This window comes from Ascaphus truei, chromosome 6 (genome assembly GCF_040206685.1).
Source record: "Ascaphus truei isolate aAscTru1 chromosome 6, aAscTru1.hap1, whole genome shotgun sequence".
Classification (NCBI taxonomy): domain Eukaryota; kingdom Metazoa; phylum Chordata; class Amphibia; order Anura; family Ascaphidae; genus Ascaphus; species Ascaphus truei.
Window position 1 is genome coordinate 45,616,504 of NC_134488.1, and position 144,170 is coordinate 45,760,673.

Sequence of the window (144,170 nt, forward strand, 5' to 3'; positions counted from 1 at the left end):
ATTACTTTGTGTCTGTCTGAGTATCACTGTGTATTACTGTGTATCAGTGTGTATACAATGTGTCTGTCTGAGTATCAGTGTGTATTACTGTGTGTCTTTATGAGTATCCGTGTGTATTATTGTGTATGTGTCTTAGTATCCGTGTGTATTACTGTGTGTCTGTCTGAGTATCACTGTCTATTACAGTGTGGGCAAATGGGCAAAAGTTTGTGCTTACTAAATTTTTGCCCTTTCCGTCTCCCCAAACTTTTCTATTTCTTTGAAAAACCACAAAAGTTAGTTTGAACCATTTTTTTTAAAGCCGCGCCCAATGAATCTGGATGTAACATGAAATATTTTCCTTTCTATATCAAACACATGAAACTTTGTTATTGGTATGCTGCATTCATGCGCACCCCCCCCCCCTTTCCTCTTTACCAAAAGCCTTGCTAATTTCTGCGTCTATCACGTTACATTTAAGTTCTGAATCGCACGCTTCTGTGTCTTTCATGCTAGCAATACTTTTGCCCCGTCAAACACATGAGCTGGTGACGTAACGTAAAGGAACTGTAAGCACAGTGATGTAAACGGCATAGTACAGAAGTGAAGAACAGTGGCTGCTCCTCGGGTTCCGTTAAGTCACGTCATCATTTGACATGGTTATCGGAGAACACACATCGTTCTTACGAGTTACTATGTTGTCTTACAATCGTGAGTTCAAAGTTACGTTCTTTAAATGTTAAAGGCTACCTTCTCTAATGTATCCTGCTGCCGTAGCGGATGGAAGCTGACACATCCTGTCCACTTGACACATGGGCGTGGCTACAAGTTGGACGCAAACATCTCGACAACAATGAAGGAAGAGGAATACTGGTGCTGATGGTTTGCTGTTACACAACACATGGAGTGGTGTAAATGTATACAGCGATGTGGTAAAATTATAGAGTATCCTTTTAAGGATAACAGTTTTTTCTTTCATTATAGTTCCGTGGGTGCAGGGCTACGTACTGTACTCGTTTCTGCTGTCACGTAGCATAGCGTTTGTTGTTAACCTGCAATGTAATTTAGCTGTGTACATACAGTATTGAAGGAGTTTCTGGTTTCAGCCTGTTCTTCAGTGCCTCACAAGTTATACTGTAACATATTAGTCGCTCTGCAAGAAATCTGACATTTATTGTATACGTTTGTCAGTGTTTACATTAATTACAATAACATGCTCAATTGTCCCAAACAGGTGTTCAAATGGACTTGTGCTGCGTTGGTGGGTTCCACTGTGGCCGCATTCTTCCACCTTCATTACGCGTGTCTTCTCCAGCCATGTATGCAGGATGTCTGTGAAAACATAGAGGCACAAACAGTTAACAGTGGGTATAATTCACCCTAATGTCAAGGAAGAATGCGAGAAATGACGCCCACCATTACACTTTCTGGAAAAAGGGGCAGTTCAGACAGACATTCATTATGGAACAGTTTCAGTTATGTTGAACGGAATGTGTGTGAACTTTGTACGTTAGTCATTCATTTTTGCCTCGAATTCCCATGGAGGTTACATGTACCGGCAAACCTATTTCTACTATGAAAGCAAAGCAGAAATGATGAAACCCCTGTGATTCGCCTATAAGAAGAGTTCCTATAACATTGCTCCATTGCCTGTGCATATACAGGGCATGAAGTGTTTTGTTTTAACATGTTAAGTTCTGATAAGGTGGCAGAAGATTTTGTTCTTGGTGTCAACCGGAACGACATTATTGATATAATGACACAATGTTTTGCACATATGTCAGGGACTGTATTGGATGTATGACAAAAATAATTGTCAGAAACAGTAAAAACGTATGCATAAATTTCCTTCACTGTCGCTTGTTTGTCCGGCTTACTACTAATTGCAGCAATAATTATTTGTTTGTAAGTCACTTTCGGTATTTCCTGCTGTGCATGTCGTGCATCCATTTTGCATAGAGAAAATCTGTAAAATATATTTGTTTCCCATATATCTGCCTTTAAGTCGAATTAAAACTTTTCCATTATTATCAGCTCCCTCGCCTGCTCAAGGTTATTTAACAAAGGAAACACTGTAAGTTTTGTTTCCTCCCTAACACAGATGTTTAATGGCACCTTCACAATCAAAAAGGAAGAGAAATATAACTTCAGCAATACCTTGTTTTAGACTTTGCGTTCTGCTATTACAATATTCTGAACTGTGTGTAAACGTGTTCATGTGACTGAACATTACAATATATTATTCTGTTGCCGTGTTGACATGTACATTATTTGCTATCCCACGTAAAGTATATGTTGCCTATTGTAACAACCTAGTTTGTGTTGCATGTGGCAGGCACCAGAAAGTGTAAAAACCAAATCAAGTATACACCGACAGGCTGCAAAACTTTTATTAACATTAACATGGCTTGTTACACATTTAAAACCAGACAGAAACATAAGTATGACTCCATACAAACTATGTCAGTTGCATGGCACTTACACCGGTTAATACATACGCAACATGGCATCACACAAATGTCAGTTTTTGGGGCGTGAAAACACAGGAAGAACATGTTTCACTTTTTATTTTGGGAACGCATGACGCGAGCACCAAGTGTACTGCGTACATTTTTAACTTTTTGCCGCCGTTTAGTGCCGGCTTCGGCTGCAACCCTCGGAAGGCACTCATTTGTGTTAGTATTTTCACATTCTGTGTGACTACTCACAAGACTGCTTGTTTGCTGCACATCATATTGAGACGAAAGGACACATGAAGATGTGCCTGTTGGAGTCATTGCTGGTGTGTGTGCCGTTTCGGTTGCAAAAAGTTGTACCAAGGGCACGCCACTATTATCAGAAACGTACACATTTTCACTGTGTTGTTCATTAGCAATGTTTTGATCATTACGGCATGTGTCAATGTGATGTGCTGCAATAGCACCTTGCGCTTCAGAATTGGTAGGGCAGCTCACTTCCAAACCATCAGCACCCTCCAAAGTAGCTACAAACGTCGATGGCAGAAATGATGCCACAACTGTTGACCTTTGGAGGTCATTTTGTTTCATGAAACACGTTACAATGGCCTCCATATAGGAATTATGTGTACGTAGTTCTGTAACTGTACTTCTTAAAATGTCTTTGACCTCTCTAATTTCTGTCACCATTAATTGATGCACAGACATTAATTCACTATGTTTCGCTGCATTACTTTGCAACAAACGTTGCTCCGCTTCCTGAATGGCCACCAGTTCTTCATGGTTGGCGGTGTGATAGTCAGTCATGTTGTCAGTAGGATAACTTGCTACATCTATGAGGGGCGAACATGGATCCTGTGAGACATGCCGGAAACTCCTGCTTCCTTCGCTGTGTCTATCTATGGAATAAATTATTGGTGTTACCATCAATACACAGAGAGTGTATATAAACAATAAAAATAGTATGCCACTATCAGAACACATGAACGGCCGAAAGTAAACTAGTAGCCGCAGAAAGTGCCAACCATGCATATGTAAGCAACAATGCATACATCAGTAACACTGCACAAACATGTTTTTTGCAGCCAAACCGATGTGCAGTTATGCTATGCACAACATTACATTCAGACCCGAAAAGGTTACTGTGTGCTGAAGTTGAAACTGACAGAGGAGTGCAGCAGAAACCATTGGGAAAAATCAAGTTAGGCATTAACATTATGTATATACCTTACGTTTTAACTGTAACTGTTTTAACAGCTTAGTTATTATAGCGTGGGTATGTAACGTTTCATGGTTTGCCACAAACCACGCACTGCAAAGTTATATGCAAATGCAATGCTGGATCGTTTGTTTCCTTATGTACTTACATAAAAACAAGTGCAAGAGACAATGTTAGCAAGGCCAAATACATGGAAACAACTGATCAGTACTGTCTGAAGGATAACATATCAGAACACAATTCACCTTCAAAAGCAGCAACTGAATTATCCGGCGACGCGACTTGTGATTGCATGCTGTGTGGTGCTGTGCCATGTTCCAAATTCTCAGACACAGCTGATGGAGAAACACCGACCTCTGCAATGTATACATACATAACATTACGGTTATTAAGCTGAACTGTCATTACTGTTACCTTGCATACAGAGTAATGTGTGAGGTCTGTAAACTTGCCACATTTCATGTAATTGTCAGTGTCAAACGTGTAAGGATACGTCACATTTATAATTTCTGTCAAGCACTAATCTTTTCCTATAGTTTGATTTCTGTCATCATACACGCATCAACATTGTTTTGGGAAAAATTGTGTCCATGTTGCAGTGACTTTTCATCTGTTTCACACAGCAAAGTAAGCAAACACACTTTCCATAGCATTGACTCATTATTGCCTGTTGCTGTTTATTGTATCGTTTGCAGTACTATAATGGCACATCTGCAGGTCACTATCATGTACTTCTGATGATATAACATGGTGGTACATTAGTCACCTTGATTAAAATCTTCATCGAAAACACCGATATCAAAATCTCCTTCCAAACCCTCAACTTGTATCACTGGCAACTTAGAACTAAGCTGCTCCTCTAGAGGTGTGAGTTTCAAATGTACCTCCCCCTGTTCCTGCGGCATGCTTGTTAATGCTCTGCAATTTGACTTTCAATTTTCTTTTGATGTCATCAAAACGTTTCCTGCAATTGTCATGCGAACGCACTTGAACACCACATCCTGATACAGAATCCCGGATGTTCCTCCACAATTCCTTCTTCACCGCTGCTGGTGTTTTAACTGCAAATAGACATCAGGAGACTAGTTTCAAGTAATATTGATAACAATGTAATTTTATTTGCTACTGGAATCGTTGATGTCAAAGGCAACATATATATTTCTAAACTGGCGTATGGTAATGTGTCACACATTGTTCTGTAAGTCGCACCAAACGAACTGGAGCGTACACGCGTTTTTTTTGCACACATTTTGCACCCAGGCCATATCTTCATGGCAGAAACCCTATGTACGGGGCCATCATTAAAACTGTTGTGCCATGCCATCTTTTAACATGCCTTTACCTCTGTGTGGGCTACACACAGTGCATGACATAAGAAGTAGACGGTGGGATGTATTACACGCTTTCAACTTACCAACTAGATGCCCAAACAGGCGATCATAGTTCTCTGCAATTAACGTGACTAGTACTCTATTTTCTTCGTCGCTGAATTTTATGTTTCTTTTCCTACCCTCATACTGTGTTTGTGTATTTGTATGTGCAACATTGTGGTCTGTAGTGTCTCCATCTTCGACATCCATGGACGTAATGCTAATGTCCTCGTCACCATGATCTGATCCCTCACTTGCATACTCAGCATACACAGTAGCAGGAGGTGTTGGCCTTGGGGATGCATGCTCAATTGGTGGCACAATCACACTAGCAGCAGCTGTTTGACCTGCACTACCACACACAGCAATAATAGGACTGCGACGATTAGGCGTTGCAGCCCTCACACCACCACGCACACGGCCACGAACACCGCCACATACACCATCACGTCCACTACCAGCCACACTACCAGCCACAACAACACGCACACGACCACGCATACTACCACGCACACTAGCACGGTCAGAAACACGAACATAACGACGGACACCACCACGCCCATTACCACGTTCTGAACCACGAACATTACCACGTACACTCCCGCGCACTGTACCAGCCACAGCGCCACGCACAGTACCACGTTCTGCAGCACGCACATTGCCAGTGACACTACCACGCACACTACCAGAGACAGTACCACGCACACTAGAATTTCCACGGAAACTGTGACTGGCAGCAACATTCACCCCAACAACACCATAATCCTGACTGACACACGGAGAGTCACTAGACACAGCAGTGGCACTTGCAGACACAGAAGGAGTACAAGTTTCAAAAGCAGACAATGTTGCACTCTCTACAACTGTATCATTTACCCTTACACGTCCGCCCACCCCACTCACTCCAGCAGCACGGCTCCCAAACGCTGTGGAACTTCCAACCACACACACATGTGTGCGTGCTGAAGCAGTGGAAATGACATGTCGCACTGCATGTGCACCACTTCTCCTCACACTACTACCGCGCGAAAGTGACATAGTTATAGTTAGCGTGTGGCCGCAACTACAGTCACTACACTGTCTGTCGCTGAATGTCTATGACTGTAGCTAATAAAAATTGTAAAAGTGTAAAGAGAAGGTTTTTTTTTCAGTATCTGCAGCTTCACAGTGCTTCTACCACTTTAACAGAGAGACGCGCGCTATTTCTCTGGTATGTAACTATGCAGAAGCCGTCACTAAGATGCTGTGCCAGGAATGTGGTGTTTACTTTAGAAATTTCCCGCCCACTTGAATTGAAGTCTCGCGAGACTCACGAGCGCGACTTTCACCCGCAGTGACTGAAAATATAGCCAGATGTAAGTAGCTCAGTCTGAAATGGCGCGATTAACACTCGCCAATCATACACTTTGAGACTTGATTGACGATTTGTCCTTTCTGAATCAGGCTCAATAAATACGCCACAATGTTGAACTTTTACAACAATGGCAATTTATTTTGCCGATCCTCTCTGCATAGGCCCCCTAGTCGATTGCATAAAGGGTTATTGTAATTATTCACATCCTCAGAAATATCATGTGTAAGGTCACACAATAATGCACCTACAGAGTAACAAAAGTAACCCTAACTACTTAAGTTTCTGACAAATTAGTCGATAATGAAATTAAAAATTATTTTATCAGAAGAAATGTAAAAAAAAGTTTATTGGCCAGATTTTTAATACCCTATATGTTACTTTAAAATAAACATGAATCTAATGTTTTCTCAACTGTCACATTATAATAAACATTCTTATAAACAACATGGCATATATAGACATTAATCACCTAGTGGAAAAGTTTGAGGATAAACGCCTATGTCTCTGTCTCCAGATAATCCAGAGACGACAACAGGTAATAATTTTTCCCTCAACATCTCCTCCAAAGGGGTGAATGTAATAGGTGATGCTGGTGGTCCACCTCCAGTCCCGGAAGCATGCCTGCGGCCAAATTGAATGGCATTTTTCAAATTTCTCCGTATATCATCAATTTTTTTTTTACAATTCTTCAATGTCCGGACCTGATTTCCACATGCTGATACCGAAACCCGAATATCCTCCCATAACTGATGGCGAATTGTGGAACTGGTCCTGCCTTTAAATAGAATAGAATAATGTAGTACAATCAATAATGTTTTAAATTCAGTTTTCATCAATGCATGCAATAGTGTACACTTTTCGAATATGCAAAATAATTTTAAATCTGTGGCACATAAAATAAAACATACATGGGTCTACATCAAAATATAGACATCATGGTGTAAATGTAGAATGATAGTCAGAAGATGTCATAATACACCCATCTTTAAAAAGAATGCTTTCACAGACACATGCAGAACCCCAGGGTGATAACGCAGCAAACAGTGCATGTTTTGGTTCACAAGAAAATTGTGCACAGCTGCCTCAAAGAAGAAATTAATAAAACTCAGCCACTAATTGATCCATCTGACGTGAACATGTAATTTTATTGAAACATCCCATTTATGTGGGTAACTTCATCATTATTTGAGCAGCACTGAAGTAGGATTACATAATGTTATGTGTTCTAATCATGCATGAATGTGACACATTCAAGAAGATTAAAATGTGTTTTTTATTTCACACATTCAGCATTATGCCTCGTTCAGGGTGCCAAAACCAGGAGTTGGAGGGAGTGCGTTAGTGAGGGAGGGCGGCAGTCTGATGGCCAATGTGTGTTGATACGGTCAGCAGATTTAATCAAGTGTTGAGGAGGCAGGGAGGGGGAGGGGATACAGACGCCAGGTTAGGGATAGAAGTTGCACTCTTGAACTCATTCTCAAGAATGATGTACAGGCATACCCCGCTTTAAGTACACTCACTTTAAGTACACTCACGAGTAAGTACATATCGCCCAATAGGCAAACGGCAGCTCACGCATGCGCCTGTCATCACGTCCTGAACAGCAATACCGGCTCCCTACCTGTACCGAAGCTGTGCGCAAGCGGGAAGACTATAGAGCCTGTTACACATGCGTTATTTACATCAGTTATGCACGTATATAACGATTGCAGTACAGTACATGCATCGATAAGAGGGAAAAGGTAGTGCTTCACTTTAAGTACATTTTCGCTTTACATACATGCTCCGGTCCCATTGCGTACGTTAATGCGGGGTATGCCTGTAATTGGCTGCCTAGGTCACAGTGACGCTGCAGCAGCTTAAATAAACGTCTGGTTTGCTTCATTGAACTTTAGCCTGCATAAACTCCATACTTCGGAGACAGCCCAGCTGCTACCATGACAACCACAGTTCAGATTAAATACATTGTACCTCATGTCCGCACGCACTGCCTACAAAGGAAGCACCCTAAACGAGGCCTAACAGTTACACGACAGGGGATTGGACAATAACTCAGACACAATTGGACTCCTCCCCTCCATTAATGCAACATTTGTATGTAACATTATGTTGATGTGTGGGTGGGGTGGGGGGATGGGATTCATGGTTATGATAACTGTTACAACTCCATTTTGAATTTGAGGTGTGGTGTGTGCGTTTATTATGTTCTGTGTACCACCATTTTGTGTGTGTATAGCGAATGTATTGTGTGTGTACACAGAGGGAGAGTAACAGTATGGATATAGATATATGCTGTGTATGGGGGAATATATAGTATGTCATGTATGTATACAGAGGGCGACATTAAAACACATATACATAACTATACAAAAAGGAATTGTTCACATGTCACATTTATACCGCTAGACATGAATAGTAATAACCTATGTAGACTGTGAAATTCATGAAAAATAATGATGTTAAAGTCACTGTCCCTTGCATGCTGCCTTCAACTAGTGGAACAAGGAAATTAATCAATAATGAATGAAAAGTTCAGTCCGCGCTCTGGCTCTTTAAACTTGGAGTGTTGGTCCCTCTCAGTTCTTTTGCTGCTTCTGTGTTTATGAGGTGTCTCCCCCACCTCCAAATGTGGTCTCCACCGGAACCCCGATGGTGGTACCAATATCAGCAAAACAAGAAAAAACACAAAAGCGCACCAAGATGAGAGATAGATATTGTATTAGCAACAAATAATAAAATTAGTAACTTACATATAAAATTTCTTTAATAATCCCCGATTCTGGTGTCTATCACAGGAGTAGGGCATCACATAGGAAGTATGAAGGGTAATCTCAGTTCTGAGAGATCAGACCCGCGCGCTGGGGCTGTCTCTGTTCACTCTCCTGTCCTCCACGTGTGGTAGCGTGGTGCGGAGTGTAGAACTGAGATTACCCTTCATACTTCCTATGTGATGCCCTACTCCTGTGATAGACACCAGAATCGGGGATTATTAAAGAAATTTTATATGTAAGTTACTAATTTTATTATTTGTTGCTAATACAATATCTATCTCTCATCTTGGTGCGCTTTTGTGTTTTTTCTTGTTTTAATCAATAATGAACATGAACTCCATTGTAATATATAAATGCAATTTTAAGTTGTAAGACTAACTGATAATGTGCATACAATTATTATCTTCTCGTATCTATTACATGCATTCTATTTAGAAATACATAAATTACATTTACATACATACATAACCTCCTTTACATACTGCCATATATACCATGTATTATATATGACATAAATAAAGGCCATGAAATCACATGTATTACAACATATTTATGCATAATCATAGGAATATAATTTGAAACATAATCAAGGATTAAAATATCTTACCTACTAAATGACCACAGAGCTGATCATATTTTGCCACAATGCCCGTCACAAGGGCTATCATTTCTGCTTTATTAAATCTTTTATTTCTTGCCACTCTGTTTTTTTTCCTTGGAGCACGTGCTGCATTGGCACCTGCCTGATGCTGACTGGACTCACCTTCTTCCAATGGAAGAGAATCCAGAAGCAATGCACCATCAGACACCACACCACCACGACGCACACCACCACCACGCACCCCCCCAACAGCACCACGCACCCCCCACCACCACCACGCACCCCCCACCACCACCACCACCACCACCACGCGCAACACCACCACCAGTCCCCTTACTCACACGAGCAGCACTCACCCTTGCATCACTCCCCTCTCTCGCACGGCTACTCACACAAGATGCAGTCACCCTTGCATCACTCCCCTCTCTCAAACGACTACTCACACGAACAGCAGCACTCAGTCTAGCATCACTCCCCTCTCTCAAACGCCTACTCACACGAGAAACACTCACCCTTGTATCACTCCCCTCTCTCACACGACTTCTCACAGGAGCAACACTCACACCAGCATTACTGCATTGACTCACAGCACTGAACTCAGCATCAACACTGTCAGCAACATCACTTTCCTGACTCACATCACTCACCGCAGCATCAGTCCTCTGACTCCCACGCCTCCCGTCCATACCTGTAGCACTCACAAGCAACACAAAAAAAAACCTCAAACTCACTGAACAATTTCTAATACACAATAACAACAAATTGAAAACAAAATATAACAGCACAAAACAAATCAATCAACACGTCTATCAATTTCTCTCACAATGCACAGCTCTGTCCGTCACTCCCTCTCTCTCTCTCCCAACAACACAGAGAAAGAATATAAACAAATGTTACCTTTAAATAGGCCGCACAATCACGCCATTGGTTGTTTAATCGCGCGATTCAGAAACAGAACGCCATTGGCGGTGCGTGCACGCCAGTGGCGGGGCGTGCACGCCAGTGGCGGTGCATGCACGACATTTCAACATTCCCGCCAAGCGAGTCGCCATATTTGCAAATGGTGGTGGCGCATTGATTCGCCGCTGATTCGCCCATTCCTGCATACAGCGACTTTAACACGCCAAAAACATGGCGAATTGCTAAACTGGCTAATGCATTTTTTCGCTGCTTACTGCATGATGCCCTAAGTCCAACATTTTGTGCCCAAGCTCTCAGAACCGAATGTAGCGGTCGCGGCTTGGATTTTATGCCAATTTGTGTTCCAGGAGATATGGACAAACTCGTGGTCAGGAGTACCAAGTTCTCAGAACAGAACGCAGCGGTGGGGTATGGAATTTTATACCGAATTGGGTTCTAGGAGAATTCGGGCTAAATCGCGGTCATGGTAAGACTCTCCCAAAGTGTTCCCTGCACTAGGAAAGTCTAATTTTCAACCCCAGCCCAAGTAAGTGTCTTTTCGTCTGTATTTTGTGTTTCATTACTTTGTTGCAAGTAACAAAGTTACTATTTGGGACCCTCCAGCTTCTGACAGCAATAGCAGTGGAGGGGGAGGGAGGGAGGGGGGGGGGAGAGTGAGAGAGCCTGCATGTGCTGTGTGTGAGAGAGCCTGCATGTGCTGTGTGTGAGAGAGCCTGCATGTGCTGTGTGAGAGAGCCTGCATGTGCTGTGTGAGAGAGCCTGCATGTGCTGTGTGTGTGAGAGATCCTGCATGTGCTGTGTGAGAGAGCCTGCATGTGCTGTGTGTGAGAGAGCCTGAATGTGCTGTGTGAGAGAGCCTGCATGTGCTGTGTGTGTGAGAGATCCTGCATGTGCTGTGTGTGAGATCCTGCATGTGCTGTTGTGAGAGAGCCTGTGTGAGTGCCTGCATGTGCTGTGTGAGAGAGCCTGTGTTTCCGTGCTGTGAGAGGAGAGGAACAGAGATGCCGCGCTCCCCCTGCATCTCTGAAAGGTGAGTTGGCAGGGTACCAAAAATTCCGGGCATTACTGAATGAATAATGCCCAGAATTCTAACCAATCAGAGGGCAGGGATTTCAGTAATGCCCGGAATTTTACTGCTTTAGCCTATAATATCCCTTATTTTTTCACTATGTTATAATAGTGCCCACCATCACTTTGTAGCACTCTATCCCCTTTTCTCACACATTCCCTGTTATACCCCCAGATACATAACCCCATCATGTTTGCTCCAAAGTTCTCTTAACATAGTCCCTGTCCCAAGCCCCTTATGATCTATGTGCTTGTGCCTGATGCAATCTCGCTAATGTCACATGAGAACGCATTGAGTTATTATATTATCATTATTATTATTGTAACCCTTCCCTGCCAGGCTCCAAAGGAGTGCACAGCTTATCTTTGATGGTTCATGTGGCTGGGTATGGTTCTCCCAGATGACAGAAATAAGGTGGTAAATGATGGGCACAGGGAGTTTTGTAGTTTTGATTAAAATAATTGTTTATTAACTGTTGTAGCCCATTCTTCCTCACAGAGGCTGCTGAGGAGGCTCATCGCTTATTGCAACTTATTAGTTTCCTATATACTGTATAACATGGCTATACCTGTAGCATCATCTCTAGTCTCACTAACATTACAAACACTTTGCCCAAGCCTTTCACTCAGAACTATCTACAATTTTAACATGACATGCCTTAACGAACTGAATTGATGTATGTGCAATACTCATCTGTTTTATAACATTTTTATGATATATTTCACTATACTATGAGAGTTGTGCGCTGTCTTTTTTCTATCTCTCCTAGTTCATCAGATGACAGGCCATCTTTACTGACAAGCAGCAGACTCTCGTAGTTACACTCTCTATATAAAGTTTTGTGGTCATCTGATACTAAGCATTATTACTGTACATTTTTTTTGACACATTGTAATATTGTAATATTTTTTTTAAAAGGTGGGGAGGAGTGTAACAAGATTTAAATTGGTGTATGATATTTTTTATTTGTGTGAACCTATTGCTTTGTTTTTACCCGGTGCACTTATTATAATTTATGTTTTAATTGCACTAATAAATAATAATTTTCGCCTGGAAATGCACTGTACACTGTCATTGGTATTAGTGACACTGATATACAGATGAATAATAAAAAAAAAATTTAAAAAATAAGACACAATATCTTGGTAAAAAAAAAATGTATTGTAACTATTGGAAACATGATGAGATAACAACTTTTAAAAAAAAAATCAAATTTGTCACAAATAAACAACAATGAACATAACTGCACACCAAATCGTGTTGTATATAGTGTTAGTATAACTCACAAAGTCTAGAAGAGACTTAAACTAATAAAATACATGTTCGCAATAAAAATAATGCACCAAGGTTAAGCACAAACCAGTGATTGTGAATATAAAAAGATAACCTACTGTAATACAATAAAGAACGAGTGTCTGCTGCTGTTCAAAGTACAGTAGATGGCTTAGCATCTTGGATGACATGAAAAAGAAAAAGGCAGCGCACAACTCTCATAGCGTAAAATATAAATTATATTGTAACAATATTCAAAAAGTGGTGATAGATGCAGGTACAGCAATTCCAATATTTAAAAACAGGGCATGTTTAGGGCACATGTTACCACTGCAGCATCAGCAGGCCATGGATCAGCAAGGCGCCACCGACATCACTTCAATCCCATCCGGGTAAGTGAAGGTATACAGGTGTCCTAGCGCTTCGTCTCCAGTCTTGCTTCTTTGGTGTCAATCCTCTGCAGCTATGGTTGTGCTTTCCTAGACGTGGACGCACTGACGTCACTAAGCCGGCGCCATTATAAATCAACTTTGGCTGTGTGTCTTTACTTTGTATATTCCCGTAACGGAGCCCGCGGTAAGCCCCTTTTATTTATTATTTACAAATCGGAAGATCACGGCGCCGGCTTAGTGATGTCTGTGCTCCCGCATCTACTGTAGTGCTTCATAGAGAATAGCTCACATTGTGGGTTTTCTAGCCCTAGAGCCTAGTAATGGACTGTAAATACTTCCATTATCTATTATTCAGCACCAGAGTTCCCCTTTCTTGGGGAAAGCACCACCACAACTGCAGAGGATCGAGACCACAGATTCAAGACCTGCTGATGCTGCAGTGGTAACATGTGCCCTAAACATGCCCTGTTTATAAATATTGGAATTGCTGTACGTGCATCTACAGGTATCACCACTGTTTGAATATTGTCACAATATAATTTATATTTTACGCAATGAGTATTGTGAGCTGTCTTTTTTCTTTTTCTTGTCACAGATAACGTGAGAAATTTATTAGAGAAACAAGCCCGTACATTTTTGAATAATTCATTTTACTTACTCCCCACTGCCCAGCCATCATTGTGACATACTAAGGAGTGTATTCAATGTCTTTGCTCAGTGCTTAGTAATTTTTCAGGGACTTGTACCACACCTCTCTTACACAATTTGTGCCTTTGCTCAAACTGACAGACATACAGTAGCTCTCTCTAACCTTGCCTTATCATAGGTTCCAATTTGAGATCAGGTCTTCTAAGATCACAAGGAACATGTTGCTGGAAAGGCAGCTGGGCAAACCAATGGGTCTCCCTTTGACTGTGCTGCTGCAACTTCATTATCCATTGCAAAGTACTGTACAGTCAAGGGGACACCAGCGGCACTTCAAATCCCACGGTTGAGACCATGAGCGGTACCACCCAAAAACTTTGTCTTTTCTTGAAAATATTAAAATAAACAGATTGGCTTGTAATGTTTTTTTCCATATTACAATAACAAGAAAACAGTTGCGTGCGAAAAAATATTTTTTCGTGGTAGGTGCGCTATGGGTTGGGAGGGGGGGGGGGGCTGCTCCTTTCATATGTCCTGGGCTTCATGATTTCTGTTGGCAGCCCAGCCCACAGCAGAGATACAGGGGGAGATATCAGCAAACAGACACCCACAGCAGAGATACAGGGGGAGATATCAGCAAACAGACACCCACAGCATAGATACAGGGGAGATATCAGCAAACAGACACCCACAGCATAGATACAGGGGGAGATATCAGCAAACAGACACCCACAGCATAGATACAGGGGGAGATATCAGCAAACAGACACCCACAGCAGAGATACAGGGGGAGATATCAGCAAACAGACACCCACAGCATAGATACAGGGGGAGATATCAGCAAACAGACACCCACAGCAGAGATACAGGGGGAGATATCAGCAAACAGACACCCACAGCATAGATACAGGGGGAGATATCAGCAAACAGACACCCACAGCATAGATACAGGGGGAGATATCAGCAAACAGACACCCACAGCATAGATACAGGGGGAGATATCAGCAAACAGACACCCACAGCAGAGATACAGGGGGAGATATCAGCAAACAGACACCCACAGCATAGATACAGGGGGAGATATCAGCAAACAGACACCCACAGCAGAGATACAGGGGGAGATATCAGCAAACAGACACCCACAGCAGAGATACAGGGGGAGATATCAGCAAACAGACACCCACAGCAGAGATACAGGGGGAGATATCAGCAAACAGACACCCACAGCAGAGATACAGGGGGAGATATCAGCAAACAGACACCCACAGCAGAGATACAGGGGGAGATATCAGCAAACAGACACCCACAGCAGAGATACAGGGGGAGATATCAGCAAACAGATACCCACAGCAGAGATACAGGGGGAGATATCAGTAAACAGACACCCACAGCAGAGATACAGGGGGTGATATCAGCAAACAGACACCCACAGCATAGATACAGGGGGAGATATCAGCAAACAGACACCCACAGCAGAGATACAGAGGGAGATATCAGCAAACAGACACCCACAGCGGAGATACAGGGGGAGATATCAGCAAACAGACACCCACAGCGGAGATACAGGGGGAGATATCAGCAAACAGACACCCACAGCAGAGATACAGGGGGAGATATCAGCAAACAGACACCCACAGCAGAGATACAGGGGAGATATCAGCAAACAGACACCCACAGCAGAGATACAGGGGAGATATCAGCAAACAGACACCCACAGCATAGATACAGGGGAGATATCAGCAAACAGACACCCACAGCGGAGATACAGGGGGAGATATCAGCAAACAGACACCCACAGCAGAGATACAGGGGGAGATATCAGCAAACAGACACCCACAGCAGAGATACAGGGGGAGATATCAGCAAACAGATACCCACAGCAGAGATACAGGGGGAGATATCAGCAAACAGACACCCACAGCATAGATACAGGGGAGATATCAGCAAACAGACACCCACAGCGGAGATACAGGGGGAGATATCAGCAAACAGACACCCACAGCAGAGATACAGGGGGAGATATCAGCAAACAGACACCCACAGCGGAGATACAGGGGGAGATATCAGCAAACAGACACCCACAGCGGAGATACAGGGGGAGATATCAGCAAACAGACACCCACAGTGGAGATACAGGGTGTGATATCAGCAAACAGACACCCACAGCAGAGATACAGGGGGAGATATCAGCAAACAGACACCCACAGCAGAGATACAGGGGAGATATCAGCAAACAGACACCCACAGCAGAGATACAGGGGAGATATCAGCAAACAGACACCCACAGCATAGATACAGGGGAGATATCAGCAAACAGACACCCACAGCGGAGATACAGGGGGAGATATCAGCAAACAGACACCCACAGCGGGGATACAGGGGGAGGTGCTGACAATCTCTGTGTTTGCCTTTTCCACGGTGTCTTATAGGACAGGTGCAGTGATGGGGATGCATAGTGGGGAGACCCTCATTGGGGTGTCGTCTTTGCTGCAATTCAGGTGTTTTCTTCTCCATGCTCCACATTTTCCATTGTTACCATCATTCATTTTTACAGCAAGTGATAAGTTACAATATACAATAATTTAAAGCAGAACTGAAAAGTGCAGATAATTTGTTAGCATCCTATAGAGGCTCAGAAGTGCCAGTTTATTTCAAAGAATGTTTCCGTCCTGTTCAAGTGGAACAGGAACTGTACAATGAAAACATTTATACATTTGACTCATCATATTTAATAACTATAATCATGGTTCCTAATTATTGAATCCTAATTCTTATTTAGATGACACTCCTTGCTTTGCCCTGGGTGTAAGTTTGATGGTTAGGAATACTTCCATCCCTTTTCTCACACTGATCAACATGTCAGATTAATGACAACAATTCTCTAAGTCAGAGGTGGCCAAGTCCAGTCCTCAAGAGCCACCAACAAGTCAGGTTTTCTGGAAATCCCTGCTTCAGCACAGGTAGCTCAATCCGAAGCTCAGTTGAAGCAGGGACTGATTGCGCCACCTGTGCTGAAGCAGGAACTCATTGAGCCACCTGTGCTGAAGTAGAGATATCCTGAACACCTGACCTGTTAGTGGCCCTTGAGGACTGGAGATGGCTACCCCTGCGCTAACTCCAGTCTGAAGATGGCACTGCAGTCACACGGGAGACTGAGCCAATATACAATGAGGCTGAGACAGGCAGGGGGTTTGGGAGAAGAAGTAGTTCTAGTTATAGAGTCTCCCAGATACAGCTGCAATCATTAACCCTTTGTGCTTGTAGTTAGTCATCTTCTCATGTGCTTAGATTAAAGTTGATTTTGGGAGATGCTGCAGCTTTAACTTAGCAATATACTGTATGTTATGCCATGATAACAATATTGGGAGATGCTGTATGTGATGGAAAGAGGCCCAGGGACCAGCATAATAAAGGTTAAGCCCGTCCCAGACCTCTGTCCGTCCTTTCCTGGGACTCATCTGGCCAACGGCCCCCAAGGCAACCCCATTTTTATATGCCCCTTGTATACCCTGTAACTGTGATTCTTTATTCTTGTGTGTGTAAACTGTACCTAAGAATAAACAAGTGATTGTGCATACATAGCGCATAGCCAAGAGAAAGCCTTTGTTTGGCTGCATGTCCGGAGACCTGGCTAGTGCTGTGGCTGGAGTGGGAGGAGAGGTGCAGCGGACAAAGGAGAAAGTGGCCGTGGGGGCAGAAACTGGGTCAGGAGGGCATACACTCAAAAAGCGGGGCATTTGGCCTCTCTCCCAGACATCACGGTGCCAAGCACAGCGGGGGGGATATTCTGCCGGCCGGGGTAGCCGGTAAGTTATTTTAAGGGCTTTTAGCAGTTGGGGTAGGGGTTAAAGGATTGGGGTTCAAAGGTAAGGGGTAAGGTTTTTAGGGTAGATGATTAGAATAAGGGGTTTAGTGCAAGGGCTTGGGGTTGAAGAGTAGGGTAAGGGGTTAGGGTTTTTAACGTAGGGAGTAGAGTTAGTATTAGGGGTTAAGATTAGGGTTTTTAGAGTAAAGGGTAAGGTTAGAGGTTACCTTGGCGGCTAAGCGAGCGGCGGAGATATGTCCCAGCAGCGAGGTAAGTGGTGACTAAACGCCAGCGGTGATTTGATCGCAGCAACACGTCCGCGACCAAATATCCTAGACCAGAAGGGACGAGGCTACAGGGGTCAGCAGGGAGAAGTAGAGAACACAAGTCTGCAATGACCAGCAGAGCTGCCCCTCAGCTAGTTTGTGACACTGCTAGCGCTGCTGTTCTTAATAGCCGAGCGTGTGGGTTCTGATCCTGTTGGGCTTGACCCCAGTATCCTCTTCTTCACAACAGGCCTTAGGTTTGTCACTATACTGTAGGAAGTATGGGGTGTGAGTCATTTAAATATATTTTGCTTAATTACTTAATAACTTGCTTAATATACTTTAGTTAATAACTAAAATCAGCACTGAGAGCATTGGGACATAAACGTGAGAAGCTGTGAGTTTTCTTGGCAAAAATCGGCTCAAGTATTAGATTAAAGTTGCCAGAATGGAAATAAATTGCCATATTGTTGCCAATCAACTAATGCATTCCATTACTTAAACATTTGTGATGGTCAGTTGCCAAGTTAAATAAAATATGGGACTAGCTTCACTAAAGGTCAATATAAACATATGGTGTTAGGAAAGAGGATTATGGTGATATTTTTAGAATGACCACTGTATTCACCAACAATTATTTGACTACAAACAGGTAGCCATATTTATCTCGTGTGTATACCAGCTTACAGTAAATTCTATTTGATCAAACTACTATAGTTCTGATCTCTCATATGGAAATGGCAAGCCATTGCAGGGATAGCCACAGCGCACTTACTGTTGGATAATTAGAAAGTCTACAAAGTGTCTCGTGCATTGACCAAATTTGGGTGCTTGGAGAGTTAGTTTAATAACAGTGAACTAAAGAATACAAACAAGGATATTGCCATGTTTGCTGTAAAGGATGTATCAATTGACAGTGATATCATGTCCCAGGAATGCTAACACATTGGGGGTTTATATACTATATATACAGTGTATGTTATATATGTGCATGTGTACATATTGTTTAGTATACAGTAAAGTGAATATGTTAGATGTCCCTTTTATGGATGCACACTGCACTGTATATCGTCCTCCCATTAAGCACGCTTTGCATACAGCACCTCCCTGGGGAGTACAGGTGAATACACTGAATTTACAGGTACAGCACAAGAACTGCATTACGAAGAGGGAGCAGCAGGTAAGGGAAAGGGGGAGAGCAGCGATTAAAGGTAGAAATAAAAACCATACTGGTGATTTTCACGATTTTATAGAAGGAAAAGGTATTCTAAAATGATTTGTACAATATGTAGGATAGGAAATAACTTTTTTTTTTTTTTTAAATAAAACGAATCTTGGAATTGTTATCAAAAACATGGAACTGTAAGTTTGTATATATTCAAAACGTAGTGGTTATTGTATTTGGAAACTAGCATCACACTTTGATAATAACTGGTGAAAGTGCACATATTAATGTGATTTATTTTCTATGTGTCTGTATATAATAATACTCATTATATGATTACACTCAGTCTACAGCAAAGGAAAATATAATATTATGTATATATATTGTTTACTTTAAAAATACATTCCAGTTATTAGAGATGAATGAAACTGTTCAAAATGCCTTCGCGAAAATGTAAGTGTTTTCTTCCCAAATGTTCTTCCCTGTGAAATGTTTCGCCACCAAGCGTCAGGGGTCTAATAATGTCACCGAATGTGAAACCTTTTTTTTTTTATATTTGTTATACGGTATAATATCCCGTTTCCCATGCTAATAGTTTGTGATGTGAATGGAATTTGTTTCTTGAATCTTATTGTCTCAATCCCCCGAGGACTCTATAGTAGATAGAAATACTGTCTATAGAAAGATCACTGTATATTGTGACACCTAATGTAAGTTTGATATTATACCCTTTACTAGCTGATGGTGAAGGGGTAATACAATGAGTTACTGTACTTGTCTTAAAATAATTGTAAATATGGCAAACTTTGTTGAAAGCACAAAATAATGCAAAAAGGCACAAGGGATTATTTAAATTAATAATATTGTGCATTGAAAATTGGACCAATGTTACAATCCATTAAGGCAGGGGGCTCAACCAGTTCTCAAGCCCCCTCAACAAGTCAGGTTTTACGGATTTCCCTGCTTCAGCACAGGTGGCTCAGTCTTCGACTGACTAGGCCATCTGGGCTGAAGCTGGGGCATCATGAAAAAATGACTATACAGTATGTGTGTATGTATGTATGTATGTATGTATGTATGTATGTATGTATGTATGTGTATATATATATATGAGAAAGACAAAACAGAGAGCGCACGCCCCATAGTGTAACACTGTAACATTTAAAGTACTTTACGACATTACGTCATCACGCTGTGTGCATCCTTTGCGGCCGGAGAGCACATGTAGTGATTTGAAGACCATACTCTGATGCCAGAATTACCTGGATGATTTCGAGTGAACCGAGTGAACCGGAGGGATTGCGCTGTTCGTGAGATCAACTCCAGCCTGCTTTGGACTCTCTGCTGCGGTTTGGACACACCTTGGTGGTGATTATATATCACATACTGCACATATTTTACTTGTCTATTGCGAGTGTTTCTAATCCCCACATCCACCCTTCCCCACATTAAATGTTACAGTGTTACACTATTGGGCGTGCACTCTCTGTTTTGTCTTTATCATAGATTTTGCTGTGGAACTGGTTATTCCATGAGAGAGCTGCCGTGGGCCCCTGGATTCTGTACATTATTCTGGTGCTACATGTCAGAACTTTTTGTGTGGTTTGGACATTGGACTTTTATTTTTATTATTGTTATTTTGTGTATCCATATGTTTGCATTTAGTATCTATTGAATTTTTGTATATACAGTAATTTTCTAACCCTTATCAATATCATTTGATTTATATTTATTTGCTTGTTGGCGCTACTTTTTGTTTTTTCTATATATATATATATATATATATATATATATATATATATATATATATATACATACAGTGTTCGACAAACCTATACATTTGCTCGCCCCGGGCGAGTGGATTTAACCCCCAGGCGAGTAAATATTGGCCCAAGCAGCACACGTTTGCTACTAGGTGGCGAGTAAATTTTTTTGTGTGGCGAGTAGATTTTTTGGTGATTTGTCAACCACTGTATATATATATATATATATAAAAGGCAGGGTTGCAGATCTGTCTAAGACATGTGAATGTGCTCACAATTGATATTCTTTATTGGCTATATGCTAACAGCGGATTTTTTGTTGTTGCCTTTTTCACCCACCATAACTCAAAAAAAAAAAAAAAAAACAATATATATATATATATATATATATATATATATATAAATATATATATATATATATATATATATATATATATATATATATATATATATATATATATATATATATATATAAACCATAATACTGAGTTAAGTTATGGTGAGTAAAAAAAGTGACAAAAACCCTCCACAGGAAAGCAAATATGCAAATATAGCTGTATGCTCATCTGCATGTCTTAGGCAGGTCTGCAACCCTGCCTTTCCCCATTATCACCCAGCATACAGCACTTCCACTGCAGCAAGGGATTCTGGGAAATGACATGCAAATGAGGACACAGTGTCACTTTTTGCCTCAATAACCATTTTTAACATGGTTCCCTATAGGCTTAAGCTTGCTGCATGGTCACAGCTTTGAGCACAGCCAGGGTTAAGGTGCATACCCAGAAAACCACCCACAGACAGCTTTTTTTTTTTTTGTTTTGAAAATTCTTTTATTATGCAGCGAATCTTTACAACAAGATTATAACAGTACATAAATCATTTTCCAAACGAAAAAAAAACCGCGACGTTAACAACGGCGCAGTGCATATCCCACACAACTCACATACATTTTTATTAATGGTTTCCGCAAAAGTAAAAAAACTGTGACGAACACGGCGGTGCAGTGCATTTATACGTATGCACCGCACCACAGACATGACATATCATACACACATTATCTCTAACTTTATTGCACAGAAAAACTTTTGGGGCGGGGGAGTAAGGGGGGGGTGGGGAGGGGGGTGTTTAGTCCTCCTCCTCAGGGCCGTCAAAGATGGAATAGTCCTTGAGCAGGCTGTGGAGCAGCCTGCGACAGTCCTGTACCGACATCCTCTTCTTCCCCTTGATCAAACGTTCCCTGGCGAATAGTAAAACGTCCTTGAAACAGCACATTAGACGCCAACCGGCTTCGATTGCGTCCTCTGTGTGTGTTCCTGTGAAAAGTCCGTGGAACACCGAGTAGTACGTGATGCACTTCCTCGGTATACAGTCCTTTAAGTCAGTGTCCAGCGTGCGCAGCAAGGCCTGCGCAAAGGGGCAGTTCCAGAAGAGGTGTATGATGCTTTCCTCCACTGGGTTGCACCTGGGGCAGTGCCTCACGAGGCTGAGTTTACTCTGGTACTTGTCCGCATTCACAGGGAGTCCCCCGTGTATGGCCTGCCAAGCAATGTCTTTGTGTTTGTTCATTAGTCTTTTCGATGCCACATTCCTCCACACCGTTCCAAAGGTGTTGGGGTGGAGACCTGGGACCGATTCCATGATGTCTTTAGCCCTGATCATTTTGTAGATGACCTTGGGCTTCCACAGGTCTGGTTTTACTCCCTCCAGATTGTTCTGCCTCACAAACTTCTTCACGTCCTTGTAGAACCAGCCCGTGCGCCAGCTGTAAGGGATGGAGCTGTCCCACTTGTCCCACCCCAGTGCTCTCCAGAGCGGCAGGAGTAGGAGGCGGGACATGGAGTAGCCAGAGGAGTCTTTGTCGCAGTCTCTCAGGGTGATCCGCACGCAGTTGCTTACAAAGAAGGCGCGCAGCATAGTGGGGATGTCGGGGATTCCTCTACCCCCCTTGTGCGGCTCTTTGTACATCACCTCGCGCTTTCCCCTCTCAAACTTGGCCCCCCAGACAAAGCGGAACACTGCCATGGAGATCTCCTGGCAGGTTCTGGTCGAAGGCGGGTATGCCTGGGACACGTACTGCAGGACAGGGAGGATCTCGTTCAGCAGTACCAGCTTTTTCCCCTCAATGGTGAGGGGTCTGAGGCGCCACAATCCGATCTTCTGCTTCACCCTGTTCAGCCTCTCGTTCCAGCTCTTCAGGGCAGCGGCCTCGCTCCCCACACCAAACCAGACTCCAAGGATTTGAATGAGGCCTGCTCTGATGGGGAAGGGGAGGGGGTCGGCAGTCAGGTTCCAAAGCCCAAATAGCTTGGTCTCTGACTTCCCGCAGTTGACTTTTGCTCCTGAAGCTTTCCCGAAATCCTCGCACGTCTGGACCAGCGTCCTCACCGACCGGCTATCTGCGCAGAAGATGGTGACGTCATCCATGTAGAGCGAGCACTTCACTTCGCGTCTCTGGGGTCCTGGCACGACGATCCCTCTGATCTCTGCGTCTCGTCTGATGCACTGGGCGAAGAGCTCTATACAACAGACAAAAAGGAGAGGTGAAAGAGGGCAGCCCTGCCTAACCCCTGAGAGGACAGGGAAGGGGTTAGTCTTCCATCCGTTCACGATCGCCACACTGCAAATGTCAAGGTACATCAGGTTAACATAAGAACAGAACATCTCCCCATCCCATACTCACGCAGCACCCTGCCCATGAAATCATGGGAGACACGGTCGAAGGCCTACTCCTGATCAAGGGTGACCAGGGCCGCGTGTACACGGCGGTCTTTGATGTAGTGGACTGCGTCTCTGATTAGGGCGAGGCTGTCTGCGATCCTGCGTCCGGGGATGCCGCACGTCTGGTCTGGGTGGATGATCTGGCTGATGACCTTCTTCAGTCTGTTCACTAGGACTTTTGCTAGGATCTTGTAGTCCGCGTTCAGGAGCGAGATGGGACGCCAGTTCTTGAGGTCGCACCTCTCCCCCTTCCGTTTGTACAAGAGCGTCAGCATTCCTTCCCTCAGCATTGGGGGCATCCTACCTTCTGCTTCCAGTTCCCTGTAAAGCTCGAGCAGGTCCGGGCCGATCAGGTCCCAAAGCTTTGTGTATAACTCAGCTGGGATACCATCTCCGCCCGGCGTCCTACCCGTCTTAAAGGATTTGGTTGCAGCGTGGAGCTCCTCCAGCATCAGGGGGGCGTTCATGGCTGCTTTTCTTGCCGGGTCTATGGTGTTTGTAATCCCTGACAGGAATTTGTCAGCCTGGTCTCGGTCTGATGCTTTTGGGGAGTAGAGGTCTTCATAGAAATCTTTCACGACTTCCATGACTTCCTCCTTCCCCTGCTGCACGTTGCCATCTTTGTCTCGCAGCTCCCTCAGGGGCATGTGGGCAGAGTGGAGTTTCTTGAAGAAGAAGGCATTGCATTTCTCCCCCCTCTCAAGGTTCTCCACCTTGGAACGGAAGATGATTCATCTGGATTCCTCCTCAAAGTGCTTTTGCAGGCTCTCCTTGGTTTCCTCCAGGTCGTCATCCACGTTCCATCCGCAGCATTTGAGGTCATGCAGGGACTGCAGCTTGCGCTGCAGGCCCTCGAACTCCCCCTTCCTCTCACACGCCAGGCGTCTGCCCTTTGCCTGCAGGAAGCAGCGGATCCTTATCTTCGTGAATTCCCACCACTCTGCAGTGCTGGGGAAACAGGCCTTTTCTTCTTTACATGCTGTGTATGCAGTTCTCAGCTCCTCCATGATCTCCTCCCTTTCCAGCAGTGCGCAGTTCAGCTTCCAGGATCCTGGCCCTGGGGGGAAACCTCCTCCCAGGCGCCCCTGGAGATGAATGGCTCTGTGGTCAGAGAAATGTACTGCGACCATGGAGTGCTGTCTGTGCTGTACCTGCTTGGTGGTGAACAGGAAGTCAATCCGAGAACGCACGGAACCATTTGGGTGGCACCAAGAGTAGTTTGCGGCACCTGCTCCCATAGATCCCACTGCGTCCTTCAGGGATGCCTCCCCAATCATCGCCATGAGTAGCCTGGACGTCACATCTATTTTTGTTGATTTGCTGGGGGGCACACGCCCCCCCACCTCAATCGTGCAGTTGAAATCCCCACCCATCACCACTGCCCTGGAGGTTGCGAGCCAAGGGCGAAGGTGCTGGAAAAGTTCCAAGCGCTCATTTCTCCGGGGGGCGGTGTACACATTGATGAGCCTAATTGGCTCCCCTGCCCACGAACCGTCTACGACCAGTAATCTGCCGCAGACGAGTTTATGGACAGAATCAACAGTGAAACATCCCCCCCGGATCAAAATGGCTACACCCGCGTTCCTGCACCCGTTCCCCCCAGACCAGTAGGAGGGGCCGTGAGACCACTGCCTGTAGGATCGAGAAAAAGGTAAGGCACATTCCTGTAGCATATACACATCACATTTCTGTAAAGAAAGGAATGTTAGTACTCTGGCACGTCTCATCCGCTCTCCTATGCTCCTTACGTTAATGGAGAAAATGTTAAAAGACGCCATTAGTTTGGGGATAAAGGGTTGGACAGACATGCAGTGATACTAGTTACCATCCTCGCTGGCGTGGGTGGTCTTGTTGATCTCCTCGCACAGCTGGACTAGCAGATCCATGGTTTGCCCAAGGTTGTCATGGAGGAGGAGGGTCTCTGCTGCCTCTCGCCCCTCTCTTATGAGCTCTTCCACGGTCACCAGTGTCTCGATAGGTGGCTGCTCTAAAATGGCCGCCTGCTCCTCTGCAATGGCTGCCTCCTGCATCTCTGCTTCCTCCTCCTCCAGGTCGCTTTCAAGGTCACTGTCAGCATCGCTGGAAGTGGGTGAGTCGCCGATTTGCATTTGGGCTCTCTTCTGCTCCAGCCCCTGGTGCGGGCTATCCGTCTCAGGGGCTCTCCTCTTTATTCCCTGCTTCTCCGTTCTGGTCTGGGCTATCGGGGCGGTATCTGTAGCAAGGGAGGAAGAGGGAGGGGGTGCAACAGCCTCTGGGCTGGGGAGAGGTGTTACAGAGGGAGGGGCTGCAGCCTCATAGAGCGTGGGGGGGGCTGCAGTGGAGGGTTGGGAGGAGGGGGCAAGGGGTGGTGGGTGGGCGGGGAGGGTTGGGGTAGGGGGGAGGGTGGGGGTTGCAGCAGCAGTGGGTGTGGGAGGGAGTGTTGCTGCAGGGGTGAGGGTGGGAAGGGGTGGGGTGGGGGCTGCTACTGAAGGGGCAGCGGGCTCAGGAGCCGCAGCGGGCGCTGCTTGGGTGGCCTCCTTTTCCCTTTGCTCCTTCTGATACTTACCCCCTTGTGCCTTTACGGGTTGGTTTGCAGGGGGCTTCTTGGCTGCCTTCTGGGTTGCTGTCAGGGGCGCGCCCAGTGTTGCGCCTTTCGCCGCGGCCTCTGCGTAGCTCCTGACCCTCAGCTGGCAGTCTCGGAACATGTGGGTTGTCTCTCCGCACAGGTCGCAGGTTTTCTGGCGGGGACAATCCTTTGTTTCGTGTCCGGTGTTCTTGCAGTTTCTGCAGGCTTTCAGGGTGCACTGTTTCCACTGATGCCCCAGGTTCCCGCAATTACCGCAGGTCTGGGGCTGGTCAGGGTAAAAGATCCTCCCTGAGCTGCCCGCAAGTGAAAAACTGGGAGGGAGGTGGTGCAGCCGATCTGCCACTTCTGGATTTGGCCACAAGTGAACTACCATGCTCCACTTTCCCACCCAGTACCCCAACTTGTCCTTGATCCTGCTCGGCTCCTTCACCATGGTGCAAGAGCGCCGCAGAAAGGTTGCAATATCTTTTCCAGGGATATGGGGGTTCCTCACCGTCACAGTGATCCTCTTCTCGTCCCTCTGGATAGGGCAGTTGACGTCGAACTCTGAGAAGGGGACCTCCTGTTTCAGGGTCTGGAAAGCCTCCCAGTACCTCCTGCAGGCTCCCGCCGTGGCGAAGGTGATGAAAAACAGGCCACCCCTGAGGTCCTGGATGCTCAGGATCTCGTCCGGAGTAAAGCCTGCTTTGCTCACCAGCTCCTTGGCAAAGGTCTCAGCGCCCAATAGAGGGCGCTGTCCGTCGACCTCCCTCAGCTGCATCACCACCGTCTGCCTCATCCAGGGTTCCAGGCAGGGGATCCTCCTGTTGTTGCTGCTCCCAGCTCCAGGGTTGGAGCTGGGACCGCCACTGCTGGTGCTGGCAGTGGGGGTGAGGCCGCTGGGGGTGGCAACGTCGCCTGAGCCGCTGGAGCTGGTTGCCGCTGGGCCTCCTCCGTCCGTCTCCTGGCTGCTGGGGACCGTCTCCGGGGGTGCCGTGTGCTTCTCCTTCTTCGTCTTCTTCTTCTTGTGCAGAGTGGTCCCGGCGGGCTCCATGGCAACCTCCATCCTCTTGATCTTAGCCAAAAACCCACCCACAGACAGATGTTTCGACCTTGATGGGTCTCATCAGTGTGGGGTTGATTTTACTGGTAATGCAAGAGAGGCTATGGGATAGGCTAAACCATAATACTGAGTTAAGTTATGGTGAGTAAAAAAAGTGACAAAAACCCTCCACAGGAAAGCAAATATGGAAATATAGCTGTATGCTCATCTGCATGTCTTAGGCAGGTCTGCAACCCCGCCTTTCCCCATTATCACCCAGCATACAGCACTTCCACTGCAGCAAGGGATTCTGGGAAATGACATGCAAATGAGCACACAGTGTCACTTTTTGCCTCAATAACCATTTTTAACATGGTTCCCTATAGGGAAGTGCTGTATGCTGGGTGATAATGGGGAAAGGCGGGGTTGCAGACCTGCCTAAGACATGCAGATGAGCATACAGCTATATTTGCATATTTGCTTTCCTGTGGAGGGTTTTTGTCACTTTTTTTACTCACCATAACTTAACTCAGTATTATGGTTTAGCCTATCCCATAGCCTCTCTTGCATTACCAGTAAAATCAACCCCACACTGATGAGACCCATCAAGGTCGAAACAGCTGTCTGTGGGTGGTTTTCTGGGTATGCACCTTAACCCTGGCTGTGCTCAAAGCTGTGACCATGCAGCAAGCTTAAGCCTATAGGGAACCATGTTAAAAATGGTTATTGAGGCAAAAAGTGACACTGTGTGCTCATTTGCATGTCATTTCCCAGAATCCCTTGCTGCAGTGGAAGTGCTGTATGCTGGGTGATAATGGGAAAAGGCTGGGCTGCAAACCTGCCTAAGACATGCAGATGAGCATACAGCTATATTTGCATATATATATATATATATATATATATATATATATATTCTATATCTATCTACTGTGTCTATCTTCTATCTACTGTATCTATCTTCTATATCTATCTACTGTATCTATCTTCAATATTTATCTACTGTGTCTATCTTCTATCTATTGTATCTATCTTCTATCTACTGTATCTATCTTCTATATCTATCTGCTGTATCTATCTTCTATATCTATCTACTGTATCTATCTTCTATCTACTGTATCTATCTACTGTATCTATCTTCTTTCTACTGTATCTATCTACTGTATCTATCTTCTTTCTACTGTATCTATCTACTGTATCTGTCTGCTATATCTCTCTACTGTATCTATCTTCTCTATATATTTACTGCATATATCTTCTATATTTATCTACTGTATCTGTCTATTGTATCTATCTTCTATCTACTGTATATATCTACTGTATCTATCTTCTATATCTATCTACTGTAGCTATCTACTGTGTCTATCTTCTATCTACTGTATCTATCTACTGTATATATCTTCTATATCTATCTGCTGTATCTATCTACTGTATCTATCTTCTAGCTACTGTATCTATCTTCTGTATATATCTTCTATATCTATCTACTGTAGCTATCTACTGTATCTATCTTCTATCTACTGTATCTATCTTCTGTATCTATCTTCTGTATCTATCTACTGTAGCTATCTACTATATCTGTCTTCTATCTACTGTATCTATCTTCTATATCTATCTACTGTATCTAGCTACTGTATCTATCTTCTATCTACTATATCTATATTCTATATCTAGCTACTGTATCTATCTACTGCATCTATCTTCTATATCTATCTACTGTATCTAGCTACTGGATCTATCTTCTATCTACTGTATCCATCTTCTATCTACTGTATCTATATTCTATATCTAGCTACTGTATCTATCTACTGAATCTATCTTCTATCTATGTATCTATCTATCTACTGCATCTATCTTCTATCTATCTACTGCATCTATTATATATATATATATATATATATATATATATATATATATATATATATATATATATAGTCAAAAATTGTTTGGTGTTTTGTGGGTTTGTGACCGGCTGGGCGGTTACATTGCAACACACTAACCCCGCCCCCAGTGACATCACGCGATGGCAAAGAACTATATAAAAAAAATGTTTGTTTGTGGGTTTGTGGCTTGGCGAAGCATTGGCGTTTGGGAGCATTGGCGTATGGGAAATAAGATTCTTCAAATCGGTGAAGGTACTTTCCCCACTCTGTCGGCATCAGGTGAAACGGGAGTGCTGGGGACCGGGGAGGGGTTGGGGGGCGGGGAAGGAACACGACAGCCAGCCACGGGGACCAGGGGAGTGGGAAGGAACACCCCCCACTACCACCTACCACGGGCAGCCAGCCACGGGGATGGGAGGGCGGGACACCGCGTGAGCAGGAGGAGCAGGAGGAGCAGCAACACCCCCCCCCCCCCCCCCATTACTTACCCGTGCAGGTTTGAAGTCCTGGCAGCTCCACTGCACCACCTTGACAAAGGTCCCATTCGTGGACCGAAACGTTGGTTTTGTGTTTATTTTTTCAATACACTTGTTTGTTCAATTCTGGAGTGCTGCCTGCTGATTTCGTTTCCAAACGACTATTCCAACTATTATGCAAATGTATGATCAATTCACTATTAACATCATTTGTGACAGAAAAGCTGACAAAAACAATAATAAATTTGCATAATAGTTGCAGTTCATTATGTTAATTATGCCTTTGTTTGTTATTGTGCAAGAAAGATGTTATAAAGGCGCTAACTGTCCTATATAAATCAAGTGACTTTATGTAATGAACAGTGCATTGACCAAAAACTCACAAGTGGTAATATATGAAATATATAAAATATACAGTATAAGAACCCCCTGCTTCAACCCTCTGGTGGGGTTGTCTTCACTCTTCCCCAAACAGTAGAACTTGTATGAAACGATCCAGGGGGAGCATAAGGAAAAAATACAAAGAGAAAAAACTCTAAGTGCAGATGTAGATACAGTGCTGGGAGTATTCCTATTCAATCTTGGCTCCTATGTCTATCCTACTCACAAGAGATAGGTGTTTTCAGGCAATGTAGATCAATAAAGCAGTAACCAATGGCATCCGTCACTCAGGGGATACACCTCAGCGAGAGAGGGAGAAAAACGTACATAGCACAGATCTGACAAAAAAGCTTAATTTATCCATAAAGCCTATAAAATGCACACTTACAGTGTATACGAGTTAAAACAGCATTGCAGCTATAAAAGCTAGATGAGGTAGCTTGGATGAAAGCCCACACCGTCTCCCACCGCACCACCTCCCTCTGGAGCTCCGGAAACGCGTCATGTAACGTGTCATCACGCATATTTAGCATATTATAGCGCTCAAAACTTACAGTCTTGGCAGTCAGAAACTGTTACACAGCTATCCAATGGGCATACAGCACTGTTTTCATTCTTTAAATGACCCACCGCATTAGATTTTAAATTGCAGAGTGTCACGTGTGACGTCATCACGTCCGACGTCACGCAACGCATCACATACCGCGTCAACACGCATATTAGCATATTATAGCGCTCAAAACGTACAAAGTCTTGGCAATCAAAAACTGTTACACAGCTATCCAATGGGCATATAGCATCCATCTAAATATATCTGATAGCTAAACGCATTACAGTAAGTGTAATTTCTCCCTCAGGGTCACAAACTTAATACTATTAGATACAGGAACAATAACAACATTTATACATTTGTTAACATTTATGAGAAATGACAAGAGCATATTGCCATATCAAGCATATATTATACAACTGTATTAAAAATTATTATATAAAATTATTTCTCTGTCAGTGGGTCTGCCAGTCAAAAGGTATAAATTCCAAAATGGTTCGCACAGACACTGACAGGGACATCCAAGCATAGTTAAATACATCCTAATCTAGCTACTGCTAATTTACATTCAATAATTAATTGATGAATCATTTGGCAATGGATATCTAAAAATACAAAAATAAGATAATTAGAATATTAAACATATTAAAAAAAGGTAACATATCAAAAAAGACATTTTAGAATTTAGAGGGAAATGAAAAAGTACCACTAATACATTGCAAACCTCACACCAAAAAAGCATTTATGTCAAAATCGACATTTAAACCTCTTGGTTGTAACGTCCTCAACCTATGTATCCAAAAGGATTCCCTCTTGGATAACGCTTGAATTCTATTTCCACCTCTCCAGTGAGCAGATATCTGCTCAATTCCCATATATTTGAGTCCAGAGGGGTCAGAATGATGACATTTTTTAAAATGTAGAGACACATTATGTGTTTCCAATCCAATGCTGATGTTCCGTATATGTTCTAATATTCTCACCCTTATAGGGTGGATAGTCCTCCCCACATATTGATAATTGCAGAGGCATGTCAGAACATGTACCACATAAGTGCTTTTACAGTTTATAAAACCCTGCATTTTCAATATTTCCTTGGTATTATTGGAAATAAAAGTGTCAGTTTTATCAACCCCAAATTTACATGCCTTACATTTATTGCACTTGAAAACTTAGGCTTTCCATGTATCCGTGTCTTATATCCATTTGTTAATTCTTTCTTTAAGGCACTTGGTGCTAGACTGTCTTTTAGGTTTCTCGCCTTCGTAAAAACTACCTGAGGATATTCTGGAAGATAGTCTTTCAGGATCACATCCTGTTTCAGAACATGCCAGTGTTTACGAATAATGTTCTGTATTTGGCTTGATTCCCTATTAAACTGAGTAATGAAAGGTATAAAATTATTGTTGACTTTTTTTTCCTTAGGAATGCCTAATAAACTTGTTCGTTCTTGTTTTAGGGCTTTATTCTTGGCTTCTTCTATCATAATTGGATAATAATTTTTTTCTACAAATCTTTGCTCCAAGATTTTTGCCTGGACCTGAAAGGTGTCTACCTTTGAACAGTTTCTTCTAATTCTTTGAAACTGTCCAAACGGGACCCCTTTAAGACAATTCTTATGATGGCAACTGGAATTAAGAATAAAACTATTGCAATCTATATTTTTAAAATGAGTCTTCGTTTGAATTGCATGATCTTCTATATATATCAATAGATCCAAATATGGAATATACACTGTACTTTGTGTCTCTTTAAATGATAAATTATATTCATTATCATTAATATATGCCAAAAATTCTGTCAATGAAGGTTCTGCACCATTCCAAATGAAAATAATATCATCTATGTAGCGCCGCCATAGGACGAGGTTTGCGCCATATGGGTTATGATTGTAAATAACCTCCTCCTCCCAGTTACCCAGGAAAAGGTTAGCATAACTAGGCACAAACCTCGTACCCATGGCGGAGCCACATAGCTGCAGATAGTATTTGTCATCCAGCATAAAATAATTATGAGTCAATATATATTTTATACTCTCTATTATAAAATCTATCTGAACCTGATCCAATTTATTATTATTCATCTAAATAGTTTTGATGGCATCACAGCCCTGGGAATGGTTAATAACTCTATATAATGAACACACATCCACAGTACAGAGTATAAATCCCTCCTTCCACTCAATATCTGGCAATAGATTTATGATGTGGTCATGTCCTTAAGATGAGATCTTAATTCTACCACATAGCTTTGGAGGAATTTATCTATGTGCATGGATAAATTAGATGTGGCAGACCCGATTCCTGATATAATCGGTCTTCCTGGGGGTCGTATTGGATCTTTTTGCAGTTTAGGTTGAAAATAAAAGATAGGAATTTTTGGAAACAGAATATTTAAAAATTTTAATTCCTGATCGTTTAATAATCCCTCATTTAGACCTTAATTCAATAATATCCCCAACTCTTGTGCAAATACTTTAGATGGGTCTATGGTCAAATGTTTATATGTAATTGGGTCACCTAATAGGCGTAAAGACACCTCTATATAATATGTCCTGTCCATGATTACAGTACCCCCGCCTTTGTCGGCGGGTTTCATCACTATGTCTGTTCTTTCTGACAATAGCTTGAGGTCATATTCTCTTTTTGACTTAGATTTCTCTTTTTTGACTGGTTACTTTCAATTTTTTCAAGGTCATTTATGATCAGATGATAAAATGTGTCCCAAAATTACCTCTATCCTGATAAGGATTAAAGGTAGACTTCGATTTTAATCCTGTGTGGACATATTTCTCATTTGATCCTACTACTGCATCATTTCTAGGACCAGGTGAATCAAATTTTCTTTTTAAGAAATGTCTTTTTACTGTTAACTTTCTTAAGAATTTATTTGCATCTATGAATGCATTAAAGGAACTAAAATGAACAGTTGGGGCAAATTTTAAACCGTTTGCCCAAACTGATTGTTCATCATTAGTCAAAACAATTTTACTCAAATTAAAAATACCCTGCGTATTATCTATTTTGCTCTTTTTGACTGAATTAATCCCTCCTCTTGTTCCTCTTCTACAGATTTTTCCCATTTTCTCCTCTCCCTGGGTGTTTGGGGCCTGTAATCTTCCCACAGTGGGGAGAATCTGATGTTAATGGTATCTCCCAATTCTGACTTCTCCCCTCTCGTGGGGGATAACGATCCAACTCTAAAAATTGAGCCAAAGCAGAAGTGGCAGGAACCTCACCATCATCTTCTCTTGATTGATATTTAACATAAGGTTTATAATCCCTCTTCTCATATCTTTCATAGCTCCTATCCCTCCTTGGGGGCACCTTCTTTTCTTTACATATCTTTCCCTATAATGAGTCGGACTTTCTTTCCTATAATATCTAGGTGGTGAATGTTCTTTCTTCCTATAGGATGAATTTGATCCTTTTTTATTTTGGGTACTTTACCCCATTCCTTAGAGGGATCTCTTGGTTTAGTTTTAACCGGTACTTTTTGTTGCGATGCCTCCTGTTTGGCCTCATGTTTGGCCCAAGTTTTAATTTTACCGGTAGCATAGTCTTTCTTATCTCTGTAAAATTTTGATTTTTTTTCACAGAGATAAGATTGCTCTCCAGTAAATCTAATTTTTCCTGTAATTCAGTATCTAACTTTGCATAATCGGATGAAGATTCAAAAAGAGACAATTTTACTTCTAGCTCTTTAATCAATTTATCCAGCTGAGACAGCTTAGCTTTATGTTGTGCAATAAGAAGCTTCATTAAATCTGACGAGCATGTATCAGTAATTTTATCCCATGCTGTCATAGAAACTGCATCATCAGCATTTGAAGTTGGCTGCTTTAGAATTCTCAAACATCTGGGAACCCGCTTGTTTAAAAGATAGCTTTCTAAAGTCACTTTATCCCATAATCTCTTTTTATCCGCAATTACAGTAGCGACATACTTTATCGCACTAAATGCCGGCGGCATGCCGGGATCTACCCCAGCTGCCGCCAGTAATAACCGCGCGCCGCCGCGTTTCCCACATGCACACCCCCTCCACCTCGCGCGCAATTTACTCTCCTTCCGGACCCCGAGCCCGGCTTCTGCTCTGCCCCTCTGCTTCCCCGCAACCCCGCTTACCTTAATTTCATCTCCAGGGGTGTCGGGGAAGCCTGCGGAAGCCGGGGAAGACGGGGAAGCCGGGCGCGCGTGTGACTGTGACGTCACAGTGCGCCGCCACGCGCCGCGGCTACCCGCTTCCCAGCCGCATACAGCCAGCGGCTTTTGCTCGAATAAGAGCTGCCGCTGCTGTAGATATTTCTCCAATTGACCAAACATGGAAAAAAGTTCTTCTTTATCTTCCAAATATTCTTCATCTTTATTATCAAAAATGCTGTCTAGATTTAAACTTCTATTTTTAGTCTTGAAAACATAGTGTTAGATATAGATGGTGATGATTCCATAATAAATGTGATAACTAATTAGTATAAAATAAAATATATATATATAAATGTGAACACACAGTGATTAATATACAAAGTATAATGTTAGTGCTGCTCTAGAATGAAAACATATAATAGTGATAAAAATAATCAAGCGCAAATAGCATCAATTTAAACCAAAATAACAAGAAACAGTATATTTAAGGAAGGGAAACAGTGCAGGATATTAGATTAGCCCCTGAGGAAGACTATTAAGTAGAAACGCGCGTTGGGTGAGTCATTGACTACAGAGTGGCACTTTGTTGGTGACATCCAGAGTGGAGGACTACATTAATCAGCCCAGTGTATGCTGTGTCGGCCGCGGAGCAGATGCTGTTGCTGTGAAGATAACTGTCTGTCCATATGACCCAGGGTGGCCTGAATGCCCGCCACAAAGACACTTATGTAAGTGGAATACTTTGTGTTTTTAATATTAAAAGCAATATTATACTATTTTGCTTTTTCTCCTGTGTATATGGATTTCCCTTCCTTTCCTATGGAACAATACTGATGTTGATCCGGAGTACCTATCTGGAAATTAAAGTTGGTAACTTCTAATAACCACAATGCCCTATTATCGCGTTGTACACGTGAGTGCAAACTTTATAGACCTATCAACACTGATTACATTTGTTGTAGTTGACAATATTACACTACTTGGTGTCTCCACTCCTATTTTTCATGTCCTGATGAGATTTGGGCACCTGTTCTCTTCTTCGATTGCAGGTTGGATTTGGTGTGAATCCTGTGTCGGGAGCTGCATTCTCTAAGGACAGTATACTGTTTATTGTTATTTTGGTTTAAATTGATGTTATTTGCGCTTGATTATTTTTATCACTATAAAAATGTGCAATATTTTTATAGGTCCATATGTTTATCACAGCTTAGTATTTTTTTTCAAGGTGCATTAAAGTAGTTTCTTTTAGTTTTACTTCACAGGATTGAAACCAGAGGCCGCTGGGGACACCACCCCAGTGTCCCACGGAGATCCAGGGATCCCACGAGTTCCACGCAATCGTATGCAAAAAAAATAAATTGTAGCCAGTTTCATTACCTTAGCGGCTAACCATTAAGGTAATGAAAGGGTTAAATAGCAGGCACTGCATTTTGTGTTTTTTTGAATGGCAGAAAGCGCTATTGGCCATCTTTGGTTAATATCACTTTTACCCATTATGGTTGTTGGTACAGGGGATAGGTGAAGCTTGCAGTTGCCCAGGGTGGGTGTTTAAGCCTTGCAGGTGGGTGGCAATAGAAGTTAACCCCTTCATTACCTTAGCAGTTACAACCACTGTGGTAATGAAGGGGTTAACCCCATCGTGCTACCCTACTGCAAGGCCTAAACGCCCACCCCGGCAACTACTACCTTCACCCACCCCCAGTACCAACAAGCAGAATGGGTAAAAGTGCTATTAACCAAAGATGGCCAATAGCGCTTTCCGCCATTCAAAAAAAACATTACAGTGCAATACATAAATACCAAACCCCCCAAACACCAACAGATACAGTATAATAATGGGAATAATAATAATCCAGATATGGATAATAGTGCATTTGCCCCTTAAAAATTAAAAGTTGTACTTACCTCTACCAGGTTGAAGGCCATCCTCATCACTGTCCTTGTCCACCGGGGGTAGCAACATTACATGACCCCGCTATAGTAATTAAGGGGTTAACCTCCCCTGCTACCCACCGGGACGCCTAACCACACTGCCCGGGGCAACTACCCCCACTCTCCAAGCCTGCTACCCATTGATTGGTACAGTTGTAAACCATGGCCATAAAATGGCAATCAATGGGCAAGCTAAAATAAAAATAAAAAACACAAAATAAAACATTACATTAAAAAAATAAAATAAAAATGACAATAAACCAATTGATTGGCACAGTGGTACACAATGCCCATATAATACGGGCATGGTTTGCCATTAGGAAAGTCAATGGGCAAGCTAACAAAAAACAAGCACCAAGTAAAATAAAAAATACAATACATTACAATTAAATAAAAACAAACATTTGGAAACAAATGCATTGCTTGTCACTGTGCATATCTATATCCTTAAGAGGGCATAGATAAGCACATTGGCAGTCACTGGGCAACCTAAAAAAAAATACAATACATTGCAATGAAATAAAAAAACAACATTTGCCTAAAAATGCATTGCTTGTCACTGTGTTTATCTTTACCCCGAAAAGGGGCATAGATTAACACATTGGCAGTTAATTGGCATCCCCAAAAAATTCCACAATTAAATAAAATACAATTCATGTCTTTCTTACCTTTGATGTCTTCACCCCCGTTCAACGTGATCACCAACTCATGACCCATGACGCAATGCTCCTCAACAGCCGATGCAAAGAAGTCTGCGATCATATCTTGATTGAAGAGATGTCTCCCAGGAGAGTTCTTCATTCTTTTATTTTTTCTGAATTTTTTCCTTCTTTCTTTTCTTTCCTTCTGTCTTCTTTACTTGTAATCCAATGGGACAGATGTTATGTCTCAGTTTTTCTTCATTATCCATGCATTGCCCTCACCACCTCTTAATATCTTATACCGCCATCCTCTCTAAATTGGTATCAATCCTTATTGGGAATCTACTTCCAATCATTATCGTTTCTCACCACCCTTATATTTTATCTTAGTCTTCTGATATTATTATTGTTAGATGTTCAAATTATAAACAATCTGTCTCAACTGTCTCGCATCTGAATAAAGTCGAATGTTCTGTATTTTCAATTAATGTATTTTCCCATTTAGTACCATTAAGGTACTTGCATTGAAAACACCAGAAATATTAGAATTGAATAAGCATTAATTAGATCCTTTAATTATTATCACCAATCCCTATACCAACCACATACTGTAGGTGTAATCTGCATTATGGGGAAAAAACAAATGTTTATCATATGATCTAATCATTGAACATTTCACAGGTATACAGAATAAAGGGTGACAGGGGAACATCATATTAACATAACATAGTATACTTGAATAATAAAACATACAAAAATACACAAACATTTGCTGGTGGGGGGGGGGGGGGATTAGGCATATAGTCCGCCCTCTCCCACTCCCCCGCACGCCCCTTTGTGGCCAGGGAAGCCCAATCATGGGGGAAGGGGGTGAAGGCGCACCCATTCTGTTAATAACAATTTAATACAATATATCAGGGGGGAAGACAACTAATGAGGAGGGAGGGGGGGCGTTTCACCATCATCTTTCGATTCAGCCAACTGTAAAGACATAGAAATCCTCTCTTTGATGTGTGGGGTCAGGAAACTCCCAGATCTAGCCCAATCTAACTCCTCCCTTCTCCTTAGGTCCAATCCTCAATATCCTGGGTTTAGATACAATCATATCTATATGTAGACCATGGGTCCCATATTTTGTAGTGTGTCTAAAGCTTGCTGTCAGTCTGTCCATTATCATGGCCTTGTTTATCCTTTTTTTTAAATCGTTTTCGTGGAAGGAGCTTCTATATTTTTCCAGGCCGCAGCTATTGCGCATCTAGCGGCTGTAAGAATGTGGGAGCTGAGTTTGCGTTTGTGGTGGGTCAGTGATTTGATTGGCCTGGCTAGGAGAAACATCATTGGGCCCAACATCAAGTCAAGCCAATCTCTTATATTGGACCACAGCTTCACTATTTTTGGACATGTCCATTAAATATGGATAATATCTCCCACGCCTCCACAGCCCCTCCAACATAAATCTGGATATCGGGATAGATCTTACTTAGTTTTGTGAGGTCAAGTACCATCTAAATAGTATCCTACATGCATGTTCCTTTGTTCTAGTGCAAATAGATGTCTTTGTTACTCCTTCCCAAATATTCATCCATTCCTCGTTCAGGATCTCTGTTTGCAAATCATGTGCCCATCCCTCCATATATTTAAAATGTATTACTTCACTATCTGACACTAACTCTTTATATATAGGGCATATGAGGCCTTTCTGACCTTTTCTGTTACTACGTACTGTCACGGCCCCTTTTATTCTCCAATATCTCCGATTTTTTGGGGTATTTTTTTCGAATGCCACACACTTCACCGCGTTCATGCCGCATTCATGCCGAGACAGCGCTAATACAATGCACACGGCCGCGGCTTTAAATACCGGAACATGCTGCATCAAACACTGCATCTGCCCGCGTTTTTCAGAGTTGCGCTGAAACGGCCGCAGGAGGCTAAAGGCGGCCACCACTGTAGATGTTCAAACCCGGTCAATTCTTTAAAAAAAATTCCCTGTCAGACCTGCTTTATAAAGTGTCTTACTTGGAAGTACCGAGATAGATCTTGAGCGGGGGTAGCAAAATGTTTTACTATATCCGCAGTCTGTGGGTAAAATAGGGGGAGAACCGATATCTTTACCCCCCAACCTTGTGCACATGTTTTAAGCAAATGTTTACCCAAATATCCACCATAAAACTCCTACCCTGAAATCCCAGGTTTATTGCATGACATTAAAGGTTACAACACACACGGTTTTCAAGGGTAACTAGTCGGCCTTCACCTTTATTATGAAGACTGGTTACCCCCAATGTCACACCTCCCCCTTTAAGATGAAGGCTCTGGGATAGTCACCACATCAGGTGCCTTCCCAAGCTTGGATGTCCTGAGGCTCATTTGTCACTGGGTATGTCCTGTCAGCAGAGACCGTTTGCATTGCTCACTGCCCTTCTTGTGCTGAATAGTAAAGTCAAATTCCTGCAGGGCAAGGCTCCAGCGGAGTAACTTTCCATTCTCCCCCAGCACCCGCTACAACCAGCTCAGAGGGTTGTGATCTGTAATCACAGTAAAATCTCAACCATAAACGTCGGTCTGGAGCTTCTTCAGTGCCCAGACAATGATCAAGCACTCCTAGATGGTGGCATAGATAACCTTTCGAGGTAGCAGCTTGTGGCTGAGGTAGACGATCGGGTGTTCTCCCCCATCCTCGCCTACCTGGCTCAACACAGCTCCGATGCCATAGTCCGAGGCATCGGTCTGCACCAGGAACTGCTTGCTGTAGTTGGGAGCTGCCAGGATTAGAGCACTTGCCAAAGCGGATTTAAGAGCCTGAAATGCCTCCCCACACATGGGAGACCAGGCTACCATAACTGAGAATTTCTCTGTGTCAAGTCAGTTAGGAGTTTTGGCCAGGGTGCTGTACTGGGGCACAAACTTACGGTATTAGCCGGCGGTGCACAGAAATATCATAACCTGCTTTTTAGTATGTGGACCGGCTAGTTAACAAATACCTCCACCTTGGCAGGCTCAGGTTTGAGGTGCCCTCCTCCCACCCAGTGACTGAGGTAAATTACCTCTGCCAAGCTGACCAGGTACTTAGATGGCTTGTGGGTTAACCTGGCTTCCCTGATCCTTGCTAGCACCACCGCTACATGTTGAAGATATGAGACCCAAGTGTCACTAAAAATAGCTACATATATCATCCAGCTATGCCCTTGCAAAATCCTGCATCCCTTCCAGTAAACGATTGACAAGACGCTGAAAGGTAACTGGGGCATTCTTCATACCGAATAACCGACAATTTAGATAAGACACTCTGGGTGATGAAAGCAAACTTTTCCTGCGCCTCCTGTGTCAGTGGGATCTGTCAGTACCCCCGGGACAGATCCATAGTAGTCAGATACTGTGACGGTGAAGGGGTCCCCAGGCCATTAATAATGGCATTTTGCCCAACTGGGTGCCCCTGAACCAGGTTGGGAATTGTAGAGTGTTAGCTCTGCAACCCAACCAGGGTAATAATACTGTAAATGTATGTTAAATGCCTGTATCTCTTCCCAGGAATAAGGGGATGAGATTAATGCCATATAACGACTGTGTATAAGCCATGAAACAGGGTCCTCAGAGTCATAGTGGGTAAAGATAGAGTCAGCTCTGCTGCCCCCTAATGCCAGCAACAATGTAATTATGTTAGAACAGTCTGTGTGTATCCCATCAGGTATAAGGGGCACACAAGTATAACTCATGTGACAAGGTTCCCCTGAGTCAGTTAAAGTGACTGTATTGTGTCAGCTCTGCAGCCCAGGACTGCCTACAGTCGCAGTAATATGTATTGATATGTCTAAAATGCATCCGCTAGGAAAAAGGGGCCTCTAGCGGTGTTTAAAGGGTTAATTGGATAAGCGTGTCTGTGGTTTTGTTGTCGAGCCCGGCATTACAACACAGTATCACTGTGTAACCGCAGACTAGCAAGGGAAGCCTTAATCGCAAGTTAAATTAGTTAAGTGGTCTGCGGCCAGGAAAAGACGCCGGATCACAACAGTGTATAATGTGGTATCCCTATTCAATTAAGGTCAATTGGTAAAGTACGTCTGTGGTTATCGATTGACGCCGGGGATTGCAACATTACATCCCGGCCTCAAACCGCAGACCAGGGAAAAGTTTAACCACAAACCACACCATAGCCCTCACATAATTAAGCGGCTAATTGTTACGCTGTGCTCACCACAAACAAGACGAGACCCCTGTACTGAGATGGGAGTATGAACGCACCAGCCACAGACATGGGGATCACGTCCGGAGTGTAGAGTAGACGTGCAAGCTGGGTCTGGGGTAGAGAGGTCAGGGTAATCATTAATACTTGGCAAGGTCGGATTTGGAGAGTACAAATGGAGTGATGGTCGAGGTACAATGCCGTGGTTGGGAGTATGGAGAGCAGGATGGTCGAGGTACAATGCTGAGGTTGGGAGTATGGAGAGCAGGATGGTCAAGGTGCAATGCCGTGGTCTGGGTCAGAGGAAGCCGAGTTCAGAGTTCCAGAAAGAAGATGGTCCAGCGGCAAGCCGGGTTGGTAAACACTTTAACACAATCTATGCTCAGCCAAAGAGCCTGTGACCAAGCTGAGCATATATACAGGGCTGATGCCCCGCGTGGGCACGGGGGCGCACGAGAAGAAGTGCGGGGATGCCGGGCGTTAGATATCCTCACACTAACTTTGGATAGGAACGTCCTAGCTTTCTAATTTTTGGTGTGCAGAGTGCTAGGGGGTAGACATATAATCTAGTATAGTTATTAGAACTGTAACATTTATTTTAAAGCATAAAGGAGAAGTAGCTTGGAGTTTAGAACTTTAAAATTATAGGAACCGGGACATTTACATTTCAGTCAGGCAGGACAGCGAATACATTAAGCATTCACCATTGCCATTTATGGTCAGTGATGAGTCATGTATAATGTCTGTCAGGACTTCTGAGACTCCCTGTGGAGCAGGCTCCAGAGTGTCTGCAAAAGTCCGTGGCTTCAAAAGACACCAACCTGGTTAAAGTGCTAAATGTCAGGCAGTGTATTGAAACAGTGGAGGTGGAGGGTTGGTCAGCGCACAGGATTTTGCTCAAACGTAGAGATAAGAGGATAGGAAGATATGGAACACGGTATTAGTGTTTTAGTAATCGAACGGTACAATACAGCCAAAAGAACTTTGGAATTAAAAATGTATGAAAAATATATTTTTAAAATAGCTTAAAAATCTTTGGAATTAAAGAACCTTGGTAATTAAAAGTAAAAATATATAAATATATAAATATATGAAAAAATATATTTCTAAAATAGCTTAAAAATAGATTAGAAAATCCTTAAATAAAATTTAAATGGAATTGTGTGTTTTTTTATGAACAGAAGCAGAATATGTGCTATATGTGGATGACTAACAGGGTGTGTTTACATAGCCTGTTGTTGGTCTGAGGTAAAAAGGGGATAATGGGGCTGGTTAGCAGAGTTTAATGTGCAGTCTTTCCTTCACGGAATGCTGCTAAAAACAATAACTTTCTCACCCTCCTGGTGGGGGCAGTACGTGAGTTGCTTCTCTCCCGGGGGCCCAAATAGGAAGAAAAGGGCCGAACTCGGTGAGTGAGCAAAATAGAATTTATTAGGTACAGAAAACAAAGTCAAAATAACACTCACAGTACAGCTTTAAAACAGCCCAGCATCAGCCTGATCGTCCGGTGATATTCCTCTCACCAGTACAGCTCCCGTGGTCGCGTCCGACGGCGGGACCGGAAGAGGAGGTCTTACCGGATGTCAGCAGGCTGGCTGGGTCCTTCAATCAATGGGCTCCGGCAGGGAACTAAAACCCTTTGGCTGTTGATAGCCAATTCTCGTCCCTTTTGGAGTTATCAGTTCTAAATAGGCTGGGTGCTAATTTATTCTTTATATTATCTGCTTTTTTAAGGATGACCTTGGGTCTTTCTGGGAGGTAGTTTCTAAGGGTGTCATCTCCTTGTAGAAGGTGCCAGTGTTTATTAAGAATTTGTTGTATTTTGCCTGAATCCTGGCTGTATTGAGTTAAAAATGCGACGTTAAAATTTTCTGTCGGTTGTTTTTGTGTTGTTTTTAGGATATCTCGTCGTTGTAGGAGACCTGTCTTCTTAATGGATTCATCTAGTGAGTTTTTGTTGAATCCTTTGTTAATAAACCGATTTTTTAAAATGTCTGCTTGTTCTTTAAAAGTGTTACCGTCGCTGCAATTCCGCCTGATACGGCGGAATTGGCCTGGTGGTATGTTAGATAGCCATTTTTTGTGGTGGCAGCTTGTTCTCAGTAGGTAGTTGTTGCAGTCTACTTTCTTGAAAAATGTTTTGGTTTTGAGAGAACTGTTCTCGACATAGATGGTTAGATCTAAAAAATCTACAGAGATGGGGTTTGTGCAGGCCGTGAATTTTAGATTGATTTCGTTGTCATTGATATATTCTAAGAACCGTTTTAGATCCTCCTCGCTACCTTTCCAGATGAAGAAGATATCATCTATATATCTCCGCCAAAGCGCCAGATCTGCGCTAAATTCATGTGTTGACCAGATTTTGTCCTGTTCCCAGGCGTCCATAAAAAGATTGGCGTAGCTTGGTGCAAATTTCGTGCCCATTGCGGTTCCGCATTTTTGTAGGTAGTACTTTCCATCAAAGTTAAAAAGGTTATGTTTTAAAATAAAGTTAATACTCTCTAGAATAAAAGATTTCTGTTCTATAAGAACGTTTGGGTCATTGCTTAATGTCCTATCAATGGCTGAAATACCATCCTCGTGGTTAATGGATGTGTATAGTGATGTTACATCACATGTGCATAGTATAAAATCTGGGCTCCATGCTGTTTGTTCTATCAGATTGATAGTTTGTGTGGTGTCTCTGAGGTGTGATTTCATCCCCACGACGTAAGGTTGTAGGGAAATGTCTATGTATTCTGACAGTCGTGAGGTGAGAGAGCCTATACCCGAAATGATCGGTCTTCCTGGTGGGTCTATCAGACTTTTGTGTATTTTGGGAAGGAAATAGAAAATCGGCATCACGGGGAATTTGACATTCAAGTATTCATATTCCTTGGTGTTTATTACCCCTATTTCTTTACCCTTGTCTAGGTGTTTTGAATATTCTGTACAGAAATTCTTATGGGGATTTATTCTTAGACTCTCATATGTAATAGCATCTGAGAGGATCCTGTCTGCTTCTTTTTTATAGTTGGTAGTATCCATGATCACTACGCCCCCCCCTTTATCTGCTTGTTTGATGGTTATTGATTTATCATCCTCAAGTTTTTTGAGCGCAGTCTTTTCTTTAAGTGTTAGATTATGTTTTATTTTACTTCTTTTGCTATGGGTAAGTTTTTCGAAGTCTTCTTCTATTTTCTGGTGAAATGTCTCTATATTATGGCTCTTAGCCCAGCTTGGATAGAATTTAGATTTTTCTTTGAGAGTTGTGTGTTTGAATGTGTTTTCATCTATTGTTGTAGGTGTACTGTTACTTGTGATTTCCCTACTTTGTGCGTCTTTGGATAGGAAGAATTTTTTTAGCGTCAGTTGTCTTATAAATTTATGTGCGTCTATGTATAGATTGAAACCGCTGGCTACAGCGGCTGGAGCGTAGTTAAGGCCCTTTTTGATGAGGCTACATTCATCAGCATTCAGACTTTTATTGCTAAGATTGAAGATGTTACTGGTTTCTATTGTTTTGCTGGCCTTTTTCTGCTGATTTCTTCCTCCCCGTTTTCCTCGTGTGGTCTTTTTTTGGCCCTTGTGTTCGGGGAGTCTTGTTCCCTCTGTCCTTCTAAGAGTATGTATCTGTTCTGTGTCATTAGAGGGGGGGCTTTCCTCACTGGGGCCTTCTCTAAAAAAGGCCCAGAATGTCCTGAGTGTCTAGGTGGTGACCTACGATCTCTTCTTGGGCTACGTTCCCTTTCATATCTATTTTCTCTCTGTTCTAGCGGAGATCTTGCTCTGTGGTTCTCTATGGGAGATCTGGCCCTGTGGTGGTGCTCGTGGTAATCGCTGTGTTTGGTGGTGTAGGGTTTATATTTCCATTGGTCATCATATTGGTGTCCCTGTCTGTGTTGTCTTTTCTCTTCGTCCCTTCTATATGTGTCTGTTCGCTTATTATCTCTTTCGTGGTATGTATATCTATTCTCATTTGAATCTCTGTGGTTCTCGTGTTCCCTTGGTGCCCATTCCCTTGATGGTGCTTGTTTTTCATCATGCCTGAATTTTACATTCTTCTTATTCGTGTTCTTTGCGTTAGATTTATTGTAGTCTGTGTTTGTTTGGTGGCTTGAAGTACTAGGACCACTTTCTATATTTATGTCCCTACCCTTATATTCAAATGTTCTCTTACGTTCCCTTGGAGTGCTTGGTGGGATTAGTGTGACTTTCTGCCATCTTGGATTTGAGCCGACTGTGTAGTCTTCCTCATCTCGTCTGTATTTTTTGTTTTTTGATTCTATTAGAAGTCTTTCTATCGTGTCAATTTCATCTGCTAGTTTTTTGTCCCTACTTTGGAAAGTTGGGTTTTCCATTATAGGTTCTAGTCTTTTCTGGATCAAAACCACCTCCCTGTCTATATCTGACAGGGTTTTGTTGTGATGCTCTATGATGAGTTTCATGAGGGTAAAGGAGCAAGTGTCCATACTCTCCTCCCACATGACATTAAATTCAATATCTGATAATTCAAAGGAGGCTTTTTTAGAAAAACGCAATCCTCTTGAGATGCGTTTTGCATCTAGGTATTTCTGTAGATATACCTTGTCCCAAACTTTTTTTGTTTCTTTTTTGAGGAGTGTCTCTAGTTTATCAAACTCGTTGTTGATGGTTTCTATGTCCCCCATCTCGGCCGTCTCGACTTCCTTCATTTTATTCTCTATATTATTGCTTCTAAACAATATTTTAGTGAATATACTTTCCATAATTTCATTTGTGTTTTCTGTTTCTAGGGTTTCTTCTTCCATCATGTGAAGGTCAGGGTGCTGCCACCAAAGCGGGTTTAGAATAATGTGACAAAAAGAAAAGAGGTTGGGGCGCTCCCTATTTGTATAGGCTTGTGATGTTGCCTGTGTGGTAGTGTGAAACCAAAGAAAGGGTAGTGTATACTTGCCCTTGTTGTTTTCTGCAGCTGGACCAGTAGAGAAGATAAAGCCCGGAATCTTCTTGTAGTTGCAGTGGAGGTGGAGGGTTGGTCAGCGCACGGGATTTTGCTCAAACGTAGAGATAAGAGGATAGGAAGATATGGAACACGGTATTAGTGTTTTAGTAATCGAACGGTACAATACAGCCAAAAGAACTTTGGACTTTCGGGTATAGGCTCTCTCACCTCACGACTGTCAGAATACATAGACATTTCCCTACAACCTTACGTCGTGGGGATGAAATCATACCTCAGAGACACCACACAAACTATCAATCTGATAGAACAAACAGCATGGAGCCCAGATTTTATACTATGCACATGTGATGTAACATCACTATACACATCCATTAACCACGAGGATGGTATTTCAGCCATTGATAGGACATTAAGCAATGACCCAAACGTTCTTATAGAACAGAAATCTTTTATTCTAGAGAGTATTAACTTTATTTTAAAACATAACCTTTTTAACTTTGATGGAAAGTACTACCTACAAAAATGCGGAACCGCAATGGGCACGAAATTTGCACCAAGCTACGCCAATCTTTTTATGGACGCCTGGGAACAGGACAAAATCTGGTCAACACATGAATTTAGCGCAGATCTGGTGCTTTGGCGGAGATATATAGATGATATCTTCTTCATCTGGAAAGGTAGCGAGGAGGATCTAAAACGGTTCTTAGAATATATCAATGACAATGAAATCAATCTAAAATTCACGGCCTGCACAAACCCCATCTCTGTAGATTTTTTAGATCTAACCATCTATGTCGAGAACAGTTCTCTCAAAACCAAAACATTTTTCAAGAAAGTAGACTGCAACAACTACCTACTGAGAACAAGCTGCCACCACAAAAAATGGCTATCTAACATACCACCAGGCCAATTCCGCCGTATCAGGCGGAATTGCAGCGACGGTAACACTTTTAAAGAACAAGCAGACATTTTAAAAAATCGGTTTATTAACAAAGGATTCAACAAAAACTCACTAGATGAATCCATTAAGAAGACAGGTCTCCTACAACGACGAGATATCCTAAAAACAACACAAAAACAACCGACAGAAAATTTTAACGTCGCATTTTTAACTCAATACAGCCAGGATTCAGGCAAAATACAACAAATTCTTAATAAACACTGGCACCTTCTACAAGGAGATGACACCCTTAGAAACTACCTCCCAGAAAGACCCAAGGTCATCCTTAAAAAAGCAGATAATATAAAGAATAAATTAGCACCCAGCCTATTTAGAACTGATAACTCCAAAAGGGACGAGAATTGGCTATCAACAGCCAAAGGTTTTTAGTTCCCTGCCGGAGCCCATTGATTGAAGGACCCAGCCAGCCTGCTGACATCCGGTAAGACCTCCTCTTCCGGTCCCGCCGTCGGACGCGACCACGGGAGCTGTACTGGTGAGAGGAATATCACCGGACGATCAGGCTGATGCTGGGCTGTTTTAAAGCTGTACTGTGAGTGTTATTTTGACTTTGTTTTCTGTACCTAATAAATTCTATTTTGCTCACTCCCCGAGTTCGGCCCTTTTCTTCCTATTTGGGCCCCCGGGAGAGAAGCAACTCACGTACTGCCCCCACCAGGAGGGTGAGAAAGTTATTGTTTTTAGCAGCATTCCGTGAAGGAAAGACTGCACATTAAACTCTGCTAACCAGCCCCATTATCCCCTTTTTACCTCAGACCAACAACAGGCTATGTAAACACACCCTGTTAGTCATCCACATATAGCACATATTCTGCTTCTGTTCATAAAAAAACACACAATTCCATTTAAATTTTATTTAAGGATTTTATTTAAGGATTTTCTAATCTATTTTTAAGCTATTTTAGAAATATATTTTTTCATATATTTATATATTTTTACTTTTAATTACCAAGGTTCTTTAATTCCAAAGATTTTTAAGCTATTTTAAAAATATATTTTTCATACATTTTTAATTCCAAAGTTCTTTTGGCTGTATTGTACCGTTCGATTACTAAAACACTAATACCGTGTTCCATATCTTCCTATCCTCTTATCTCTACGTTTGAGCAAAATCCCGTGCGCTGACCAACCCTCCACCTTCACTGCAACTACAAGAAGATTCCGGGCTTTATCTTCTCTACTGGTCCAGCTGCAGAAAACAACAAGGGCAAGTATACACTACCCTTTCTTTGGTTACACACTACCACACAGGCAACATCACAAGCCTATACAAATAGGGAGCGCCCCAACCTCTTTTCTTTTTGTCACAGTGTATTGAAACAGTTTGCGTAGCAGATGTCCGGGCATACTGGAGAAAGATAGACTTTCTGCCTCCGTGCAAGGGGGCTTGGTCAGGTATGCTAAGCGGGTTAAGTGTGAAGCTAGCACATGACCCTTAGCATTTGCAAGGTTGCAGGAACTACTGGCAAACTTGCCATTGGGTGGGAATTTGCTTCCCATGCCAAGATTGGCTGTGTATTATCCAGAGCCTGCACAGGCTTATAACACCCTCCCAAGCCTATCGGGTTTGTGTTCTACATCGTTCATCTGTGTCATCGGAAAGGACAGTATGCGGTACAAAGACGTTTCATCTGTAAAAGTTTGTTAGAACTAAGTACTTGGAAACAAATTCTGCAAGCGCAGAACAAAGATACTTCTTTCGGCTGAGAAACAGGGGCTGCAAGTGGTGCCCATAGCCAAAGACAGTTTCAAGTCTATTGTTCGTGTATTAACCCCACGCCTGGGAATTAATACCTAGAGACTGCATTTCATGGACTTTCGTTCTGGAAACCAATTATTTTGTTTTATCTCATTCCCGTAAGTGTTTATTTTGTGTTATATTGTAAATCAAGCTGTGTGTGTTTCTCGTCTGAATAAATACAATGTATTTTATCTCACGTTTTGTTAATCAAAGGAACCAGGCATATTTTCGTAAGGTAAGCACTGGTCTCCCGTGACAGATATCTTGCCCCGGCAAGCTCATCTACTGTAAGTACTCATCCATGTGGGGCATGGGATAGGCATCTGACACAGTCTGAGCGTTGAGCTGACGGTTGTCTACACAGAACCAGGTGGTTTCATCCTTCTTAAGTACCAAGACTACCGGGGAAGCCCAATGACTCTGAGACCGAACTATCACCCCTAGGGCCAGCATCTTTACTACCTCCCCATCTAAGCATTCTTGTGGAGGCCTCGATGATCCCCAGTGTGGACCAGGTGATCAGTTAGATGGTCCTGCCAAGCTTATCCGTGAAAAGGACCCTGAACTCTCTCTCGCTTGCTCCCGCTGGGGAGCTTCGAGCTGGGGACCTATCCCTACCTACTCCAATGAGCCTCCCTGCCGGGCTTCTCCCTGGAAATCAGGCAGAGCTTGGCTAGCCGGATCCCTCAATGGTGGCTGACATATAGCCAGCACCGCTGGCTCACTCGTATGATAAGCACAGGACTTACCACATAAATATGTTAAAAGCCTATCTGGTTTACCACATAACTACATCTTAAAAGAGGATAGGGGAAGAGCAGGACCCACTGTCTGTGCCCTTGGCTGGGAGTGAGGTCAGGGACATCCTGGAGGGAGACAGCTTGCTGCATGATCTGGCTGCTGAATAGAAGAAGAGACCAATAAAGAGACACTGCACTTTTACCTATACTCCTGCCTGAGAGTGAAGTATATCAGGAGAAGGGAGGTATCATTCTTTTGCAGATACTTCACCCCATACAGCTGGGGGCTGCACGAGATGGAGGTGCTGTACCAGTAAGATTGAAGCACAACCCCAATATAATAGTCGAGTCGCTGTTCTGTAATACAAGCACGCTTTGTGAGTGTTAATATCTTAGAGAAACATTTGGGGTACAAGGGGGATAACCCCTAAGGGGTTAAGAAAACCCTGCTCCACGTCAAGAGGGTGTGTATGTGAGAGTATAATAGTTAGGAACCCAAGGAGTGGGAGGGTGGTGCTAGCAGGGATTAGAAATGATGTAATACTGAGAAGAAAAGGATTCCCTTTGTTGCTGCACTTCAGAAAACACCCTACAATGATAAAATACATACCTTATTCAATATAATAAAATGAATGGGTCCTGAAACAACGGCAAAAAAGAACCTGCGTAAAAACAATTACATCTGGAGGCAGGTGTGTGCTTAGAGTAGATGCCGCTAGTTTCTTAAATATCACTTGGTAACATCATAAATGTTCAACTTTATAAGAGATTAATATTTGGTTCCAAGTGGAAATAGACCTGGATGAAAAGCACCTTTGGGAGGGGTAGAGCAAGCTACTGGTATAGTCTCATAGATTCATGTATCAGTGTCACGTGCCTGATCGATTACAGGGACACTGCTACACCAATAATATGAGTAGATGAGGATTAGCTTTGTAGGTATTCCATCTAGTGTAAATATACAGTAGCTTAATAGCTGAGCCTACGGTTATTAAATGAAGCTCCCTATAATTGTATCTCACCAGAATAGTGATTATCCCCAATTGCCTAGGAGCTAAATTGCCTGTTGCTGAAGGAGAGTGTTCCCTCTCTATATAGCTATATATAGCTACCAATGAGAACCATGTATAAAGACTAGTCTAATAAACCATATGCACAGCTATATATTCTCTAGTGCTATACCTGGCTATATTTATATATCATGGTACTCTTGTATCTATCTTTTGGGTGAAGTTTGAGCTTGTGCTGTAAATAACTGTATTGCCCATGCACGCAGGCTTCCTAAGCGCTCTGACCGGCAAAACGCACACATCTCTCCAATGAGCCGATGTCACATGGAAGTGACGTCAGATGTACCCGAGGTACGTTTCACCTGTTCGGCTTCATCGAGGGCGACTGAAGCCGAATAGGTGAAACATACGTTGGGTATGTGTGCGTTTGGCCATTTATTTTTTTCAATAACTTTTTAGAGTGTTTTGTAGACATTATGCGGTCTCTTCTGGTTGGAAACAGGGACGTTCTCCATGGTGGTATCTTGCACTTTCTGCTCGTACTGTGGAGTACAGTATATAAGTGGGTGGTATTCAAGGTTTTTTTTGTCTTGAGGAAGGTCCTCTGTGCAGGACCAAAATGGTGACTTGAAGTATTATTTTTTATATTTTTACAAGTATTGTATTGTATGTCTTTATTAATAGAGCACCAAAAGTGTACTCAGCGCTTCACAAAGAATACAGTACAGGGAATTAAAATGATACAATAAGTGCAGCAAAATCAGACAATAGGAAAGGAAATCCCTGCCCCGAAGAGCTTACAATCTAAGTCCTGTGAGTGAGGGTCATCTAATCTATTTATGTGCAGTATACGGTATATATTTATAATATATATTTATTTCATAAACACATTATTGTTAATAAACACTCCCCGCGGCCGCAGAGGAACGCTAGGTGGTGGAGTGAGGCCCTGGAGGGCTTGTCCTTAGACATGCTTACCTGCTCCATACGTTTAGCTGGAGGCCTGGTTCCATAGTAGCACTGAACCTAACTGAACGTGTCAGATGGTTTATATGGCCTTCATTGTGTTGTTCTCAGGAATTTGACAGCAGACCGACCAGCACTGAATCTGATTACTTTGCATCTATTTTGCTCCACTATTATAGGTAAGAAAAGTGACAGGTCTGTAGCAATAGGAGGAGCGATGGCGGAGCTATATAATGCGTATTCTATAATATGATGAATCAAGTTATGTGTCTTCTGTTAACATTAGAGAATCCGCCCAAATCCGTTTTCTGGATTTTCTCGCATTTTCCACCCAAAATCCGTTTTGCCGTGTCAAATCCACAAAAGGATTTGCTCGGTTTTAATCGAAAACTGCCATTGGATACAACCCGTGAACTGATTTGTAGAATCCAATCCACGAATTCATCAGTCGGTTGGAATCTGCTGATTCGGTTCTACAAATCCGTCCACGGGTTGCGGAATAAGCGGAGTGAATTGGTAATAATAATATAAAATCCACAAAACGCAAATCACCCTTTTTGACATTGATCCTCTGAAATCCGCAGACCAAAGTAACCGGCTGATCCGGATCCAAATTCGCCTGGAAAAATCACCCATTTCTAGTTAACTGAGGTGGCAACATGATCCTCTCTGGCTAACAGATCTGTGTAAGGAAGCAGAGTAACTATGATTTTACATTTGTTCCAGGAAACAGCATACACCATAAGTAAAGTTAAACCATCACTCACTTATAATTGAACTCATGGATTGTTTTAATGGCAGAGGGATTTATACATTACCTGTATGTTTCCGTAGTACAAAACTGGAGACATTTTGGTGTTTTTATTGAATTTGGACTTCGTCTTCACATCATAACGTTTATCTTTTTCTCTCGTAGGTGCGGTAATGTTTTTATCCAACATGAGAAGCTACAGCACGGCTCTGGCTTTTGTGCTTATAATAGCCATGCTGATAAGTTTCTCTATTCATCAAAAATTCTTACAGGTATAAATTCCCTGATTTTCAAAGCAAAATATATTACCGATAAACCATAAATTCCGGAGACAATAATTTAATAATAATAATACATTTAAAAATGCGGTGTAAACATTTTCTTTTATATCTGGTTGCTAGAGAATCACATATACCAAACACAATCTTTTAGTTTCTTCAATCTAACACTGATCTCTTGGTCATCGAGGCCACCTCAGACCTACAATGAGAGGTTATAATATTGCACTTCACAATGCCTCTCCTAACTGCTCTATAAGCATGGCCTATAACGCCTCCCCTAACTGCTCTATAAAATCTCTACCAGATATAATGTAATGTTAACCTTTCTGGATACAAATCTACTTTATATGCAAGAAATGTACATAATGAGCATACGCTCATACCTTTGAAAAAGCCAACAACCTTGCTATTTAGAAAATACATGATGTTTTTTGGAAATGTGCTGATTATTCTATAATATATCTTCCCACCAGCCTGCGATCTCTCTGTATTCCCCCCCACTCCCAAAATCTCCAGAACACATAGACGATCTGGAAGCAGTGGAAGATTCAGAAAAGAGGGAAACTGAACTCAAAGTTAGCCAAATAATGAAGGATATCGATCGCACGATCCCAATTGTTACTTTCGTACACAAGGACAACACCACCAGTGCTAAGAACAGCAGAGCAACTTTAATCAACCCGAAGGACAAGTATTGTGTTGGAGACCCTTTAATATTCCAAGCTGATGTGTTTGATTATTTGGGCAAAAGGAAGAATTATGGAGGTGATTTCTTAAGAGCAAGAATTTATTCCCCTGAGCTCCAAGCGGGAGCGTCGGGGAGTGTTGAGGATTTCGGCAATGGGACGTACCAGATCGTGTTCACTCTTTTCTGGGAAGGTAAAGTGAAGATTTCCATCCTCTTGCACCACCCGAGTGAAGGCGTTTCTGCTTTATGGAGAGTAAAGAATATGGACTACGCTAATGTTTATTGCAAAGGAAAATTTGCCAGTAAAGCCCAGGAAGTGATCAGCGACTGTGCCTTTCATCTTGAAACAACGGAGGAGACATGTGATTATCTGGACGAGAGAGACGGGGAATTCTTTTACTGTGTGAAACCTCCAGATGTACCGTGTGATGCTTTTATTGCCCTACAGTGCTTTGGCAGGAAGGAGTCGCGTCTCACCGCCTTGGAGTGGCAAATCCTCACTCAGTAAACCATCTCTAAATTTGTTTCATTCCAATATATAACGTGTGCAATGGCTGTTTTTTTGCCATTATGTTTATACCAAGGGGCCCATCTCTCCTATTCTGTGTGGTGAGAAGCGAGGTAATGCACAGTTAACGATTCCTCCACTTCCATTCCATTCAATGGAAGTTAATGTATCGTTAGCGCCGTGTTATTCTGCCTATCATAATATTGAATTGGATTCACAAACCTCCAATATTGGTCACCAGTCACACTGTGATCCTCCATTAACTGCCATTGACTTGAATGGCAATTATCGTGGTAATGCCATAAGATAACCCGTATCAGAGGTTACTGAATCTCCCCCTATTTATCAATGCAAAGACAAGTTGTTGGACTAAGTACACATGTAACCCATCAGCTTGTGAGCCTATGTTGATGCCTTTAAACTTTTTGCCACACAATCCAGCCCAAATTTGTAAATGATTGTCCCCCGGGAGACATTATGGGGCTTATTCTATATCTGCATTGACTTCAATGGGGAATTTCAGCCCAAAACAGATCGATCGGCTGCGTCAGTGGATATAGAATGATCCGTTGTATAGTTTATACAGCATAAAGATGTTGGTAGTTAAGCTGGTACTCATTATGTAGTGGTACAGGTATATCTGGTCGTTTACCATAATCACAATATCTATGTCCTGAAAGGTAAAGACAAACGGGGGTATATTTCTCTTTACTTAAATATTCAATGGTGCCCTCGTAACGTGGCAATATGAACTACAGTAACATAAAAATGCCGATGTGAAATGACAGGGCGCTCGTTCTTGATATCAGGGACTTCAGTAAGTAAACCTTCCTTCTCACCATCACATTTATAAGAGATGCTGGCCACTACTTTACTGATAAATGCTTGTATCTGTAAAGCCTATTGCTGCAGAGGACATGAATTGAAATTTATGAAAAAACTGCGCATCAGATTGTGTGACTTTAAGTGAAAAAATATATATTAAAATATTCTGTGAAAAAATGTCAAGTTTTTGGCTTGACATTGTGCACCCAAAAACCTTCATATTAAAAAGTGATAAAGTACCAGAAACTGTAAAACCTCATATACTGTAGTTGTGTGAGAGTCTGCTGCTCGTCATTCAAGATGGTTCAGCATCTTGTAGAGATATGAAAATAAAAAAAAAAACAGACAGCGCACGACTCTCATAGTGCAAACATATTTTTGAAAATGACCAAATACAGATGATAGGTATTGCACGTACAAGAGTCAAGGTATTTAACACAGGGCATATTTAGGGTACATGTTACCACTAGCTCCAAACTGCCGGTTCCTCCTCTGCATGCGGCCAACGTTGGCGTCTCTCACCCCGATCGTCTATGGGAAGTGTCCTCATGCCCGCATGTAACTATCCCCACAGAGTCGTCGCGGGATGGTTTCAGATGTTGACGGCTCCCGAAGCGGCTGCACTGGTTACCAGCCGTTAGGATCCAGGAGTTTGCTATAGTGGAAATTGGAACACAATACTCCCGCACTACCAGACTATGGGGCTTATGACCCACACTGTTAGCCGCATACTTACGGTACCTGCTTGAGCGCCGCTGACGTCACTGGATGCGTCGCATAAAGGCAACATACCAGTTCGGTCTAAACAGTTGGGCTGCAGGTGCCGTATCGAGTAGTTGAAGTGATTTATAAATAAAGACATACAATACGAAGATTTAAAGAAAGTCCCAAAGCATATAATTACTCTCCGCGAGGATATCTGCTAGTACTCATCTGTATTTGGTCACTTTCAAAAATATGTTTATACTATGAGAGTTGTGTACAGTCTGTTTTTTTTCTTTTCAGAGGACATAAATGTCTGACTCACTGGAGCTGTAAATACGATAATCTACTGACCGGCTATCAGTTAATTCTGAGAGTCCACGGAACTGCGACTTCCACAATGTTTAATTGCTATTTTCACATAGTCACTGCCACAAAAACTGTAATTCGGGTTGACTATAACCTTAATAAAGATGCCACTGGACCCATAGGGGAAGGTATCCACTGTCCAGCCTCTAACTGGCTCAGGACTGCTATCCCGGCCTTCCAATTTTGCCACGGTGCAGGTCTGGGTTTGAATTTCCTCTGACTGCTCCCTTTTGAGTGATGTCACTGTGTGATCAGCAATTGTTTGTACAGCAAGCTTCTCCCCTGCCTTAACTGTATTGATTCTCAGATAAGTACAAGGTGGGATAAGGGGAAAGAAACAAACATGTCCTCCATTATGAGATCATAAGAAATTCAACTGTCCAAATATGTGGCATAGTACGTTTGAAGGAGCAGTACAAGCGACATGTTTTTTTTTTCTTTAAATAAGTTTGGAGCAGGGGGTCCCCGGTGTTGAACCGCATTGATTTCAGCTCCGGTGACCCCTACTTCCTGAGAGACTTATCTTGGTAGGGCTGCCGGTATCTTCCTGCAGTTTAACGCTCCTGGTTCTGCGGGACAATTGGAAACCACAAAAGATGACGTTAGGGCTTCCTATTTGCCCATGTGATGCGCACATTTAAGCCGCCATTTTGATATCCCCAACTAGCCCAGCCAGACCTGCTACCGGCACCCCATCCATATTTGTACCTACTGAAGTCCCTGATACAGATCTGAACGAGTGCCTTGCAATTTCATACAGTATATGCAAGGTGACATATTGTTGGAATATATATAACACAGGAATATCTTTGTTTTCAAAATGTCCCAGCTGATATGTATTTCATGGCTTGGGGGTAGATACTGAGGGGTAGATCCTCAGAAGTCCGTTAATGACTTAACAAGACTTTAACTTCAATTATAGGCGAAAGCTGGTAAATTCCGAGCATTATTGAAATTCCTGCTCTCTGATTGGTTACAATTCCAGGCATTATCCAATCAGTAATGGCACGGAATTTTTGGCACCCTGCCAAGATTTTCAGCCAATCAGCTTTCAGTTTTCCTTCACAAAGAGTGACATTGGCTCTTAGACAAGGGAGGTGATTGGACGGAATGCACCAGCAAGGTACTGAATCCTCCCCCACCCAGCCTGCAGAGCTCCGCACAGGAGAGTGAGTGGAAAGGTTTGTGTGTCTGTTGAGTGTTTTGTGGATGTAAAGGGGCAAGCAGAGTGTTTTATTAGTATATGTGTGTGTCTTCTGTCGGTGTTTGTTTTGTGGGTGTAGAGGGGGCAGCAGAGTCTTGTTGGTGTGTTTCTGCTGTGTGTCTTTTGTTGGTGTAGAGGGGGAGCTGCAGTGTGTGTGTCTTCAGTGTGTGTTTTGTGGATGGAGGTGGTGCCGAGTGTTTTGTTGGTGTGTGTGTCTGCAGTGTGTGGGTTTACAGGGGACTGCGGTGGGTGTCGGGAGAGGGCTGCCGGTGTGTGTTTTGTGGATGTAGAGGTGGCAGAGTCTGTTTTGTGTGTATCTCTGCAGTGTGTTTTGTAGGTGCACAGGGGGGCTGCAGTGTGTGTTTTCTGGGTGGAGGAGGGGTGCAGAATGTTTTGTGTGTAGCACATGTATCCCCATCCTCTGTGAGATATGTGTCTACAGTGTAAGTGGTGCAATACCTGTGTCTCACAGGAGGTCTGAGCCTCCGCTGCAGGGAGCCTGGGGTGTACTCTGGAACAATCTCCGTCAGCGCCTCCACCTGTAACGGATCCTAATGTGTGGATTTGCCCGTTACAGGACCCATATACATATATAGGCATACATAGTTACATATTACATAGTTACATATTACATAGTTACATAGTAGATGAGGTTGAAAAAAGACGTACGTCCACCAAGTTCAACCTATGCTAAATTTAGACGACAGATACTTTATCCTATATCTATACTTACTTATTGATCCAGAGGAAGGCAAACAAAAACCCCCAGAGTCATATCATCCAATGATATCTCATAAGGGGAAAAATAAATTCCTTCCTGACTTCCATACATTCACACAATGAACACACAGGGTAACACAGAATAACAGTTTGCTGATAGCAACTTATATATGATGGCTATTGGTTACAGCTACCCACTTGCTATGCATGGCTGTAACCCGCCCACCAATGTTCCCCCACTCTGTTAACAATCCCCACAGTACCTTATGAGGCCCTCGGGCACTCTACCACATAAGTGTCCCCAAGGTTATAGCCCCCACTCCTTAGGCGTGATCAGCACCATCACTGTACAGTGTATGTTGGTGCACATGAGGAAGGTACCTGCCGGGTGTGTCCACACCCGGGCGACCTGGCTTGGTCTTGTGAATGATGGGATCCACGGATGCAGGACTGCAACCCGCGAAGCCTCCGCCTCTAGTTGGGTGGGTCCCGCGTGGATGGTACCACCTTAGTAGTGTCCTTGTTTGGTGTCTGGTCCCAGATCACCGTTGAGCAGGAGACGCCGTGTCCTATCTGTGTCCCTTACTCACACTGGTACTACAGGGGGCCGTGTCTCTATACTATGGGCCGGTCCCTGCAGCAACCACAAGCTGGGGGGAGTCGGGGCCTAGCTGGGGCCTAGGGGAAATATGGCCTAGTGCAGAGGGTCACTGACCCCTGCACACATACCTCTTACCCCTGTCCTGTCCCAGCACCGACTGACTTCCTGGTGCCAGCACGTGAAATGTAACTAACTCCTGCAGAGGAATCCTAAAGCCCTATTGGCTCTGCTGCAGCACGTGATGCGATCTCCCTAAGCATCTTGGGAGTTGTAGTTCCCCACAGAGCCTCTGTGTATTGCCGCCACGTGCGCGCTGTCTCCTGCACATGCGCGACAAGTAATGGCCGCCGGCTGATGCTCGGCGCTTGCGCGAACCTTGTGAAAGATGGCTGCGCCCTGGGAAGATAGCCACCGGAGCGTCCGGTGATGCGCTTGCCCCTGCAGCTTCCTGACACACAGCGGAGGTCCATCTCTAACGGAGGAAAGGGAGGTCCAGGGGGAACCCTGCTACATGTGTGTGTGTCTGCAGTGTGTATTTTGTGGATGTAGAGCTGGCAGAGTCTGTTGGTTTGTGTGTGTCTGCAGTGTGTGTTGTGTGGGTGTAGACGTGGGGCTGCAGTGTGTGTCTTCAGTGTGTGTTTTGTGGTTGAGGAGGGGTGCAGAGTGTTTTGTGTGTGTGTGTGTGTGTGTCTGCAGTGTGTGGGTTTACATGGGGCTGCAGTGGGTCTAGAGGGGGGCTGCTGGTGTGTGTTTTATGGATGTAGAGGGGGCAGCAGTCTGTTTTGTTGGTGTGTGTGTGTCTGCACTGTGTTTTGTGGGTATAGAGGGGGGCTGCTGTGTGTGTGTGTGTGTGTGTGTGTGTGTGTGTGTGTGTGTGTGTGTGTGTGTGTGTGTGTGTGTGTGTGTGTGTGTGTGTGTGTGTGTGTGTGTGTCAGTGCGTGTAGATGGTGGAGGAGGGCTGCAGAGTGTGTTTTGGTGTGTGTGTGTGTGTGTGTGTCTTCAGTGTGTTTCTGTGTTTTGTGTGTTTGTGGTTGTAAAGGGGGGTCTACCGTGTGTGTTTTGTGAGTGTAAAGGGGTGGCTGCTGTGTGTGTTTTGTGAGTGTAGAGGGTGGAGGAGGGCTGCAGTGTGTTTTGTGGGTGTAGAGGTGGGGGGATGCACAGTTCCCTAACGATGTGTTAAGTGCTGTTTTCTACCTTGCTGCGTTATTATAACGGGCGTTAGCACTAATGATATGCAGGAAAGGCTTTACCTGTAACAGCACAGATCCACAGAGCTCTTTTATAGTTACCATAGGGATTTAACAAGACGTTAGTTAGGTCAGATAAAGGTGGCGTTACTGACACCCAGACCCTGATACAAGTCTGTTACAGGGTCTGGGTAAGTGTGAGACCACAGTTATGTCTGATTTAACTATCATATTGTTATTTACTGAGTTATTTTCCTCTCCTGTTTATTATTCCTTTAAACACCTATTCGGGGACCTCTGGGTAAGGCAGGTTTAATGCCACGTTGTGAAGCTGATGCAAGGCAGTGCTAACTTCACATGGTGTTAAGCGTATGATAATGAGATCACTAACGCCCGTTGGTTTTGCATATAATTAGCTTTGTGCATACCTGTTAAACTCAGTGAAGCAAAAAGACGTTGCCTATAGTAGCTCAGATTTAATGGCCGTCTGAGGATCTACCCCTGAGAAAGTAGCACTTTGTTTTATTCTTTTATACAAATAAGTGGAAGGGGTTAACTAATGAGAGCTAACTAATGGTTAACTAATATGTAAGAAAAAAGGTAAATAATGCCGACAGCTTGACCTGTATTTTTAATTTTTTTATTTCACCAAAGGTCCAATATTGCCGTTGAAATTCCCAAAAACGTGGCCGTTGTTGACGTGATGCAGTGCCACGGTAAGTGTTCTCTGTAGTTTCTATAATTATAATAATAGCATGTTCTTGTATAGCGCTGCTAGTTTTACGCAGCGCTTTACAGAGACATTTTGCAGGCAAAGGTCCCTGCCCGTGGAGCTTACAATCTATGTTTTTTGGTGCCTGAGGCATAGAGAGATAAAGTGACTTCCCCAAGGTCATAAGGAGCCGACACCGGGAATTGAATCAGGTTCCCAGTCAATAAATGAAGAATTGCATTGTGAACTTGTGACTAGAGCCCTCCTTTGTACCTCTGCCCTAGAGGAGACCTGTGTTTTGAGGAATTTGTTTGTCTATGTTGTGTTGGCTGCACGAGCCGGATTCTCCTCGCCTGAAACTGTTTCCCCGCACGTTGGAACTGTATAGATTGGTTGGTAACTTGGTATTAAACCAAGCATAGAAATTACGAATATGTTGAATATTTTCTTACTATACACACTGTATTGTTTCAGGAAATTATACAGTTTCAAGACCAAAATGTGCAACCGGGATGTCTCCTCCGTTTCCTGGTGGCTATTTCTTGAAGGACTTCTGGACACCTTTGTTCTGTGACTTGTCTTCATTTGAACTTGTGTCTCGCACTGACACTTGTTTATCTGGGAAAAGGATTTATTTGATAGGCGATTCCACCCTTCGCCAGTGGGTCGATTACTTCCCCTCTCTTATGAGCTGTAAGTTTCTATTTTGTTTTTTTTTTAAGGGTTTCTGGACTGCTTTGTTAACTCTTTCAGTGCCCACGGGATCAGTAACACATTACAAAGCAAAGCCATGGGAGCTTTCAGTGACCTTACCGCTCAATCACTTAAATCAGCCATAACATGTCTTAGGGCAACGCTCTTCAACTCGGCCTGCAAGTGTCCATGATGTGACTGACTGTCTGCTCCTGCTAATTAGAAGGGGGAGGAAGGATGCTTTGCTCTAACTATGAATGTAGTATAAAACTTTCTATAATTGTCCTGGAACTAGATTCCATATTCCTCTGTCTCCCCTTTCAGTTTATGGGATTCATTTCTCCCTTGTTCAGTTGCCTGTTATTTCCCCTGTTCCAGCAGCTTGCTGCATGTGAAAGAGCAACATTTTGCTACACTTGTTGTTTACTTAGACATTTCAGTGAGTTGCTATAGCAACCTCAGCCTTTCCCTCAGATTGGGTTAGTCTGCCTTCTCCCCCTCTGCCTTGCCTACAGTTGGTCTGTCCCCAGGCTATCTTGCTATCCAGCATACACTGGCACTTACTTTTCCACCTCCAACACTGGCTGAGTGAGTACCCCTCCTGTAAATTGCTCTACTGGCAGGACTTATCCTTTTTCACCTTTCCCCACTATCAAGCACACTCCCCATAGAGACATTCTCTCCCAACACCATCATCCACAAGTGCCTTTGTTAATCCATGCTTTTTCTTAATAAAGTAAAGAAAGACAAAGAACTTGTTGTGCTTTTAAAAGGAACGAGTTGAACCTATCTGGGCTAATCATACTACACATGACCCTGGCCTCCAGAATAGTGAAAAGGAGGACCGTGTGCCTTACAGACACTTACTGTACAGGAGCTGCTACTCTAAGACTTTATGCTAACACAGAGCAGTCTCTGCAGACTGACAAGCAGCAAGCAGCTTACACTGCACATGCAGCTTTGCAGACAGAAAGTTCATAACACACAGAACCTTGATTGCCTTTCTCTGTCTGAGTTCACCCTCTGCACAGCTCCATAGTGAGGGATTATCATCTCACCTTACCCTGCGCACGTCCCCACGGTCAGTGCCACCAAGGGCCACGCCACCGGACACCCGCCAGGACACGGGTCAGAGCCACCGGACACCTGTGAGTACAGCTACCCCTACGCTGAACGCTGCAGGACACCGCTCGGCATGATCTGAGACAGTCGCCCATCGCTGACACAGGTAAAAGACCGCACGCCACACGCACTGGCTAAAGGCCTACACACCCCTACAGCAAGGCAGAACTCAGAGCCTCACCAGATATCACGCAGGAGAGTGATCACTCAGACACAGAGACCGCTGCGCAACTGCAACAGGCGCAGGCAGACGCAAGGCCTAAACGGACAGTCACACTGACACAAAAGGCCCGCGAAAAATATGAGATTGACATTGGAGCGCACCGCGCTAAATTACAGTTGGCCTGGGAAACAACCACACTGGGAATACGCAATGTTACTAGCGTTGGCAACTATGCGCAACAGCTCGAGCAGGCAATAACGCAATTAAGGACTGATCACTCACGTTATCAAGAGCTGTCAGAGGCATACATTACTTACCTGACCAGGGCCAACACCAGCGAAAGCCTACAAGAAAGAGACTTACAGAGTAACATTGACCTGACACGAGACAGCCACGTGCGAACCACTATCACGGAGGCTGAGATTAGGAGAAAGGACCTTTTGGTGGAAACCGCATCGCAACGCTCAAGCACATCCAGGCATTCATCAAGGTCAGCAAGATCAGCGCAATCTAACGTGTCCAGCGCTAGCGCAAGCGCTAACAAGGCGCGAGCCTCCGCAGAGGCCGCACATACCAGGGCTGAATATGGTCGGAGAGAGGCAGCCGTAAGGGCAGGAAGAGTGCGCATAGAAGAGGAGGAGCAGAACGCCGCCAATGCCACCGCACGTAAAAAGGCCGAACTGGACGCGTATCTAGAAGCTCTAAGCAAAGAAGAGGACGCCGCTGCCGCCTTAGCCCAAGCCGAAGTCTTAGAAACAGCTGCACGACAGGATGGCGGGGAGCAACCGTACAGACGGATAGCCTCAGAGGATCCAGTCCAACGCACTGAAGACTACGTGAGGAGCCTCTTCAGCATAAACACCAGCGCACCATCTCAACACGGAGGGAGTGACTCCACAGACACCGAAGACATGCTAGGTCCACGAGGAGAAGACGCTGCTCCGTCAATGGTACCTGCTGCCTGGGATAGCCACAGCCACAACAGTGATCCACACGCCAGCGCACACACGGATGCACCACAACAGGCTCGCAATCCAGGTACACCCACATGGGAGAACACAGCCCTCACACTGACCAGCAGCCATCACGCGTCCACGCCAAGGAAGAGGCGACCGCACGGACCCTCCCAGCAACTACCTCAGAACGGGACCAACACGCCGATGCCTCAGGCCTGACAGACATAGCCAAGTACATGATCCGGCGTGATCTGGTGCAAACAGGACTCATCAACTTTGACGACCGTCCTGAGAACTACCGGATGTGGAATTTCACGTTCAAGGACGCAATCAACAGCTTGGGCTTCTCAGCAAGGGAAGAGCTCAACCTGCTATTCAAATGGCTGGGAAACGAATCCAAGGAGCACGCAAAGAGACTTCGGACGGCAAACACGAACCACCCCCAAGTATGTCTTGACCTAGTGTGGGAAAGGCTAGAAGAGTGCTACGGTAGCCCCGAAGCAGTCGAGGATTCGCTCTTCAAAAGAGTCGACAGCTTTCCCAAGATCACAGCTAGAGATTACTCGAAGTTACGAGAGCTCAGAGACCTGCTGCAAGAGCTGGAGGTTGCAAGAAAAGATCATTCCCTAACAGGTCTCAATGTCCTAGACTCAGCTCGTGGAGTGAGACCCATCCTGGAGAAGCTACCCTTCAACCTCCAAGAAAGGTGGATTTCACAAGGCTCCAAATAAAAAAGGGAGAAGCAAGTCGCCCACCCCCCATTCTCAGTTTTCTTAAGCTTCATTCGCAAAGCAGCAAGGACGAGAAACGACCCCAGCTTCATCATAGGTGCGCAGACCACATCCAGTGCCAGCCACCCGAGGAACGAAAGGTCAGCAGCGAGATACAAGGATGCTAGAACACCCATCTCGGTCCACAGGACGGACGTGCCCCCTACAACCCACGCGAGTCCCGGCCAGGCGGCCGTCAATGACAAGAAACCAAGGGACCTTAACAAATAATGCCCTATACACAAAGGCCTCATCCGCTTAACAAGTGTATCGGATTAAGAACAAAGCCCATAGAGGAGTGAAAGAACTTACTCAGGGAATGGGGAGCTTGTTTCAAATGTTGTGCTTCCACAACTCATTTATTCAAGGACTGCAAAGAAGCTATGAAATGCACAGAGTGCGATAGCGACAGGCACATAGCCGCTTTACACCCGGAGGCTATGAAGCCCAAATAAAGCAAGGCCCCTAACCCTTCGACAAAGCAGGGCGGGGAGGAAGAAGAGGGAGATACACCCCCCACAACGTCGGTAGCGTCCAAATGCACAGAGATATGTGGAGAAAGAAGCGACGGTAGATCTTGCTCTAAAATATGTTTTGTAGCAGTGCACCAAGAGGGACAACCCCAAAGAGCTAAAAGAATGTATGCTATCATCGACGACCAGAGCAACCGATCGCTGGTCAGGTCAGAATTCTTCGACATGTTCAACATACAAGACATCGCTGCTCCTTACACTCTCAGAACGTGCGCAGGGCGAATGGAAACTACAGGGAGAAGAGTGAATGGCTACACCATATGCTCAATAGACGGCAAAGTGAAAATGCTCCTTCCCACACTCATCGAGTGCAATCACATGGCAGAAGATAGGAACGAAATTCCCACACCAGACGTGGCGCGACACAATCCCAATCTAAAAGCTATTGCCGATCGTATCCCACCACTAGACGAAGGCGCCCAGATCATGCTGCTACTTGCCAGGGACATCATGAGAGCACAAGGGACATCAAGATCCGCGAACAGCGAAACGGGGACCACAATGGCCCAAGCGCTCAAAGGCTCGATCTAGGATGGGTGGTAGTGGGAGAAGTATGCATAGACAGGATACGAGGACCCGACAACGTAGACGCCCTACGAACAAACTTGTTGGAGAACGGTCGTGCAACCCACTTCAAACCCTGTCCGAACCACTTCCAGGTCCACGAGAAGCTCGAGACCAAAAGGAAATATGGAGACGCGCTTGTGACAGAAAAATACATGGATGACCTAGTGTGTACAGCGTTCCAGACAACAAAGGACGACGACAAACAGGCGCCATCAATGGAAGATAAAGAATTCTTGAGGTTGATGGATAAGGAGATCTTCAAGGACAAATTAGACAGTTGGGTGGCCCCACTACCATTCCGCTCACCAAGAAGATACCTCCCAGACAACAGAGACCACGCCATGTCTAGGCTCGCTTCGCTTCGCCATAACCTACAAAGGAAATCGGAGACCAAGGAACACTTTGTGACCTTCATGCAGAAAATCTTCCACAGTGGTCATGCAGAGTTGGCGCCCCCACTGAGAGAAGGCGAAGAATGCTGGTACCTCCCGTCGTTTGGCATCTACCACCCCCAGTAACCTGGCCAAATTAGAGTGGTATTCAACTCCAGTGCTCAGCATCAGGGTGTCTCCCTAAACGATGTTCTCCTCACCGGGCCGGACCTGACGAACAGTCTTCTGGGAGTGTTGATCCACTTCCGCAAGGAGCCAATCGCCATAACAGCAGACATTCAACAGATGTTCCACTGCTTCCTTGTGCGAGAAGACAACCGTAACTACCTAAGATTCCTGTGGTACCAAGATGACGACATAGAAAATGAAATCATAGAGTACCGCATGAAAGTACATGTCTTCGGGAACAGCCCATCACCTGCGGTGGCTGCCTACGGCCTCAGAGGAACGGCTCAAGACGGAGAAGCAGAGTTCGGGAAAGACGCCAGGAACTTCGTCGAAAGAGACTTCTATGTGGACGACGGATTAAAATCAGTTCCCACCGAAGAAGAAGCCATAGATCTACTCAAAAGGACACAAAAGATGTTAGCAAACGCCAACCTAAGATTGAAAATAGCTTCCAATAGTGCCATAATGATGAAGGCGTTCCACGCAGATGATCACGCATACGATCTCAAGAATTTGGATCTGGGGACCGACACGCCTCCCATACAGCGGAGCCTGGGGATAAGCTGGAATCTTAAAACAGATACCTTTATGTTCCAGGTAGCCATCGAAGAAAACCCCTACACACGTCACGGAGTCCTGTCCACCGTTAACAGTATTTACGATCAGCTAGGATTCATAGCTCCTGTCACTATCCAAGGGAAGTCTCTTCTCAGAGAAATGTTCTTCGAAAAGCAGGAATGGGACACCCCACTACCTCCAGAAAAACGGAAAGAGTGGGAAACGTGGAAGTATTCCTTGAAGGCCCTTGAGCAACTTCAGATCCCACGCCCCTACTCACCTATATCTCTCACCGCCACACACAGCAAAGAGCTTTGCGTATTCTCAGATGCCTCCACAAAGGCCATAGCAGCGGTGGCCTACCTAAAAACCACGGACGTGGGTGGAAGTTACCATATCAGGTTCATCCTTGGCAAGGCTAGGCTGGCGCCACAACCCGACCATACTATACCCAGACTCGAGCTATGTGGTGCAGTGTTAGCAGTAGAACTGGCAGAGCTCATCAAAAACGAGATGGACTGCAAACCAGACGCTATCAGATTCTACACAGATAGCAAGGTGGTACTGCACCGACACACTTTATTCGAGCAAATACCCAGTATGTACCTGGCAGATACCTGGAATGCGCCGCTCCTCACCTCTGACAAGCCCCGTTGCGTTTGCCTTCCCAGCCTGGGTTCATGCCTGGCTGACGGGCGGCTGATCTGTTAAATGATAATGATTAGGATTTAATAGGCTGAAATGCTTCGCGTGTCTACCAGATGGCATAAATTCATGAATTGTAATGCAGTATATATATATATATATATATACTGTGCAGTATTGCAGCCAGCGGGAATAAAATGCTTCAATCCCTGCCTGGAAAATAACGCAATGCACTCGGGCAGAAAACAGTCACAAACCTCAATACACCCGGGTATACCCGAATTCGTGGGACTAGCCGAGCTCGAATAAAATGTGTCGCCAGTGTACTGGACTACATATGCAACAAGAAAAGAAGATTCTACGTATACGTGGCCAACCGTGTAGAAAGAATCTGGATGTCGACCCAGCATGGATTGTTAAAACCTTTTTAAGACCCATCACAGAGATTATGTGCCTAAATCGGACTATAAAAGGAAGAACTGACTATCAGTTCTGTGGACTCTGAGAGACATTGTGGTGCATCAAGCTAACCTAGAGCTGTGCATCCGCCTACCTCCCTTACCGAGATGGCAAAGGACTTCAAGCTGGTGGTACCGGCCGGTATCCCATCGTTATGTGGACATGAACTTTGCATTGTTATGTTGTTATATTGCACATATGTTCCACATATACCAAGAATATAGTGGTATCTCCAGATACCAGACGGGGAGTGTCCTGGAACTAGATTCCATATTCCTCTGTCTCCCCTTTCAGCTTATGGAATTAATTTCTCCCTTGTTCAGTTGCCTGTTATTTCCCCTGTTCCAGCAGCTTTCTGCATGTGAAATAGCAACATTTTGCTACACTTGTTGTTTACTTAGACATTTCAGTGAGTTGTTATAGCAACCTCCGCCTTTCCCTCAGATTGGGTTAGTCTGCCTTCTCCCCCTCTACCTTGCCTACAGTTGGTCTGTCGCCAGGCTATCTTGCTACCCAGCATACACTGGCACTTCCTTTTCCACTTTCAACACTGGCTGAGTGAGTACCCCTCCTGTAAATTGCTCTACTGGCAGGACTTATCCTTTTTCACCTTTCCCCACTATCAAGCACACTCACCATAGAGACATTCTCTCCCAACACCATCATCACAAGTGCCTTTGTAAATCCATGCTTTTTCTCAAATAAGTAAAGAAAGACAAAGAACTTGTTGTGCTTGTAAAAGGAACAAGTTGAACCTATCTGGGCTAATCATACTACACATGACCCTGGCCTCCAGAATAATAATTGAATAGAGTTGCCAACTAAGAATCAAAATGCAATTAGCTAGGGAATAGGTAGAGAGAGAACAGGAATCCTTTTTGTTGGTGAACTCTAAAAAGTAAGGAAGGTGCTATATAGGCTAACAATATCAGGCCCGCCAACAGGGTGGGTCTGCCGGGGTGGTGTCCCGGGCCTTCTGGCTGGGGGGGGGGCCTGGCCATTCCCCGACCTCTGGCCAGGCCCTGATGTTTGTTGCGGCCAGTCCCCCAGTGTGGTTCAGTCAGGCGCTTAGGTGCTCCCTCAATCCCCACGGCTAGGCTGGGGCGGGAGGTAGGCATGTGGGGGTGGGGTGGGTAGGTAGGCTCACGTGGGGGCGGGGGGCGGGAGGTAGTTACGCGGGGGGGTTGAGGTAGGCACACGTGGAGGGGGGACGAGTGGTAGGCACGGGGGGAGTGATGGGACCAGGGGGGTGGAGCGAGTCCGGCGGTTGTCGCGAGTGGGAATTCCTGCTCTCCTCGTGCGCTTCCCTCCTCGATCGGGGAGGGGGGTCAGGCAGGTGCGGTTCTCTCCCGGCGCTCCCCTGGTTACCGCAGCCATCCGCTGGTGACTGTTTGAGCGGGGGGAGGGGGGGGATGTTGGGGGTGCCACTTCCCACCTCCACATCCACTGCCTCCCCACTGCATCCACTGCCTCCCTTCTGCATCCACTGCCTCCCCTCCACATCCACTGCCTCCCCTCCGCATCCACTGCTTCCCCTCCGCATCCACTGCCCCTTCCGCATCTACTAGCCTCCCTTAACATCCACTGCCCCCCCTCCGCATCCACTGACCCCCTCCACATCCACTGACCCCCTCCCACATCCACTGACCCCCCTCCGCATCCACCGACCCCCCTCCGCATCCACTGACTCCCTCCGCATCCACTGACCCCCTCCGCATCCACTGCCTCCCCTCTGCATCCACTGCCTCCCCTCCGCATCCACTGCCCCCCTTCCTCATCCACTGACCCCCCTCCGCATCCACTGCCCCCCCTCCACATCCACTGCCCACCCTCCGCATCCACTGCCCCCCTTTTGCATCCACTGCCCCCCCTCAGCATCCACTGCCTCCACTCCGCATCCACTGCCCCCCTCCGCATCCACTGCCCCCTACGCATCCACTGCCCCCCTACGCATCCACTGCCTCCCTCCATATCCACTGCCTCCCCTCCACATCCACTGCCTCCCCTCCGCATCCACTGCCTCCCCTCCGCATCCACTGCCCCCCTCCGCATCCACTGCCCCAATCCGCATCCACTGCCTCCCCTCTGTATCCACTGCCTCCATTCTGTATCCATTGCCCCCCTCCGCATCCACTGCCCCAATCCGCATCCACTGCCTCCCTCTGTATCCACTGCCTCCCTTCTGTATCCACTGCCTCCCCTCTGTATCCACTGCCCCCTCTCCGCATCCACTACCCCCCCTCCGCATCCACTAGCCCCCCTCCACATCCACTAGCCCCCATTCCGCATCCACTAACCCACTCCGCATCCACTAACCCCACTCCGCATCCACTAGCCCCCCTCTGCATCCACTGCCCCCCTCCGCATCCACTAGCCCCTCCTCCGCATCCACTGCCCCCTCTCCACATCCACTAGCCCCCTCCGCACCCACTAGCCTCCCTCTGCATCCACTAGCCTCCCTCTGCATCCACTGCCTACTCCGCATCCACTGCCCCCTCTGCATCCACTGCCCCCTCTACGCATCCACTGCCCGCCCACCGCATCCACTGCCCGCCCTCCACATCCACTGACTCCCCTCCACATCCACTGCCCCCCTCCGCATCCACTGACACCCCTCCGCATCCACTGCCTCCCCTCCGCATCCACTAGCCCCCCTCCGCATCCCCTAGCCCCTCACCGCATCCCCTAGCCCCCTTCTGCATCCACTAGCCTCCCTCCGCATCAACTAGCCCCCCTCCGCATCCACTAGCCTCTCTCCGCATCCACTGCCCCCCCCCCCTCCTGACACCATCTCCAAGGTAAGTATGAATATTATATGTATTGGGGTGGCGGGTGTATTTTGTATATGTATTGGGGAGGTGGGGGTATTTTGTATATGTATTGGGGTGGTTGGGGTACTTTGTAAATGTATTGGGGAGTTAGGGATATTTTGATTATGTATTGGGGTGGTGGGGGTATTTTGTAAATATATTGGGGTGGTGGGTGTATTTTGTAAATGTATTGGGGTGGTGGGGGTATTTTGTATATGTATTGGGGTGGTGGGGGTCCAAATTTATTGGGGCCACCCACCCACACAGTAATCTACGCACCCACCCACGCAGTCAGTCACCCACCCACCCAGTCAGTCATGCTGTTGGAGGCCTTCAAGGTACGTGAGCTTCCTGTTACCCTGGGAGTCGGAGGCCACCGCTTTTAATGGTAAGTAATATATTGAATGTTTGTAAATGTCTCTTTTTACAGATTTCTTCATTGGATGTGTTTTTTGATTTTTTGGAGGAGGCACATTGACTGATAATATATTAATCTGTACCACTTTAGGGTACAGATTAATACATTATTATGACAATATTTGGGGGGCATTTGTGGCTTGGTACTGCTGCGGCCAAGTTTATTCGAGCATTTGCCCGTTCTTGGCCGCAGCAGTAGCCTGGCGCGCGCCCGAGAGTGACGGGCGCGCGCCGAAGCAGCGGAAGAGCGCCCTCCGATCGGGGCGCTCTCCCTACCGCTCTCCCTACCGCTGCCGGGTCCGCCGGGTCCCCCGGAACCCCCTGCCGCCGTCCCGCGACGCGCGTGCAGGGGGCGCAGGCTCCCGAAGACGCGTGACCGCGCGTCTATGACGCGCGGAACGCCGAGGGGCGGCCACTAGCAAGCCGGGAAATCTCCCGGCTTGCGGATCTGGCCGCACTGCAATTAAGTGTGTCGGCAGTGTATTGCTGTTGTTTTTTTTTATTTCAATTTCTTATGTGGATGTGATTGTTTGTTTTTTTCCTGCTTAATGGTAATAACATGTTTGCGATTGGTGTTCGTTTGTAGTTAATGTTGTATTATTTTAGCTAATGCGTTTTATGGTTATTTCAGATATTGTTTGAATTTATTTCTTTGTCTTTTAATGTTTACATTCATTAATTTTGTAGTAATTCATTGGTTTGATTGGTTAGTGTTACTATTCATTTTAAGTTGGTTTAGGAGTTAATTGGTTTCATTGGTTAATGGTTTAATTAATTCATTGTTGATGTTGTTACAGCTTGTATTCATTGGATTAGCTGGCTACTGTATTTATTTACTTTATTTAGTCCCCTGTCTATCATCTTTTCTGTGGCCCTATCAGTATAAGTCCTGTTAGACACAGGCACTGTGGGGGATAAGCTCTCTCATGGAGGCTTAGCTTGTTGTTGCAGCCTGGATGAACTGTTGCTGTATCCAGTGGTGGGCCTAACAACAACCAGAGAGTGTGATCCCTGGGGAGGATACTGGCTGGGTCACATGTAAATGATGTGATACCCGTCAGTATCAGACCTGCCCTGTTATGGGGCAGGGTTAAAAGCCCCTCCCCTGGGGTACATAAGCTGACACTTTTCCAGAAGTTCTCAGGACCTTCTGTTCAACCTCACAGGTATGCACCAGCACCAGAAACACCGGTAGCTATATGATCTCACTTAGGGTGGGGGGAAAGTGCTACACATGTAAAAAGAATCATTTGTAAAAAAAATCCGCCCCCTGGGATTGCCTTTTTAAGTGTCTTCCTCCATTGCTCTACATAATGGTTTTCCATTTATCTTTCTTTCTAGCCCTGAAGTTTTTTAACCTCCATGAAAGTGGTTGGGAAAGTCAATCCCTACAGCTGGACACGAGCAAGAATATCTATGTCCATTGGGAGAAGCATAGATACCCGTTTCTGCTTGAAACTTTCTACACAGTTAAAAGCTACAGTTATGTTGCCCGACAAATTGACCATCTGCCTGGTGGTTCTGACACTATAATCGTCTTCACTTTGGGACACCACTTCCGACCCTTCCCCCTATCACTGCTCATCAGAAGACTGCTGAACGCACGCAAGGCCGTGGAACGCATCTTGCTGCGCAGTCCTGGCACAAAGGTTGTCTTCAAAACGGAAAACACAAGAGAGCTTAACAGCAATGTTGAGAGGTTGAGCGACTTCCATGGCTACATTCAATACTTTGTAGCCAAGACCGTCTTCCAGGGTCTAAACATCGGTATAATTGATGTGTGGGACATGACCAATGCTTTTGATTTATACAGTCTCCACCCAGCAGACCACGTCTTGAAGAATCAAATCAATCTGTTTTTAGCCTATGTTTGTTAAATCCTATGCAGCAACCTTTTGTAAAGACATTAACAATCTGATTGTCTTTCTTAGACTAATGTCACCATTCTAAAAGCAAAGATGGGTCTTCTATTTCTTCCTTGGACATTCATGCCACATTGTATTTCTTCAGGGCCTCTTGCATAGGGGAATGTTTGTCAATCAAGTGTTTTGTTTACCCCTACGCACCCTATCCTTATCATAGAGACAATATAGGTAAGGATAGTGGGATACAAGGGGGCTTTTCCTCTGCAAACTCCATGCAGTGATATCACAAAAGGAATCAGCTAGAGGAAATGAAACTGCTGTAAAGTCTCAGCTCACCATGTTTCCAAATTAACTTAAAAACGGATTTAAAAATACTTACAGTATTAGTACCAGATTTGGGTAAGAAAAAACTGGACTAGTATTTATGCCCAAAACATCACTAGATTTATAAAAACATCCTAAGAAAATCAATGGCTTTCCCCCCTAATGACTCTGGTGCTGTTTGTGCAATACTTTTGCCTCTGTTTTGCAGCTGGGGGGCTCGAGTCAAGAAAGTCACAAATATGTAAGGCCTGGGCAATGGATCTCAAGTGGATTTTTCCTCAACAATGACCAGTAACTTTATCCATACAGTAGATTACTCCTTCCGTATACCAGATTTATTTCACTACATCTCAGAGTCCCTGTAGAATATTTCACTTTCATTAAACCTTTTTACACTATTACTAGTAATCAATATGAAATTCACCTGATCACCTGTATGGGAGAATAATATTTTCACATCATTTTCTACGTATAACAATGACCAGGCTTTTGGTTTCCGTAGCTATAAGTAAAGTTGTGCTTTTGTATAAGTGGTGTGTGTGTGTGTGTGTGCGTGCGTGCGTGCGTGCGTGTGTGTGTGTGTGTGTGTGTGTAGTTTTTTCTTCTTTAAACTTTGCCTCGCCTTATTGAAATGCTGACAGTGTTCTCTCTTTGTTTTAGCAGAGCCCCTCGCTTTTTCCTTATCTGGTAACTCCCTCTTGTAGAGTCCGGCGAGAGTGGTCCAGCTGTTGGCCTTGGGATGGTGGGTGGGAGATGAGTGAGCCATGCATCATATTGTTTTCTTTTTCTTGCTTAGTCAGCTAATATATATATTATATATGTAACTATGTAAAAGCAAGATAAGAAGTGAGATGCCCATTGAAGTCTTATGCACTGACATTGTAAAATTGGGTATGCACACCTTTTTTGGGCTATACAAGTGACTACTTAGAGCTTATACCTCAGTGCATTCATGAAAGATGACAGAGATCTTTAAAATTCAAAAATACAAAGTCTCTTCTTCCAAATTTACAATGTTCTTTAATTTTTCCTCTTCGGACTGGCTGTCTCTTGGACATCTTGGCCTTTAAAGAAAGAGACAATATTCAATATTAATAATCGCATATACATAGTAGTGGAGTCTGGTTGAAAAATATTTTTTTAATTTTTTTTTAGGTTGCCATTCTCTGACAATGTGGTTATCTGTGCCCCATGGGGGGCATAGGTTACCACAGTGACAATCAATGGGTTTATTGCCTACTGTGTGTTGTAATGTATAGTAATGTATAGTAATGTACATTTTATCTTATTGTGTATTTATATTTTTTCAACAAAAATGGGCAAAACCACTATTAGTCATATTTGGCTACTAGTGCTTTTGCACATTTGTATGTCTGGGGATGGGGGATGAAGGTAGTTGCCCCAGGCAGGCTGGTTAGGACTCCCGGTGGGTAGCAAGGGGGGGGGGGTAATCCCTTAATTACCATAGCTGTTAATAACTGCTAAGGTAATTAAGGGGTTACTGGCCAGTAGTTAGTTTTTTAAGTGAAACTTCTTTGTTGGCACCTACCAAACAAAAATCTCCCTTGCAGAAAAATGCCTTCATGGTGACGGAAGTACAGACAGGGAAGTGACATCACTTCTGGCAAAAGAGGCTGTCGGCAACGTCAGTGTTGGCAGCTCGGCGCACATGTGCAGAGGTCTCCCACGCTCGGTGCATATGCCAGAGGCCTCCCGCACTTGGCGCACAGGCACAGATGCCTCCGGTGCTCAGCACACATGGCGCGCATGTGCTGAGGCCTCCAGCACTTGGCGCACAGGCACAGATGCCTCCAGTGCTCAGCACACATGCACAGAGGCCTCCAGCACTTGGCACACATGCACAGAGGCCTCCGGGCTCAGTGCGCATGTGCAGAGGCCTCCACAGCAGCAACATGGACACACAAGAGAAACAAACACACAGAGACACACACACAGAGAAACACACACACAAAGAGAAACACACACACACATAGAAACACACACACAAAGAAACACACACACACACAGAGACACACACACACAGAAACACACACAGAGAAACACACACACACAGAAACACACGCACACACAGAGACACACACAGAGAAACACAAACACACACACAGAGAAACACACACACCGAGAAACACACACACAGAAAAACACACACACAGAGAAACACACACACAGAAACACACACACACACAAACACAGAAAAGGAATTCACAGTTACTATAAATATAGAAGTGCAAATAGTAAAAATAGGGGGGGGTGTTCCAGGCATGCGCGTTTTAAGTCACACTTCTTTGCGTTTTATCACTGAAATTTTGTTTTGATTTTTCATTAAAAACATCACCATCACGAATACAATTTCTGTAACAAAACAGTGACAAAAGACAAAGAAGTTTCACTTACAATGCGCGTGCTCGGCACACGCACTCTTATTTATTTTTACTTTACTTTACTGTCACTGCCCACGGAAAATGAGGAGAGGACCAGGAGGCCGAAGATGAAGTGTTGAGATTAACCATTCACAAAGACATCCTAAGAAAGTCAGTGGCTTTTCCCCCTAATGACTCTGATTCTGTTTCTGCAATACTTTTACATTCAGGCTGAGATTAATCATCTCCCCCCCGGACTCAGTAGCTGCACATATATTTTCCCTGTCAAGCTATTAGACAGGGAAACCACCCCTGTCACGGTTATGAAAAGGGAATGTGTGTGTAGGGGGGCTGGACCGTGTATGGGTGTGTAGCAGGGTTCCCCCTGGCTCCCCCCTTACCTCTGCAGGAGAACGGAGACCCCCACGGCTTGTCGGGGACCTTTGGGGGCGAGCGCATTGCCGGGGGCGCCTGCAACATCTGTTGCAGGGTGCCACCATGTTTACAGTGATCGCGCATGCGTGGAGGTTCAAGTATGCGCAGAAGGTGTCCGGCGGCCATGTTGTGGTTGGCGTGAGGTTCGCGCTTGCGCAGATGCGGCGAGTCACAGTGCAGGGTCTTCCCGAGCTCATGCCTGCGCAGGAGAGTCAGCGGCGGCCATTACAGACTCGTGCACGTGGCCCCAGTAGCACAAAGGTCCGCAAGAGACTACAATACCCAGAAGCCACTGCGGCTGCTAACCACCTGATGCCAGGGAGCCAATCAAGTGGCCAGATCTCCTGCAGGGAGAGAGATACATTTTGCGCGCTGAGGGCTTGCAAGTCAGTTGGTGCTGGGACAGAGTAGGGGGAGATTGTATGTGAAGGGAGCAGGTGGCCCCTGCACTAGGCCAGGTTACCCCCTAGGCCCCAGCTAGGCCCTGAGTTATACCATAGTTTGTGGTTGCTACAGGGACAGGCCCTTAGGTAGGGACCCTGCCCCTTTAGTTGTTAGTGATATTCAGGAACACAGCTACTACGCTGCGCAGCCCTGATCATTGGGTCTGGGATCAGACCAACTACTCAAGATAAGAGACTATCTTCATGGTGGGACCATCTGGCGGGACATCACCCCACACAGAGGCGGATTCATTGCGGGATCAGCAGATCCACTCTGTCTTACTTTCAGCGCGCCAGGGTGTGGACACACCTGGCAGGTACCTTCACCATACACCAAGTGCACCAACCCTCATCCCAACATAGTGGGCAGCGCTGTCTCGCACTGGGGTGGGTGGGGGACTCTTGGGACACTTGGGTATAGGGTGTGGGCTTATGACCCAGTGAGGTCAGTGTTACAGGGTGACACTAATGTAATGTTGTTATGTTGTATTCTGTTCTGCATATACAGTAAACTGTTTATATATACTTTGGTGTATGTGGTTACCGTACATGGGTCTGTGTCAGGGGTTATTCTACACTCTAGGATCCTGCACAGGTGGAGGCGCTGTAAGTACGTTCCAGGATACACCCCAGGCTCCCAGTGGCGGAGGTTCAGGCCACCTGTGAGCCGGACAGGTAATGCACCACACCTGGTAATGCATGTAGAAGGAGGTGGGGACTGAACTGTGTGTGGAGGAAGATGGTTGGGCTCTGAAACAAAGCCATTTTTTTTGTTGAAAATGTTAAGTTTTAAGGAGAATATTGAACCAATTCCACAACTACTGTATCTCAAATTCAACACACACATGTGGATTGGCATCCCATCACGTGAATTGTACTCACATCTCTCTGTGCCTCCATTGGTCATCCGGATGTTATTGATGCTCTTACAAGGAATCTCTCCTCCTCCTCTACTGCAGGCTGATTAATGATAACTCATCCTAGCTTCAGCATTTATAGCTCTTCAACATTCAGTGTATTATGATGTCCCGATGAGCTCATGTGACCTCACAATGCTGTAGTCAGCTGCCTGGCTATCTAAAAAAGCAGACAGGATTTTGACCAATGAGTGATGACTACTCAAGACAAATGGTACCAGCTGCAACTTAGCCACACCCTCTCATTCTGATGTCACTGATGACCTCATAGTATTCTGGCCTCAATCTTCTGCTCAATTGCGTTTCCTACTTTATGAATTAAATACAAATAGCCGTGTTTGTCCAGTTATAAATGAGTACTTCAGTATTAGGTGATCATTTTTTATTTGGACTAACAATTGGTATTGTATGAATAATGTCAATTGTTAGTCCAAATAAAAAAGTTACCACCTAATACTGAAGTACTCATTTATTTTGCACTATCCCTACTTTAATAACCCTGAGTACTCGTAAAGGTATCTACTGTATAAAGGGTTTTCAAAATAGATGTTAGGTGGCTAGTTAGATAAAAAAATATAGGATAAGAAAGTATTACCACAATATAAACCACAATATTGCAAAGTGTAAGTAAACAAATCGGATAAAAAGAACAATTCAATATTGGATATGTATAGTATCTATTAGTAAAATGAAACCGATTTACTTATTAATAAGGTACTGTAAATAAATGAGTAGGATAAATACTGATGTGTAATACAGAGGTGAATTACCTATGGCAAATGACCTATAGTTAGTAATGAGGAAGTCTCTGACAATGAGTGGTGATACCAAATCATGGGTTTGTAATGTTAAAATAAATGTAATGTGTGTGGACTGATGTAAAATAAAAGGGGACACATATATAAGGCACAAAAATGGACAGTGACTGGAAAAACCAGCTAATAATTGGATACATAAATAGGTTGGTAGCTATATATTGCTAAAGCAGACAACCGTCCCAAGTACAGCAATCACTGTACATGATTGGTGATAAACCTGTGTGCAACTGTATGGAAAAAATGTGACATGCAATAAAAGGCAAAGTAAATGACATAAAAACACACAGAACTGAACCATGCAGCATGAAGCATACAGCTCTTATGCAGACAATTAGCTCCCCCTAGTGGTGAAAAATCTCAGAATCAGCAGTTCTGCAGGGAATCAGCTGATAGTGACAGAAATGCAGTTGGATCACAGATCTGAAGCTGAAGCTGCAAGCAGATAAATAAACCCGGCAGAGCAGGGGAAATGACACAAGAAGACGCTGATGCCAACGGCACAATCTTACATAAAAATGTGCATGGACACATCTCAAAAATGTCACACGGTTGTGCTTGGGAGCCTGAACCGTGAAAAAATGGATGACGGAAGGTGGATGTACGGTAGATCCTACAGCTAAAAAGCAGAGCAATCACCTAGATCCACCCTAAATATAGGGATAATCCGTGACATCCGGGACTGGCAGGTAGGTGGGAATCCCTGCAAAGTCCATAGAGTATGATTTCTCCGAGATACATGTACAAAAACTAATAACTCAAATCACCCTAGGTATAGGGATAATCCGTGTAAGGACAGGTAGGGGGGTATACCTAAAGAGTTCCTACCGCTTGCAGAGGTCATGGCTACAAATATGTATCCAAACACAACCTTAAAAAAACCCTCTAATGTAAGGTGTGAGGAAAATTAGCCTATGGTAAAGCCCATTATGTAACGCTTATGCTCACCACAAACCTGGACCAGACCGCAGGGCTGAGGTGGGGATGTGAAAACACCGACCGTAGACCATGAAGCAGGGTTCGGGTTGCGTAGTTCGTAGTCGTGCGTAGCCGGGTCAACATTGAAGAAGACAGAGTAGCCCCTAGGCATGCTGGGGTCAAGGCAGGTGGCACAGCAGCAAAGGTCGAGGTCACAGGCAAAAATTAAGCAACAGGAAAAACTTCAGCGAAGGTGCTTCAGCACAGGTGCTGCAGCGCAGTGGGTACAGGAATGGGGAACAGGAACAGAGTGGAAGGAAGGCCACGGGAAAAGCAAGAGTGCAGACATGCCACAGGAAACACTGAGGAACAGTGAAGGCGCTTCAACGCGGAGAAGGAAAAGTCTGCCAGGAACTAGGAGAAGAGGACAAGGCATTAGAATACCAAGTCAGGCCAAACAGGACTGCTTGTGGCAAGCACAGTTACTTGGAGAAAGTATTGTTCAGCCCCTTCCTGGGGGAAGGGCAGGCACTAAGTAGCATGGGCAGCCAATAGGGGCAGGGCTGTCTTGAAATCAAACAAACTGCCGTGTAATTGCAGGAGCAGGTGGTTCTGACTGTTCAGTGCAAGGAGGGATTTGCCTGGAACTCTATAGCCCTGTAAGAGTGATCCAGCCAAACCCAGGACCGGATTCCTTACACATTGGTACAGACAGTGTATGCGCTGATGAAGGGAAAAAAGGCGCCAACATTGGTAAGCATGTATACTCCGCTTCCTGGTTCAAGGTGTCCTGGTGTAGACCTGACACTGACGATGATTATGTCAGCGTGTGTACCCGACGTACGTTTCGCTTAGGCAATAGATAGCTTTCTCAAGGGTAAGTTCCTCCCTCATGAAGGCATTGGTTTAAATACCTGTGCAGGTAAAGAGGAGTCCAGTAAAACGTAACCCTACTGTATGTTTCTTGGTTAAAGTAGAGAACGGCTCAGTCTAATTGAATCGCAAGCCCCCTAGAGGGTGCAGTGGAATCACTGTGTACAACCTTAACAAAGGAATTGATTGAATTTCATATTAAATGAAGCCTGGAGGAGGAATTTATGTCGGAATAGAATGACTATTTACAGAATTGGTTTATATAAAATAACTGAATAAGCAATTGTACACATGAGACACCAGTTACATAACGGGTACGCACGCTGACGTCATTGGCCCCTATGAGTTTCTAATCCTTTTTCAATGTTACTAACATGTTCTAGTATATGGGTTCCAAAAGGTGTTTACCTACAGTATGAGCAATGTATTGCAGTTTACATCTGCATTCTTTAAGACAGACTACATATTCAGTCCTACAATTGTTCAATAACGTCCAAAATGATTCACATTAAAATATTTTTTACTAACTTCTGAATGGAAATGTTATTTTCAATTAAATTTGCATGCTTTACACTGATTATATTTAAAGAAACTACCATTTTTATCCCTTGACATTCTTAGATTTTTGCAACATACTGCACAGTAGTCGGAGATAGTAGTTTCAGATTAGCTTAACATAAGGTGATCGTCATGAAAACGCATGCATAGCGATCGTCGGCACAACAGTATATGAGACAGATGTGTGCATAGTCATCATAAACATATTATACATAAAAGACCTAATAAACATACAAAGTTTATACACATATCATAAAAAAACTAAAATAAATCACAAAATACATATATAAAACTAAGGAGAGAGCCTTACAATATAATAGAACAATATAAAGACAATAGTCAATATCATCTAAAGGAGAGAGAAAGGGAGGCAAAAAAAAACATTGGGGGAAACCACCATATAGTATAGTATTAGTATAATATTAGAGCAAATGGTATAGAGAAAGGCTTTTAAGCCCAAACATTAATTTTATAACCACAACAAGTTTCATTTGAAAACACTTCATGGCAGAAGATATTAAAAAAGTATATACAGAAATCCATCCTCATTTTGTCAAAAATAGACACAACTGGATGAAAAAATGGCAATGAAATGATGTGGAGTATATACATATCATTGTAGTTTTATCAACAGACTGCAATGAAAGTAGATCTGTCAAAGCATAACTAGAGCATATAACTCATTGAACAGAGTGCAGAGGAATCTAACAGCAGGACATGGGGCAAAAGAACAGAACATCAGGATCGGGTCGCTACAGAGTGGACTACAGAGGAAGTTCAATTTATGAGTGATAACATATCTATATCCTCATTAAGAATGAGGCTGCGGCCACGCTGCCGCTGAGCTCGCTCATGCTTGAGAGCGGTGAAGTCACCAGCTCTCCAAGCATTAGCGATCGCTGTCCTGTAATAACTTTAGAGCAGGAGCGGGGGGCGTGGCTATTACGGGAGGGGTGTGTCCTTGGCTGGATCGGGGCTGTGTCTGTGTCTGTATCTGTGTCTGTATGTGTGTCTGTCTCTGTGTCTGTGTGTGTGTCTCTGTGTGTGTTTCTCTGTGTGTGTGTCTGTCTTTGTGTGTGTCTCTGTGTCTGTATCTGTGTCTGTCTCGGTGTGTCTGTGTGTGTGTGTCTCTCTGTGTCTGTCTCTGTGTGTGTCTGTGTGTGTGTGTCTCTCTGTCTGTGTGTGCCTGTGTGTGTCTGTGTGTGTGTCTCTCTGTGTGTCTGTGTGTGTGTGTCTCTCTGTCTGTGTGTGCCTGTGTGTGTCTGTGTGTGTGTCTGTGTGTGTGTCTGTGTGTGTGTTTCTCTGTGTCTGTCTCTGTGTGTGTCTGTCTGTCGGTGTGTCTCTCTCTCTCTCTGTATGTCCGTGTGTCTGTGTCTCTCTGTGTGTCTGTGTGTGTGTGTGTGTGCCTCTATATGTGTATATGTGTGTGTCTCTCTGTGTGCCTCTGCGTGTGTGTCTGGGTGTGTGTATGTCTGTGGTTGTGTGGGAGTGTGGGAGTGTGGGTGTGTCTGTGGTTGTGTGGGAGTGTGGGTGTGTCTGTGTTTGTTTGTGTGTATGTGTGTGTGTCTATGTGTGTCTCTTTGTGTGTGTGTCGCTCTGTGTCCCTCCATTTTCTCTCTACCACCTCTCCCCCCCCTTCCCTTCCCCCCTCTGCCCCCCCCCCTTCCCTTCCCTCCTCTCCCCCCCTTCCCTCTTCTCTTCCCCCCTTCCCTCTTCTCTTCCCCCCTTCCCTATTCTCTCTCCCCCTTCCCTCTTCTCTCTCCCACCATCCCTCCTCTCTCTCCCCCCCTTCCCTCCTCTCTCCCCCCCTTCCCTCCTCTCCCTCTCCCCTCCTCTCTCCCCCCTTCCCTCTTCTCTCCCCCCCTTCCCTCTTCTCTCCCCCCTTCCCTCTTCTCCCCCCCCTTCCCTCTTTATCTCCCCCTTCCCTCTTCTCTCTCCCCCCTTCCTCCTCTTTCTCACTCCCCATTGCTCTCATCCCACTCATTGCTCTCTCCCCCCCTGCTTTCTCTCCTCCCCCCCTGCGCTCTCTCTCTCTCTCTCTCTTGGCCCCTCTCTCTCCCCCTCTCCTCCCCCTCCCCCCTCTCCCTTCCCCTCTCTCTCCCTTCCCCTCTCTCTCCCCCCCTTCCCTCTTTTCTCCCCCCTCTCCCTTCCCTCTCTCTCACTTCCCCGCTCTCTCCCCCCTTCCCCTCCTCTCCCCCCCTTCCCTCCTCTCCCCCTTCCCTCCTCTTTCTCCCCCCCCATTGCTCTCTCGAACTCATTGCTCTCCCCCCCAATTGCTCTCTCCCCCCTATGCTCTCTCCTGCCCCTCTGCTTTCTCTCCTGCCCCCATGCACTCTCTCTCCCAGCCCCCCCTCTCTCTCCCTTCCCCTCTCTCGTTTCTCTCCCACCTTGCTTTCTCTCCCCCCTTGCTGTCTCTCCACCCTTCCCTCCTATCTCTCCCCCTTCCCTCCTATCTCTCCCCCCTTCCCTCCTCCCTCTCCCCCTTCCCTCCTCCCTCTCCCCCACCCCTCCTCTCCTCTCCCCCACCCCTCCTCTCTCCCCCCCTGCGCTCTCTCTCTCTCCCGGCCCCCCTCTCTCTCCCGGCCCCCCTCTCTCTCCCGGCCCCACTCTCTCTCCCTTCCCCTCTCTCGTTTCTTCTCCCCCCCCTTGCTGTCTTTCCCCCCTTCCCTCCTCCCCTTCCCTCCTCTCTCTCCCCCTTCCCTCCTCTCCCCCTTCCCTCCTCTCCCCCACTTCCCTCCTCTCTCCCCCCCATTGCTCTCTCTCCCCCCAATTGCTCTCTCTCCCCCCCCATTGCTCTCTCTCCCCCCCATTGCTCTCTCTCCCCCCCCATTGCTCTCTCCCCCCTTCTCTCTCTCCCGCACCCCCCTGCTCTCTCCCCCTTCTCTCTCTCCCCGCACCCCCCCTGCTCTCTTTCGTGCCCCCCCTGCATTCTCTCTCTCCTGACGCCCCCTTGCGCGCTCTCTCTCCCCCCTTTAGTCCTAATGTAAAGTGCTCTACCCCCATGCCATGCATGCTATGTCTCCCCCAACCCCCCAAAAAACAGAAGAGATAATAATGGACTGTACTGGCATCATGGTTTAATAGTTTTTTCATGTGTAGGCACAATGTAGTCATAATGTACAGTTCCCCATGTCATGCCCTTTCTCCCCAAAACCCACCAAAATCTGGATTGCATAATGTACGGTGTGCTTGTTAATATAGGATATTGTCTCTTTCCTTACAGACCAAGATGTCAAGAAGCACCATCCATTGCGAAGAAGAAAAAGGAGGTAAAGTTTGTGTTGCACCACAAAACATAAACGAGGTAGAGAGGGTAACCCCAAAATTAGTTTATTTGACCATTAAAAAAAGGGGGCAAAACAGGCCAACATGTTTCTTGCTGCAAGCGCTTTGTCAAGGTCCCTCCCTATTCATGTAACCCTCAGCACAGGGTATTTAAGTGTTTAATGAAACCGGAAGTGAATTGGCTGTGCACTGTCAGAGCAGGCTCAACCAATCAGATACCGGGTCCCACACCCACTGAAACACCAAGAATTAGCATAACACATTTACGAACATTTAAAAGACAAACAGGTTGCAAAATAGTTGCAGAAACACAATACTATAAAAAGTGGTAACATTTGTTGCATACTATTCTGTCTTCCTTGCAATAGTCTGTCAATGAAGAATAAAAAAAATAATAAAACAATTAAATTTGAGGATTATTGCCTCCAGCACATGACATAATTAGAGAGATTAACAGAGCAACCCCTAGGATATTTCTATTTCAAAAGCTCTAATTTAATTTTATGATTGAATGAGTCACTTTAGAGACTTTAGACACTTACAGTAGTACTATAAATAAAGTACTAATGTCATTTAAATATACTGTATCTAAATATATCTTTGACATACACTATAAAAATCTTTAAAATATGTTGCATTTACTGTTTACATACACTTACATTAGCACTATACTGTACATACCGTAAAGTTCTAAAGCCGTTTAACTATATAAAAATGTCTTATTGACACAGTATACAGTATGTACAGTATACTAAATAAATCTAGAAAATAAAAGTTGTTTTTACTATTTAGATACACTAACAGCAGTACTACTGTACAGTAGATATCTAGCAACTCTGTGAGGAAATGCACTGTATCTTACTGTACAGTAATTTTATTCTAAACAAGGTTCCATAATGACACGCATGCGCAGAAATGTGATGACACACATATGCATTTCAACAAGCTTCCATTTTGACATGCACACATGCACACATGCACACATGCACAGAATAAACATTTTACATTCGGAAGAAGAAGTGACGTTGTATTTTTGTATTATTCATTTTATCTTTATTATCCTGTTCAAATAAAACATTTAATTTGTTAAAAATAATTTTTGGTGTGTTCATATTTTTCATCTTCAAATTACGATGTATACCAGGTAACCAAAGGGTTAACCACTCAGACACATCAAGAGTCAGTGTAATAGCTGTATCCTGCTTATGAATAAATAAAGTCCTGGCTAGACTCCAAAGTAAACCAATGAGTATAAGTTTCTCCTCTTAACAATTAGCTCTCCATAGAGCACCAGTGGTATGTATGTGGAGACTCACGGTTATGGGAGCAGTAGAAGCCGTGGATAAGGAAACATGAAGCCGCAAACAGACAATCTGCAAATCGCCAGGAGACTTCTCTCTGCCGGTGTTGGGTGTTTCCCCCGCAGTTGCTGAGTGGACAGGTGGTACAGCTATCCGGCGTGTCACCGATGACGATTTGCAATAATAGACACACATCCCGCCGGAGGTAGAAGCGATGCACAGCCGTGGAAGAAAGCCGCAGGCAGCAGGCAGTGGTGGTGATAGAAAAATGTTTATTGAAACATCAAGGTAAAAGTCTGGCGGATCCTCCAGACTTTTACCTTGATGTTTCAATAAACATTTTTCTATCACCACCACTGCCTGCCTGCGGCTTTCTTCCACGTCTGTGCATCGCTTCTACCTCCGGCGGGAGGTGTGTCTATCATCTTCAAATTACAATTACACACACTTGAAGTATAGTACAGGAATGAAAGACAGGTTGCATTGCAATTAGATTTTTAAGACAATAACACGCCCACTTGAGTTTCTCGACGGTATTGCAGACAACGCTAAAATTCAATTTCCTGCACTCGATAAAAACACTAGTAAACATGCGTTTTAATGCGGGAACATTTCAAGAAATCACACACCAAACCTGGGTGTGCCACGGGATTAAACCCTTAAAATGATCAGATAACGGCCGCTGCATCTGTATACCCCTGTAATATAAATTGATACCGCTAAACATTGGATTACCCTATTTAATAGATCACAAGCTGATTTTTTCCCTGATCTTCCTGATTTAGAGACTCATCCTGGGATACAGGGAGGTGCACCCGATAACACTAGATGCTAATGTGCACGAATTACAATTTAAAATGTAATGGTGCCTTCCTGGTATCAAGACAGCTAAATACATTTCGTACTGAAACTGATGCAGTCTGCATTACATTTGGGTGCACGAACGCTACCATTGCCCACTGCTTATGGTACTGTGGAAAGATCAGGAAAATGTGGAACAAATAGTGAACAAAATAATTCCCTTCTCCACTCAATGCCTATAATAATGTAAAAAGAAGAGGTTCAGCAAAGGCAGTCATATAATATATATGTATATATATATGTATGAAAAGAACAGAACAGAACCCTATGCAGTGCACTCAAAAGAGACCTCAGTGCAAACTCTGTTATTGTTGTATGGAGTAAGCCTATATGGTAATGGTATGCCAAGCTCAGTTATTTATGGTAAGCTACAGTACCTATGCGTGCATAGCTACAAGATGATGTGTACCTCAATGATCCAGTCCCCCCTAAAATGGAGGGAGCTATATTTCAGGTAATGCCTGTGTTAGTGGTCTCTCCTGCTAGTTCTTTGTGGGTATGGAATATACAACACTCACCCAAAAATAAACCGAACTAAATGAATCCTGTACAATATTTACCTCATTACTAGGAGGTTCTCTTTTGATCGCACTGAATAGGGTTCTGTTTTTTTCCATATATATATATATATATATATATATATATATATATATATATATATATATATATATATATATAAACCATAATACTGAGTTAAGTTATGGTGAGTAAAAAAAGTGACAAAAACCCTCCACAGGAAAGCAAATATGCAAATATAGCTGTATGCTCATTTGCATGTCTTAGGCAGGTCTGCAACCCCACCTTTCCCCATTATCACCCAGCATACAGCACTTCCACTGCAGCAAGGGATTCTGGGAAATGACATGCAAATGAGCACATATATATATATATATATATATATATATATATATATATACAAGCATACCCCGCATTAACGTACGCAATGGGACCGGAGCATGTATGTAAAGCGAAAATGTACTTAAAGTGAAGCACTACCTTTTCCTCACTTATCAATGCATGTACTGTACTGCAATCGTCATATCCGTGCATAACTGATGTAAACAACGCATGTGTAACAGGCTCTATAGTCTCCCCGCTTGCACACAGCTTCGGTACAGGTAGGGAGCCGGTATTGCTGTTCAGGACGTGCTGACTGGTGCATGCGTGAGCTGCCATTTGCCTACTGGGCGATATGTACTTACTCGCGAGTGTACTTAAAGTGAGTGTACTTAAACCGGGGTATGTCTGTATATATATATATATATATTCTGGAACAAAACTTTAAATTGTTTGATTAGGTTGCTCTATTTACAGTAAGGGTGAGTCCCCCAGTCTTCACTGTGGCACGCGAGCCCGGCGGGGGGGGCGACGCGTGCACAGTGCTGCACCGTGATCTGCAGTCTGAGGGGAGAGGGAAGGTTTGCGACGGGAGGGGGCATGGTGGTGGGTTTCTGGGGGCGTGGACATGACGTCCCATGGCTGGTTCGCCCTCATTGGCTGAACCGCCGGCAGGGGAGTGGCCACGCCTCCGTCGCAAACACTGAACTCAAATTCTCCTGCCTGCCTGAAAACCTGTCGCGCACCGCTGGGGAAAGGTGCGCGACAAGGTAGGAACTGGGACCGGAGGTACTGGGGGGCCGGGGCTTGATCGCACAGCGTGCGCTATAGTAGTTAGTGGGACCGCAGCCTAAGGCTGATGTACCTTTGGACTACAGTACGTTGCTATTCGGGTGTGTGCAGGACTGGAGGAGCCAGACTGAGGCCCGGCACAGACTGGCGGTTTGTCACGCTGGCTGCACGTACACTAGTGTGTATAACTGTATGACTAGATCTACAGAAACTATGAATATACAGTACATGCTGATCTTAAAATAAAATGGAAGCACGACTTACCGCTGCCTTGATTCCTGGGGGAAGTGGGAAGGTAAGGTGGCCTCCGTATATTGCCATAACCCAAATAAAACACATACAGTACAAAGACTTGGAATAACAGCTGGACGCAGCTTTATTTATATAGTACTAAATATTACCAGAGTGCTCGGGTACCCAGCAAAGATGCTCCTTTGGTAAATACCATAAAGCCCCCCGGCTTGTCTCTCTTTGTAAATAGGCGCCCAGGCCACTTGGTTCAAACACGCACCCAGATTGCGTCCTGAGCTTTTTGCGCTCGGTTTCCAGGGGAGATTGCATTTTGCGCTCCAGAACGCAATATGACACAGGGAAATCAGGTGTCCTTCTCCTCACATTTCCAAGCGATGCCAAGATCAGGTGATTGCTCTGAGGAGCGGTTATGTGATATGTTACACTCAGCAGCAAAGGGAACCAGTGGCAAAAATATTGCTAAGATGTCAAATCAGGCAAACAGCAGCATTTTCAATGCATAGATAGCAATAATGGAATCGGAAATTCGATAGTATTATAATTCTCCTCTGTGTGATGCCTCGGTGTGATGCCTCTGTGTGATGCCTCTGTGTGATGTCTCTGTGTGATGCCTCTGTGTGATGCCTCTGTGTGATGCCTCTGTGTGATGCCTCTGTGTGATGCCTCTGTGTGATGCCTCTGTGTGATGTCTCGGTGTGATGTCTTGGTGCGATGCCTCTGTGCGATGCCTCTGTGCGATGCCTCGGTGCGATGTCTTTGTGCGATGTCTCTGTGCGATGCCTCTGTGCGATGCCTCTGTGCGATGCCTCTGTGCGATGCCTCTGTGCGATGCCTCTGTGCGATGCCTCTGTGTGATGCCTCTGTGTGATGTCTCGGTGTGATGTCTCGGTGCGATGCCTCTGTGCGATGCCTCTGTGCGATGCCTCGGTGCGATGTCTTTGTGCGATGTCTCTGTGTGATGCCTCTGTGTGATGCCTCTGTGTGATGCCTCTGTGTGATGCCTCTGTGTGATGCCTCTGTGTGATGTCTCTGTGTGATGCCTCTGTGTGATGCCTCTAGATGATGCCTCTAGGTGATGTCTCTGTGTGATGTCTCTGTGTGATGTCTCTGTGTGATGCCTCGGTGTGATGTCTCGGTGTGATGTCTCTGTGTGATGTCTCTGTGTGATGCCTCTGTGTGATGCCTCTGTGTGATGTCTCTGTGTGATGCCTCTGTGTGATGCCTCTAGATGATGCCTCTAGGTGATGTCTCTGTGTGATGTCTCTGTGTGATGTCTCTGTGTGATGCCTCGGTGTGATGTCTCTGTGTGATGTCTCTGTGTGATGCCTCGGTGTGATACCTCCGTGTGATGCCTCGGTGTGATGCCTCTGTGTGATGCCTCTGTGTGATGCCTCTGTGTGATGCCTCGGTGTGATGCCTCGGTGTGATGTCTCTGTGTGATGCCTCTGTGTGATGCCTCTGTGCGATGTCTCTGTGCGATGCCTCTGTGCGATGCCTCTGTGCGATGCCTCTGTGCGATGCCTCTGTGCGATGCCTCTGTGCGATGCCTCTGTGCGATGCCTCTGTGCGATGCCTCGGTGAGATGTCTCTGTGTGATGTCTCTGTGTGATGCCTCTGTGTGATGCCTCTGTGTGATGCCTCTGTGTGATGTCTCTGTGTGATGCCTCTGTGTGATGCCTCTAGGTGATGTCTCTGTGTGATGTCTCTGTGTGATGTCTCTATGTGATGCCTCGGTGTGATGCCTCGGTGTGATGTCTCGGTGTGATGCCTCGGTGTGATACCTCGGTGTGATGCCTCGCTGTGATGCCTCGGTGTGATGTCTCTGTGTGATGCCTCTGTGTGATGTCTCTGTGTGATGCCTCTGTGTGATGTCTCTGTGTGATGTCTCTGTGTGATGTCTCTGTGTGATGCCTCTGTGCGATGCCTCGGTGTGATGTCTCTGTGTGATGCCTCAGTGTGATACCTCAGTGTGATGCCTCTGTGCGATGCCTCGGTGCGATGTCTCTGTGTGATGTCTCTGTGGGATGCCTCTGTGTGATGCCTCTGTGTGATGTCTCTGTGTGATGCCTCTGTGTGATGCCTCTGTGTGATGTCTCTGTGTGATGTCTCTGTGTGATGCCTCTGTGTGATGCCTCTGTGTGATGCCTCTAGGTGATGTCTCAGTGTGATGCTTCGGTGTGATGTCTTTGTGTGTGTGATGCCTCTGTGTGATGCCTCTGTGTGATGCCTCTGTGTGATGCCTCAGTGTGATGCCTCTGTGTGATGTCCCTGTGTGATGTCTCTGTGTGATGCCTCTGTGTGATGCCTCAGTGTGATGCTTCGGTGTGATGTCTTTGTGTGTGTGATGCCTCTGTGTGATGCCTCTGTGTTATGCCTCTGTGTGATGCCTCGGTGTGATGCCTCTGTGTGATGCCTCTAAGTGATGCCTCTGTGTGATGTCTCTGTGTGATGTCTCTGTGTGATGTCTCTGTGTGATGCCTCTGTGTGATGCCTCTGTGCGATGCCTCTGTGCGATGCCTCTGTGCGATGCCTCGGTGCGATGCCTCTGTGCGATGACTCTGTGCGATGCCTCTGTGCGATGCCTCTGTGCGATGCCTCTGTGCGATGCCTCTGTGCGATGCCTCGGTGTGATGCTTCGGTGTGATGTCTTTGTGTGATGCCTCTGTGTGATGCCTCTGTGTGATGCCTCTGTGTGATGCCTCAGTGTGATGCTTCGGTGTGATGTCTCAGTGTGATGCCTCTGTGTGATGCCTCTGTGTGATGCTTCGGTGTGATGTCTCAGTGTGATGCCTCTGTGTGATGCCTCTGTGTGATGCCTCTGTGTGATGCCTCTGTGTGATGCCTCAGTGTGATGCTTCGGTGTGATGTCTCAGTGTGATGCCTCTGTGTGATGCCTCTGTGTGATGCCTCTGTGTGATGTCTCTGTGCGATGCCTCTGTGCGATGCCTCTGTGCGATGCCTCTGTGCGATGCCTCTGTGCGATGCCTCTGTGCGATGCCTCTGTGCGATGCCTCTGTGCGATGCCTCTGTGCGATGCCTCTGTGTGATGTCTCGGTGTGATGTCTCGGTGCGATGCCTCTGTGCGATGCCTCTGTGCGATGCCTCGGTGCGATGTCTTTGTGCGATGTCTCTGTGCGATGCCTCTGTGCGATGCCTCTGTGTGATGCCTCTGTGTGATGCCTCTGTGTGATGCCTCTGTGTGATGTCTCTGTGTGATGCCTCTGTGTGATGCCTCTAGATGATGCCTCTAGGTGATGTCTCTGTGTGATGTCTCTGTGTGATGTCTCTGTGTGATGCCTCGGTGTGATGTCTCGGTGTGATGTCTCTGTGTGATGTCTCTGTGTGATGCCTCTGTGTGATGCCTCTGTGTGATGTCTCTGTGTGATGCCTCTGTGTGATGCCTCTAGATGATGCCTCTAGGTGATGTCTCTGTGTGATGTCTCTGTGTGATGTCTCTGTGTGATGCCTCGGTGTGATGTCTCTGTGTGATGTCTCTGTGTGATGCCTCGGTGTGATACCTCCGTGTGATGCCTCGGTGTGATGCCTCGGTGTGATGCCTCTGTGTGATGCCTCTGTGTGATGCCTCTGTGTGATGCCTCGGTGTGATGCCTCGGTGTGATGTCTCTGTGTGATGCCTCTGTGTGATGCCTCTGTGCGATGTCTCTGTGCGATGCCTCTGTGCGATGCCTCTGTGCGATGCCTCTGTGCGATGCCTCTGTGCGATGCCTCTGTGCGATGCCTCTGTGCGATGCCTCTGTGCGATGCCTCGGTGAGATGTCTCTGTGTGATGTCTCTGTGTGATGCCTCTGTGTGATGCCTCTGTGTGATGCCTCTGTGTGATGTCTCTGTGTGATGCCTCTGTGTGATGCCTCTAGGTGATGTCTCTGTGTGATGTCTCTGTGTGATGTCTCTATGTGATGCCTCGGTGTGATGCCTCGGTGTGATGTCTCGGTGTGATGCCTCGGTGTGATACCTCGGTGTGATGCCTCGCTGTGATGCCTCGGTGTGATGTCTCTGTGTGATGCCTCTGTGTGATGTCTCTGTGTGATGCCTCTGTGTGATGTCTCTGTGTGATGTCTCTGTGTGATGTCTCTGTGTGATGCCTCTGTGCGATGCCTCGGTGTGATGTCTCTGTGTGATGCCTCAGTGTGATACCTCAGTGTGATGCCTCTGTGCGATGCCTCGGTGCGATGTCTCTGTGTGATGTCTCTGTGGGATGCCTCTGTGTGATGCCTCTGTGTGATGTCTCTGTGTGATGCCTCTGTGTGATGCCTCTGTGTGATGTCTCTGTGTGATGTCTCTGTGTGATGCCTCTGTGTGATGCCTCTGTGTGATGCCTCTAGGTGATGTCTCAGTGTGATGCTTCGGTGTGATGTCTTTGTGTGTGTGATGCCTCTGTGTGATGCCTCTGTGTGATGCCTCTGTGTGATGCCTCAGTGTGATGCCTCTGTGTGATGTCCCTGTGTGATGTCTCTGTGTGATGCCTCTGTGTGATGCCTCAGTGTGATGCTTCGGTGTGATGTCTTTGTGTGTGTGATGCCTCTGTGTGATGCCTCTGTGTTATGCCTCTGTGTGATGCCTCGGTGTGATGCCTCTGTGTGATGCCTCTAAGTGATGCCTCTGTGTGATGTCTCTGTGTGATGTCTCTGTGTGATGTCTCTGTGTGATGCCTCTGTGTGATGCCTCTGTGCGATGCCTCTGTGCGATGCCTCTGTGCGATGCCTCGGTGCGATGCCTCTGTGCGATGACTCTGTGCGATGCCTCTGTGCGATGCCTCTGTGCGATGCCTCTGTGCGATGCCTCTGTGCGATGCCTCGGTGTGATGCTTCGGTGTGATGTCTTTGTGTGATGCCTCTGTGTGATGCCTCTGTGTGATGCCTCTGTGTGATGCCTCAGTGTGATGCTTCGGTGTGATGTCTCAGTGTGATGCCTCTGTGTGATGCCTCTGTGTGATGCCTCTGTGTGATGTCTCTGTGTGATGCCTCTAGGTGATGCCTCTGTGTGATGCCTCTGTGTGATGCCTCTGTGTGATGACTCTGTGTGATGTCTCTGTGTGATGTCTCTGTGTGATGCCTCAGTGTGATGCTTCGGTGTGATGTCTCGGTGTGATGCCTCTGTGTGATGCCTCTGTGTTATGCCTCTGTGTGATGTCTCTGTGTGATGTCTCTGTGTGATGCCTCTAGGTGATACCTCGGTGTGATGTCTCTGTGTGATGCCTCGGTGTGATACATCGGTGTGATGCCTCTGTGTGATGCCTCTGTGTGATGCCTCGGTGTGATACCTCGGTGTGATGCCTCGGTGTGATGTCTCTGTGTGATGTCTCTGTGTGATGCCTCTGTGTGATGTCTCTGTGTGATGCCTCTGTGTGATGTCTCTGTGTGATGCCTCTGTGTGATGTCTCTGTGTGATGTCTCTGTGTGATGTCTCTGTGTGATGTCTCTGTGTGATGCCTCTGTGTGATGCCTCGGTGTGATGTCTCTGTGTGATGCCTCGGTGTGATACCTCGGTGTGATGCCTCGGTGTGATGTCTCTGTGTGATGTCTCTGTGTGATGCCTCTGTGTGATGTCTCTGTGTGATGCCTCGGTGTGATGTCTCTGTGTGATGTCTCTGTGTGATGTCTCTGTGTGATGTCTCTGTGTGATGCCTCTGTGTGATGCCTCTGTGTGATGCCTCTGTGTGATGTCTCTGTGTGATGCCTCTGTGTGATGTCTCTGTGTGATGTCTCTGTGTGATGTCTCTGTGTGATGTCTCTGTGTGATGCCTCTGTGTGATGCCTCGGTGTGATGTCTCTGTGTGATGCCTCGGTGTGATACCTCGGTGTGATGCCTCGGTGTGATGTCTCTGTGTGATGTCTCTGTGTGATGCCTCTGTGTGATGTCTCTGTGTGATGCCTCGGTGTGATGTCTCTGTGTGATGTCTCTGTGTGATGTCTCTGTGTGATGTCTCTGTGTGATGTCTCTGTGTGATGCCTCGGTGTGATGTCTCTGTGTGATACCTCGGTGTGATGCCTCGGTGTGATGCCTCTAGGTGATGCCTCTGTGTGATGTCTCTGTGTGATGTCTCTGTGTGATGTCTCTGTGTGATGTCTCTGTGTGATGTCTCTGTGTGATGTCTCTATGTGATGCCTCGGTGTGATGCCTCGGTGTGATACCTCGGTGTGATGCCTCGGTGTGATGTCTCTGTGTGATGTCTCTGTGTGATGCCTCTGTGTGATGCCTCTGTGTGATGCCTCTGTGTGATGCCTCTGTGTGATGTCTCTGTGTGATGTCTCTGTGTGATGCCTCTGTGTGATGCCTCTGTGTGATGCCTCTAGGTTATGTCTCTGTGTGATGTCTCTGTGTGATGTCTCTGTGTGATGTCTCTGTGTGATGTCTCTGTGTGATGTCTCTATGTGATGCCTCGGTGTGATGTCTCTGTGTGATGCCTCGGTGTGATACCTCGGTGTGATGCCTCGGTGTGATGTCTCTGTGTGATGTCTCTGTGTGATGCCTCTGTGTGATGCCTCTGTGTGATGCCTCGGTGTGATGTCTCTGTGTGATGTCTCTGTGTGATGTCTCTGTGTGATGTCTCTGTGTGATGCCTCTAGGTGATGTCTCTGTGTGATGTCTCTGTGTGATGTCTCTGTGTGATGCCTCTGTGCGATGCCTCGGTGTGATGTCTCTGTGTGATGTCTCTGTGTGATGTCTCTATGTGATGTCTCTGTGTGATGTCTCTGTGTGATGCCTCTGTGTGATGCCTCGGTGTGATGTCTCTAGGTGATGCCTCTAGGTGATGCCTCTGTGTGATGCCTCTGTGTGATGTCTCTGTGTGATGTCTCTGTGTGATGTCTCTGTGTGATGTCTCTGTGTGATGTCTCTGTGTGATGCCTCGGTGTGATACCTCGGTGTGATGTCTCTGTGTGATGTCTCTGTGTGATGTCTCTGTGTGATGCCTCTGTGTGATGCCTCTGTGTGATGCCTCTGTGTGATGCCTCTGTTTGATGTCTCTGTGTGATGCCTCTGTGCGATGCCTCTGTGTGATGTCTCTGTGTGATGTCTCTATGTGATGCCTCGGTGTGATGTCTCTGTGTGATACCTCGGTGTGATGCCTCTGTGTGATGCCTCTAGGTGATGCCTCTGTGTGATGTCTCTGTGTGATGTCTCTGTGTGATGCCTCTGTGTGATGCCTCTGTGTGATGCCTCTGTGTGATGCCTCTGTTTGATGTCTCTGTGTGATGCCTCTGTGCGATGCCTCTGTGCGATGCCTCTGTGTGATGTCTCTATGTGATGCCTCGGTGTGATGTCTCTGTGTGATACCTCGGTGTGATGCCTCTGTGTGATGCCTCTAGGTGATGCCTCTGTGTGATGTCTCTGTGTGATGTCTCTGTGTGATGCCTCTGTGTGATGTCTCTGTGTGATGTCTCTGTGTGATGTCTCTGTGTGATGTCTCTGTGTGATGTCTCTGTGTGATGTCTCTATGTGATGCCTCGGTGTGATGTCTCTGTGTGATGTCTCTGTGTGATGTCTCTGTGTGATGCCTCGGTGTGATACCTCGGTGTGATGTCTCTGTGTGATGTCTCTGTGTGATGCCTCTGTGTGATGCCTCTGTGTGATGCCTCTGTGTGATGCCTCTGTTTGATGTCTCTGTGTGATGCCTCTGTGCGATGCCTCTGTGTGATGTCTCTGTGTGATGTCTCTATGTGATGCCTCGGTGTGATGTCTCTGTGTGATACCTCGGTGTGATGCCTCTGTGTGATGCCTCTAGGTGATGCCTCTGTGTGATGTCTCTGTGTGATGTCTCTGTGTGATGCCTCTGTGTGATGCCTCTGTGTGATGTCTCTGTGTGATGTCTCTGTGTGATGTCTCTGTATGATGTCTCTGTGTGATGTCTCTATGTGATGCCTCGGTGTGATGTCTCTGTGTGATACCTCGGTGTGATGCCTCTTTGTGATGCCTCTAGGTGATGCCTCTGTGTGATGCCTCTAGGTTATGTCTCTGTGTGATGTCTCTGTGTGATGTCTCTGTGTGATGCCTCGGTGTGATACCTCGGTGTGATGTCTCTGTGTGATGTCTTTGTGTGATGTCTCTGTGTGATGCCTCTGTGTGATGCCTCTGTGTGATGCCTCTGTGTGATGCCTCTGTGTGATGCCTCTGTGTGATGTCTCTGTGTGATGCCTCTGTGCGATGCCTCGGTGCGATGTCTCTGTGCGATGCCTCTGTGTGATGCCTCTGTGTGATGCCTCGGTGTGATGTCTCAGTGTGATGCTTCGGTGTGATGTCTTTGTGTGTGTGATGCCTCTGTGTGATGCCTCTGTGTGATGCCACTGTGTGATGCCTCTAGGTGATGTCTCTGTGTGATGTCTCTGTGTGATGTTTCTGTGTGATGTCTCTGTGTGATGTCTCTGTGTGATGTCTCTGTGTGATGTCTCTGTGTGATGTCTCTGTGTGATGTCTCTGTGTGATGCCTCTGTGTGATGCCTCTGTGTGATGCCTCTGTGTGATGCCTCTGTGTGATGCCTCGGTGTGATGCTTCGGTGTGATGTCTTTGTGTGATGCCTCTGTGTGATGCCTCTGTGTGATGTCTCTGTGTGATGCCTCTGTGTGATGCCTCTGTGCGATGTCTCTGTGCGATGCCTCTGTGCGATGCCTCTGTGCGATGCCTCTGTGCGATGCCTCTGTGCGATGCCTCTGTGCGATGCCTCTGTGCGATGCCTCTGTGCGATGCCTCGGTGAGATGTCTCTGTGTGATGTCTCTGTGTGATGCCTCTGTGTGATGCCTCTGTGTGATGCCTCTGTGTGATGTCTCTGTGTGATGCCTCTGTGTGATGCCTCTAGGTGATGTCTCTGTGTGATGTCTCTGTGTGATGTCTCTATGTGATGCCTCGGTGTGATGCCTCGGTGTGATGTCTCGGTGTGATGCCTCGGTGTGATACCTCGGTGTGATGCCTCGCTGTGATGCCTTGGTGTGATGTCTCTGTGTGATGCCTCTGTGTGATGTCTCTGTGTGATGCCTCTGTGTGATGTCTCTGTGTGATGTCTCTGTGTGATGTCTCTGTGTGATGCCTCTGTGCGATGCCTCGGTGTGATGTCTCTGTGTGATGCCTCAGTGTGATACCTCAGTGTGATGCCTCTGTGCGATGCCTCGGTGCGATGTCTCTGTGTGATGTCTCTGTGGGATGCCTCTGTGTGATGCCTCTGTGTGATGTCTCTGTGTGATGCCTCTGTGTGATGCCTCTGTGTGATGTCTCTGTGTGATGTCTCTGTGTGATGCCTCTGTGTGATGCCTCTGTGTGATGCCTCTAGGTGATGTCTCAGTGTGATGCTTCGGTGTGATGTCTTTGTGTGTGTGATGCCTCTGTGTGATGCCTCTGTGTGATGCCTCTGTGTGATGCCTCAGTGTGATGCCTCTGTGTGATGTCCCTGTGTGATGTCTCTGTGTGATGCCTCTGTGTGATGCCTCAGTGTGATGCTTCGGTGTGATGTCTTTGTGTGTGTGATGCCTCTGTGTGATGCCTCTGTGTTATGCCTCTGTGTGATGCCTCGGTGTGATGCCTCTGTGTGATGCCTCTAAGTGATGCCTCTGTGTGATGTCTCTGTGTGATGTCTCTGTGTGATGTCTCTGTGTGATGCCTCTGTGTGATGCCTCTGTGCGATGCCTCTGTGCGATGCCTCTGTGCGATGCCTCGGTGCGATGCCTCTGTGCGATGACTCTGTGCGATGCCTCTGTGCGATGCCTCTGTGCGATGCCTCTGTGCGATGCCTCTGTGCGATGCCTCGGTGTGATGCTTCGGTGTGATGTCTTTGTGTGATGCCTCTGTGTGATGCCTCTGTGTGATGCCTCTGTGTGATGCCTCAGTGTGATGCTTCGGTGTGATGTCTCAGTGTGATGCCTCTGTGTGATGCCTCTGTGTGATGCTTCGGTGTGATGTCTCAGTGTGATGCCTCTGTGTGATGCCTCTGTGTGATGCCTCTGTGTGATGCCTCTGTGTGATGCCTCAGTGTGATGCTTCGGTGTGATGTCTCAGTGTGATGCCTCTGTGTGATGCCTCTGTGTGATGCCTCTGTGTGATGTCTCTGTGCGATGCCTCTGTGCGATGCCTCTGTGCGATGCCTCTGTGCGATGCCTCTGTGCGATGCCTCTGTGCGATGCCTCTGTGCGATGCCTCTGTGCGATGCCTCTGTGCGATGCCTCTGTGTGATGTCTCGGTGTGATGTCTCGGTGCGATGCCTCTGTGCGATGCCTCTGTGCGATGCCTCGGTGCGATGTCTTTGTGCGATGTCTCTGTGCGATGCCTCTGTGCGATGCCTCTGTGTGATGCCTCTGTGTGATGCCTCTGTGTGATGCCTCTGTGTGATGTCTCTGTGTGATGCCTCTGTGTGATGCCTCTAGATGATGCCTCTAGGTGATGTCTCTGTGTGATGTCTCTGTGTGATGTCTCTGTGTGATGCCTCGGTGTGATGTCTCGGTGTGATGTCTCTGTGTGATGTCTCTGTGTGATGCCTCTGTGTGATGCCTCTGTGTGATGTCTCTGTGTGATGCCTCTGTGTGATGCCTCTAGATGATGCCTCTAGGTGATGTCTCTGTGTGATGTCTCTGTGTGATGTCTCTGTGTGATGCCTCGGTGTGATGTCTCTGTGTGATGTCTCTGTGTGATGCCTCGGTGTGATACCTCCGTGTGATGCCTCGGTGTGATGCCTCGGTGTGATGCCTCTGTGTGATGCCTCTGTGTGATGCCTCTGTGTGATGCCTCGGTGTGATGCCTCGGTGTGATGTCTCTGTGTGATGCCTCTGTGTGATGCCTCTGTGCGATGTCTCTGTGCGATGCCTCTGTGCGATGCCTCTGTGCGATGCCTCTGTGCGATGCCTCTGTGCGATGCCTCTGTGCGATGCCTCTGTGCGATGCCTCTGTGCGATGCCTCGGTGAGATGTCTCTGTGTGATGTCTCTGTGTGATGCCTCTGTGTGATGCCTCTGTGTGATGCCTCTGTGTGATGTCTCTGTGTGATGCCTCTGTGTGATGCCTCTAGGTGATGTCTCTGTGTGATGTCTCTGTGTGATGTCTCTATGTGATGCCTCGGTGTGATGCCTCGGTGTGATGTCTCGGTGTGATGCCTCGGTGTGATACCTCGGTGTGATGCCTCGCTGTGATGCCTCGGTGTGATGTCTCTGTGTGATGCCTCTGTGTGATGTCTCTGTGTGATGCCTCTGTGTGATGTCTCTGTGTGATGTCTCTGTGTGATGTCTCTGTGTGATGCCTCTGTGCGATGCCTCGGTGTGATGTCTCTGTGTGATGCCTCAGTGTGATACCTCAGTGTGATGCCTCTGTGCGATGCCTCGGTGCGATGTCTCTGTGTGATGTCTCTGTGGGATGCCTCTGTGTGATGCCTCTGTGTGATGTCTCTGTGTGATGCCTCTGTGTGATGCCTCTGTGTGATGTCTCTGTGTGATGTCTCTGTGTGATGCCTCTGTGTGATGCCTCTGTGTGATGCCTCTAGGTGATGTCTCAGTGTGATGCTTCGGTGTGATGTCTTTGTGTGTGTGATGCCTCTGTGTGATGCCTCTGTGTGATGCCTCTGTGTGATGCCTCAGTGTGATGCCTCTGTGTGATGTCCCTGTGTGATGTCTCTGTGTGATGCCTCTGTGTGATGCCTCAGTGTGATGCTTCGGTGTGATGTCTTTGTGTGTGTGATGCCTCTGTGTGATGCCTCTGTGTTATGCCTCTGTGTGATGCCTCGGTGTGATGCCTCTGTGTGATGCCTCTAAGTGATGCCTCTGTGTGATGTCTCTGTGTGATGTCTCTGTGTGATGTCTCTGTGTGATGCCTCTGTGTGATGCCTCTGTGCGATGCCTCTGTGCGATGCCTCTGTGCGATGCCTCGGTGCGATGCCTCTGTGCGATGACTCTGTGCGATGCCTCTGTGCGATGCCTCTGTGCGATGCCTCTGTGCGATGCCTCTGTGCGATGCCTCGGTGTGATGCTTCGGTGTGATGTCTTTGTGTGATGCCTCTGTGTGATGCCTCTGTGTGATGCCTCTGTGTGATGCCTCAGTGTGATGCTTCGGTGTGATGTCTCAGTGTGATGCCTCTGTGTGATGCCTCTGTGTGATGCCTCTGTGTGATGTCTCTGTGTGATGCCTCTAGGTGATGCCTCTGTGTGATGCCTCTGTGTGATGCCTCTGTGTGATGACTCTGTGTGATGTCTCTGTGTGATGTCTCTGTGTGATGCCTCAGTGTGATGCTTCGGTGTGATGTCTCGGTGTGATGCCTCTGTGTGATGCCTCTGTGTTATGCCTCTGTGTGATGTCTCTGTGTGATGTCTCTGTGTGATGCCTCTAGGTGATACCTCGGTGTGATGTCTCTGTGTGATGCCTCGGTGTGATACATCGGTGTGATGCCTCTGTGTGATGCCTCTGTGTGATGCCTCGGTGTGATACCTCGGTGTGATGCCTCGGTGTGATGTCTCTGTGTGATGTCTCTGTGTGATGCCTCTGTGTGATGTCTCTGTGTGATGCCTCTGTGTGATGTCTCTGTGTGATGCCTCTGTGTGATGTCTCTGTGTGATGTCTCTGTGTGATGTCTCTGTGTGATGTCTCTGTGTGATGCCTCTGTGTGATGCCTCGGTGTGATGTCTCTGTGTGATGCCTCGGTGTGATACCTCGGTGTGATGCCTCGGTGTGATGTCTCTGTGTGATGTCTCTGTGTGATGCCTCTGTGTGATGTCTCTGTGTGATGCCTCGGTGTGATGTCTCTGTGTGATGTCTCTGTGTGATGTCTCTGTGTGATGTCTCTGTGTGATGCCTCTGTGTGATGCCTCTGTGTGATGCCTCTGTGTGATGTCTCTGTGTGATGCCTCTGTGTGATGTCTCTGTGTGATGTCTCTGTGTGATGTCTCTGTGTGATGTCTCTGTGTGATGCCTCTGTGTGATGCCTCGGTGTGATGTCTCTGTGTGATGCCTCGGTGTGATACCTCGGTGTGATGCCTCGGTGTGATGTCTCTGTGTGATGTCTCTGTGTGATGCCTCTGTGTGATGTCTCTGTGTGATGCCTCGGTGTGATGTCTCTGTGTGATGTCTCTGTGTGATGTCTCTGTGTGATGTCTCTGTGTGATGTCTCTGTGTGATGCCTCGGTGTGATGTCTCTGTGTGATACCTCGGTGTGATGCCTCGGTGTGATGCCTCTAGGTGATGCCTCTGTGTGATGTCTCTGTGTGATGTCTCTGTGTGATGTCTCTGTGTGATGTCTCTGTGTGATGTCTCTGTGTGATGTCTCTATGTGATGCCTCGGTGTGATGCCTCGGTGTGATACCTCGGTGTGATGCCTCGGTGTGATGTCTCTGTGTGATGTCTCTGTGTGATGCCTCTGTGTGATGCCTCTGTGTGATGCCTCTGTGTGATGCCTCTGTGTGATGTCTCTGTGTGATGTCTCTGTGTGATGCCTCTGTGTGATGCCTCTGTGTGATGCCTCTAGGTTATGTCTCTGTGTGATGTCTCTGTGTGATGTCTCTGTGTGATGTCTCTGTGTGATGTCTCTGTGTGATGTCTCTATGTGATGCCTCGGTGTGATGTCTCTGTGTGATGCCTCGGTGTGATACCTCGGTGTGATGCCTCGGTGTGATGTCTCTGTGTGATGTCTCTGTGTGATGCCTCTGTGTGATGCCTCTGTGTGATGCCTCGGTGTGATGTCTCTGTGTGATGTCTCTGTGTGATGTCTCTGTGTGATGTCTCTGTGTGATGCCTCTAGGTGATGTCTCTGTGTGATGTCTCTGTGTGATGTCTCTGTGTGATGCCTCTGTGCGATGCCTCGGTGTGATGTCTCTGTGTGATGTCTCTGTGTGATGTCTCTATGTGATGTCTCTGTGTGATGTCTCTGTGTGATGCCTCTGTGTGATGCCTCGGTGTGATGTCTCTAGGTGATGCCTCTAGGTGATGCCTCTGTGTGATGCCTCTGTGTGATGTCTCTGTGTGATGTCTCTGTGTGATGTCTCTGTGTGATGTCTCTGTGTGATGTCTCTGTGTGATGCCTCGGTGTGATACCTCGGTGTGATGTCTCTGTGTGATGTCTCTGTGTGATGTCTCTGTGTGATGCCTCTGTGTGATGCCTCTGTGTGATGCCTCTGTGTGATGCCTCTGTTTGATGTCTCTGTGTGATGCCTCTGTGCGATGCCTCTGTGTGATGTCTCTGTGTGATGTCTCTATGTGATGCCTCGGTGTGATGTCTCTGTGTGATACCTCGGTGTGATGCCTCTGTGTGATGCCTCTAGGTGATGCCTCTGTGTGATGTCTCTGTGTGATGTCTCTGTGTGATGCCTCTGTGTGATGCCTCTGTGTGATGCCTCTGTGTGATGCCTCTGTTTGATGTCTCTGTGTGATGCCTCTGTGCGATGCCTCTGTGCGATGCCTCTGTGTGATGTCTCTATGTGATGCCTCGGTGTGATGTCTCTGTGTGATACCTCGGTGTGATGCCTCTGTGTGATGCCTCTAGGTGATGCCTCTGTGTGATGTCTCTGTGTGATGTCTCTGTGTGATGCCTCTGTGTGATGTCTCTGTGTGATGTCTCTGTGTGATGTCTCTGTGTGATGTCTCTGTGTGATGTCTCTGTGTGATGTCTCTATGTGATGCCTCGGTGTGATGTCTCTGTGTGATGTCTCTGTGTGATGTCTCTGTGTGATGCCTCGGTGTGATACCTCGGTGTGATGTCTCTGTGTGATGTCTCTGTGTGATGCCTCTGTGTGATGCCTCTGTGTGATGCCTCTGTGTGATGCCTCTGTTTGATGTCTCTGTGTGATGCCTCTGTGCGATGCCTCTGTGTGATGTCTCTGTGTGATGTCTCTATGTGATGCCTCGGTGTGATGTCTCTGTGTGATACCTCGGTGTGATGCCTCTGTGTGATGCCTCTAGGTGATGCCTCTGTGTGATGTCTCTGTGTGATGTCTCTGTGTGATGCCTCTGTGTGATGCCTCTGTGTGATGTCTCTGTGTGATGTCTCTGTGTGATGTCTCTGTGTGATGTCTCTGTGTGATGTCTCTATGTGATGCCTCGGTGTGATGTCTCTGTGTGATACCTCGGTGTGATGCCTCTTTGTGATGCCTCTAGGTGATGCCTCTGTGTGATGCCTCTAGGTTATGTCTCTGTGTGATGTCTCTGTGTGATGTCTCTGTGTGATGCCTCGGTGTGATACCTCGGTGTGATGTCTCTGTGTGATGTCTTTGTGTGATGTCTCTGTGTGATGCCTCTGTGTGATGCCTCTGTGTGATGCCTCTGTGTGATGCCTCTGTGTGATGCCTCTGTGTGATGTCTCTGTGTGATGCCTCTGTGCGATGCCTCTGTGCGATGTCTCTGTGTGATGCCTCTGTGTGATGTCTCTGTGTGATGCCTCTGTGTGATGCCTCTAGGTTATGTCTCTGTGTGATGTCTCTGTGTGATGTCTCTGTGTGATGTCTCTGTGTGATGTCTCTGTGTGATGTCTCTGTGTGATGTCTCTATGTGATGCCTCGGTGTGATGTCTCTGTGTGATGCCTCGGTGTGATGTCTCTGTGTGATGTCTCTGTGTGATGCCTCGGTGTGATGCCTCTGTGTGATGCCTCGGTGTGATGCCTCGGTGTGATGTCTCTGTGTGATGCCTCTGTGTGATGTCTCTGTGTGATGCCTCTGTGTGATGCCTCGGTGTGATGCCTCGGTGTGATGCCTCTGTGTGATGCCTCTGTGTGATGCCTCTAGGTGATGTCTCTGTGTGATGTCTCTGTGTGATGTCTCTGTGTGATGCCTCTGTGCGATGCCTCGGTGCGATGTCTCTGTGTGATGTCTCTGTGTGATGCCTCGGTGTGATGCCTCTGTGCGATGCCTCAGTGTGATGCCTCTGTGCGATGCCTCGGTGTGATGTCTCTGTGTGATGCCTCTGTGTGATGCCTCTGTGTGATGCCTCGGTGTGATGTCTCTGTGTGATGTCTCTGTGTGATGTCTCTGTGTGATGCCTCTGTGTGATGCCACTGTGTGATGTCTCTGTGTGATGTCTCTGTGTGATGCCTCTGTGTGATGCCTCAGTGTGATGCTTCGGTGTGATGTCTTTGTGTGTGTGATGCCTCTGTGTGATGCCTCTGTGTGATGCCTCTGTGTGATGCCTCTGTGTGATGCCTCTAGGTGATGTCTCTGTGTGATGTCTCTGTGTGATGTTTCTGTGTGATGTCTCTGTGTGATGTCTCTGTGTGATGTCTCTGTGTGATGTCTCTGTGTGATGTCTCTGTGTGATGTCTCTGTGTGATGCCTCTGTGTGATGCCTCTGTGTGATGCCTCTGTGTGATGCCTCGGTGTGATGCTTCGGTGTGATGTCTTTGTGTGATGCCTCTGTGTGATGCCTCTGTGTGATGTCTCTGTGTGATGCCTCTGTGTGATGCCTCTGTGTGATGCCTCTGTGTGATGCCTCTGTGTGATGCCTCTAGGTGATGTCTCTGTGTGATGTCTCTGTGTGATGTTTCTGTGTGATGTCTCTGTGTGATGTCTCTGTGTGATGTCTCTGTGTGATGTCTCTGTGTGATGCCTCTAGGTGATGTCTCTGTGTGATGTCTCTGTGTGATGTCTCTGTGTGATGCCTCTGTGCGATGCCTCGGTGTGATGTCTCTGTGTGATGTCTCTGTGTGATGCCTCGGTGTGATGCCTCGGTGTGATGCCTCTGTGCGATGCCTCAGTGCGATGCCTCTGTGCGATGCCTCGGTGCGATGTCTCTGTGCGATGCCTCTGTGTGATGCCTCTGTGTGATGCCTCGGTGTGATGTCTCAGTGTGATGCTTCGGTGTGATGTCTTTGTGTGTGTGATGCCTCTGTGTGATGCCTCTGTGTGATGCCACTGTGTGATGCCTCTAGGTGATGTCTCTGTGTGATGTCTCTGTGTGATGTTTCTGTGTGATGTCTCTGTGTGATGTCTCTGTGTGATGTCTCTGTGTGATGTCTCTGTGTGATGTCTCTGTGTGATGTCTCTGTGTGATGCCTCTGTGTGATGCCTCTGTGTGATGCCTCTGTGTGATGCCTCTGTGTGATGCCTCGGTGTGATGCTTCGGTGTGATGTCTTTGTGTGATGCCTCTGTGTGATGCCTCTGTGTGATGTCTCTGTGTGATGCCTCTGTGTGATGCCTCTGTGTGATGCCTCTGTGTGATGCCTCTGTGTGATGCCTCTAGGTGATGTCTCTGTGTGATGTCTCTGTGTGATGTTTCTGTGTGATGTCTCTGTGTGATGTCTCTGTGTGATGTCTCTGTGTGATGTCTCTGTGTGATGTCTCTGTGTGATGTCTCTGTGTGATGCCTCTGTGTGATGCCTCTGTGTGATGCCTCTGTGTGATGCCTCGGTGTGATGCTTCGGTGTGATGCCTCTGTGTGATGCCTCTGTGTGATGTCTCTGTGTGATGCCTCTGTGTGATGCCTCTCTGTGATGCCTCTGTGTGATGCCTCTGTGTGATGCCTCTGTGTGATGCCTCTGTGTGATGCCTCTGTGTGATGCCTCTGTGTGATGCCTCGGTGTGATGCTTCGGTGTGATGTCTTTGTGTGATGCCTCTGTGTGATGCCTCTGTGTGATGCCTCTGTGTGATGCCTCGGTGTGATGCTTCGGTGTGATGTCTTTGTGTGATGCTTCTGTGTGATGCCTCTGTGTGATGTCTCTGTGTGATGCCTCTGTGTGATGCCTCTGTGTGATGCCTCTGTGTGATGCCTCTGTGTGATGCCTCGGTGTGATGCTTCGGTGTGATGTCTTTGTGTGATGCCTCTGTGTGATGCCTCTGTGTGATGCCTCTAGGTGATGTCTCTGTGTGATGTCTCTGTGTGATGTTTCTGTGTGATGTCTCTGTGTGATGTCTCTGTTTGATGTCTCTGTGTGATGTCTCTGTGTGATGTCTCAGTGTGATGTCTCTGTGTGATGTCTCTGTGTGATGTCTCTGTGTGATGCCTCTGTGTGATGCCTCTGTGTGATGCCTCTGTGTGATGCCTCGGTGTGATGCTTCGGTGTGATGTCTTTGTGTGATGCCTCGGTGTGATGCTTCGGTGTGATGCCTCTGTGTGATGCCTCTGTGTGATATCTCTGTGTGATGCCTCTGTGTGATGCCTCTGTGTGATGCCTCTGTGTGATGCCTCTGTGTGATGCCTCTGTGTGATGCCTCTGTGTGATGCCTCGGTGTGATGCTTCGGTGAGATGTCTTTGTGTGATGCCTCTGTGTGATGCCTCTGTGTGATGCCTCTGTGTGATGCCTCGGTGTGATGCTTCGGTGTGATGTCTTTGTGTGATGCTTCTGTGTGATGCCTCTGTGTGATGTCTCTGTGTGATGCCTCTGTGTGATGCCTCTGTGTGATGCCTCTGTGTGATGCCTCTGTGTGATGCCTCTGTGTGATGCCTCGGTGTGATGCTTCGGTGTGATGTCTTTGTGTGATGCCTCTGTGTGATGCCTCTGTGTGATGCCTCTAGGTGATGTCTCTGTGTGATGTCTCTTTGTGATGCCTCTGTGTGATGCCTCTGTGTGATGCCTCTGTGTGATGCCTCGGTGTGATGCTTCGGTGTGATGTCTTTGTGTGATGCCTCTGTGTGATGCCTCTGTGTGATGTCTCTGTGTGATGCCTCTGTGTGATGTCTCTGTGTGATGTCTCTGTGTGATGCCTCTGTGTGATGCTTCGGTGTGATGTCTTTGTGTGTGTGATGCCTCTGTGTGATGCCTCTGTGTGATGCCTCTAGGTGATGTCTCTGTGTGATGTCTCTGTGTGATGTTTCTGTGTGATGTCTCTGTGTGATGTCTCTGTGTGATGTCTCTGTGTGATGTCTCTGTGTGATGCCTCTGTGTGATGCCTCTGTGTGATGCCTCTGTGTGATGCCTCGGTGTGATGCTTCGGTGTGATGTCTTTGTGTGATGCCTCTGTGTGATGCCTCTGTGTGATGTCTCTGTGTGATGCCTCTGTGTGATGCCTCTGTGTGATGCCTCTGTGTGATGCCTCTGTGTGATGCCTCTGTGTGATGCCTCTGTGTGATGTCTCTGTGTGATGCCTCTGTGTGATGCCTCTAGGTTATGTCTCTGTGTGATGTCTCTGTGTGATGTCTCTGTGTGATGTCTCTGTGTGATGTCTCTGTGTGATGTCTCTATGTGATGCCTCGGTGTGATGTCTCTGTGTGATGCCTCGGTGTGATGTCTCTGTGTGATGTCTCTGTGTGATGCCTCTGTGTGATGCCTCTGTGTGATGCCTCGGTGTGATGTCTCTCTGTGATGTCTCTGTGTGATGCCTCTGTGTGATGTCTCTGTGTGATGCCTCTGTGTGATGCCTCTGTGTGATGCCTCGGTGTGATGCCTCTGTGTGATGCCTCTGTGTGATGCCTCTAGGTGATGTCTCTGTGTGATGTCTCTGTGTGATGTCTCTGTGTGATGCCTCTGCGATGCCTCGGTGTGATGTCTCTGTGTGATGTCTCTGTGTGATGCCTCGGTGTGATGCCTCGGTGTGATGCCTCTGTGCGATGCCTCAGTGTGATGCCTCTGTGCGATGCCTCGGTGCGATGTCTCTGTGTGATATCTCTGTGTGATGTCTCTGTGTGATGTCTCTGTGTGATGCCTCTAGGTGATGTCTCTGTGTGATGTCTCTGTGTGATGTCTCTGTGTGATGCCTCTGTGCGATGCCTCGGTGTGATGTCTCTGTGTGATGTCTCTGTGTGATGCCTCGGTGTGATGCCTCGGTGTGATGCCTCTGTGCGATGCCTCAGTGCGATGCCTCTGTGCGATGCCTCGGTGCGATGTCTCTGTGCGATGCCTCTGTGTGATGCCTCTGTGTGATGCCTCGGTGTGATGTCTCTGTGTGATGTCTCTGTGTGATGTCTCTGTGTGATGCCTCTGTGTGATGCCTCTGTGTGATGTCTCTGTGTGATGTCTCTGTGTGATGCCTCTGTGTGATGCCTCTGTGTGATGCCTCAGTGTGATGCTTCGGAGTGATGTCTTTGTGTGTGTGATGCCTCTGTGTGATGCCTCTGTGTGATGCCTCTGTGTGATGCCTCTGTGTGATGCCTCTAGGTGATGTCTCTGTGTGATGTCTCTGTGTGATGTTTCTGTGTGATGTCTCTGTGTGATGTCTCTGTGTGATGTCTCTGTGTGATGCCTCTGTGTGATGCCTCTGTGTGATGCCTCGGTGTGATGCTTCGGTGTGATGTCTTTGTGTGATGCCTCTGTGTGATGCCTCTGTGTGATGTCTCTGTGTGATGCCTCTGTGTGATGCCTCTGTGTGATGCCTCTGTGTGATGCCTCTGTGTGATGCCTCTAGGTGATGTCTCTGTGTGATGTCTCTGTGTGATGTTTCTGTGTGATGTCTCTGTGTGATGTCTCTGTGTGATGTCTCTGTGTGATGTCTCTGTGTGATGTCTCTGTGTGATGTCTCTGTGTGATGCCTCTGTGTGATGCCTCTGTGTGATGCCTCTGTGTGATGCCTCGGTGTGATGCTTCGGTGTGATGCCTCTGTGTGATGCCTCTGTGTGATGTCTCTGTGTGATGCCTCTGTGTGATGCCTCTGTGTGATGCCTCTGTGTGATGCCTCTGTGTGATGCCTCTGTGTGATGCCTCTGTGTGATGCCTCTGTGTGATGCCTCTGTGTGATGCCTCTGTGTGATGCCTCGGTGTGATGCTTCGGTGTGATGTCTTTGTGTGATGCCTCTGTGTGATGCCTCTGTGTGATGCCTCTGTGTGATGCCTCGGTGTGATGCTTCGGTGTGATGTCTTTGTGTGATGCTTCTGTGTGATGCCTCTGTGTGATGTCTCTGTGTGATGCCTCTGTGTGATGCCTCTGTGTGATGCCTCTGTGTGATGCCTCTGTGTGATGCCTCGGTGTGATGCTTCGGTGTGATGTCTTTGTGTGATGCCTCTGTGTGATGCCTCTGTGTGATGCCTCTAGGTGATGTCTCTGTGTGATGTCTCTGTGTGATGTTTCTGTGTGATGTCTCTGTGTGATGTCTCTGTTTGATGTCTCTGTGTGATGTCTCTGTGTGATGTCTCTGTGTGATGCCTCTGTGTGATGCCTCTAGGTTATGTCTCTGTGTGATGTCTCTGTGTGATGTCTCTGTGTGATGTCTCTGTGTGATGTCTCTGTGTGATGTCTCTATGTGATGCCTCGGTGTGATGTCTCTGTGTGATGCCTCGGTGTGATGTCTCTGTGTGATGTCTCTGTGTGATGCCTCGGTGTGATGCCTCTGTGTGATGCCTCGGTGTGATGTCTCTGTGTGATGTCTCTGTGTGATGCCTCTGTGTGATGTCTCTGTGTGATGCCTCTGTGTGATGCCTCTGTGTGATGCCTCGGTGTGATGCCTCTGTGTGATGCCTCTGTGTGATGCCTCTAGGTGATGTCTCTGTGTGATGTCTCTGTGTGATGTCTCTGTGTGATGCCTCTGTGCGATGCCTCGGTGTGATGTCTCTGTGTGATGTCTCTGTGTGATGCCTCGGTGTGATGCCTCGGTGTGATGCCTCTGTGCGATGCCTCAGTGTGATGCCTCTGTGCGATGCCTCGGTGCGATGTCTCTGTGTGATGCCTCTGTGTGATGCCTCTGTGTGATGCCTCGGTGTGATGTCTCTGTGTGATGTCTCTGTGTGATGTCTCTGTGTGATGCCTCTGTGTGATGCCTCTGTGTGATGTCTCTGTGTGATGTCTCTGTGTGATGCCTCTGTGTGATGCCTCAGTGTGATGCTTCGGTGTGATGTCTTTGTGTGTGTGATGCCTCTGTGTGATGCCTCTTTGTGATGCCTCTGTGTGATGCCTCTGTGTGATGCCTCTAGGTGATGTCTCTGTATGATGTCTCTGTGTGATGTTTCTGTGTGATGTCTCTGTGTGATGTCTCTGTGTGATGCCTCTGTGTGATGCCTCTGTGTGATGCCTCTGTGTGATGCCTCGGTGTGATGCTTCGGTGTGATGTCTTTGTGTGATGCCTCTGTGTGATGCCTCTGTGTGATGTCTCTGTGTGATGCCTCTGTGTGATGCCTCTGTGTGATGCCTCTGTGTGATGCCTCTGTGTGATGCCTCTGTGTGATGCCTCTGTGTGATGCCTCGGTGTGAGGCTTCGGTGTGATGTCTTTGTGTGATGCCTCTGTGTGATGCCTCTGTGTGATGCCTCTGTGTGATGCCTCGGTGTGATGCTTCGGTGTGATGTCTTTGTGTGATGCCTCTGTGTGATGCCTCTGTGTGATGTCTCTGTGTGATGCCTCTGTGTGATGCCTCTGTGTGATGCCTCTGTGTGATGCCTCTGTGTGATGCCTCTGTGTGATGCCTCGGTGTGATGCTTCGGTGTAATACCTCTGTGTGATTTCTCTGTGTGATGCCTCTGTGTGATACCTCTGTGTGATGCCTCTGTGTGATGCCTCGGTGTGATGCTTCGGTGTGATGTCTTTGTGTGATGCCTCTGTGTGATGCCTCTGTGTGATGTCTCTGTGTGATGCCTCTGTGTGATGCCTCTGTGTGATGCCTCTGTGTGATGCCTCGGTGTGATGTCTCTGTGTGATGCCTCTGTGTGATACCTCTGTGTGATGCCTCGGTGTGATGCCTCGGTGTGATGCCTCTGTGTGATGCCTCTGTGTGATGCCTCTAGGTGATGTCTCTGTGTGATGTCTCTGTGTGATGTCTCTGTGTGATGTCTCTGTGTGATGTCTCTGTGTGATGTCTCTGTGTGATGCCTCTGTGCGATGCCTCGATGTGATGTCTCTGTGTGATGCCTCGGTGTGATGCCTCGGTGTGATGCCTCTGTGCGATACCTCAGTGTGATACCTCAGTGTGATGTCTCTGTGTGATGCCTCGGTGTGATGCCTCGGTGTGATGCCTCTGTGCGATGCCTCAGTGTGATGCCTCTGTGCGATGCCTCGGTGCGATGTCTCTGTGTGATGTCTCTGTGTGATGTCTCTGTGTGATGTCTCTGTGTGATGTCTCTGTGTGATGTCTCTGTGTGATGCCTCTGTGTGATGCCTCTGTGTGATGCCTCTGTGTGATGCCTCGGTGTGATGCTTCGGTGTGATGTCTTTGTGTGATGCCTCTGTGTGATGCCTCTGTGTGATGTCTCTGTGTGATGCCTCTGTGTGATGCCTCTGTGTGATGCCTCTGTGTGATGCCTCTGTGTGATGCCTCTGTGTGATGCCTCTGTGTGATGCCTCGGTGTGATGCTTCGGTGTGATGCTTCGGTGTGATGTCTCTGTGTGATGCCTCTGTGTGATGCCTCGGTGTGATGCTTCGGTGTGATGCCTCTGTGTGATGCCTCTGTGTGATGCCTCTGTGTGATGCCTCTAGGTGATGTCTCTGTGTGATGTCTCTGTGTGATGTTTCTGTGTGATGCCTCGGTGTGATGTCTCTGTGTGATGTCTCTGTGTGATGCCTCTGTGTGATGCCTCTGTGTGATGCCTCGGTGTGATGTCTCTGTGTGATGCCTCTGTGTGATACCTCTGTGTGATGCCTCGGTGTGATGCCTCGGTGTGATGCCTCTGTGTGATGCCTCTGTGTGATGCCTCTGTGTGATGCCTCGGTGTGATGCTTCGGTGTGATGTCTTTGTGTGATGCCTCTGTGTGATGCCTCTGTGTGATGTCTCTGTGTGATGCCTCTGTGTGATGCCTCTGTGTGATGCCTCTGTGTGATGCCTCTGTGTGATGCCTCTGTGTGATGCCTCGGTGTGATGCTTCGGTGTGAGCCTCTGTGTGATGCCTCTGTGTGATGCCTCTGTGTGATGCCTCTAGGTGATGTCTCTGTGTGATGTCTCTGTGTGATGTTTCTGTGTGATGCCTCGGTGTGATGTCTCTGTGTGATGTCTCTGTGTGATGCCTCTGTGTGATGCCTCTGTGTGATGCCTCGGTGTGATGTCTCTGTGTGATGCCTCTGTGTGATACCTCTGTGTGATGCCTCGGTGTGATGCCTCGGTGTGATGCCTCTGTGTGATGCCTCTGTGTGATGCCTCTAGGTGATGTCTCTGTGTGATGTCTCTGTGTGATGTCTCTGTGTGATGCCTCTGTGTGATGCCTCTGTGTGATGCCTCGGTGTGATGCCTCTGTGTGATGCCTCTGTGTGATGCCTCTAGGTGATGTCTCTGTGTGATGTCTCTGTGTGATGTCTCTGTGTGATGTCTCTGTGTGATGTCTCTGTGTGATGTCTCTGTGTGATGCCTCTGTGCGATGCCTCGATGTGATGTCTCTGTGTGATGCCTCGGTGTGATGCCTCGGTGTGATGCCTCTGTGCGATACCTCAGTGTGATACCTCAGTGTGATGTCTCTGTGTGATGCCTCGGTGTGATGCCTCGGTGTGATGCCTCTGTGCGATGCCTCAGTGTGATGCCTCTGTGCGATGCCTCGGTGCGATGTCTCTGTGTGATGTCTCTGTGTGATGTCTCTGTGTGATGTCTCTGTGTGATGTCTCTGTGTGATGTCTCTGTGTGATGTCTCTGTGTGATGTCTCTGTGTGATGCCTCTGTGTGATGCCTCAGTGTGATGCTTCGGTGTGATGTCTTTGTGTGTGTGATGCCTCTGTGTGATGCCTCTGTGTGATGCCTCTGTGTGATGCCTCGGTGTGATGCTTCGGTGTGATGTCTTTGTGTGATGCCTCTGTGTGATGCCTCTGTGTGATGCCTCTGTGTGATGCCTCAGTGTGATGCTTCGGTGTGATGCCTCGGTGTGATGCTTCGGTGTGATGTCTTTGTGTGATGCCTCTGTGTGATGCCTCTGTGTGATGTCTCTGTGTGATGCCTCTGTGTGATGCCTCTGTGTGATGCCTCTGTGTGATGCCTCAGTGTGATGCTTCGGTGTGATGTCTTTGTGTGTGTGATGCCTCGGTGTGATGCCTCTGTGCGATGACTCAGTGTGATGCCTCTGTGCGATGCCTCGGTGCGATGTCTCTGTGTGATGCCTCTGTGTGATGCCTCTGTGTGATGCCTCGGTGTGACGTCTCTGTGTGATGTCTCTGTGTGATGTCTCTGTGTGATGCCTCTGTGTGATGCCTCTGTGTGATGTCTCTGTGTGATGTCTCTGTGTGATGCCTCTGTGTGATGCCTCGGTGTGATGTCTCTGTGTGATGTCTCTGTGTGATGCCTCTGTGTGATGCCTCTGTGTGATGCCTCGGTGTGATGTCTCTGTGTGATGCCTCTGTGTGATACCTCTGTGTGATGCCTCGGTGTGATGCCTCTGTGTGATGCCTCTGTGTGATGCCTCTAGGTGATGTCTCTGTGTGATGTCTCTGTGTGATGTCTCTGTGTGATGTCTCTGTGTGATGTCTCTGTGTGATGTCTCTGTGTGATGCCTCTGTGCGATGCCTCGATGTGATGTCTCTGTGTGATGCCTCGGTGTGATGCCTCGGTGTGATGCCTCTGTGCGATACCTCAGTGTGATACCTCAGTGTGATGTCTCTGTGTGATGCCTCGGTGTGATGCCTCGGTGTGATGCCTCTGTGCGATGCCTCAGTGTGATGCCTCTGTGCGATGCCTCTGTGCGATGTCTCTGTGTGATGTCTCTGTGTGATGTCTCTGTGTGATGTCTCTGTGTGATGTCTCTGTGTGATGTCTCTGTGTGATGTCTCTGTGTGATGTCTCTGTGTGATGCCTCTGTGTGATGCCTCAGTGTGATGCTTCGGTGTGATGTCTTTGTGTGTGTGATGCCTCTGTGTGATGCCTCTGTGTGATGCCTCTGTGTGATGCCTCGGTGTGATGCTTCGGTGTGATGTCTTTGTGTGATGCCTCTGTGTGATGCCTCTGTGTGATGTCTCTGTGTGATGCCTCTGTGTGATGCCTCTGTGTGATGCCTCTGTGTGATGCCTCAGTGTGATGCTTCGGTGTGATGCCTCGGTGTGATGCTTCGGTGTGATGTCTTTGTGTGATGCCTCTGTGTGATGCCTCTGTGTGATGTCTCTGTGTGATGCCTCTGTGTGATGCCTCTGTGTGATGCCTCTGTGTGATGCCTCAGTGTGATGCTTCGGTGTGATGTCTTTGTGTGTGTGATGCCTCGGTGTGATGCCTCTGTGCGATGCCTCAGTGTGATGCCTCTGTGCGATGCCTCGGTGCGATGTCTCTGTGTGATGCCTCTGTGTGATGCCTCTGTGTGATGCCTCGGTGTGATGTCTCTGTGTGATGTCTCTGTGTGATGTCTCTGTGTGATGCCTCTGTGTGATGCCTCTGTGTGATGTCTCTGTGTGATGTCTCTGTGTGATGCCTCTGTGTGATGCCTCTGTGTGATGCCTCTGTGTGATGCCTCTGTGTGATGCCTCTGTGTGATGCCTCTGTGTGATGCCTCTGTGTGATGCCTCTGTGTGATGCCTCTGTGTGATGCCTCTGTGTGATGCTTCGGTGTGATGTCTTTGTGTGATGCCTCTGTGTGATGCCTCTGTGTGATGTCTCTGTGTGATGCCTCTGTGTGATGCCTCTGTGTGATGCCTCTGTGTGATGCCTCTGTGTGATGCCTCTGTGTGATGCCTCTGTGTGATGCCTCGGTGTGAGGCTTCGGTGTGATGTCTTTGTGTGATGCCTCTGTGTGATGCCTCTGTGTGATGCCTCTGTGTGATGCCTCGGTGTGATGCTTCGGTGTGATGTCTTTGTGTGATGCCTCTGTGTGATGCCTCTGTGTGATGTCTCTGTGTGATGCCTCTGTGTGATGCCTCTGTGTGATGCCTCTGTGTGATGCCTCTGTGTGATGCCTCTGTGTGATGCCTCGGTGTGATGCTTCGGTGTAATACCTCTGTGTGATTTCTCTGTGTGATGCCTCTGTGTGATACCTCTGTGTGATGCCTCTGTGTGATGCCTCGGTGTGATGCTTCGGTGTGATGTCTTTGTGTGATGCCTCTGTGTGATGCCTCTGTGTGATGTCTCTGTGTGATGCCTCTGTGTGATGCCTCTGTGTGATGCCTCTGTGTGATGCCTCGGTGTGATGTCTCTGTGTGATGCCTCTGTGTGATACCTCTGTGTGATGCCTCGGTGTGATGCCTCGGTGTGATGCCTCTGTGTGATGCCTCTGTGTGATGCCTCTAGGTGATGTCTCTGTGTGATGTCTCTGTGTGATGTCTCTGTGTGATGTCTCTGTGTGATGTCTCTGTGTGACGTCTCTGTGTGATGCCTCTGTGCGATGCCTCGATGTGATGTCTCTGTGTGATGCCTCGGTGTGATGCCTCGGTGTGATGCCTCTGTGCGATACCTCAGTGTGATACCTCAGTGTGATGTCTCTGTGTGATGCCTCGGTGTGATGCCTCGGTGTGATGCCTCTGTGCGATGCCTCAGTGTGATGCCTCTGTGCGATGCCTCGGTGCGATGTCTCTGTGTGATGTCTCTGTGTGATGTCTCTGTGTGATGTCTCTGTGTGATGTCTCTGTGTGATGTCTCTGTGTGATGCCTCTGTGTGATGCCTCTGTGTGATGCCTCTGTGTGATGCCTCGGTGTGATGCTTCGGTGTGATGTCTTTGTGTGATGCCTCTGTGTGATGCCTCTGTGTGATGTCTCTGTGTGATGCCTCTGTGTGATGCCTCTGTGTGATGCCTCTGTGTGATGCCTCTGTGTGATGCCTCTGTGTGATGCCTCTGTGTGATGCCTCGGTGTGAGGCTTCGGTGTGATGTCTTTGTGTGATGCCTCTGTGTGATGCCTCTGTGTGATGCCTCTGTGTGATGCCTCGGTGTGATGCTTCGGTGTGATGTCTTTGTGTGATGCCTCTGTGTGATGCCTCTGTGTGATGTCTCTGTGTGATGCCTCTGTGTGATGCCTCTGTGTGATGCCTCTGTGTGATGCCTCTGTGTGATGCCTCGGTGTGATGCTTCGGTGTAATACCTCTGTGTGATTTCTCTGTGTGATGCCTCTGTGTGATACCTCTGTGTGATGCCTCTGTGTGATGCCTCGGTGTGATGCTTCGGTGTGATGTCTTTGTGTGATGCCTCTGTGTGATGCCTCTGTGTGATGTCTCTGTGTGATGCCTCTGTGTGATGCCTCTGTGTGATGCCTCTGTGTGATGCCTCGGTGTGATGTCTCTGTGTGATGCCTCTGTGTGATACCTCTGTGTGATGCCTCGGTGTGATGCCTCGGTGTGATGCCTCTGTGTGATGCCTCTGTGTGATGCCTCTAGGTGATGTCTCTGTGTGATGTCTCTGTGTGATGTCTCTGTGTGATGTCTCTGTGTGATGTCTCTGTGTGATGTCTCTGTGTGATGCCTCTGTGCGATGCCTCGATGTGATGTCTCTGTGTGATGCCTCGGTGTGATGCCTCGGTGTGATGCCTCTGTGCGATACCTCAGTGTGATACCTCAGTGTGATGTCTCTGTGTGATGCCTCGGTGTGATGCCTCGGTGTGATGCCTCTGTGCGATGCCTCAGTGTGATGCCTCTGTGCGATGCCTCGGTGCGATGTCTCTGTGTGATGTCTCTGTGTGATGTCTCTGTGTGATGTCTCTGTGTGATGTCTCTGTGTGATGTCTCTGTGTGATGCCTCTGTGTGATGCCTCTGTGTGATGCCTCTGTGTGATGCCTCGGTGTGATGCTTCGGTGTGATGTCTTTGTGTGATGCCTCTGTGTGATGCCTCTGTGTGATGTCTCTGTGTGATGCCTCTGTGTGATGCCTCTGTGTGATGCCTCTGTGTGATGCCTCTGTGTGATGCCTCTGTGTGATGCCTCTGTGTGATGCTTCGGTGTGATGCTTCGGTGTGATGCTTCGGTGTGATGTCTCTGTGTGATGCCTCTGTGTGATGCCTCGGTGTGATGCTTCGGTGTGATGCCTCTGTGTGATGCCTCTGTGTGATGCCTCTGTGTGATGCCTCTAGGTGATGTCTCTGTGTGATGTCTCTGTGTGATGTTTCTGTGTGATGCCTCGGTGTGATGTCTCTGTGTGATGTCTCTGTGTGATGCCTCTGTGTGATGCCTCTGTGTGATGCCTCGGTGTGATGTCTCTGTGTGATGCCTCTGTGTGATACCTCTGTGTGATGCCTCGGTGTGATGCCTCGGTGTGATGCCTCTGTGTGATGCCTCTGTGTGATGCCTCTGTGTGATGCCTCGGTGTGATGCTTCGGTGTGATGTCTTTGTGTGATGCCTCTGTGTGATGCCTCTGTGTGATGTCTCTGTGTGATGCCTCTGTGTGATGCCTCTGTGTGATGCCTCTGTGTGATGCCTCTGTGTGATGCCTCTGTGTGATGCCTCGGTGTGATGCTTCGGTGTGATGCCTCTGTGTGATGCCTCTGTGTGATGCCTCTGTGTGATGCCTCTAGGTGATGTCTCTGTGTGATGTCTCTGTGTGATGTTTCTGTGTGATGCCTCGGTGTGATGTCTCTGTGTGATGTCTCTGTGTGATGCCTCTGTGTGATGCCTCTGTGTGATGCCTCGGTGTGATGTCTCTGTGTGATGCCTCTGTGTGATACCTCTGTGTGATGCCTCGGTGTGATGCCTCGGTGTGATGCCTCTGTGTGATGCCTCTGTGTGATGCCTCTAGGTGATGTCTCTGTGTGATGTCTCTGTGTGATGTCTCTGTGTGATGTCTCTGTGTGATGTCTCTGTGTGATGTCTCTGTGTGATGCCTCTGTGCGATGCCTCGATGTGATGTCTCTGTGTGATGCCTCGGTGTGATGCCTCGGTGTGATGCCTCTGTGCGATACCTCAGTGTGATACCTCAGTGTGATGTCTCTGTGTGATGCCTCGGTGTGATGCCTCGGTGTGATGCCTCTGTGCGATGCCTCAGTGTGATGCCTCTGTGCGATGCCTCGGTGCGATGTCTCTGTGTGATGTCTCTGTGTGATGTCTCTGTGTGATGTCTCTGTGTGATGTCTCTGTGTGATGTCTCTGTGTGATGTCTCTGTGTGATGTCTCTGTGTGATGCCTCTGTGTGATGCCTCAGTGTGATGCTTCGGTGTGATGTCTTTGTGTGTGTGATGCCTCTGTGTGATGCCTCTGTGTGATGCCTCTGTGTGATGCCTCGGTGTGATGCTTCGGTGTGATGTCTTTGTGTGATGCCTCTGTGTGATGCCTCTGTGTGATGTCTCTGTGTGATGCCTCTGTGTGATGCCTCTGTGTGATGCCTCTGTGTGATGCCTCAGTGTGATGCTTCGGTGTGATGCCTCGGTGTGATGCTTCGGTGTGATGTCTTTGTGTGATGCCTCTGTGTGATGCCTCTGTGTGATGTCTCTGTGTGATGCCTCTGTGTGATGCCTCTGTGTGATGCCTCTGTGTGATGCCTCTGTGTGATGCCTCAGTGTGATGCTTCGGTGTGATGTCTTTGTGTGTGTGATGCCTCGGTGTGATGCCTCTGTGCGATGCCTCAGTGTGATGCCTCTGTGCGATGCCTCGGTGCGATGTCTCTGTGTGATGCCTCTGTGTGATGCCTCTGTGTGATGCCTCGGTGTGATGTCTCTGTGTGATGTCTCTGTGTGATGTCTCTGTGTGATGCCTCTGTGTGATGCCTCTGTGTGATGTCTCTGTGTGATGTCTCTGTGTGATGCCTCTGTGTGATGCCTCAGTGTGATGCTTCGGTGTGATGTCTTTGTGTGTGTGATGCCTCTGTGTGATGCCTCTGTGTGATGCCTCTGTGTGATGCCTCTGTGTGATTCCTCTGTGTGATGCCTCTAGGTGATGTCTCTGTGTGATGTCTCTGTGTGATGTTTCTGTGTGATGTCTCTGTGTGATGTCTCTGTGTGATGTCTCTGTGTGATGCCTCTGTGTGATGCCTCTGTGTGATGCCTCTGTGTGATGCCTCGGTGTGATGCTTCGGTGTGATGTCTTTGTGTGATGCCTCTGTGTGATGCCTCTGTGTGATGTCTCTGTGTGATGCCTCTGTGTGATGCCTCTGTGTGATGCCTCTGTGTGATGCCTCTGTGTGATGCCTCTGTGTGATGCCTCGATGTGATGCTTCGGTGTGATGTCTTTGTGTGATGCCTCTGTGTGATGCCTCTGTGTGATGCCTCTGTGTGATGCCTCGGTGTGATGCTTCGGTGTGATGTCTTTGTGTGATGCCTCTGTGTGATGCCTCTGTGTGATGTCTCTGTGTGATGCCTCTGTGTGATGCCTCTGTGTGATGCCTCTGTGTGATGCCTCAGTGTGATGCTTCGGTGTGATGTCTTTGTGTGTGTGATGCCTCTGTGTGATGCCTCTGTGTGATGCCTCTGTGTGATGCCTCTGTGTGATGCCTCTGTGTGATGCCTCTAGGTGATGTCTCTGTGTGATGTCTCTGTGTGATGTTTCTGTGTGATGTCTCTCTGTGATGTCTCTCTGTGATGTCTCTGTGTGATGTCTCTGTGTGATGTCTCTGTGTGATGTCTCTGTGTGATGCCTCTGTGTGATGCCTCTGTGTGATGCCTCTGTGTGATGCCTCGGTGTGATGCTTCGGTGTGATGTCTTTGTGTGATGCCTCTGTGTGATGCCTCTGTGTGATGCCTCTGTGTGATGCCTCGGTGTGATGTCTCTGTGTGATGCCTCTGTGTGATACCTCTGTGTGATGCCTCGGTGTGATGCCTCGGTGTGATGCCTCTGTGTGATGCCTCTGTGTGATGCCTCTAGGTGATGTCTCTGTGTGATGTCTCTGTGTGATGTCTCTGTGTGATGTCTCTGTGTGATGTCTCTGTGTGATGTCTCTGTGTGATGTCTCTGTGTGATGCCTCTGTGCGATGCCTCGATGTGATGTCTCTGTGTGATGCCTCGGTGTGATGCCTCGGTGTGATGCCTCTGTGCGATACCTCAGTGTGATACCTCAGTGTGATGCCTCGGTGTGATGCTTCGGTGTGATGTCTTTGTGTGATGCCTCTGTGTGATGCCTCTGTGTGATGTCTCTGTGTGATGCCTCTGTGTGATGCCTCTGTGTGATGCCTCTGTGTGATGCCTCTGTGTGATGCCTCTGTGTGATGCCTCGGTGTGATGCTTCGGTGTGATGTCTTTGTGTGATGCCTCTGTGTGATGCCTCTGTGTGATGCCTCTGTGTGATGCCTCGGTGTGATGCTTCGGTGTGATGTCTTTGTGTGATGCCTCTGTGTGATGCCTCTGTGTGATGTCTCTGTGTGATGCCTCTGTGTGATGCCTCTGTGTGATGCCTCTGTGTGATGCCTCAGTGTGATGCTTCGGTGTGATGTCTTTGTGTGTGTGATGCCTCTGTGTGATGCCTCTGTGTGATGCCTCTGTGTTATGCCTCTGTGTGATGCCTCTGTGTGATGCCTCTAGGTAATGTCTCTGTGTGATGTCTCTGTGTGATGTTTCTGTGTGATGTCTCTCTGTGATGTCTCTCTGTGATGTCTCTGTGTGATGTCTCTGTGTGATGTCTCTGTGTGATGTCTCTGTGTGATGCCTCTGTGTGATGCCTCTGTGTGATGCCTCTGTGTGATGCCTCGGTGTGATGCTTCGGTGTGATGTCTTTGTGTGATGCCTCTGTGTGATGCCTCTGTGTGATGTCTCTGTGTGATGCCTCTGTGTGATGCCTCTGTGTGATGCCTCTGTGTGATGCCTCTGTGTGATGCCTCTGTGTGATGCCTCTGTGTGATGCCTCGGTGTGATGCTTCGGTGTGATGTCTTTGTGTGATGCCTCTGTGTGATGCCTCTGTGTGATGCCTCTGTGTGATGCCTCGGTGTGATGCTTCGGTGTGATGTCTTTGTGTGATGCCTCTGTGTGATGCCTCTGTGTGATGTCTCTGTGTGATGCCTCTGTGTGATGCCTCTGTGTGATGCCTCTGTGTGATGCCTCTGTGTGATGCCTCTGTGTGATGCCTCGGTGTGATGCTTCGGTGTGATGCCTCTGTGTGATGCCTCTGTGTGATGCCTCTGTGTGATGCCTCTAGGTGATGTCTCTGTGTGATGTCTCTGTGTGATGTTTCTGTGTGATGCCTCGGTGTGATGTCTCTGTGTGATGTCTCTGTGTGATGCCTCTGTGTGATGCCTCTGTGTGATGCCTCGGTGTGATGTCTCTGTGTGATGCCTCTGTGCGATACCTCTGTGTGATGCCTCGGTGTGATGCCTCGGTGTGATGCCTCTGTGTGATGCCTCTGTGTGATGCCTCTAGGTGATGTCTCTGTGTGATGTCTCTGTGTGATGTCTCTGTGTGATGTCTCTGTGTGATGTCTCTGTGTGATGTCTCTGTGTGATGCCTCTGTGCGATGCCTCGATGTGATGTCTCTGTGTGATGCCTCGGTGTGATGCCTCGGTGTTGTGCCTCTGTGCGATACCTCAGTGTGATACCTCAGTGTGATGTCTCTGTGTGATGCCTCGGTGTGATGCCTCGGTGTGATGCCTCTGTGCGATGCCTCAGTGTGATGCCTCTGTGCGATGCCTCGGTGCGATGTCTCTGTGTGATGTCTCTGTGTGATGTCTCTGTGTGATGTCTCTGTGTGATGCCTCTGTGTGATGCCTCTGTGTGATGTCTCTGTGTGATGTCTCTGAGTGATGCCTCTGTGTGATGCCTCAGTGTGATGCTTCGGTGTGATGTCTTTGTGTGTGTGATGCCTCTGTGTGATGCCTCTGTGTGATGCCTCTGTGTGATGCCTCTGTGTGATGCCTCTGTGTGATGTCTCTGTGTGATGTCTCTGTGTGATGTTTCTGTGTGATGTCTCTGTGTGATGTCTCTGTGTGATGTCTCTGTGTGATGTCTCTGTGTGATGTCTCTGTGTGATTTCTCTGTGTGATGCCTCTGTGTGATACCTCTGTGTGATGCCTCTGTGTGATGCCTCGGTGTGATGCTTCGGTGTGATGTCTTTGTGTGATGCCTCTGTGTGATGCCTCTGTGTGATGTCTCTGTGTGATGCCTCTGTGTGATGCCTCTGTGTGATGCCTCTGTGTGATGCCTCGGTGTGATGTCTCTGTGTGATGCCTCTGTGTGATACCTCTGTGTGATGCCTCGGTGTGATGCCTCGGTGTGATGCCTCTGTGTGATGCCTCTGTGTGATGCCTCTAGGTGATGTCTCTGTGTGATGTCTCTGTGTGATGTCTCTGTGTGATGTCTCTGTGTGATGTCTCTGTGTGATGTCTCTGTGTGATGCCTCTGTGCGATGCCTCGATGTGATGTCTCTGTGTGATGCCTCGGTGTGATGCCTCGGTGTGATGCTTCAGTGTGATGTCTTTGTGTGATGCCTCTGTGTGATGCCTCTGTGTGATGCCTCTAGGTGATGTCTCTGTGTGATGTCTCTGTGTGATGTCTCTGTGTGATGTCTCAGTGTGATGTCTCAGTGTTATGTCTCTGTGTGATGCCTCGGTGTGATGTCTCTGTGTGATGCCTCTGTGTGATGCCTCTGTGTGATGTCTCTGTGTGATGCCTCTGTGTGATGTCTCTGTGTGATGCCTCTGTGTGATGCCTCTGTGTGATGCCTCTGTGTGATGCCTCTGTGTGATGCCTCTGTGTGATGCTTCGGTGTGATGCCTCTGTGTGATGTCTCTGTGTGATGCCTCTGTGTGATGCCTCTGTGTGATGCCTCTGTGTGATGCTTCGGTGTGATGCCTCTGTGTGATGCCTCGGTGTGATGTCTTTGTGTGATGCCTCTGTGTGATGCCTCTGTGTGATGCCTCTGTGTGATGCCTCTGTGTGATGCCTCTAGGTGATGTCTCTGTGTGATGTCTCTGTGTGATGTTTCTGTGTGATGTCTCTGTGTGATGTCTCTGTGTGATGTCTCTGTGTGATGTCTCTGTGTGATGCCTCTGTGTGATGCCTCTGTGTGATGCCTCTGTGTGATGCCTCGGTGTGATGCTTCGGTGTGATGTCTTTGTGTGATGCCTCTGTGTGATGCCTCTGTGTGATGTCTCTGTGTGATGCCTCTGTGTGATGCCTCTGTGTGATGCCTCTGTGTGATGCCTCTGTGTGATGCCTCTGTGTGATGCCTCTGTGTGATGTCTCTGTGTGATGCCTCTGTGTGATGCCTCTAGGTTATGTCTCTGTGTGATGTCTCTGTGTGATGTCTCTGTGTGATGTCTCTGTGTGATGTCTCTGTGTGATGTCTCTGTGTGATGTCTCTATGTGATGCCTCGGTGTGATGTCTCTGTGTGATGCCTCGGTGTGATGTCTCTGTGTGATGTCTCTGTGTGATGCCTCTGTGTGATGCCTCTGTGTGATGCCTCGGTGTGATGTCTCTGTGTGATGTCTCTGTGTGATGCCTCTGTGTGATGTCTCTGTGTGATGCCTCTGTGTGATGCCTCTGTGTGATGCCTCGGTGTGATGCCTCTGTGTGATGCCTCTGTGTGATGCCTCTAGGTGATGTCTCTGTGTGATGTCTCTGTGTGATGTCTCTGTGTGATGCCTCTGTGCGATGCCTCGGTGTGATGTCTCTGTGTGATGTCTCTGTGTGATGCCTCGGTGTGATGCCTCGGTGTGATGCCTCTGTGCGATGCCTCAGTGTGATGCCTCTGTGCGATGCCTCGGTGCGATGTCTCTGTGTGATGCCTCTGTGTGATGCCTCTGTGTGATGCCTCGGTGTGATGTCTCTGTGTGATGTCTCTGTGTGATGTCTCTGTGTGATGCCTCTGTGTGATGCCTCTGTGTGATGTCTCTGTGTGATGTCTCTGTGTGATGCCTCTGTGTGATGCCTCAGTGTGATGCTTCGGTGTGATGTCTTTGTGTGTGTGATGCCTCTGTGTGATGCCTCTGTGTGATGCCTCTGTGTGATGCCTCTGTGTGATGCCTCTAGGTGATGTCTCTGTGTGATGTCTCTGTGTGATGTTTCTGTGTGATGTCTCTGTGTGATGTCTCTGTGTGATGTCTCTGTGTGATGTCTCTGTGTGATGCCTCTGTGTGATGCCTCTGTGTGATGCCTCTGTGTGATGCCTCGGTGTGATGCTTCGGTGTGATGTCTTTGTGTGATGCCTCTGCGAGATGCCTCTGTGTGATGTCTTTGTGTGATGCCTCTGCGAGATGCCTCTGTGTGATGCCTCTGTGTGATGCCTCTGTGTGATGCCTCTGTGTGATGCCTCTGTGTGATGCCTCGGTGTGATGCTTCGGTGTGATGTCTTTGTGTGATGCCTCTGTGTGATGCCTCTGTGTGATGCCTCGGTGTGATGCTTCGGTGTGATGTCTTTGTGTGATGCCTCTGTGTGATGCCTCTGTGTGATGTCTCTGTGTGATGCCTCTGTGTGATGCCTCTGTGTGATGCCTCTGTGTGATGCCTCAGTGTGATGCTTCGGTGTGATGTCTTTGTGTGTGTGATGCCTCTGTGTGATGCCTCTGTGTGATGCCTCTGTGTGATGCCTCTGTGTGATGCCTCTGTGTGATGCCTCTAGGTGATGTCTCTGTGTGATGTCTCTGTGTGATGTTTCTGTGTGATGTCTCTGTGTGATGTCTCTGTGTGATGTCTCTGTGTAATGTCTCTGTTTGATGTCTCTGTGTGATGTCTCTGTGTGATGCCTCTGTGTGATGCCTCTGTGTGATGCCTCTGTGTGATGCCTCGGTGTGATGCTTCGGTGTGATGTCTTTGTGTGATGCCTCTGTGTGATGCCTCTGTGTGATGTCTCTGTGTGATGCCTCTGTGTGATGCCTCTGTGTGATGCCTCTGTGTGATGCCTCTGTGTGATGCCTCTGTGTGATGCCTCTGTGTGATGCCTCGGTGTGATGCTTCGGTGTGATGTCTTTGTGTGATGCCTCTGTGTGATGCCTCTGTGTGATGTCTCTGTGTGATGCCTCGGTGTGATGCTTCGGTGTGATGTCTTTGTGTGATGCCTCTGTGTGATGCCTCTGTGTGATGTCTCTGTGTGATGCCTCTGTGTGATGCCTCTGTGTGATGCCTCTGTGTGATGCCTCTGTGTGATGCCTCTGTGTGATGCCTCGGTGTGATGCTTCGGTGTGATGCCTCTGTGTGATGCCTCTGTGTGATGCCTCTGTGTGATGCCTCTAGGTGATGTCTCTGTGTGATGTCTCTGTGTGATGTTTCTGTGTGATGTCTCTGTGTGATGTCTCTGTGTGATGTCTCTGTGTGATGTCTCTGTGTGATGTCTCAGTGTGATGTCTCTGTGTGATGTCTCTGTGTGATGTCTCTGTGTGATGCCTCTGTGTGATGCCTCTGTGTGATGCCTCTGTGTGATGCCTCGGTGTGATACTTCGGTGTGATGTCTTTGTGTGATGTCTCTGTGTGATGCCTCTGTGTGATGCCTCTGTGTGATGCCTCTGTGTGATGCCTCTGTGTGATGCCTCTGTGTGATGCCTCTGTGTGATGTCTCTGTGTGATGCCTCTGTGTGATGCCTCAGTGTGATGCTTCGGTGTGATGTCTTTGTGTGTGTGATGCCTCTGTGTGATGCCTCTGTGTGATGCCTCTGTGTGATGCCTCTAGGTGATGTCTCTGTGTGATGTCTCTGTGTGATGTTTCTGTGTGATGTCTCTGTGTGATGTCTCTGTGTGATGTCTCTGTGTGATGTCTCTGTGTGATGCATCTGTGTGATGCCTCTGTGTGATGCCTCTGTGTGATGCCTCGGTGTGATGCTTCGGTGTGATGTCTTTGTGTGATGCCTCTGTGTGATGCCTCTGTGTGATGTCTCTGTGTGATGCCTCTGTGTGATGCCTCTGTGTGATGCCTCTGTGTGATGCCTCTGTGTGATGCCTCTGTGTGATGCCTCTGTGTGATGCCTCGGTGTGATGCTTCGGTGTGATGTCTTTGTGTGATGCCTCTGTGTGATGCCTCTGTGTGATGCCTCTGTGTGATGCCTCGGTGTGATGCTTCGGTGTGATGTCTTTGTGTGATGCCTCTGTGTGATGCCTCTGTGTGATGTCTCTGTGTGATGCCTCTGTGTGATGCCTCTGTGTGATGCCTCTGTGTGATGCCTCAGTGTGATGCTTCGGTGTGATGTCTTTGTGTGTGTGATGCCTCTGTGTGATGCCTCTGTGTGATGCCTCTGTGTGATGCCTCTGTGTGATGCCTCTGTGTGATGCCTCTAGGTGATGTCTCTGTGTGATGTCTCTGTGTGATGTTTCTGTGTGATGTCTCTGTGTGATGTCTCTGTGTGATGTCTCTGTGTAATGTCTCTGTGTGATGTCTCTGTGTGATGTCTCTGTGTGATGCCTCTGTGTGATGCCTCTGTGTGATGCCTCTGTGTGATGCCTCGGTGTGATGCTTCGGTGTGATGTCTTTGTGTGATGCCTCTGTGTGATGCCTCTGTGTGATGTCTCTGTGTGATGCCTCTGTGTGATGCCTCGGTGTGATGCTTCGGTGTGATGTCTTTGTGTGATGCCTCTGTGTGATGCCTCTGTGTGATGCCTCTGTGTGATGCCTCGGTGTGATGCTTCGGTGTGATGTCTTTGTGTGATGCCTCTGTGTGATGCCTCTGTGTGATGCCTCTAGGTGATGTCTCTGTGTGATGTCTCTGTGTGATGTTTCTGTGTGATGTCTCTGTGTGATGTCTCTGTGTGATGTCTCTGTGTGATGTCTCTGTGTGATGTCTCAGTGTGATGTCTCTGTGTGATGTCTCTGTGTGATGTCTCTGTGTGATGCCTCTGTGTGATGCCTCTGTGTGATGCCTCTGTGTGATGCCTCTGTGTGATGCCTCTGTGTGATGCCTCTGTGTGATGTCTCTGTGTGATGCCTCTGTGTGATGCCTCAGTGTGATGCTTCGGTGTGATGTCTTTGTGTGTGTGATGCCTCTGTGTGATGCCTCTGTGTGATGCCTCTGTGTGATGCCTCTGTGTGATGCCTCTGTGTGATGCCTCTAGGTGATGTCTCTGTGTGATGTCTCTGTGTGATGTTTCTGTGTGATGTCTCTGTGTGATGTCTCTGTGTGATGTCTCTGTGTGATGTCTCTGTGTGATGCATCTGTGTGATGCCTCTGTGTGATGCCTCTGTGTGATGCCTCGGTGTGATGCTTCGGTGTGATGTCTTTGTGTGATGCCTCTGTGTGATGCCTCTGTGTGATGTCTCTGTGTGATGCCTCTGTGTGATGCCTCTGTGTGATGCCTCTGTGTGATGCCTCTGTGTGATGCCTCTGTGTGATGCCTCGGTGTGATGCTTCGGTGTGATGTCTTTGTGTGATGCCTCTGTGTGATGCCTCTGTGTGATGCCTCTGTGTGATGCCTCGGTGTGATGCTTCGGTGTGATGTCTTTGTGTGATGCCTCTGTGTGATGCCTCTGTGTGATGTCTCTGTGTGATGCCTCTGTGTGATGCCTCTGTGTGATGCCTCTGTGTGATGCCTCAGTGTGATGCTTCGGTGTGATGTCTTTGTGTGTGTGATGCCTCTGTGTGATGCCTCTGTGTGATGCCTCTGTGTGATGCCTCTGTGTGATGCCTCTGTGTGATGCCTCTAGGTGATGTCTCTGTGTGATGTCTCTGTGTGATGTTTCTGTGTGATGTCTCTGTGTGATGTCTCTGTGTGATGTCTCTGTGTAATGTCTCTGTGTGATGTCTCTGTGTGATGTCTCTGTGTGATGCCTCTGTGTGATGCCTCTGTGTTATGCCTCTGTGTGATGCCTCGGTGTGATGCTTCGGTGTGATGTCTTTGTGTGATGCCTCTGTGTGATGCCTCTGTGTGATGTCTCTGTGTGATGCCTCTGTGTGATGCCTCTGTGTGATGCCTCTGTGTGATGCCTCTGTGTGATGCCTCGGTGTGATGCTTCGGTGTGATGTCTTTGTGTGATGCCTCTGTGTGATGCCTCTGTGTGATGCCTCTGTGTGATGCCTCGGTGTGATGCTTCGGTGTGATGTCTTTGTGTGATGCCTCTGTGTGATGCCTCTGTGTGATGTCTCTGTGTGATGCCTCTGTGTGATGCCTCTGTGTGATGCCTCTGTGTGATGCCTCTGTGTGATGCCTCTGTGTGATGCCTCGGTGTGATGCTTCGGTGTGATGCCTCTGTGTGATGCCTCTGTGTGATGCCTCTGTGTGATGCCTCTAGGTGATGTCTCTGTGTGATGTCTCTGTGTGATGTTTCTGTGTGATGTCTCTGTGTGATGTCTCTGTGTGATGTCTCTGTGTGATGTCTCTGTGTGATGTCTCAGTGTGATGTCTCTGTGTGATGTCTCTGTGTGATGTCTCTGTGTGATGCCTCTGTGTGATGCCTCTGTGTGATGCCTCTGTGTGATGCCTCGGTGTGATACTTCGGTGTGATGTCTTTGTGTGATGTCTCTGTGTGATGCCTCTGTGTGATGCCTCTGTGTGATGCCTCTGTGTGATGCCTCTGTGTGATGCCTCTGTGTGATGCCTCTGTGTGATGCCTCTGTGTGATGCCTCGGTGTGATGCTTCGGTGTGATGTCTTTGTGTGATGCCTCTGTGTGATGCCTCTGTGTGATGCCTCGGTGTGATGCTTCGGTGTGATGTCTTTGTGTGATGCCTCTGTGTGATGCCTCTGTGTGATGTCTCTGTGTGATGCCTCTGTGTGATGCCTCTGTGTGATGCCTCTGTGTGATGCCTCTGTGTGATGCCTCTGTGTGATGCCTCTGTGTGATGCCTCGGTGTGATGCTTCGGTGTGATGTCTTTGTGTGATGCCTCTGTGTGATGCCTCTGTGTGATGCCTCTAGGTGATGTCTCTGTGTGATGTCTCTGTGTGATGTCTCTGTGTGATGTCTCAGTGTGATGTCTCAGTGTGATGTCTCTGTGTGATGCCTCGGTGTGATGTCTCTGTGTGATGCCTCTGTGTGATGCCTCTGTGTGATGTCTCTGTGTGATGCCTCTGTGTGATGTCTCTGTGTGATGCCTCTGTGTGATGCCTCTGTGTGATGCCTCGGTGTGATGCCTCTGTGTGATGCCTCTGTGTGATGCTTCGGTGTGATGCCTCTGTGTGATGTCTCTGTGTGATGCCTCTGTGTGATGCCTCTGTGTGATGCCTCTGTGTGATGCTTCGGTGTGATGCCTCTGTGTGATGCCTCGGTGTGATGTCTTTGTGTGATGCCTCTGTGTGATGCCTCGGTGTGATGTCTCTGTGTGATGCCTCTGTGTGATGCCTCTGTGTGATGCCTCTGTGTGATGCCTCTGTGTGATGCCTCGGTGTGATGCTTCGGTGTGATGTCTTTGTGTGATGCCTCTGTGTGATGCCTCTGTGTGATGCCTCTGTGTGATGCCTCGGTGTGATGTCTCTGTGTGATGTCTCTGTGTGATGTCTCTGTGTGATGCCTCTAGGTGATGCCTCTGTGTGATGTCTCTGTGTGATGTCTCTGTGTGATGTCTCTGTGTGATGTCTCTGTGTGATGTCTCTGTGTGATGTCTCTGTGTGATGTCTCTGTGTGATGCCTGTAGGTGATGCCTCTGTGTGATGTCTCTGTGTGATGTCTCTGTGTGATGTCTCTGTGTGATGCCTCGGTGTGATGTCTCTGTGTGATGCCTCGGTGTGATACCTCGGTGTGATGCCTCGATGTGATGTCTCTGTGAGATGTCTCTGTGTGATGCCTCTGTGTGATGCCTCTGTGTGATGTCTCTGTGTGATGTCTCTGTGTGATGCCTCTGTGTGATGTCTCTGTGTGATGCCTCTGTGTGATGCCTCTAGGTAATGTCTCTGTGTGATGTCTCTGTGTGAAGTCTCTGTGTGATGTCTCTATGTGATGTCTCTGTGTGATGTCTCTGTGTGATGTCTCTGTGTGATGTCTGTGTGATGTCTCTGTGTGATGTCTCTGTGTGATGCCTCTGTGTGATGCCTCTGTGTGATGTCTCTGTGTGATGTCTCTGTGTGATGTCTCTGTGTGATGTCTCTGTGTGATGCCTCTGTGTGATGCCTCTGTGTGATGTCTCTGTGTGATGCCTCTGTGTGATGCCTCTAGGTTATGTCTCTGTGTGATGTCTCTGTGTGATGTCTCTGTGTGATGTCTCTGTGTGATGTCTCTGTGTGATGCCTCTGTGTGATGCCTCTGTGTGATGCCTCTGTGTGATGCCTCTGTGTGATGCCTCTGTGTGATGTCTCTGTGTGATGCCTCTGTGTGATGCCTCTAGGTGATGCCTCTGTGTGATGCCTCTGTGTGATGTCTCTGTGTGATGCCTCTGTGTGATGCCTCTCTGTGATGCCTCTGTGTGATGCCTCTGTGTGATGCCTCTGTGTGATGCCTCTGTGTGATGTCTCTGTGTGATGCCTCTGTGTGATGCCTCTAGGTTATGCCTCTGTGTGATGTCTCTGTGTGATGTCTCTGTGTGATGTCTCTGTGTGATGTCTCTGTGTGATGTCTCTGTGTGATGTCTCTATGTGATGCCTCGGTGTGATGTCTCTGTGTGATGCCTCGGTGTGATGTCTCTGTGTGATGTCTCTGTGTGATGCCTCTGTGTGATGCCTCTGTGTGATGCCTCGGTGTGATGTCTCTGTGTGATGTCTCTGTGTGATGCCTCTGTGTGATGTCTCTGTGTGATGCCTCTGTGTGATGCCTCTGTGTGATGCCTCGGTGTGATGCCTCTGTGTGATGCCTCTGTGTGATGCCTCTGTGTGATGCCTCTGTGTGATGCCTCGGTGTGATGCCTCTGTGTGATGCCTCTGTGTGATGCTTCGGTGTGATGCCTCTGTGTGATGTCTCTGTGTGATGCCTCTGTGTGATGCCTCTGTGTGATGCCTCTGTGTGATGCTTCGGTGTGATGCCTCTGTGTGATGCCTCGGTGTGATGTCTTTGTGTGATGCCTCTGTGTGATGCCTCGGTGTGATGTCTCTGTGTGATGCCTCTGTGTGATGCCTCTGTGTGATGCCTCTGTGTGATGCCTCTGTGTGATGCCTCGGTGTGATGCTTCGGTGTGATGTCTTTGTGTGATGCCTCTGTGTGATGCCTCTGTGTGATGCCTCTGTGTGATGCCTCGGTGTGATGTCTCTGTGTGATGTCTCTGTGTGATGTCTCTGTGTGATGCCTCTAGGTGATGCCTCTGTGTGATGTCTCTGTGTGATGTCTCTGTGTGATGTCTCTGTGTGATGTCTCTGTGTGATGTCTCTGTGTGATGTCTCTGTGTGATGTCTCTGTGTGATGCCTGTAGGTGATGCCTCTGTGTGATGTCTCTGTGTGATGTCTCTGTGTGATGTCTCTGTGTGATGCCTCGGTGTGATGTCTCTGTGTGATGCCTCGGTGTGATACCTCGGTGTGATGCCTCGATGTGATGTCTCTGTGAGATGTCTCTGTGTGATGCCTCTGTGTGATGCCTCTGTGTGATGTCTCTGTGTGATGTCTCTGTGTGATGCCTCTGTGTGATGTCTCTGTGTGATGCCTCTGTGTGATGCCTCTAGGTAATGTCTCTGTGTGATGTCTCTGTGTGAAGTCTCTGTGTGATGTCTCTATGTGATGTCTCTGTGTGATGTCTCTGTGTGATGTCTCTGTGTGATGTCTGTGTGATGTCTCTGTGTGATGTCTCTGTGTGATGCCTCTGTGTGATGCCTCTGTGTGATGTCTCTGTGTGATGTCTCTGTGTGATGTCTCTGTGTGATGTCTCTGTGTGATGCCTCTGTGTGATGCCTCTGTGTGATGTCTCTGTGTGATGCCTCTGTGTGATGCCTCTAGGTTATGTCTCTGTGTGATGTCTCTGTGTGATGTCTCTGTGTGATGTCTCTGTGTGATGTCTCTGTGTGATGCCTCTGTGTGATGCCTCTGTGTGATGCCTCTGTGTGATGTCTCTGTGTGATGCCTCTGTGTGATGCCTCTAGGTGATGCCTCTGTGTGATGCCTCTGTGTGATGTCTCTGTGTGATGCCTCTGTGTGATGCCTCTCTGTGATGCCTCTGTGTGATGCCTCTGTGTGATGCCTCTGTGTGATGCCTCTGTGTGATGTCTCTGTGTGATGCCTCTGTGTGATGCCTCTAGGTTATGCCTCTGTGTGATGTCTCTGTGTGATGTCTCTGTGTGATGTCTCTGTGTGATGTCTCTGTGTGATGTCTCTGTGTGATGTCTCTATGTGATGCCTCGGTGTGATGTCTCTGTGTGATGCCTCGGTGTGATGTCTCTGTGTGATGTCTCTGTGTGATGCCTCTGTGTGATGCCTCTGTGTGATGCCTCGGTGTGATGTCTCTGTGTGATGCCTCTGTGTGATGCCTCGGTGTGATGCTTCGGTGTGATGTCTTTGTGTGATGCCTCTGTGTGATGCCTCTGTGTGATGCCTCTGTGTGATGCCTCGGTGTGATGTCTCTGTGTGATGTCTCTGTGTGATGTCTCTGTGTGATGCCTCTAGGTGATGCCTCTGTGTGATGTCTCTGTGTGATGTCTCTGTGTGATGTCTCTGTGTGATGTCTCTGTGTGATGTCTCTGTGTGATGTCTCTGTGTGATGTCTCTGTGTGATGCCTGTAGGTGATGCCTCTGTGTGATGTCTCTGTGTGATGTCTCTGTGTGATGTCTCTGTGTGATGCCTCGGTGTGATGTCTCTGTGTGATGCCTCGGTGTGATACCTCGGTGTGATGCCTCGATGTGATGTCTCTGTGAGATGTCTCTGTGTGATGCCTCTGTGTGATGCCTCTGTGTGATGTCTCTGTGTGATGTCTCTGTGTGATGCCTCTGTGTGATGTCTCTGTGTGATGCCTCTGTGTGATGCCTCTAGGTAATGTCTCTGTGTGATGTCTCTGTGTGAAGTCTCTGTGTGATGTCTCTATGTGATGTCTCTGTGTGATGTCTCTGTGTGATGTCTCTGTGTGATGTCTGTGTGATGTCTCTGTGTGATGTCTCTGTGTGATGCCTCTGTGTGATGCCTCTGTGTGATGTCTCTGTGTGATGTCTCTGTGTGATGTCTCTGTGTGATGTCTCTGTGTGATGCCTCTGTGTGATGCCTCTGTGTGATGTCTCTGTGTGATGCCTCTGTGTGATGCCTCTAGGTTATGTCTCTGTGTGATGTCTCTGTGTGATGTCTCTGTGTGATGTCTCTGTGTGATGTCTCTGTGTGATGCCTCTGTGTGATGCCTCTGTGTGATGCCTCTGTGTGATGTCTCTGTGTGATGCCTCTGTGTGATGCCTCTAGGTGATGCCTCTGTGTGATGCCTCTGTGTGATGTCTCTGTGTGATGCCTCTGTGTGATGCCTCTCTGTGATGCCTCTGTGTGATGCCTCTGTGTGATGCCTCTGTGTGATGCCTCTGTGTGATGTCTCTGTGTGATGCCTCTGTGTGATGCCTCTAGGTTATGCCTCTGTGTGATGTCTCTGTGTGATGTCTCTGTGTGATGTCTCTGTGTGATGTCTCTGTGTGATGTCTCTGTGTGATGTCTCTATGTGATGCCTCGGTGTGATGTCTCTGTGTGATGCCTCGGTGTGATGTCTCTGTGTGATGTCTCTGTGTGATGCCTCTGTGTGATGCCTCTGTGTGATGCCTCGGTGTGATGTCTCTGTGTGATGTCTCTGTGTGATGCCTCTGTGTGATGTCTCTGTGTGATGCCTCTGTGTGATGCCTCTGTGTGATGCCTCGGTGTGATGCCTCTGTGTGATGCCTCTGTGTGATGCCTCTAGGTGATGTCTCTGTGTGATGTCTCTGTGTGATGTCTCTGTGTGATGCCTCTGTGCGATGCCTCGGTGTGATGTCTCTGTGTGATGTCTCTGTGTGATGCCTCGGTGTGATGCCTCGGTGTGATGCCTCTGTGCGATGCCTCAGTGTGATGCCTCTGTGCGATGCCTCGGTGCGATGTCTCTGTGTGATGCCTCTGTGTGATGCCTCTGTGTGATGCCTCGGTGTGATGTCTCTGTGTGATGTCTCTGTGTGATGTCTCTGTGTGATGCCTCTGTGTGATGCCTCTGTGTGATGTCTCTGTGTGATGTCTCTGTGTGATGCCTCTGTGTGATGCCTCAGTGTGATGCTTCGGTGTGATGTCTTTGTGTGTGTGATGCCTCTGTGTGATGCCTCTGTGTGATGCCTCTGTGTGATGCCTCTGTGTGATGCCTCTAGGTGATGTCTCTGTGTGATGTCTCTGTGTGATGTTTCTGTGTGATGTCTCTGTGTGATGTCTCTGTGTGATGTCTCTGTGTGATGTCTCTGTGTGATGCCTCTGTGTGATGCCTCTGTGTGATGCCTCTGTGTGATGCCTCGGTGTGATGCTTCGGTGTGATGTCTTTGTGTGATGCCTCTGTGTGATGCCTCTGTGTGATGTCTCTGTGTGATGCCTCTGTGTGATGCCTCTGTGTGATGCCTCTGTGTGATGCCTCTGTGTGATGCCTCTGTGTGATGCCTCTGTGTGATGCCTCGGTGTGATGCTTCGGTGTGATGTCTTTGTGTGATGCCTCTGTGTGATGCCTCTGTGTGATGCCTCTGTGTGATGCCTCGGTGTGATGCTTCGGTGTGATGTCTTTGTGTGATGCCTCTGTGTGATGCCTCTGTGTGATGTCTCTGTGTGATGCCTCTGTGTGATGCCTCTGTGTGATGCCTCTGTGTGATGCCTCAGTGTGATGCTTCGGTGTGATGTCTTTGTGTGTGTGATGCCTCTGTGTGATACCTCTGTGTGATGCCTCTGTGTGATGCCTCTGTGTGATGCCTCTGTGTGATGCCTCTAGGTGATGTCTCTGTGTGATGTCTCTGTGTGATGTTTCTGTGTGATGTCTCTGTGTGATGTCTCTGTGTGATGTCTCTGTGTAATGTCTCTGTGTGATGTCTCTGTGTGATGTCTCTGTGTGATGCCTCTGTGTGATGCCTCTGTGTGATGCCTCTGTGTGATGCCTCGGTGTGATGCTTCGGTGTGATGTCTTTGTGTGATGCCTCTGTGTGATGCCTCTGTGTGATGTCTCTGTGTGATGCCTCTGTGTGATGCCTCTGTGTGATGCCTCTGTGTGATGCCTCTGTGTGATGCCTCTGTGTGATGCCTCTGTGTGATGCCTCTGTGTGATGCCTCGGTGTGATGCTTCGGTGTGATGTCTTTGTGTGATGCCTCTGTGTGATGCCTCTGTGTGATGCCTCTGTGTGATGCCTCGGTGTGATGCTTCGGTGTGATGTCTTTGTGTGATGCCTCTGTGTGATGCCTCTGTGTGATGTCTCTGTGTGATGCCTCTGTGTGATGCCTCTGTGTGATGCCTCTGTGTGATGCCTCTGTGTGATGCCTCTGTGTGATGCCTCGGTGTGATGCTTCGGTGTGATGCCTCTGTGTGATGCCTCTGTGTGATGCCTCTGTGTGATGCCTCTAGGTGATGTCTCTGTGTGATGTCTCTGTGTGATGTTTCTGTGTGATGTCTCTGTGTGATGTCTCTGTGTGATGTCTCTGTGTGATGTCTCTGTGTGATGTCTCAGTGTGATGTCTCTGTGTGATGTCTCTGTGTGATGTCTCTGTGTGATGCCTCTGTGTGATGCCTCTGTGTGATGCCTCTGTGTGATGCCTCGGTGTGATACTTCGGTGTGATGTCTTTGTGTGATGTCTCTGTGTGATGCCTCTGTGTGATGCCTCTGTGTGATGCCTCTGTGTGATGCCTCTGTGTGATGCCTCTGTGTGATGTCTCTGTGTGATGCCTCTGTGTGATGCCTCTAGGTTATGTCTCTGTGTGATGTCTCTGTGTGATGTCTCTGTGTGATGTCTCTGTGTGATGTCTCTGTGTGATGTCTCTATGTGATGCCTCGGTGTGATGTCTCTGTGTGATGTCTCTGTGTGATGCCTCGGTGTGATGTCTCTGTGTGATGTCTCTGTGTGATGCCTCGGTGTGATGCCTCTGTGTGATGCCTCGGTGTGATGTCTCTGTGTGATGTCTCTGTGTGATGCCTCTGTGTGATGTCTCTGTGTGATGCCTCTGTGTGATACCTCTGTGTGATGCTTCGGTGTGATGTCTTTGTGTGTGTGATGCCTCTGTGTGATGTCTCTGTGTGATGCCTCTGTGTGATGCCTCTGTGTGATGTCTCTGTTTGATGTCTCTGTGTGATGCCTCTGTGTGATGCCTCTGTGTGATGCCTCTGTGTGATGTCTCTGTGTGATGTCTCTGTGTGATGTCTCTGTGTGATGTTTCTGTGTGATGTCTCTGTGTGATGTCTCTGTGTGATGTCTCTGTGTGATGTCTCTGTGTGATGTCTCTGTGTGATTTCTCTGTGTGATGCCTCTGTGTGATACCTCTGTGTGATGCCTCTGTGTGATGCCTCGGTGTGATGCTTCGGTGTGATGTCTTTGTGTGATGCCTCTGTGTGATGCCTCTGTGTGATGTCTCTGTGTGATGCCTCTGTGTGATGCCTCTGTGTGATGCCTCTGTGTGATGCCTCTGTGTGATGCCTCTGTGTGATGCCTCTGTGTGATGCCTCGGTGTGATGCTTCGGTGTGATGTCTTTGTGTGATGCCTCTGTGTGATGCCTCTGTGTGATGCCTCTGTGTGATGCCTCGGTGTGATGCTTCGGTGTGATGTCTTTGTGTGATGCCTCTGTGTGATGCCTCTGTGTGATGTCTCTGTGTGATGCCTCTGTGTGATGCCTCTGTGTGATGCCTCTGTGTGATGCCTCTGTGTGATGCCTCGGTGTGATGCTTCGGTGTGATGTCTTTGTGTGATGCCTCTGTGTGATGCCTCTGTGTGATGCCTCTAGGTGATGTCTCTGTGTGATGTCTCTGTGTGATGTCTCTGTGTGATGTCTCAGTGTGATGTCTCAGTGTGATGTCTCTGTGTGATGCCTCGGTGTGATGTCTCTGTGTGATGCCTCTGTGTGATGCCTCTGTGTGATGTCTCTGTGTGATGCCTCTGTGTGATGTCTCTGTGTGATGCCTCTGTGTGATGCCTCTGTGTGATGCCTCGGTGTGATGCCTCTGTGTGATGCCTCTGTGTGATGCTTCGGTGTGATGCCTCTGTGTGATGTCTCTGTGTGATGCCTCTGTGTGATGCCTCTGTGTGATGCCTCTGTGTGATGCTTCGGTGTGATGCCTCTGTGTGATGCCTCGGTGTGATGTCTTTGTGTGATGCCTCTGTGTGATGCCTCGGTGTGATGTCTCTGTGTGATGCCTCTGTGTGATGCCTCTGTGTGATGCCTCTGTGTGATGCCTCTGTGTGATGCCTCGGTGTGATGCTTCGGTGTGATGTCTTTGTGTGATGCCTCTGTGTGATGCCTCTGTGTGATGCCTCTGTGTGATGCCTCGGTGTGATGTCTCTGTGTGATGTCTCTGTGTGATGTCTCTGTGTGATGCCTCTAGGTGATGCCTCTGTGTGATGTCTCTGTGTGATGTCTCTGTGTGATGTCTCTGTGTGATGTCTCTGTGTGATGTCTCTGTGTGATGTCTCTGTGTGATGTCTCTGTGTGATGCCTGTAGGTGATGCCTCTGTGTGATGTCTCTGTGTGATGTCTCTGTGTGATGTCTCTGTGTGATGCCTCGGTGTGATGTCTCTGTGTGATGCCTCGGTGTGATACCTCGGTGTGATGCCTCGGTGTGATGTCTCTGTGTGATGTCTCTGTGTGATGCCTGTGTGTGATGCCTCTGTGTGATGTCTCTGTGTGATGTCTCTGTGTGATGCCTCTGTGTGATGTCTCTGTGTGATGCCTCTGTGTGATGCCTCTAGGTTATGTCTCTGTGTGATGTCTCTGTGTGATGTCTCTGTGTGATGTCTCTATGTGATGTCTCTGTGTGATGTCTCTGTGTGATGTCTCTGTGTGATGTCTCTGTGTGATGTCTCTGTGTGATGTCTCTGTGTGATGCCTCTGTGTGATGCCTCTGTGTGATGTCTCTGTGTGATGTCTCTGTGTGATGTCTCTGTGTGATGTCTCTGTGTGATGCCTCTGTGTGATGCCTCTGTGTGATGCCTCTGTGTGATGCTTCTGTGTGATGCCTCTGTGTGATGTCTCTGTGTGATGCCTCTGTGTGATGCCTCTAGGTGATGCCTCTGTGTGATGCCTCTGTGTGATGTCTCTGTGTGATGCCTCTGTGTGATGCCTCTGTGTGATGCCTCTGTGTGATGCCTCTGTGTGATGCCTCTGTGTGATGCCTCTGTGTGATGTCTCTGTGTGATGCCTCTGTGTGATGCCTCTAGGTTATGCCTCTGTGTGATGTCTCTGTGTGATGTCTCTGTGTGATGTCTCTGTGTGATGTCTCTGTGTGATGTCTCTGTGTGATGTCTCTATGTGATGCCTCGGTGTGATGTCTCTGTGTGATGCCTCGGTGTGATGTCTCTGTGTGATGTCTCTGTGTGATGCCTCTGTGTGATGCCTCTGTGTGATGCCTCGGTGTGATGTCTCTGTGTGATGTCTCTGTGTGATGCCTCTGTGTGATGTCTCTGTGTGATGCCTCTGTGTGATGCCTCTGTGTGATGCCTCGGTGTGATGCCTCTGTGTGATGCCTCTGTGTGATGCCTCTAGGTGATGTCTCTGTGTGATGTCTCTGTGTGATGTCTCTGTGTGATGCCTCTGTGCGATGCCTCGGTGTGATGTCTCTGTGTGATGTCTCTGTGTGATGCCTCGGTGTGATGCCTCGGTGTGATGCCTCTGTGCGATGCCTCAGTGCGATGCCTCTGTGCGATGCCTCGGTGCGATGTCTCTGTGTGATGCCTCTGTGTGATGCCTCTGTGTGATGCCTCGGTGTGATGTCTCTGTGTGATGTCTCTGTGTGATGTCTCTGTGTGATGCCTCTGTGTGATGCCTCTGTGTGATGTCTCTGTGTGATGTCTCTGTGTGATGCCTCTGTGTGATGCCTCAGTGTGATGCTTCGGTGTGATGTCTTTGTGTGTGTGATGCCTCTGTGTGATGCCTCTGTGTGATGCCTCTGTGTGATGCCTCTGTGTGATGCCTCTAGGTGATGTCTCTGTGTGATGTCTCTGTGTGATGTTTCTGTGTGATGTCTCTGTGTGATGTCTCTGTGTGATGTCTCTGTGTGATGTCTCTGTGTGATGCCTCTGTGTGATGCCTCTGTGTGATGCCTCTGTGTGATGCCTCGGTGTGATGCTTCGGTGTGATGTCTTTGTGTGATGCCTCTGTGTGATGCCTCTGTGTGATGTCTCTGTGTGATGCCTCTGTGTGATGCCTCTGTGTGATGCCTCTGTGTGATGCCTCTGTGTGATGCCTCTGTGTGATGCCTCTGTGTGATGCCTCGGTGTGATGCTTCGGTGTGATGTCTTTGTGTGATGCCTCTGTGTGATGCCTCTGTGTGATGCCTCTGTGTGATGCCTCGGTGTGATGCTTCGGTGTGATGTCTTTGTGTGATGCCTCTGTGTGATGCCTCTGTGTGATGTCTCTGTGTGATGCCTCTGTGTGATGCCTCTGTGTGATGCCTCTGTGTGATGCCTCAGTGTGATGCTTCGGTGTGATGTCTATGTGTGTGTGATGCCTCTGTGTGATACCTCTGTGTGATGCCTCTGTGTGATGCCTCTGTGTGATGCCTCTGTGTGATGCCTCTAGGTGATGTCTCTGTGTGATGTCTCTGTGTGATGTTTCTGTGTGATGTCTCTGTGTGATGTCTCTGTGTGATGTCTCTGTGTAATGTCTCTGTGTGATGTCTCTGTGTGATGTCTCTGTGTGATGCCTCTGTGTGATGCCTCTGTGTGATGCCTCTGTGTGATGCCTCGGTGTGATGCTTCGGTGTGATGTCTTTGTGTGATGCCTCTGTGTGATGCCTCTGTGTGATGTCTCTGTGTGATGCCTCTGTGTGATGCCTCTGTGTGATGCCTCTGTGTGATGCCTCTGTGTGATGCCTCTGTGTGATGCCTCTGTGTGATGCCTCGGTGTGATGCTACGGTGTGATGTCTTTGTGTGATGCCTCTGTGTGATGCCTCTGTGTGATGCCTCTGTGTGATGCCTCGGTGTGATGCTTCGGTGTGATGTCTTTGTGTGATGCCTCTGTGTGATGCCTCTGTGTGATTTCTCTGTGTGATGCCTCTGTGTGATGCCTCTGTGTGATGCCTCTGTGTGATGCCTCTGTGTGATGCCTCTGTGTGATGCCTCGGTGTGATGCTTCGGTGTGATGCCTCTGTGTGATGCCTCTGTGTGATGCCTCTGTGTGATGCCTCTAGGTGATGTCTCTGTGTGATGTCTCTGTGTGATGTTTCTGTGTGATGTCTCTGTGTGATGTCTCTGTGTGATGTCTCTGTGTGATGTCTCTGTGTGATGTCTCAGTGTGATGTCTCTGTGTGATGTCTCTGTGTGATGTCTCTGTGTGATGCCTCTGTGTGATGCCTCTGTGTGATGCCTCTGTGTGATGCCTCGGTGTGATACTTCGGTGTGATGTCTTTGTGTGATGTCTCTGTGTGATGCCTCTGTGTGATGCCTCTGTGTGATGCCTCTGTGTGATGCCTCTGTGTGATGCCTCTGTGTGATGCCTCTGTGTGATGTCTCTGTGTGATGCCTCTGTGTGATGCCTCTAGGTTATGTCTCTGTGTGATGTCTCTGTGTGATGTCTCTGTGTGATGTCTCTGTGTGATGTCTCTGTGTGATGTCTCTATGTGATGCCTCGGTGTGATGTCTCTGTGTGATGTCTCTGTGTGATGCCTCGGTGTGATGTCTCTGTGTGATGTCTCTGTGTGATGCCTCTGTGTGATGCCTCTGTGTGATGCCTCGGTGTGATGTCTCTGTGTGATGTCTCTGTGTGATGCCTCTGTGTGATGTCTCTGTGTGATGCCTCTGTGTGATACCTCTGTGTGATGCCTCGGTGTGATGCCTCGGTGTGATGCCTCTGTGTGATGCCTCTGTGTGATGCCTCTAGGTGATGTCTCTGTGTGATGTCTCTGTGTGATGTCTCTGTGTGATGTCTCTGTGTGATGCCTCTGTGCGATGCCTCGATGTGATGTCTCTGTGTGATGCCTCGGTGTGATGCCTCGGTGTGATGCCTCTGTGCGATACCTCAGTGTGATACCTCAGTGTGATGTCTCTGTGTGATGCCTCGGTGTGATGCCTCGGTGTGATGCCTCTGTGCGATGCCTCAGTGTGATGCCTCTGTGCGATGCCTCGGTGCGATGTCTCTGTGTGATGTCTCTGTGTGATGTCTCTGTGTGATGTCTCTGTGTGATGCCTCTGTGTGATGCCTCTGTGTGATGTCTCTGTGTGATGTCTCTGTGTGATGCCTCTGTGTGATGCCTCAGTGTGATGCTTCGGTGTGATGTCTTTGTGTGTGTGATGCCTCTGTGTGATGTCTCTGTGTGATGCCTCTGTGTGATGCCTCTGTGTGATGTCTCTGTGTGATGTCTCTGTGTGATGCCTCTGTGTGATGCCTCTGTGTGATGCCTCTGTGTGATGTCTCTGTGTGATGTCTCTGTGTGATGTCTCTGTGTGATGTTTCTGTGTGATGTCTCTGTGTGATGTCTCTGTGTGATGTCTCTGTGTGATGTCTCTGTGTGATGTCTCTGTGTGATTTCTCTGTGTGATGCCTCTGTGTGATACCTCTGTGTGATGCCTCTGTGTGATGCCTCGGTGTGATGCTTCGGTGTGATGTCTTTGTGTGATGCCTCTGTGTGATGCCTCTGTGTGATGTCTCTGTGTGATGCCTCTGTGTGATGCCTCTGTGTGATGCCTCTGTGTGATGCCTCTGTGTGATGCCTCTGTGTGATGCCTCTGTGTGATGCCTCGGTGTGATGCTTCGGTGTGATGTCTTTGTGTGATGCCTCTGTGTGATGCCTCTGTGTGATGCCTCTGTGTGATGCCTCGGTGTGATGCTTCGGTGTGATGTCTTTGTGTGATGCCTCTGTGTGATGCCTCTGTGTGATGTCTCTGTGTGATGCCTCTGTGTGATGCCTCTGTGTGATGCCTCTGTGTGATGCCTCTGTGTGATGCCTCGGTGTGATGCTTCGGTGTGATGTCTTTGTGTGATGCCTCTGTGTGATGCCTCTGTGTGATGCCTCTAGGTGATGTCTCTGTGTGATGTCTCTGTGTGATGTCTCTGTGTGATGTCTCAGTGTGATGTCTCAGTGTGATGTCTCTGTGTGATGCCTCGGTGTGATGTCTCTGTGTGATGCCTCTGTGTGATGCCTCTGTGTGATGTCTCTGTGTGATGCCTCTGTGTGATGTCTCTGTGTGATGCCTCTGTGTGATGCCTCTGTGTGATGCCTCGGTGTGATGCCTCTGTGTGATGCCTCTGTGTGATGCTTCGGTGTGATGCCTCTGTGTGATGTCTCTGTGTGATGCCTCTGTGTGATGCCTCTGTGTGATGCCTCTGTGTGATGCTTCGGTGTGATGCCTCTGTGTGATGCCTCGGTGTGATGTCTTTGTGTGATGCCTCTGTGTGATGCCTCGGTGTGATGTCTCTGTGTGATGCCTCTGTGTGATGCCTCTGTGTGATGCCTCTGTGTGATGCCTCTGTGTGATGCCTCGGTGTGATGCTTCGGTGTGATGTCTTTGTGTGATGCCTCTGTGTGATGCCTCTGTGTGATGCCTCTGTGTGATGCCTCGGTGTGATGTCTCTGTGTGATGTCTCTGTGTGATGTCTCTGTGTGATGCCTCTAGGTGATGCCTCTGTGTGATGTCTCTGTGTGATGTCTCTGTGTGATGTCTCTGTGTGATGTCTCTGTGTGATGTCTCTGTGTGATGTCTCTGTGTGATGTCTCTGTGTGATGCCTGTAGGTGATGCCTCTGTGTGATGTCTCTGTGTGATGTCTCTGTGTGATGTCTCTGTGTGATGCCTCGGTGTGATGTCTCTGTGTGATGCCTCGGTGTGATACCTCGGTGTGATGCCTCGGTGTGATGTCTCTGTGTGATGTCTCTGTGTGATGCCTCTGTGTGATGCCTCTGTGTGATGTCTCTGTGTGATGTCTCTGTGTGATGCCTCTGTGTGATGTCTCTGTGTGATGCCTCTGTGTGATGCCTCTAGGTTATGTCTCTGTGTTATGTCTCTATGTGATGTCTCTGTGTGATGTCTCTATGTGATGTCTCTGTGTGATGTCTCTGTGTGATGTCTCTGTGTGATGTCTCTGTGTGATGTCTCTGTGTGATGTCTCTGTGTGATGCCTCTGTGTGATGCCTCTGTGTGATGTCTCTGTGATGTCTCTGTGTGATGTCTCTGTGTGATGTCTCTGTGTGATGCCTCTGTGTGATGCCTCTGTGTGATGCCTCTGTGTGATGCCTCTGTGTGATGCCTCTGTGTGATGCCTCGGTGTGATGCTTCGGTGTGATGTCTTTGTGTGATGCCTCTGTGTGATGCCTCTGTGTGATGCCTCTGTGTGATGCCTCTGTGTGATGCCTCTGTGTGATGCCTCTGTGTGATGCCTATGTGTGATGCCTCGGTGTGATGCCTCGGTGTGATGCCTCGGTGCGATGCCTCTGTGTGATGCCTCGGTGCGATGCCTCGGTGCGATGCCTCGGTGCGATGCCTCGGTGCGATGCCTCGGTGCGATGCCTCTGTGTGATGTCTCTGTGTGATGCCTCGGTGTGATGCCTCGGTGTGATGCCTCGGTGTGATGCCTCTGTGTGATGCCTCTGTGTGATGTCTCTGTGTGATGCCTCGGTGTGATGCCTCGGTGTGATGCCTCGGTGCGATGCCTCGGTGCGATGCCTCGGTGCGATGCCTCGGTGCGATGCCTCGGTGCGATGCCTCGGTGCGATGCCTCGGTGCGATGCCTCAGTGCGATGCCTCGGTGTGATTCCTCGGTGTGATGCCTCAGTGTGATGCCTCGGTGTGATGCCTCAGTGTGATGCCTCAGTGTGATGTCTCTGTGTGATGCCTCGGTGTGATGCCTCAGTGTGATGTCTCTGTGTGATGCCTCTGTGTGATGCCTCAGTGTGATACCTCAGTGTGATGCCTCTAGGTGATGTCTCTGTGTGATGCCTCGGTGTGATGTCTCTGTGTGATGCCTCAATGTGATACCTCAGTGTGATGCCTCTGTGTGATGCCTCTGTGTGATACCTCAGTGTGATGCCTCTAGGTGATGTCTCTGTGTGATGCCTCGGTGTGATGCCTCGGTGTGATGTCTCTGTGTGATGCCTCGGTGTGATGCCTCGGTGTGATGCCTCGGTGTGATGTCTCTGTGTGATGCCTCAGTGTGATGCCTCAGTGTGATGCCTCTAGGTGATGTCTCTGTGTGATACCTCAGTGTGATACCTCAGTGTGATGCCTCTATGTGATGCCTCGGTGTGATGCCTCGGTGTGATGCCTCGGTGTGATGCCTCAGTGTGATACCTCAGTGTGATACCTCAGTGTGATGTCTCTGTGTGATGCCTCGGTGTGATGTCTCTGTGTGATGCCTCAGTGTGATACCTCAGTGTGATGCCTCGGTGTGATGTCTCTGTGTGATGCCTCTGTGTGATACCTCAGTGTGATGCCTCTGTGTGATGCCTCTAGGTGATGCCTCTAGGTGATGTCTCTGTGTGATGTCTCTGTGTGATGCCTCTGTGTGATGCCTCTGTGTGATGTCTCTGTGTGATGCCTCAATGTGATACCTCAGTGTGATGCCTCAGTGTGATGCCTCTGTGTGATACCTCAGTGTGATGCCTCTAGGTGATGTCTCTGTGTGATGCCTCGGTGCGATGTCTCTGTGTGATGCCTCAGTGTGATACCTCAGTGTGATACCTCAGTGTGATGTCTCTGTGTGATGCCTCGGTGTGATACCTCAGTGTGATGTCTCTGTGTGATGCCTCAGTTTGATGTCTCTGTGTGATGCCTCAGTGTGATACCTCAGTGTGATGCCTCAGTGTGATACCTCAGTGTGATGCCTCTGTGACACATAAGAAATGTTCCTTCTCCTATCTAGCAGCCTGGAGCCCCTCGCCGACGGGGCAAAAGACCTGTCTCTCCCCCCCCCCACCCACCCACCCCCCTCACCTTTGGCGCTGGACTGCACACTGATTTTCCTCTCTCCTCCTTCCCCGGCTTGGCTGGATCGTGCACTGCTTTACCTTTCCCTCCTCCCTCCCTGTGTCACAGGGGAGCGGCTTAGGGGATTCAAGTGAGGGCAGGGATGAGAAAGCAGTCCGTTCCCTGGAAAAGAAGTTCCCGCCCACACATCCCTTTCTTTTTGTGATACCATGATAGTGGTATAATTATATTGTATATTGGGTTGTCTTTCAATTTTTTTTTAAATAATATATATATATATTTGTATTG

The 144,170-nt window shown here is 47.2% G+C and overlaps 2 protein-coding genes across 5 annotated transcripts; one reads left to right on the forward strand and one right to left on the reverse strand.

Moving 5' to 3' along the window:
* Window positions 1-2,389: 2,389 nt before the first annotated feature.
* Window positions 2,390-20,731, reverse strand: LOC142496966 (uncharacterized). Of its 3 annotated transcripts, none has more exons than XM_075604104.1 (4): window positions 20,548-20,731; window positions 6,848-7,153; window positions 3,900-4,010; window positions 2,390-3,334 (listed from the first exon to the last, which is right to left on the reverse strand). In XM_075604104.1, exons 2-4 carry the CDS (start codon window positions 6,933-6,935, stop codon window positions 2,538-2,540), a joined length of 996 nt encoding a protein of 331 aa, XP_075460219.1. In that variant the 5' UTR covers window positions 6,936-7,153; window positions 20,548-20,731; the 3' UTR covers window positions 2,390-2,537. The 3 variants fall into 3 exon arrangements, with proteins under 3 accessions (XP_075460219.1, XP_075460218.1, XP_075460217.1); XM_075604103.1 differs by lacking the exon at window positions 20,548-20,731 and adding an exon at window positions 13,341-13,460; XM_075604102.1 differs by lacking the exon at window positions 20,548-20,731 and adding an exon at window positions 9,757-9,970.
* Window positions 19,194-75,088, forward strand: LOC142496965 (NXPE family member 1-like). Of its 2 annotated transcripts, XM_075604100.1 has the most exons (7): window positions 19,196-19,300; window positions 51,992-52,059; window positions 52,797-52,903; window positions 53,386-54,104; window positions 60,371-60,432; window positions 60,903-61,121; window positions 72,023-75,088. In XM_075604100.1, exons 3-7 carry the CDS (start codon window positions 52,805-52,807, stop codon window positions 72,556-72,558), a joined length of 1,635 nt encoding a protein of 544 aa, XP_075460215.1. In that variant the 5' UTR covers window positions 19,196-19,300; window positions 51,992-52,059; window positions 52,797-52,804; the 3' UTR covers window positions 72,559-75,088. The 2 variants fall into 2 exon arrangements, with proteins under 2 accessions (XP_075460216.1, XP_075460215.1); XM_075604101.1 differs by lacking the exon at window positions 51,992-52,059 and having other exon boundaries at window positions 19,194-19,300.
* The last annotated feature ends 69,082 nt before the right edge of the window (window positions 75,089-144,170 follow it).

What these genes read in the sequence shown, in the direction of transcription:
- LOC142496965 (XM_075604101.1), top strand. Translation starts at nt 52,805, where the DNA reads ATGTTTTTATCCAACATGAGAAGCTACAGCACGGCTCTGGCTTTTGTG. An exon ending in TGACGTGATGCAGTGCCACG is followed by an intron (nt 60,433 to 60,902) that starts GTAAGTGTTCTC and finishes GTATTGTTTCAG; the next exon opens with GAAATTATACAGTTTCAAGA. An exon ending in CTTCCCCTCTCTTATGAGCT is followed by an intron (nt 61,122 to 72,022) that starts GTAAGTTTCTAT and finishes CTTTCTTTCTAG; the next exon opens with CCCTGAAGTTTTTTAACCTC.
- LOC142496966 (XM_075604102.1), bottom strand. Translation starts at nt 9,817, where the DNA reads ATGATAGCCCTTGTGACGGGCATTGTGGCAAAATATGATCAGCTCTGT. An exon ending in GCTCTGTGGTCATTTAGTAG is followed by an intron (nt 7,154 to 9,756) that starts GTAAGATATTTT and finishes TTCTATTTAAAG; the next exon opens with GCAGGACCAGTTCCACAATT. An exon ending in TTCAGTTGCTGCTTTTGAAG is followed by an intron (nt 3,335 to 3,899) that starts GTGAATTGTGTT and finishes TTTATTCCATAG; the next exon opens with ATAGACACAGCGAAGGAAGC.